This window comes from Miniopterus schreibersii (assembly GCF_964146895.1).
Source record: "Miniopterus schreibersii genome assembly, chromosome: 18".
Classification (NCBI taxonomy): domain Eukaryota; kingdom Metazoa; phylum Chordata; class Mammalia; order Chiroptera; family Miniopteridae; genus Miniopterus; species Miniopterus schreibersii.
The window spans coordinates 29,175,106-29,314,374 of record NC_138121.1 but is presented as its reverse complement, the minus strand read 5'-3'; the positions used below and the strand labels follow the sequence as shown (position 1 = coordinate 29,314,374).

Here is a 139,269-nt window from a genome sequence, read left to right as displayed (position 1 = left end):
TCCTGGTACTAGTGTAGGAGTGGGGGTGGGGGTGGGGAGTGAGGTGGCTGAGCCACCCAGAAAGAGGCAGCCCTTGTTCCCCTGGGTAACCTCAGGTATCCTAAATTGGGCAGAGACAGCCTTCTGACATCCCCCCCCGCCCCCGCTTTTCCATCTGCCTTGCTCTTGGCCATGTGTCTTCCACCCAACAACCTCCCCTAGGGTGTGGGGGTCTCCAAGGTGGAGAGTAAGCTGAGTTCAGTCATGGGTGAGTTCCAAGTGCAGGGAGAGGTGCTGGGGAACTGAGGAAGGGGTGTGGTGCCCAGGCTGGGGCAGATGCTGCTGGTAAGGAACCCACGCCCTCGGCTCATCCCCTGTCCTGGGCCAGGGCAATCGTTCTCTCATTCGCCTCAGTTTCCTCTTTTTCCAAGGGAGGGGGTTGGGTTCCATGAGCCAGGAAGTCCTGTCGGGCGCTGGTTCACCCCAGGTCACAAAAGGCTGGTTCGCTTTCGGCAGCCAACCCTCTAAGCTCCTATCACCCCTGCTACCTCACCAGACTTTCCAACAACTTGAAGAACTAAGTCTTACTTTCTCCCCATTTTGCAGTTGAGGAAACTGAGGCTCACACAGAGAAAGCCTGTGCCCCTCGAACATGATGACAGAGCCAGTAGGCATCAGCGTCAATATTTGCTCCCAAATATCCTGAGAGCCCTCGCCCGTGACCATTGACTGAGCAGGGAATGGGGCAGGGCGTGGGCCAACTTGGGGTGTTTTGAGGGGCGGAGAGAAGCAAGGCTGCCAGCCTGTTAATTGGGCTGCTGGGAAGGGTGAGGGGGTGCCAAGGTCAGCTGTACAGAACCATGGCTGCTGGGGTTAGGGGCCCCCACCCACGGCCACAGTCTCTTCGAGCCTCCGTAAAACTGTGCAGAATGGCCAGGTGGAAAACTGGAAACTCCTGCTACCTGTTCCCCTTTCCTCCCCACGCATGGGAAATCTCTACCCGAGGACAAGTCTGAGGAAGTACCGAGGCGAATTCCCTCCAGCAGGTATAATAGAACAAGTTTCCTCTATCAGGGAAGGCCCCGTGCCCATCCCTGGGCTCACGGGAGGAAATGGGCAGTGCTGAGAGCACAGTCTAGGAGCTGGCGGGCCAGGTTCGAGTTTGGCTTCTGCCACTTACTCTATGGTCTTGGAAAGTGACTTCGCCTCTCTGAGCATGTTTTCCCCTGTGTGCAATGGGGCAGCTGATCACGCACCTCCCCCGGAGGGAGCCAGTGTCCATTTACCATCTCACAGCAACCCTAGGATGCAGGTGGGATTATGCCCTTTTTACAGCTGGGGAAATTGAGGCTCAGAGAAGATAAAAACATGCCACAAGTCACACGGCCAGTAAGTATCGAGTAAGTATCAATCTAGGGATGGAGTGCCATGTCCATGACCTCAGACCTCCCTCCACTTACGAAGAACCTAACTGGACAGCCCCCAACATCTCTCTCCCCCACCAGCCTCACTTTTCACCGTGTGGCATCTGCCTCTCTCTTGTCTCTCTCTGCAGCCCAGCTCACCCTGGATGCCAACCTGCTTAACACCATCCCACGTGAGAAGGATGTTTTTCTATGTTTGGGACCCCTGGACACCCTGACTCATGGCAGACTCAGATGTGGGCACAGAAAACGAGGCTGTAATTCTCAAGCACCCATCAGGCTCCCATGCCGAGTCCCAACAGGACAAATCTGATGGGCCCAGCCAGGGTCTGGCGACAATGGGTTGGGTCAGGTGTACTGGGCAGGGGTAACGAGGTGGACTGTGCTCTCTCGCTTGAGGGTGGGAAAGGCTGGCCATGAAGCGGGGAGCAGGCCTGGCTTCTGCCACTGTTACAGGCTTGTTTCTCTTTGCAGCGGATGTTAATCAGCCCACTGTCATGTCCCAGACCTTCTGCTCTGTTTGTACAATCCCATTTGTAATGAGGCTCAGAGAGGGGAAGTAAGTTGCCCGCGATCACACGTGGAATGAGCAGTAGATCTAGCCTTTGAGCCCAGGCACGGAGCTCACGTGTCTTCTGACAATTCCAATCCACCCCTGGCTCTCTGGGTCCCTCTGTGACTATGTCCTGCTTGGTCTTCCCCTGTCTGTGTCTCTGCCTCTGCCTCCGCCTCCCTCTGCCGAATCGCTGGGCAAGCCCACCATTTCAGTCAGCCAGGGCACTGCCACAGAGCCTAGGGGAACGGTGACCTACTGTGACACCAGGAATGTCAACATCACCATCCACTGGGTCTCCAACCATCTCCCTCTGGTTTCCAGGAGTGCTTGCTGCTGTCCCCAGATGGCAAGACGCTCAGCATCTTGGTGAACTCCAGGACTTACCAATGTGAAGCCTGGGGTGTCCGTGAGGTCCAGAGCAGTGACCCCACCTTCCTGGTGCGAACCTTCAGTCCCTTTCCACTCTCCCCAGCCCCTCAGGGCATCCACTTCCTTGGTCATCTTGTTCAGACCATCCAGGCACAGACTTGTCCGCCCTTGAACTTCAGATGTATAACTGTTTAATGTCTCTACTTGGATTCTGCCAGAAACATCCAACCTAATGTGTCTAAAACGGAGCTCCTTAACCTTCCCTGTTGGATCCAAAATCCTGCCGGGGTCCCAGCAAAGAAGGAGCATTTGCCGGCATGCTTCCAATCCCTTTTCATCCAGGGACAAGGCTGGCATTTAATGTCCCTTGGACTCCTGCACCTCCTTTGTAATTGACCCAGAGCTTGGGGCGGAGGAATATTAATCTTAGCCTTGGACGTTCCCCTAAGAGAGCTGGTGCCGCTGCTCCTGTTACTGCTGTGGCTGCTCTTGTCCCCCCAGATGGGCCTGACCCCTCGAAATCAAGCTGGAGTCTGGGGTGCCCCGCGGAGAGGTGGTTGGGGTGGCAGAGGGCTCCGACGTGACCTCCTCGGTGGAGACACAGCCTCACCCACCCCCAGCCTATTCCTGGTTTCTCCCCAATGACTCCGTCCCGCCCCTCCCCACGGGAACATTCACCATCCATGCTGTGTCCCAGGAGCACGGGGGCGTGTGTAAGGGCTTGGTGTCCAGCAGTGCCACCCACCTGTCCCGCCTGGCTGCTCTTAAAGCCCGAGTCCTTGGCGAGCCTCTTTCGCCTGTCCCTCTCCTTGGTTCCTGCGAGAGCCAGAGCTGCCCGGAGTCCGAGGACCCAGAGCGGTGATTTCCCATGTGGCGGGGGAGACCCCAGGGGAGGACCTGGCTCCTGCCTGGGCACACCCTCCACAAGACCGGTTGGTCCCCATGGGTCACCCGTTATCTGATACTCTGGAAGTTGGGGGGACTGATTCTCCATAGATACAAACACTAACACAACACTCACACATTTATACACACATGGAGTCACACGCAAATATAATCCCATGTGCACAGCATTCACACACATGTTCAACACACATGAGATACATACAACTCACACACAACACAACGTGTAACATAATACCACAGGCACACAACACACGCTCACATAAAACACATATAACATGCACACCATATATCACACAGTACATAGTAAATAACACAGCACAGACACACAACACATACATATACCATACACACAAAGCCACAACACATTGGTACAATGTACTCACACGTATGCACAACACATATAAAACACACAGGACATACACAGAGACACATATCTCACATACAACACATCTACAATTAACGAAATCACAAGCACACAACATACTCTCACCTAAAACACGTACACACACAATACGGGGTGGGACATAGTAGGTTTACAGCTGTTCGTATGGAAAATAATGCCACAATGAATAAATAATAACACTAGAGCCCTGCCGGGTTGCTGAGTTGGTTGGAGTGTTGTCCCATAGTCCAAAAGCTTCAGGTTTCATTCCTGGCCAGGGCACGTACCTAGGTTTTGGGTTCGATGGCCGGTTGGTCCGGGCACGTACTGGAGGCAACCAGTCGATGTTTCTCTCTCACATTGATGTTTCAGTCCCTCTCTCTGCCTAAAAGAAGCAATGAATATATCCTCTGGTGGGGATTAGTAGAAAGAAGGAAAGAAAGAAAGAAAGAAAGAAAGAAAGAAAGAAAGAAAGAAAGAAAGAAAGAAAGAAAGGAAGAAAAACTAGAATAAACTCTGTGCTTCACGGACTCACAACTGTAAATCCACTTTTGCCTCACCCTGTAGATAACATACACTCAACACACACATCACAGACACTCAACATTGTCACATACAACACAGAGAACACCACATGTCATACATTCAACATCCTCCACGCAGGCACACAACTGACACACAATACACACACTCAGTGTATCCACAGACCACACACACACAGCCATATACAAAGCATGTACTTACACCATACAACACATACGCATAACATGTACAATACCGCAGACACACAACATACACTCACATGCAGAAAAAAGTATATAGACGGTTCATACACACACACATGCATATGTACAACACCCATACCTCACAGTCGCAAAACATACAGCACACACAATTGACACAAACACACACAAAACACATCCACACACTCCATACACACAAAACACGTATGTTCACATAATCTTCACTCAGCACACACTCATACACAAAAGACATGCACCACCCACACAAGACAGCCATATGCAAAGCAGACACGCACACACCCCGCTCACAACACACACACATACATCCTTGGAGAGCCTGAGGGGCCTGCCTGGGCAGGAGCCTGGGGAAGGGTCCCCGAACCTTGTCCTCTATCTCCATGTGTTTCTAGAAAGGCTGAGCAAGCCTCGCGTCGTGTCCCCGACCTGAGCCCTGTGGAGAGCGCCAGCCCCATGGCCCTGACCTGCCAGACCACCCACATGGGGGCTGGAGTCCAGGGGTAACTGAGCGGCCAGCTCCTCCTGCCCAGCAAGCACCTGCTGCTGTCAGCCCACAATAGGGTCCTGGTCACCCACGACCTCTGCGGGGCGACATGGGGCCCTATAAGTGTGAGGTCTGGACCTGGGGCAGCTTGGCCCCAAGTGACCCCCCCAGGCTGGCCATAAGCTATGAGTCACCCTGAGCCTGGACCATCTCCTCCTCCCTTCCTCCCTCCCTTGCTTTTGGCTCTTCCTCTAGCCATTTGTCCCCCAGTTATCGAATACCTGCTCTGCCAGGCACGTCTGGGTACAGGCAAGACAAAGCGCCTGTCCCCATGGAGCTCACGCTCTGGTGGGGGACACATGGGTGTCAAATGGGGCCAAGGCTAAGGAGAACCTTGAGGCAGTGGGAGGGACAGGGAGGGCTGGGCGGGGGAAGGTGTTGCATTCTCAGCTGGGGTGGTCAGGGAGGCCTCCCTGAGGAGGTGGCATTTGTGCACAGACGGAAGGAGGCAGGGAGTGCAAGCCATGCAGGCAGCTAAGGGAAGGGAGCTCCAGGGGGAGGGAACAGACTGTGCTGGTTCAAGGTGCCCAGAGAGGTGAAAGGGGGGAGGTAGTGGAACAGAAGAGGTTGGGAGGTGACAGGCTGGGGCAGAGCAGGCAGGGCCCTGTGGGCCGTGGTGAGAGCACTGGGAGCCACAGAGGCTCTGAGCACAGGAGCGACAGGACTAGACAAGTTTCACAGGCCTCCCTGGCTTTCGTCTGCAGAGTGGAAGCAGGGGAGAGGCAGGAGGCTGTAGAGTGTGTTTGTCCGGGTCCTTGGAGAGGCAGACTCCAGGGTGGGATTAAATGGGATTATACATGCAGGCTTTTTATTAGAGGAGATGCTCCTGGGAGAAAAATAGAGGGGGAGCCGGGAAGGCTGGGAGAGCCTTGGGCCTGAGATGCAAGCCTGACGCGGAGGGGGAGAGAAAGGGAGGGAGCGTTGGGTGGAAGCGCGGAGACCACCCTGTAGTCCAAGGAACACTGTCGAGGCTGCCAGGGGTCCCACGTCTCCCAGGAAGGGGTCTGCCTCCGTTTCCCCAACGCACCCAGGGGCTGGCAGGGTCAGCCCAGGGGAGGGCTGGGGGTGGATTTCAGGACCAGCACCTGGGCTTCTGGTTAAGTGAACGCTGGCCATTGGCGGCTGCAAGGCGCCCTCTCGTGGTGACCGAGCGCAATGGCCCATCAAGAGGGGCGGGCGCTGGGCCAGGGTGGCCGCCGTGGGCCATGAGAAGCGTTGGGGCTGTGGATATATTTTGCGGAGCAAACCCACAGAACTTGCTGCTGGGTGACATGAGGCAAAAGAGAAAGAGGCGAGTCGAGAACAAGTCCAAGGTTTTTGCCTGAGCTACTCAAGGGATGTAGAAACCATGAGCGGAGGTGGAGAAGCCCGGGGTGCAGGGGGGGAAAGGTTTGTGCAGGAGCAGGAAGCAGGGGCCCGCTGTCACGGGTGTTATGTTGCAGGGATGTATAGTAAAGGGTTAAACACACTGCTCCTCTTTCCTTCCTATTTCAGTCATTAAACCAAAAATATCTATTTTGTTCTCTCTCTGTGCTGATCAAATTGTTGGGCACTTGACACTACAGAGCCGTGACTTTCAGAGCTCACAGCCTACTCGGGACGGGGGGAGCAATCATCAGGCAAAGAAAACACAGTGTCACAAGTGCTGCCATGGGATGAGAGGATTTGGGGAACCCAAAGGAAGCCCCCTAGCCAGTCAGCAGGATGTGGGAAGGCTCAGAGTGAGAGGTGGTGTCTATCATGAGCCCTGAAGGCCCAGAGAGTTAGCTAGGTAGAGCGGACTCAGGGAACAGCGTTCTAGAGGAGGAAGAGAATTTGGGGTGGCTTTGAGCCAAGAGGGAACATGCTAAGGATGGAATGTTCTTCCTGGATTGAGAGTGGGAGGCGTAGAAGGGGGAGTGGTGGGGCTGGAGGGGTTTCAAGGGCCAGACTGTGAGTGTGCTCGTCAGCCATGGGCTTTGTCCTAAGAACACTGGGGAGCCATGGAGGATTCTCAGCAAGGGAGGGATAGTGTCGAAGTTGTACTTGGAAAGACCCATCTGGCTGCTGTGTGGAGGATTTGAGGCTGGGGTGGGGAGACCAAGAAGGGAGCAGATGAGGCGTCCTGGTAGACATGGGGTTAGGATGGGGGAGAAATGAACAGATTTGAAGGATATTTAGCAGGGGCAGGGGCAGGGGCAGGGGCAGGGGCAGGGGCAGGGGCAGGATTTTCCTCCTTTCCTGGAATGTTCCAACTAGGAAATCTTTGCATCCTTGTTTCCCAGTAGTTGACATTAATTTAAACAAGACAAGACTCAAACTCTTAGTTTGCATGAACAACCCAACAGCCTTTTCGTCTGTTTCCTTCATGGATGTGGGAGGACAGCGAAGTGCTCCTTACAGAAAAAATCCACAAGTATCACTACTGTTGAGAACACACAGATGGAAAACTAAATATTGTAACAGAGCCACATGCTATTAAATAAGAAAGTCCATCACATTTGTTGCTGTGTCCTGTGAACACGGCCCTTATGTTAGCAACAAATTCAGAAGCCTGATGTCTTCCGAGGCCCCTTTTCAGAATTTGCTTTTGCAAGGGTAGGGTGTTTTGGTTTTGATTTTGATTTTTCCTTTCTCCATGTTGCAAACTACTAGCTACTCACCGGGCAGCTCCGCAGGAAAGGGAGCTCTTTCTCTTGACCTTGCGGATTGCTTTCCGCGGCAGTTAGGAGATCCTTTGCTGTCCAGGCTATAATCTGGAATTAATCTTAGAATTGATGAGGAAAAACGGTGAAACGCCCAGTGTGGGAGGGAACGGAGCAGCAGAGGATAACTGGCCAGTGGGCGGTGGACGCATGTTTGGCTTTGCACACAGATGGCTCTGACCCAGGGGCCACCACCAGGGGCCCGGAGTCCGGGTGGTCAGCCATGTCAAGGCGGAGCTCACCTCCAGCCTGACCCTGCAGTGTCGGGCTGAGTCCCAGCCAGGCACTGGGGATCGCTGGACCCCTGAACTCTCCACCAGTGTGTATCTGGGGGAGAACTGAGCATCAGGACCCTGACCTGGGGACACCAGGGGACCTACAACTGCAGGGCCCTCAACCCTCGGACCCTCCTGGCCTGCTCTGCCTGGGTCCTGGTCAGAGTGGTAGGTGAGTCCTTCAGGTGCACTGCCTTCCCCTGGGGTACAAGTGGCTTCTCCTGGCCTTGGGGTGTAGAAAGGAGTGTACTTCATGGGCAGGTTTCCAATCCAGAGCTGTTTAATCCCAACCCCTAACACTCAGGCCCTAGGACCTCCACTTCCTAGCTGTGTGCCCCGGAAAACTCAGAGGCTGCCCGAGCCTCGGTCTTCCTACCTGTAAATGGGGTATGTGACGCCTGCTTTCCACAGCTGTTTAGAAGTACAATGAGTCAGGGAGATAGCCAGTGAGAGAAGGCGTGAGCTGGGAGGGGAATCAGGAATCACATTAATAGCACCTGGGTGTGACTGCAGCGGGTCCCTGCATTTCTGTCTTGAGTTCTTGAGCAAACAACAGTGTCACAATGAGCCAGGGCTCACATCCTGGCTCCAATGCTTATGAGCTGTGTGACCTCGGACATGCTACTTAACCTCTCTGGGCCTCTGATTCCGTATCTGTAAAACAAACATAATAATTATGTTTATATATATCATAGGTCTGTTGAAGATTATCATGTGTAAAGTTCTATGGCAGTGTCCAGCATATTGTGTTTGTTAAACAAATAAAATTATTATTATTATTTTTGGTTAATCCTCACTGGAGGATATTTTTTTCCATTAATTTTTAGAGAGATTGGAAGGGAGAGAGGGGGAGAGAAACATTGATGTGAGAGAGATACATCAATCTCTGCACTTGCCCTAACCAGGGCCAGGGATGGAGCCTGCAACTGAGGTATGTGCCCTTGGCCAGAATTGAACCTGGGACCCTTCAGTCTGCTGGCCGAAGCTCTAACCACTGAGAAAACTGGCTAGGGCTATTTTTAACAAATTTTAGCAAATAGACCATATGTTAAAAAAAACACTGTAGTAATTTTGCCAACATAAAACATATCAGGCTCAAAGAAACTCACAAAAATTCTTCTCAGGTTTGAATGTCTCTTACATCAACAAACCCTCCAAACTAATGTTTCCATTTTCTTCCATCCTCTGACTTGAAATTAGTGAGAACTAAACCGTTTTTTCCTTCCACCGGGTCCTTTGTCATAATTCTTGTCATCTAGCTTTGCCCCAATAACACTAAGATTTGTGACACAGTTTGTCTACACCAGGCGACAAGCCCCACTCGTACTCAGGGGAAACCGCCTCTAGGCACCGTCACCACCTCCTTCTGAACCCAGGCCTCATGTCCCTCTGACGGAGAGCAAGGATCTCTTGGCTCCAGAGGAACACTCTGCCCTCTTCTGCAGGAAGCAGCCACAGAAGAGACCCTGAACCGCTTTTCTCTGAAAGAATTCAGAGCCAGGATCCTTGAGGAGGGGATGCAGTAGACAGTCAGAAAGACGAGCAGAGCAAGGACCGTGGGCCAGGTCAGGTCACCAGGGCAGAAAGGCCTGAGTGCTTAGCAAAGGACAGCTGCGGGTGGGACCTCACCCCCAGGGGAACCTTTCCTCCCCTGGCATCTCACTGTCATGCGATTTGGACCTACTAATCATTTCCCTGTGGAGATAACATCTAGGCAGCCGCAGGATTTCAGCACGAGGCCTACAGAAGCAACAGAACCAGACAAGCAACACCAAGGCTGACCTCACAACCAGCTGCATTGAATAATGACTCCCTGCCTCTGGTGCCAACCAATCAATCCGTGGAGACCCCCACCCTGAAAGGACACACCTGGAAAGCTGCTGAATATTCTATTGAGATCTTGCCCTGGGACCGCCCCTAAAATCTCCATCCTAAAACCCCCTGCACAGAGGACCCAGCGGGCTCTTCCTCCAGGGAGGACGCCCACCACTCCCCACCCCCCAGGCGAGTCACCTGCACCTTCCTCACTCCCAAGCTCCAAGGGCCCCTCCTCTACTCTATACCTTGTTTCTTAAGCCCATTTCTTCTAGGGATTACATCTATCCTCGGTGATATTCCAAATAAAAGTTCTCTTACAGTTTGAGTTTGGCTTTGAATTCTTTGCTTTTCTAGACTCATGCACTGAGTTTGCTGAACCCAGGTTCAGCCTGGCCCCCTGGTATAACACCTGGTGCTGTTCCAAACGCCGCCAACAGTGCCAGGACTCTTCCATCACCCCTGTGCCATCAATTTTAAGATGCAATTTTAAGTGACTCATTTACAGCAGGACTCGGTGTCAGTGGTTAGGGCATCTCTGATTTAGAGGAGTGAAAATGGGAAGAAACTCTAGGTCTCAGAATTGAAGAAATGTGATATTATTATTACATATTTTTTGCCTCCTGGTGGTTTCGGGTGCTCTACTTGTTGAGGGAAACCTCACTGGTAATGAACTATGGAAATGATTTCTGAAAGTCCAGTCTTGGTGGTATTATTATTGCTCTGTGTGGACCTGCCTTGAATGTATGTTTGTAGGGGATCTTGACACAGAATGGGGGTGATTATAGCCCAAGGGTTTTGGATCCGTTCAGATGTCTGCTGTGAGACTTCAGGCAGGTTACACAACGGTGGTGGGGGAGGCTGAGAGGTCTCGGTGTCCCGTCCATGCGGGATAGTCGGGGTCATGGACGGGACACCGAGACCTCTCAGCCCTTACCCGACACACCTGACAGCAACCTCTCTGATTCTTTCTCCTAGTTTGTAAAATGGGACTAATAACTCTTAATACTAACAGGTTGCTCACGTGGATCAGAGGCTTTTCTGGGTGCTTCGAACATCTCTCAGCATTTAGTCCTTCAAGAGCTCCTTGAGGCAAGCACTACTATCAGCCCCACTTCGTAGCTGGGGAAACTGAGGCTCTGAGTCATTTGCTCCAGGCCTACCCAGAGTAAGCTGCAAAGGTGGGATTTGAAACTGGGCCATCTGCAGTTGAAAGTCCTGACCTCGAAAGCACTAGCCTCCATATGAAAATCTTTTTGCTTGGGCCCCCTGCACATAATAGGTCCTCAGCATATGTTAGAACTTATTGATATTAATAAACACAATGCTATGCATTCTTTTTTTTTTTTTGGTAATCCTCACCCAAGGATGTTTTCCCGTTGATTTTTAGAGAGATTGGAAGGAAAGGAGGGAGAGGGGGAGAGAGAAACATCAATATGAAAGAGAAACATTGATTTGTTGCCTCCTGCATGCACCCTGGACAGAGATTAAACCTGCAACATGGGCATGTGCCCTGACCAGGAACTGACCCATTGACATTTCAGTGCAGGGGATGGCGCTCAACCAACTGAGCCACACCGGCCAGGGCATGTGCACTCTTATTATTAACAACAAAGATAATGGAGATGGTGGGAAAGGAAAGAGTTCAGTGCCTTGAACCAAGCGGGTGGGAGCTTCCACTCTGCTCCTGTGTCCTGCTTTTTTCTGTAATCCTCACCCAAGGATACGTTTCCATTGATTAGAGAGAGGGAGAGGGAGGGAAATATCGATTGGCTGCCTCTCGTACTCACCCGGACCGGGGACCAAATATGCAACCTTTCTGTGCACAGGATGACACTCCAACCAACCGAGCCGCCCGGTCAGGGCCCGTGTCCTGTTTTCCCACCTGTCCCAGCTCACGAGTGTGTTCTGGGTGGTGACTTTTCTTATCTCTGCCACCACTAGACTGTGAGAGTCTTGAGGGTGGGGCCGGATCTCAGCCATCCTTGTACCCCAGTGTGCCACCCGGCCAGGTCTCTGCAATCTTATTGCAACCTGAATATACTACCCTAATATTTTATAACAATGTGCCTTGGAGGATGCCAGGACCACAACTGCTTCTAAACAGCTTCCCCTTCAACTAGGTCTAAAAACACTAACCTTTTAGGGTCTCACTATGGGACCAAAAACAGAAGTAAGTACACCATCTGGAAGGTCACCCAACCTGCTACTCTAAATAGCATTATTCATAACAGCGCCACTGGGAGTAACCCCGGTGTTCACGGGCAGGTGAGCGCAGAGACAGCTGTGGAACATCCGCGCAGGGAAACTCCACACGGCAGTAAATGTGATGAGCTATTGGTACACGCACAAGGCGCAGGAACCTCAATGCGTAATGCTGAGCTAAGGAAGAGAAACTTGAAAGACTACATATGTCTGATTTTCCGTTCCCAAGAACTTTCTAGAAAAGAGGCCTCTGAGTGTCCAAGACTGTGGGCCACCAGGCTTCAGGGACAACTGGATTCTGCCATTTAAAAACCAGAGTCGGGCGCCCTCTAGTGGCTGACTTTGAGAGACATAAAGCAGGGGGCCCATGGCAGCTGTTTTCTCCAGCTTGTTGGAGAGCTTGTCGTGGAGAGGCTAATACTAACAATAATAATAATATTAAACATTATATATCATATGTACAATTGTGTATTCTATCCACCCATAATATATATATACCATAGATATAAGAACCAACACAAAGCCTTGTTTGTTTAGTTCATGCCTTATGGCCAAGGAGGTGGGGTGGGGGTGGGGTGGCTCAGCTCACAAGTTCACAGCTTTCTTTGGGACTGCCTTTCCTCAGAAGGCACTAACGTCTGGGGGGCTGTGTCTTTAGCAAGCCCAGTTGGATATGACTGCTCTCCTCCATGCCCTCAGGATCCGTTCACACAGCTCATCTGAATTCTTATCTCGTTTAGCTGGGCATCATGATAAAAGCAGCTTCAGCAGACACTCTCAGAGCTCTGCCTACATCCCCTGGGCATTCCGTGGTGCTCCAGTGGACGCCCAGCGTATTTTTTGGTACCTATGGGTTATTTTCTGGAATCACAAAAGGCTACTCTGCCTGCATGGGCCTGCTGGGAGCGTTGAAGAATTAACACCCTGTGGGAGCAGCCCCCAGGCAATGACTGAGGGAAATTCAAGCAAAAATACCCCAGCGCCCAGTGCCCTTTCCTCTTGGGTGTGTACTGTGCTGTACTTCCCAGTCTCTCCCTGCTGGCTTGAGCTCTGGTTACCTGCAGTGGCAGCTGGCACAGCGGCCACCCTTTATTATCTACCTTCCCTACAGCTGTCCCTTGAACCTCCCAAATTAACTAGGGAGTCTCAGAGTCATTTTCTGGGAGGTTCTAAACTGAGACAATCGCTCTTGTTAGTGCCAGGCCCAGATCGAAGCATTTATAATCTCATTTAACCTTCACAACAACCTCAGAGGTGGGTACTGTGACCCCACTTTGTGGATGGGAAGACGGGGCAGGGAGAGGAAACATTTCTCCAAATGCGGCAGAATGAACAATGGCCCCTAAAGATGCCACCCTCTAACCCCTTGGGCCTGGGAATACTATGTTGTTGTCAAAGTAAGAAGATGCAAACCTGTAGACACACTGTATGTGTTTATCTGAGCCACACTGATGACATATGCTGGGCAGCAAGATCTCAAGTGCTCTGGAGAATTAACAGTTTACAGGGTTTTTAAAATGCATTTGCAATGAAGGAGGGACTGTGGGGAGGGTTATGTGAAGGTGAGGAGGGGGTAAGGTGGGGCCCAGGTGTTAGAAGGAGGGTCTGAAAGGGGGCATTTCAAGGGCGTGTTAACCTAGATGCACAGAAACAGTGGACAGGACTTGCCTAAGACAAAGAGAGGCCTCTTAGTAAAGGAGTTGTATGTTTGGGGCGTGGCACCCATCAAGACCTGCCCACTTGGGAATTTATGATCAGATCACCCTGTGAGGTTACTTTCCTTAGAACCCTTTTTTGGTCCAACACTTGGGACCTGGCCTCTGAGACAGGCCAGGAAGCCAGGACAAGTGAAATAGGGAAACTGAGACAGATAGTTAAACAGCAGTTTGCAGACATCTAGAAAACTTAAATGCCAAGCAGTTTGCAGCGATCTAGTAAATCCTATCTTCCCTAAACCAGGGACACTTAAAAGTAAATGGTTTGCACTTCTCCTCCCCAACCAGAGGGTCAATAGCTTAAGTCACCCTACTCAGAGAGACAGATAACAGAAAGCCAATTCATGACATTTGCCAACCACACCCGAGGACAGATGAAGTTAAGAGAATAAATCTCATTTTGGGGCATCAGCACAAAGCTGATGAATATCTATTGGAACCCTCCCCTTAGACCTCCCCTAAACATCCAGCCTTTTTAAAAACCCTTAAAACAAATGTCCTGGCCCGGTTCTCTCTCCTGGAGCACGCCTACACCCTTCTTTCCCCACAGGCAGCATCTCCTAAACTCTAAGGGACCCCAAGAGGCTTGCAGCCAGGGCAGCAATGGACAGTGGCATTCGTCCCAGGCAAACCCTCTGAATCTGTACCCCAAGACTGACGCTCTGACCCACACTCTGGGCCAGCCCCTCCTTTCTGAACTCTGCAGCTGCCCTCAGAGGTTCAAGGCCGTCAACCCTCCCCCCGACCCCTGCTGGGAGCATGCCTAGGAGGAAGGGACAGGGACACGCCTGAGTGTGGAACCAGTGGGCTTGGTGCCCAGGGGCAGGCCAGTGGGCAGGGTGCACGGCTGGGTAAGCAGGGCTCCAGGTCACCCTCCCCCCCCTTCCAGGTGGGGCGGTGGGCAGCTATATTCCATTCTCAATTCACTATGCATGATTAGTGATGCTGAGCCTTGGAGTTTCAGGGGGCTTGGCCTGAGTGGAGCTGACGTTGTGAAGCCCCTGTGTCCACCAGAGCCTCTCCTATCCCCATTCTGCTGGGTGACCCCTCTTGGGCAGTGCCTCTTTGGTTTTAGGCACAGGGACACGGGGTGAACAGGCCTGACCTCACCTGCCCACCAGGCCGTGAGTCTCGTCTAGGCCGACACAGACAATGCAGCGGGTGCCTGTCTACTCCCCTAAGAGGGTTCACTTGTGAACCGGCAGAAGGCGGGTTGGGGGTGTGCAGAATCTGGAGAGGCCCAGAGGGCAGCCGGCTGTCCACTTGTGGAAGGCAGGGGGCCAGGGTGGCTAAGGACCAACCCTGGGGATTCACTCTCTGTGTTTTGCATTTTCAACTTTCTTATGATAAAAAGGGGGCATTGACTGCCTTCAGCAGACAGATGAAGCTATTATAACTTTAGAATAATAATGTAATTATTTATTTTAGAATAATACTCCAATTATACAGTGAAATATGAATTAAAATAAGAATTATTATCATAATTCTTATTATTCTGTATAAAGTATGCAGGTTTATATGAAATGAAACACAAATATATAATACACATACACACACATCCATGGTCCTATGAAGCAAGGGCCTCTCTCAGCGCAGGCAAGGACACCAAAGCTTAGCAGGTGCCTGACCAACGGCCAAAAATGTGCATGTCCGGAAGCCAGAACCTGTGAAAAAATCACCTTCCAAGGGAAAGGGACCTTGAGGTGGGAGATGATTTTGTATTATCTGGGCAGATCTAATGCAATCACAGGGGTTCTTAAAAGCAGAGAGCAATTGGCCAGTGGCAGAGAAATTTGGCAAAATGGTGAAATCAGAAAGATTCAGGTGGGTCAGGGACCAACACATGGGTGTTGGTTCTGAGGTGCAAGGGCCATGGGCAGAAGGTCTTTGGAAGCTAAGGACAGCCCAGTCAACTGCCAGAGGAAATGGGACCTCAGTCCTACAACCGCAAGGAACTGGATTCTGCCAAGGATCTGAATGACTTTGCAGCAGATTCCACCCCCACCCCTCCCAGCTCTGGGTGAGAGCTCGCCCAGCTGACACTGTGTCTTTAGCCTCTGTGACCAGGAACAGAGGACTCGGTCCAGCCCACTTAGACTCCCACTCAGGTCTGAAGAAACAGTGAGATGATAAATCTATGTTGTTTCAGCCACTAAGTTGCAGTAACTTGTTCTGGTGGCTAGAGACTAGGAGCACTCAGGTTGAGTAACTTGGCAATACCAGCTGGTGTTAACTGAGCGTGGGCTTGGCTCCTGCCATGGGGGTAATGGAGTGTTTACACTGCCCCAGCCCGCCAGGGGCTCCAGTGATACACATCCACATTGTGAGTGGGGTTGCGTAGCAAGGAGACAGCCAGATGTGAACCAAGTTCCTTGGGCTGCACCAAGGGGCACCTGCTCACCCAGGGTTCAGTTGCCATATCGGGTGTGGGGACTTAGAGAGAGAGGGTACACATAGAGGTGGGAGAAAGAATGCCTGGGTGTTCAGGAGATACTGGGCAGAGGACAGGCTCCTTGCGGACATGAATTGGGGTGTCTGAACTGGGGTCATCAAGGTGAAGGTGCCCAGTGGGCAATTGCACATAAACCACAGTAAAAGCTAAAAGGTGCTTCCTGAGGCCCAGGCACCTTTCTTTCTTTTTTTTAAATCCTCACCTGAGGATATTTTTTCCATTGCTTTTCAGAGAGAGTGGAAGGGAGAGAGAAAAACATCGATGTGAGAGAGACACATTGATTGGTTGCCTCCCGCACATGCCCCGACAAAGGCCAGGGATCGAACCTGCAACCAAGGTACATGCCCTTGGCCGTAATCGAACCCGGGACGCTTTAGTCTTCAGGCCAATGCTCTAACCATTGAGCAAACCGGCTAGGGCCCAGGCACCTTGCTTACCCCACACATGGCTGGTCCCTCTGGGGCCCTCATTTTACAGGCAAGGACCTGGAGGCTCCAGGAGGCCAATACAAGTCGGACCTGGCCATGAGCCCAGGCCCATCGGCTGTAGGGCCCATGCCCTTTGCATATTTAAACCTGGTCTGGAGGTCCAAAAAGAGGCTGCATAGAGGCAGATACTCCCTTCCTCCTTTCCTTTGCCTCCCTCCCTCCCTCCCTCCCTCCCTCCCTCCCTCCCTCCCTCCCTCCCTCCCTCCCTCCCTCCCTCCCTCCCTCCCTCAGTTCCTCTGTGCCACGTCTCTTCTAGACTCTGGGGCTTCAGTGCTGAGGAAAGACCCTCACAGAGGAGACAAAGCACCAACAAATCCTAACGTGGGGAAGCAGTGTAAGTGTGTCCTCAGGGGGGCCAGATAAACGTGGGGGCAGAAGGATGAGGAATTGGGGGGATGAAGGGGTGGGACAGATCTGGAAGGGTCCTGAACCCTGCCTGGGCCCCCGTGGCCTAGAGAGGGCAGTGAGGTCCTACAGCAAGTTTCCCAGCCCTTAAATGTGTCCCAGGGTCAGAGAGGATGGTGGGGTGGGCTGGAGTGTTGGGCATCAAGGAAACATGAGGGGCAGGTGAGGCCAGGCTGGCAGCTCTTGGACCCAGCCCCCGGCCTGGGGAGCACGGGGAAGTCACTGTCCTGTTCCAGTCCTTGCCCGCCCTCTGGCGGCCACAGGGCACAGTACACGCAGAGGCCTCCCTGGACTGCACAGGTCCAGGTTTGGGGAGCTTTGTCTTTGTCAGAAGCTCAATGACACCCCTCTCCAAAACAACTGCAGAGCATCCATTCTCAAATTGTTTTTACTCTTGAGCGCTCAAAAAATATGGACGGACAGACAGCAGATAGAAGCTGCAGGGCTCTGTGGACTGAGGAGCCAACAGCCTCTGATGCAATGTGACCCTTGGTCCTGGTTCTACAGGGAGCTGGGCCAGAAGGACCCTGGGCAGCAAGCTGTATCCTTAACTCCCTCCAGGCCCCCATTTGCTGGGACTGGGGTTCTGTACAGCTGAATAGTCGCCTGCCCAGCAACCCTGACACGGAGATAGAGAATCTGACCAGGGGCCAGGTTTTCCTGTGTCTTTCAGGTGTAATCAGCCCCAGCCAGACTTGGCCCCAGTACTGGGGAGGGGCTCAGCCAGGGTGGAAAGGCAGGGCAAGGGGAGGGCCCGGTCTAGTGGCTCCCGCCATGCTTGCTGGCACCAGCAGAGAGCAGTGTGGCTCCAGGGAAGCCAGGCAGAGGTGGCAGGGATGATGGGCTGGAGTGGAAGCAGGCGGCAGCCTGGTCCTCCCTCTCGCTGGGCCTGAGCTGGTCCCTGACTCTGGGCTTAGGGAGCAGCGGGGAGGGGTGATGGGCCCTACTCGCCCCAACCCTGGACACATCTGTACCCTACACACTCTGGAAATGCAGCCTCCTGTGTGACCCTGCACCCCCTGTCCCTCCTAGGGTGTAGCCCCCCACCCATATGGACTCTTGTTTTCCCAAGTGGGGTCAAGGGGCTGTTGGCCACAGGGTCAGCACAGACTCCTGCACACATCCACTCCAGAGAGGGCCTTGGGCTGCTGGCCCCTCCAAAGGCTCTGGCCAGGTGGGGGCAGTTTGCCTGAGGTCTCACCTTGTAGCCAGCCAGTCTCCTTCCCATGACTGGCACGAATGTGCTGGGACATCTGGGGGCAAACCAGGCCAGCAGGGGCTCTGGGGGTCATGGCCTCTGCCAAATGGCATTGTTGTGGGCTGAACCAGGTCAGCCCAGACCTGGCCTTGGCGAAGAGGGCTGGAGGACCAGTGAGGTTCAGGGGAGTAGGCCTGGCCACAGTGATACAGGGTTGAGATAGGGCCAGGTAGAGGGCAGGTCAGAGAATGGTGGCCAGGCTCAGAAGGTTGAATTTTAAAGCAAGTTGTAAATCATAACAGCTGCCCCCCAGAGACCTGGTTTTGTTGGAAAAACCCTCACCAAGGCCAGGGCCAAGGCTGGGGCCACCATGCACCCAAGACCCCGGGGCAGGGGTGCAGGCCCCTGACCTTCATATGCAGAGCCTCAGGGTGCTGAGGGCCCAGGAGAGGGGCTGGTGTGGGTGGCTGCCCTCTGAGGTGGGCAGGAGGGTGTGGAGGGCAGGAAGGAGTGCACAAGCCCCAGATGAGCTGTTGGAAGAAGCGGGGGGCGGGGGGGGGACCACACACGACACAAAGGCGGTGTGAGAGGCCCCTTAGGTGTGCACACCAGGCTGGGCCTCCATCACCAGTGACTTCACTCCCTGGCTGCCTATGCCTGGGGCCCTGGCAGTAACTGCCCCGGCCTGGCCTCACACACACAGCAGGCGTGGAGAGGATGTTCCTCAGGGACTGGGGGTGGGGGGGGCTCCACTCCCAAAGCTACTGGGGCCCTGGCAGCTTTCAGTTCCTTGGAGTGGCTTCAGTGAGTTTGTTTCCTGCATTGTCACAACACACGTCATCCCACAGGGCCTTTGGCACACAGCCCGGGCTGGGAGGGGTCCCTGTTGGAAGGAAGCTGGTGGGATGGGCCCCAGGCAAATAAGGACACTTGGTGACTGGTCCTTCCAGGCCTGGAGGAGGGGAGGAGAGGCCAGGGGCTGCCCCTTGGCACTGTGGGCTGCCTGGGGCTTGCAGGGCGTGGGTCCCCTCTCCTACCTCACTGTTCTTCCCACGCAGCCTGGAGAAGCCGCCAGCACAGCTGCATGTTGGCACCTCCTCAATCAGAGGAGTGGCGGCCAAGGGAGGAGGTGGAGGGGGGTGGCAGGGAGGGGAGGTGTAGACTGCAGGGGGTATGTGGTGCAGAGTGGGGAGAGCACCAGAAGGGGTGTGGGGGTCCCTAAATCAGCACAGGCAGTGCAGCCCCCACCCACCCCCAGCCTGCTCCACTGGGCACCAGCTCCATTGTCTTTCAATCAATATCAAGTGGACCGGTGACAGATTTGGGAGCAAAGAATCCCAAACAGCCATATAAATCACATTAATGACCATTCCGATGAAATCAATTGCTGTAATGGAATCAATTTAGTCTGACGACGTGGTTGCTGCATTTAATCTCACCCTCCATTCTGGGGCCACTCCTGGAAGGTGGGCTATTCACCCAGGGGCAGGGGATCCGTGGGGCTGCTGTGTTTTCCTCTCCAGTGACAGGGCCCAGGAGGAAGGTATGGGGTACATGGAAGTCAGAGGCTACGAGCCCTCCCTGTTGGCCTTTCTCCTCCAGACAGATGAACCTGGCAGAAAGAGCTGGAGAGGCTATGCCCAGGTCGGTGCGAGAGCCGGTGGGTGGCCCAGAAGCCTTCCCTGGTGGCCAGGGCTGCAGGCCTGGCCAATTCGGATGCTGGGCAAAGGCAGCCGAGCCCCACTGAGCAGCCTGGCTAACAGCCTCCTCGCCTCTGGAGAAAGCCAGCACCTTTCAGCCTTCTCCTTGGTCCTGATGCTCCCCCTCTCTCCTGAGTGTTGGGAGCAGACACCTCCTTTCCCCCATGTCCCCTCCCTCGGAAGTGTCTAGTGGCTGTCCAGGCTGTGCCCAACGCCCTCTGGCAGTTCACGTTCAGCCTGTGCAAGCTCGAGCCGCCCCCTTCCCCTCCTCTCTGTCCCGCCCACTCCTCCTCCTGTACCTCCATCCAGGCTGCTGAGCTGGAAGCCTGGCCCGTCCAGACTCCCGTCTCCACCCTCTGCCCCTCAGAGCCAGCACTCGCCTCCTGGCTCCTCCCTGCTGCCAGTCAGCGGTCCTCTGAGTCCCAATGATTTTTTTTTAGACCTGCTCTGCCCCTGTCCCTGCCCCAGGCTCTCTTGTTCACCCCCAGCACCCTCCCCAATCCAGAGAGGACCCAGATTTCATTCAGGGCACCCCTTCTCACCCCCTCAGGTGTTTTGTTTTCCCAGCCCAGGGGCAGGGTGGCCAGCTGGGGCCAGCAGACATCCATGGACTGAATGGTCCCAGGTTCGATTCTGGTCAAGGGCACCTCGGTTGCAGGCTTGATTCCCGGCCCCAGGTCGGGGCGCATGCAGGAGGCAACCAATCGATGTGTCTCTCTCACATCGATGTTTCTCTCTCTCTCTCACTCTCTCTGAAAAGCAATGGAAACATATCTTCAGGTGAGGGTTAAAAAAAAATCTCTACAGAGCGCATCACACTAGCCCATTCCAACAAGATGGAAATGGCACTAACAGGGTTAAATAAATACTGAGGCTTCTTGAGACGTGACATGGTAGAGGGGGTGCTGAAGGTCCAGCCTGGCTGACATCTACACACTCCAAGGCTGTTTAGTGACTCCAAGGGCAGTGTGGACCCAGAGCGGCCTGGCTGCTGGAGGGGGAGTTTCCCCAGCTGCATTCACAGAAGGCGCGGCCCCAGCAGGGCCAAGTGCACTTCAGCTGTGAATTTCTATCTAGAGGGCAACAACCTCTTCAGCCAGACGACACTCAGGTGACAGGGGAGGCCAGGAACCGTGCTGGGGAGAACACGGGAACCAGAGCTGCTCATTTGAGCGAGGCAGAGTTTCCACCTGTGTAGACAACCTGTTGGGTCAAGGACAAGAAAACCTTAAGGGCGCCAGACGGAAAAGACCAATGAACTTGAAAGCTACGAAGGCCAAGATGCCAAGAAGCAGAGGGGCAGAGCAAAGGGCTCACATCTCGTGCCAGACTGCCTGTCATTCAAGAGTGAGGGGAAAATAAAGACCCAGGTATACAAAGGTTAAGCGAGTTCCCACTCAGGCACTTTGAAAAGAACTATTACAGAGCATTCTTTATTACAATGAAATCCGTTGAGCCAAGAAGTTGATAAAATGTCAGTAAACTTAACGATGGACTGTAAAAACAGAGCCTATTAATTTTTGTGTCCAAAACCAAACACAAAATTGAAACTCTAAAGAACTACCAAGATGATAAAGGGGCAGGTATTTAGAGGAAGGTCGCAGCCTGCTACAGCCGGGTCCTGGCCCCAGGCACCACCTAACTATACACCTGGCTGGAAGGAGAACTATGGGCTTTAGAGTACGTATTTAAAATTTTTAAGGGTTCTCAAAGAACAGAAATGTAATTTATAATTTCCTAATCATCAAAGAGAAAAAAGCTGAGGAGGTTACTCACACAACAAAAGGCAAAAACAACAAAGAAAAAATCCCAAAGGTGGCAGGCAGAAGATGCACAATAAGATTGCAGAAATAAGCCTCGCTGCTTCGGCAGTCACAGTGAAGGTTGCATCGGATCTGGCCACGCCGCTCACGGGACACCAACGCACAGCGCACCGAGGTGCTGATGAAGGACTGCGAAGGCGGCCACTGACATGCCAGCCCCCGGGGACAGCAATATTAACCTCAGACAAATATAACTTTTCTTTTTTAATTCTCACCTGAGGACATTTTTCATTGATTTTTAGAGAGGAGGGAGGAGGAGAGAGAGAGAGGGAGAGGGAGAGAGACATTGATGTGAGAAACATCGATCGGCTGGCTGCCTCCCACACACCCTCTGACCCGGGCTGGGGATTGAACCCGATACCCTTTGGTTCACGGGACGATGCTCTCACCAGCTGAGCCACACTGGCCAGGGCTCAGACATGTTAAGGAAAAACCATAAACGGGGGAAAGAGAGATGCTAAATAACATCCACCAAAAATATAATAATTAAGTTTAATATGGGCCAAAGAACATATGTTGAAATATATAAAGGAAAGACTGACAGAATGGCAAGGAAAAACGGACTGCTGGACGTGGGAGAGATTTGAACCTGTCTCATGATGAGGGGCAGGCAGGCCGAGCGCCGCGGCACAGAACGCCGAGATAACCAAATTAACAAATTTAATCCAACAGGTTCTTTTCACCCTCTCGGCTCTGAAACAAAAACCAGCTGCAGGGGAGACCTGGAGTCACACAGCCGGTGATCTTGAGGAATTACACGGAGAGCAGGAGAAAATAGTGGATTGAAAATGTGGTCCCGGATTCTGAGATTAAGTCAAAGTGGAAATGACCGAGTGTTTGGGACTGGTGGTGCCTAAGGACCTGGGATGTATTTATAAGGACAAGCCAGGCAGAGCCAGCGAGGGAGGGTCCCACCGAAGCCACCACGAGAGGAAGAATGGTGACGGGAAGCTGATGAAACAAAAGAAACACGGTGAGGACCGGCTGGGCGTGGCTCAGCGGCTGAGCATCGACCTAGGATCCAGGCGATCGGGGTTCGACTCCCGGTCAGGGCACATGCCCGGGTTGTGGGGTCGATCCCCAGTTGGGGGCTGCAGGAGGCAGCCGATTAATGACTCTCTCATCATTGATGTTTCTCTCTCTCCCTCTCCCTTCCTCTCTCTGAAATCATACCTTAAAAAAAAAAAAGATTCTTTAAAAAAAAAAAAGAAACACAGTGAGGATTAGCAAACAAAAGAGGAAGTTAAATAGACAAATGAAAAGATAGCAGGCCTGGATGCTCTCCGGGGCCATTTGACACCCTTCAGAATCTTAAAATCCTGCATATAAGTCCCTGGGCGAGGAGGGTGCTGGAATTCAGAATTTTTGAGATGTTTGAGAGGTGAGTTTGCCACATACAGTAGAGTGTTATTCCCTCAGGATCTGCGACCAATGCACAGATACTGACATAGCCTTCATGTCCCTTCTGCTCAGGTTTATCTGCCATCTTACTCCTTTCAGGCTGCTAGGACAAAATGACCGGGTGGCTTATCAACAAGAAACACTGATTTCTCACAGCTCTGGAAGCTGGAAGTCCAGGATGCGGACTCCAGCAAACCTGACGTCTGCAGAGGGCTTCCTGCTCTGCTCACAGGGCGGGAGGGGCAGGGAGCTCTCCGAGTCCCTTCACAGGGGCACTAGTTCCATTGTGGTGGCCCCATCCTCTTGACCTAATTGTCCAAAGTACCTGCCCCCTAATACCATCACATTGGGGGTTAGGTCTCAACATATGAATTTTCAGGGGACACAAATATTTAGTCCGTAGTATCTGTCAAATGAGTTTACCACAAACAAAAAAACAAAACTCAAAACAAAAAAGTTTGGTTTTCAGAGTTTTGATTTTGGAATTGTAGATGAGAGACCTTGGTGCTGGATCAATAATCACATTAAACAGAGTCTAATTCAGCACTCCCTCCACATTGTGATCAAGTAGGGTTTACCCCAGGAGCAGCAGTGTAATGTCAGAAAATCGTCCACATTAACAGATTAAAGACGGAGAGGATGGTCAATTTCATAGATTAGAACAAAATTCAATAAAATTTCGCACTCATTCACAAAACATCTTAGCAAGTAGGGGCAGCAATACGTGAGTTGACCTAGTTTTTATTTTACTGGAGATTTCAGCCACGCAGTAAGCAGAGGAAAGAAAGAAATAGGGAGGCTAAGAATTGTAAAGGAGAGAGAACTGTGCTAATGGGCAGGTGTCGATAACCCACAAGACATTCACAAACAAATTCAGCAAGGCTGCAGGCTGGAAATCAACACACACACACCATTTCAATAACTGATTAAAAATAAAATAAAAAGTCCCCTTCAGGTTTCCAACAAAAAGTATAAAGCCCCTGGGACTCGCCCTCTCAGAGGATGTGCACGGTTATTACAAAGAACGTGGCAGAGCTGGGTCACATTCGTGGGCTGGAGGAGGCAGTTTGCAAAGACATCAAGTCTGGCCAGATCAAGCCATAAATTCAGTCACCTCCACTGAAATTTCCAATGAGGTTTTTTGAAAAGGAACTCTAAGTTACTCTTAAAATCCAGATGGAAGAGCTAAGGGCCAACAAGAGCCAAGGCTGTTTTGAGAAAGGAGATGGGAATGGGCATCTTGTTCTAACAAACATGGAGATTTAGGAGGTAAGCCGGGAGCATTGGCAGCTCAGAAAAGAGCAAGAACAGGACAGGAGGTGCAGGCAGAGCGCGGGGATGACTGACAGAGGACAGAGGCCACGTGCGGTTCAGCTGGGAGAGACGGAAGCTTCCACAACTGGAAACGCTTGTTATTCCAGGTTGGAAAACTCCGGGCTCTTCATACCACACATGCAGGAAAATAAATTTCCAGTGAATGAAGGGCTCAAATGAGAAAAGCAAAGCTTTGTAACTTTTAGAAGAACATATGGAAAAATATATTTACGAGCTTGGAGGAAAGGCTTTTATAGGCAAGGAACACTCAAATAGTAAAAAATATTAATGCATTTGAGTTCATGAAAATTTAAAAATTATGCATATTGTAGATATCATTAAACGAAGTAAAAGACAAGCCACATAACCGATTCATAATCAAAAAAATTACCAACAGCCAATAGGAAATGGGCAAAGAACATGAACAGGCAATTCACAGAATAAGAAATGCAAATGGCCAACAAACATGTTCAAATGATTCCTTTTAACTAGTAATTATGGAAATAAAATGAAAAGAGGTTCCATTCCACCCAGCACACTGGCAGAAGCTACAAGTCTGTTCGTCTGTGTTGGCATGGAGGTGAGTTTGGAGTCTCACGTGTGCTGGAGGGCATCTGCACGGCAGGGCCTCTTTGGAAAAAATGGGCCAGCTCCCAGCATGTCCCCAGGCTCTCCTTGAGCCTGTTCTGGCTGTCACTGGCCGCCAGGGGCCCAAGGGCAGCTGTCACCTGGTGGGTGGCTTCAGAGCTCAGATCTATGTTGTCTACGGACATTTATGTGTTTGTGCATGTTTGTGTATGCATGTGTGGTTATATATGTCTGTGAATGTGTACACATGTGTATGCGTGCTCATGGCTGTGCACATGTATACCTGTATGCATATGCATGTAGCATGCACACGTGTATTCATATACATGTATGTATACCTAGAATTCTGAATCCCAGTGTATGTATGTGTGCAAAGGCATGCATGTGTGTACATGTACACACATATGAGACATGTACACATCTGCATGTGTCCACGTCTATATACATGTTTGTGCATGTGTGCAAAGGCAGCCAATCCGGCTGGTGCAGTGTCCCCCCTTCTTTCTAAGGAGTGGCTCTTCCCAGTCCTGGCACTGCTAATGGGAGTGGCGCTGATGCATTAAGGATGCGCCTGCTTGTTGCCGTTGTCTTAATGGTTTTATTGCTCGGTGGTGGGGAAAGGGCTGGCAGGCTGGAATGAAGTAGATTGTTGGCTTAATGGCCCGTAGCCATTACAGAGTAATTGAATGGCTGTGTATATATGATCAGACTGTCAACAGGCAACGTGCACTGCAAGCTGATGATGAGAGGGGCTGCCGGGTGGAGAGACCCTGCGGGGGGCAAGGGCCACCACGTGAAGGAACGTGTCGATGTGCTGCGCCCGACAGCATATTCCCACGTAGGCAGGTCATGCCTGGAAGCCTGCATGCGAACCTGGGGTGGCCTGGTCCAGTCTTCCCAGATAGGCAGCTCACCTGGAGCTGGTCGGGAGCTGTGGAAGCTGCAACACAGCTTCCCACCTCTGCCCGGTCCCCGTGGGTCCCCCCGCTGCCCTTAGATGCTGGGACCACCAGTGAGGGCCCCCCAAGTTGTCCACATCGTCCCTGAGACTGGGCCTGTGAATATGTTACTTCATGAGGCGAAGGGTCAGGCTGGGGCCAAGCCCGTCTGCGGCACGCTGCTGCCCCACGCGGCGGCCAGCTCCGTCCCCGATGTCCTGTCCAGCCTCTTCTCCCAGGTTCCAACCTGCGGAATAACCCCAGGGGCCTGCTGGCTTCACCCGGGTCTGCGCCCTGGGCCATGCTGCCCGCCGCCCCTCCTTCCAGGGCTGCCCAAGCCCACCTGCCAAGCCCAGCTCAAAGGCTGCTTCCTTCGGGGGGCCCTCCAGCGCCCACGCGCTCTGATATGGTCAGCCCGGGGCTGGGTTAGTTATTCCTGTGTCTGACCACACCCCTTGGACAGAGCTGCTGAAGGTAGAAGACCAAGGCTTTGGGCCCAAACAGCACGGGTTGCACCCCAACCTTTCTCTTCCCAGGGCCCTGGGCCAGTTGCTCACCTCACCGGCCTTGTTTCCTCATCTGTAAAATGGGCTGAGAGCACTCCTCTCGAGGTGCCCACCCGCAAGCCCTCATGGCCAGGAGGGCAGCTGGTCCCATCAGGTATGTGAGTGAATTGGGGTTTGGAGTGGGACCTCCCACTCTCCTGTCCCTTGTATTCAGGTGGTTGGGACCCCGCCCCACCTTGCGGTGGAGCTCAGACGGCTCCGGGGCAGGCAGGTGGTGCGGCCCCTCCCGCAGCCATCCATCTCCCAGCTTTATTAATGGCCGTGTCAGGGCCGCGCAGGACGCCCGCGGCTGTCTGCAGTGATGGATCACGAAGTGCCTCCGCTGCTATTTATTCTCCAGTGACCCCGTCCCCCCATTGTTGCGAGCGTAAGAGTTATGAATGTGGGACATGATAATTTGATATTGATCTATTTGGTGAGCTAAGAATTTACTGCATCCTTGATGTTTTAACAAAGGATACACTTGACTCCTGCAGGCAGGATAAAGGGCTGCTCTGACTGCTGCTCACAGCCCAGCGGAAAGGGACAGCCGGCCCCAGAGGGCCCGAGGTAGGGCGCAGGGGTCCTAATGAAGCGTGGGCTGCTCTGGCTGAGGAATATTCTAGAAGAGGCACCGAGAGCCATAACAGTGCACATAGGCCCACAATGACAAAGGTGACCTTGAGCAATTGACCAGAGAGGCAGAGTCCACATGTGGAGACAGGCCCCACTGCAACCACTGAGGACACAGGGACGGGGGACATGGGCTGAATGTGCCAGGTGGGGCAGGGGGACTGTGGGGAGATGAGGGGATTGGGGGCCGAGGGGGGTTGGGAGGTAATGGGGAAGGGGTCCTCTGAGGAACCCTGCCATAGTTCCATCCAGCAGCTGGAAGGTAAGGTGGGCACAGAGCAGGCCCAGGAGGGAAACAGCAGCAGGAGGAGGCGGGTGTGGCAGGGGTGGTGCAGGTGCCCAGGGGTGCCCAGAGGGAGGTCACAGCACAGGACCATTTTAAGAACTGAGCTGGTTTCCAAAACTCCCGTTAAGTGCTGGAATCTGTCTTTAAATTTTTTTCATGTAAAAACTCAACATAAAACAGAAAAAGAGTTAGATTTCAGAGTTTAAGGTGATTCCAGGGACATGGGAAAACTGCTTTATAATCCTGTCCCGTTCAACCTCAAAACGGGGGGTGTCACAGGGCATGTGTGTGAGCACAGGTATGTCTGTGAGCACACGCATGTAGGCAGGGATGTGTGTGTGGTATGAGCGCCTGTAGGCAGTATCTTCCTCATTGTTGCTTAAAGTCAGCGGTACTGTATCTGTTTTTACAGTTCTCTCATCTGAAATGGGCACTGAGCTGCCATTTTCCGCATGACTGTCTCATTTTGTCTTCCAATGGACCGGAGCAGGGACTGTCTCCAGAATCCCCTTCACAAACAGAACTCCAGGCTTAGCGCCGTGACTTGGTTCTCATGGCCCTCGTTGCCAGTGGGTCCCAGCCCCACCTGTGTTGGCTGGAGACCAGGGTGGCAGACGGCTCAGCTTATGGACACACCTGGAGAGTCCACTCCCCTGGCCCTCAGGGTGTCGGGACTCACCCCAGGACACGAGGTGCATCTGAGCCGGTTCTGGGGCCCAGCACTGCGGAGTTCTGCTCTCAGCTGGGTGTCTGCGCCTGTGAGATTTCCTGCTCTTGCCCCTGCTCTGGGGGGGCTCGAGAGAAATGTTCCAGAGGGAAGCCTGGTCCAGGAGGGAACATTTTTAGGTCCCAAGTGTGAAGGTGGCAGGGCGAGGCCCATGTTTCCCCAGAGGGAACACACAGAGGATCTGGAGTGAACACAGTGGCTGTGGGCTTGCTGCAGGCCAGGGTGCACTCCTGTCCTCCGGCAACCTCATGCCATAGGTGTGGCAGCAGGGCCAGTGTGGCAATGAGGAAGATTTGAGCCATGGCTGAGACTGGGTGGACACGGGAGTGCCTGGTGCCTGGGCAGTGGGTGCTGGTGGCCTGGCTACGCTGACCCCAGCTGTTGGAACTCTATGTCCTGCCCTGACACGCTGCTGTGGCCTCCTTTGGGAAGCCAGGAGAGTGGGGGAGCTCCTAGGTGGGAGACTATGCAGGGTCACCAGCTCCCAGACTCAGCTTCTGAGGAAGAAAAGCTCCTAGTCCTTGGTCAGAAGCCTAAGAGCCCAGAGGACGTGTCAGCCTCAAATCACAGAATAGGGGAGCCCAGGCAGAGAGGGCAGGGGCCTGAGTGCTGGGAGGTACTGGCCCCCACATTTCTGTGGCTGCTTTAAGCCTGTCTCCCCTCAGGGGTCTCTTACCTTGGCTGGCCTCCATGTCCGCACACGCAAATGCTGGACGGACATGGGCATCTGAGCTTCCCCCTGGCCGCTAATGAGTATACGTCCACAAGGAGGGACATGGTGGGACTCCGGGACTGGCCGAGCCAGGTGTGTCCCATCCACTCGGGGTCCTGAGGGACCCTGGAGGCCAGGCTGGCCTTCCCTCTGCGGAGGCAGCGGCCTGTGTGCGCATCAGCCCCCGCCAGGAACCCTGGGTATGCCAACTGCCTTCCAACAAGTTCAGACCCAGCCCAGCCCCTCCCAGGGGTTGGAGGCAGATGCTGTCAATTAGGCTGTCACAGCTCAGCTCCCAGGGCGCCTGCTCCTGGCTTCACAGTGGGAGCTGAATGTGGGATGGGCGGGGCTGCCCCAGGTGTGTGTATGGGGGGAGGGGGGCATTTTCAGCTAGGGGAACTTTCTGGAAGCCTCATGACCCTTAATCATGTTGAATTAACAAGTGGGGCACAGTGTTCTGTGTCCTTAGAAGGACCTGTTCCAAGGACAAATCAATATCCTTCTATAGTCTGTTAGTTGAAGATGACTGTTATTTTTTGAAAATATTGGATATAGATTATAGGATAAAGCAAATAATTACATAAACATTTTTAGGAATCAAAAATTTCAGTACCAAGACAGATACAGTGTCAAGTCACTGGGACTGGGCTAAGATCCTGCAGTGTTGAATCTGACTTCTCTCAGCAGCATGTGGTTATGCGGTTCCCTGGTTACCACAGGGGCAGACACAGGACAGTGGGGGGCCTGGTGTCCACCATGGTGGGGAGGGCTGCCCTTGAGAGGAGCCAGCTGTGGGCACAGCGCCTGTGCCACTTGAGGGTGGCCTGCCTGGTAGGTGGATGATGGGCTTTCGTGTCCAGACCTCAGGCAGGAGGGAGCTTGAAGCTGGATGTTCCTCTGAGCAAATGCCACACCCAGGGTCAGGCCTTGGGGACACAGGCCACATGCAGCGCTGGGGTGGGGAGTGGTCCCAGCCTTACCTCCCTCACCAGCTACAGCCTCTCAACAAGGCACTGTGCCCCTGCACGGGCTGGGGTGGCTCCTACAGCTCCCACAATTTACTGCTCTTTCAGACACACATTTTGGGGACAGAGCATTCTGGAAAAGTCAAGGCGAGATGCCTGCTGTGCTGTGTCGTTTCCCACCAGTTTGGAGCAGAGGAGCCACCCTGGTCTCCAGAAGCCTCTGGATTCTCTGCTCTGAGTGGACACAGGGGGCTGATGCTTCTGAACCAACAGAGCCAAGAGCAGGAGGTGGGAACACTGACACGTCACTTGCTCTTCACAGGTCTGTGTGACTGTGCCTGGGAAGGTGGAGTACCTGGGCCTGTCTAGGGCGGGAGTAGAAGGGGTGCTGTGGGGGGTACCTGGGAAGGAGAACATAGCATTTAGATGAAGACTGAAAGGAGGGGTTGGGGGAGTACAGGGGTGTGTAGAGGAAGCAGTATGGAGGGGGTGGGGGAGTTAAGGGTCAAGGGTCAAGGTGAAGCAGTGGCAGGGCCATTGGTGGTCAGCCTCTGGCTACCAAGAGGATTTGGACTCTACAAGAGAACACTGGGATCCACGCTACAACAGTGGAGGTAAGCAGCTGCGACAGGGACCATGTGGCCACAGAGACCGAAATATTGACCGCCTGGCCTATCCCAGAAGTTCGTGGGCCCGTGGTCTATAACATTCCCTTTGTGGGGGCTGTGATTGCACCCAGCTGCTCGGCAGAGGGTCCAGACACTCAGCTTCCCTGACCCTCTGGGGGCCTGAGCTTTGTCCCCACAGCGGTCAGCTTGGCCCTGAAGACCTAAGTGAGCCTCTGCCAGACTCCCTGGGGCACAGTGATGCCATTCTTGTGATGTGGACTGTCCTAGGGCCACACAGGGAGGTCCCAGGGAGGACAGAAGAGATGATGGCACACCCAAAGCCTTCCCCTGGACACCCAGGACTGTCCTCCAGGTGGGCTCCTCAGAACGGTCAGGGTTCAATCAGGAGGCTCTATAGGGGGTCGCAGGCCACCTGGAACAGTGACATGAGCATCCTAGACAGTGGGAGACCCTGTGCTCTGTGGCGTGCACATGTGTGCAGACGAGTGCATTGTTTGTAGCTGGAGCACGGCCGGCCCCCACGCAGGCCCTGGGTAGACAGCACAGTACAGCACAGGCGTTTTTTCTCTGTGAAGCTTTACTGAATTTCCTTTGGAGATGTGCACCTGTGGGTGATACCTGGATCCTCCAGGGAACTGACCAGGCAAGAGTGTGGGTGTGGCCACAAGGACAGGGCAGAAGAGGCCTCTGGCTGTGATCTCATTCCATCAGGCTGGAGTCTGTTCCACCCAATTTGGGGGTTTTGGTTTAAAGCAGATGCTGGCTCACGGGTGCCTGGCCTCTGGCGCTCCCTGGCTGTGCGGGTAGAACTGCCTGACAAGGTCCCTCTTGTTGATCTTCCCCATCTGGTTCCTTGGGATCTCCTCCACCAGCAGGAGCTCCGAGGGCACGGCATATGGGGCCAGGACACCTCTGCAGAGACAAAGCGCGGCCTGAGGGGCAGGAACTCTGGGCCCAGATGGCATCCACCTTGTGGCCTAGAAGCCTGGCCATATCTGTGCCTGTCCCAGGTGGGTGCCCTCCTGCAGGACACACTAACACAGAGACACCTCTCTGCCCACCGGGGTGGGAGGTGAGGATGAGCCCCACTGGGGGCCGGGTCTCTTGGAGCTGGAGAGAGCCAGTCCCACTGTGGCCTGGTCACTGCAGCAGCCTTGGCCAGATGGGTAGAGAAGGTGGCCTCCCTGCACCAGAGCCCAACACCCAAGCAGCTTGAGCATAGGTCCAGGGACTGCTCTGTACACCTCCTCCATGAAGGGCACCCCGTTACATGATGTGTCCGCCCATGTGTGGCCATGTGCTGGGCTCCCACACCTGTAGGCTCTGCTCTGGAACTCCTCCTTATGTGCTGCAGGCCCATGCTATCCCTCCTGAGGCCTCTTCTGGGCAGACAAGAGCTGCCTGCTCCCTGTTCTCAGACAGCCACACGCAGGGCCACATTTGTAAGGAAACTGCAGAAGCACAGAATGATACCTGGGGTGATAGTTCCCAGCCTCCTGAGCCACAGGGGCTCCGCTCTGTGGGGCTGCTGACAACAACCTTCAGGCCAGACCAGAGTGTTGCAGACAGTGGGGTACAGGACACGTGGCCCCCCCAGTGTCTGCCCAGGAACAACAGGCAGGTATGGCCCTCCATTCTGCAGCTGTGGCACAGCCTTGGCCACTGAGGATGAGTAGTAGCAAGGAGCCAGTGGTGGGGGTGAAAGAGAAACCCCAAGTCTTGCCTAAGCAGTACGGTGCTTATGAATTAACATGAGCTTAATAGCCCTTGCAGGCTGGGTCCATCTGCCACAGGCAGAGAGAGCATCAGCAATATAGCCCTGAACACAGTTATCTCAGGGCAGCTCCTGCCATAAACAGATTGCTGCAGGCCAAAGGCTATGGTGTGGCTCCCACTCTGTGGTACTCGGGTGTAGGGTGCTCCTGGTTCATGAGGAGAGACAATGACACCATCTGTGGTCCTGGCAGCTGCAATATATGGCCAGGGCTGCCCACTAAGGTTAGGAGGACATGTGGGGCCAGGCTGGACTTTGCTGGAACAAGCCACCAGGACTGGCCTGGTAACCCTGTCAGGCCAGCAGGGTGAATCTGAGGCCCGAAACCCCAACCTGCTCCTGGAATGTAGCTGCCCACTGCTCCGCAGCCTGGCCACCAAAACTCGGTGTCTCCAGTGGTATTTGGGTGGCACGTTGCGTTTTGTGGCTCTCCTCACCCCACCACCCCTACTTCGCTTTCCTTCAGCATGCTAGCACTGAGCTGAGTGTCAGGGCCCATACATAAGAGGGCCCAGACAGGTCTGGGGCTGTGTTCTGAGATGATGGCAGACTCCCAAGATGAACAGTACAGGTGAGAAGGTAGTGGAATATCATTCCCCAGGAACTAGAAGAAAAACCAGCCAATCTAGAATCCCATGTCCAGCAAAATTATCTTTCAAAAATGAAGGTGAAATTAAAGACGTTTTAGACACACAGAAGTTGGCAAAGTTCCTTACCAGCAGACCAGCACCAGATGGGAGCCTGTCTGCAGGCAGGAGGAAACACTGCTGACAGAATCGAGGAAGAGCCAAGGCAGGAAGAGCACCAGAGACATGAAACAGATACCATTTCCTTATTATTGAATTCTCTTTAGGAGATAATCGCTTAACAAAAATAAAAGAATGTAGTGTGGGTGTGTAACAAATATAAAAGTAGATGCATAGCAACAATAGCACACAAGTTGTCTGTGCATGAAGAGGCTGCTGTCATGGGAGGGAGACTGTGGTAAGTCAAAGATGCACATTATAAACCCTGACTTAGCAACCACTAAAAGAGGAAACAGAAAGTATAAAAGTAAAAAATGACCTAACAGCTTTGTGAAGAACACAGGTTTAAAATCTGCAGACCCTGCCATTTCCAAGAACAGTGGTCCCTTTGTGGAGACCTGCATTGCAGGACAGAGTCTGTCTCAGAGTCTGTGAGCTGGGCCTGTTTTCCTCTAGGGGTCCCAGCTTAGCAATTCATCTAATAGGAAGCTCTTAGAACTGCTTCAAGGCAAAGTGAAATCTCACACAGGACCTCAGCAAAGCTGAGTTGTTTGTTAAGAGCAAGTTTCCCTGTGAAAAAATCCACATGGACAATGGAGATATTACCTAATGCCTCCCAAACACATCTCCTTAGAGGAGGGCTGGTGGGGCACAGCTGGGACAGGACTTTAGCCACCACCCACTCACTAGTCATCATGGTCTGATCAGACACTGACACTGAGGATTCTTCCTGGGTGTGTAAGTCAATGTGGCCCATTTCAACTTGGCAGTTTTGGGGGGATGGAAGGGTGGTAGGCTGTCTGTGTCCGAGACCCTGCACACATGGTGGTGTTACTCAGCTCTGCAGCCACGCTCATTTCCTCGAGGAGACACACTGCCTGAGTTGGGGCTGCCAGCTTCCCTGTGACTTCTGCTAAAAGTGCAGCGTGAGGGAGAAAGACAGTCCTTTACTTGGGGAGCAGAATCTTCAGAAATGAAAAAAATTGCAGCAAAAGAGAAAACGTTATTTAAAAAAGTTTTTTTAAAGACCCCAAATGGTAGTGAACATGACATAGAAAGAAACAGCAGCCTCACTAAAAAGTCAGTGCCCAAAAGAGTCGAAGTGCAAGCACACAGGGGACTCAGAGGGCAGCTCAGAAAGGAAGACCCTCTTCTCCCTCCATAGGGTGGGCAGCCTGTGTTACCACCCAGTGACGGCCCAATTTGAGGACACAAAGGCCCAGATGCCAGCCTCAGTATGAGACAGTCCTCATGGAGACACACGACAGCTAGCCAACTGCTCCACCCAGTCCTCTCCTCCTAGGAGCATCTCCCAGAGCACCCCCAAATCCTCTACACACAGCGCCTGCTTCAGGGTCTTCTCACACTCACGGTCACAAGCTATGACCATCTGTGCAGGACCCTGCTGGGGGCTGGGCCAGAAGCCTGAGCTGAATTTTAGAGATATAGAGACGCCTGCCTAAGAACAGTCCATGGTTAATGTGAGACTGTAGACTTGGACATGAAACTCTCTGGGAGCTCTCAGGACAGCATACATACATGTACACACATATATACACATGGACACATGTGCGCACACACATGTGTACACACACACACACGTACACACACACACACGTAATTGTTAACAGAGTAATTGTTTAACCAAAGCAGCCTCCTCTCCTTTGTTAAACTCAGTGCTCCAACTGCTTCTGCAAATCCCAGGGGATCTAATTGCCCAGCTGTGCTGCCCCTGATGAAACAAGGATTCCTACTGTTTGTGAAATCATGTTGGACAAGCCAAAAATATCTCTAGCACCAAGAAGGAGGCAAGCTGGGGTGGAGGGGGGTGAGGGGAGAGTGGATAGAAAGGAGGAAATTCTTGGATTTAAGATAAAGAGCTCAGGAGTGATTACTAGCTGCCTCCTCTCTGAGCTCGCAAGGACCCTCCTCCCTGTCCTTTTCTGTCCTGTCCTGTCTGGCCTTTGACAAGGATGGGTCGGGGGCTCAGGCTGGGCCTGGGACTGACTGCTGGGCACTGTGGGCACAGGGGAGGGGCCTGTGGGCCTTGGGACAGAGAAACCACCAGGACCAGAGCAGATAGCAGAAAGGCTACTGGGAGGCTTTAGGGTTAGGTGAAGGCAAACCAGCCAAGATGCAGGGTGAGGGAGGGAAAGGGACCACACTGCTGTGGGGAGGCTGGCTCCCCTCACAGGGAGAGGGGGGAGTTCTGGCCTTGGGTGGGCAGTGAGCACCCAAGGGGCACAGGAAAATGCCCCTTGCTCAGCCCTGTGGTTAGAGCACAGTGGAAGGACAGGCACTTTGGCTGAGGAGGGAGAGGTGCAGGAAGGTACTCAGAGCTGGCTCACCCCAGCGCCCTGCTGATGCTCTAGATCTCGGCTACAGGTTAACCAAACGTTTCCCTGATAGGACTCCTCCTAAACCAGGGCGAGAACTTACTCCCCACAGGGGACCCTGTCCAGGAGCACATGTGTCTGCCACCTCAGAACCTTCCTCTGGCCTCAGATCTGAGTCCTATGGCTGGGAGTGGGGGCTCCTATTTCCCTGTAAGGGTTCATGGCACTTGGTGATGGGCATGAACGGGTTTTGCATCTGCTTCTGCCGTCATTACAGAGCCTCCCTGGAGCCCTCTGTCGGGGCAGCCTCACGTAAGTACCACATTGCCTGACCTTCCAGGGCCTCCCCCAAGATGGATGATAGAAAGGCCCAAGACCCCCTCCCGTGTCTCCTCCAGGCCATGGGACAGTCCACCCCCCTGCCCACCCATTCCTCTGAGGTGGGAGAGTTTCTTCTTCCGACCCCACGAGTGCTGCCGGCCCCTGCCTGCCCAGCCCTTACCTGGCCCACTCTTTGAGCTCCTTGTGTGACAGTGAGTGTCCCTCTTCAAGTGTCACCACTGCAGTAACCCGCTGGCCCCACGTCATGTCTGGAACACCTATCACAGCCACATCTGTGGACAGAGTGGGGTATCTTAAACACCAAGTGACCAATGCAGGCTACAGAGTAGCCAAGAATGCACAGGAAATGCCAGGGATTGGGGGGGGGGGGCTGGAGCAAGTCCTGGGAAACAGCTGCCCAGCAGCCTTAGGGAGTACAGGGTCCTGCTGGGGACTGATGAGGACGGCTCCCCAGCGTGCCTCTGTGGGGGCTCAGGGTGGGAGCCGGCCTGCTAACCATTCTTGCCTTCCCCTTGCACTGCCCTTGGGGCCAGTTGCTGATAAGAGGGCTGAGGACAATGAAACAATGAGAACATTCTGCCCCCCAGGCCTATGGGCTCCCATGGACAGGCCACCCGGGACAGCCCTGGTGAAATGGCGGGGGCACCTCTGCCATCTCCAGGGTCTTCACAGCTTGTGACCCCAGGTCAGGACGAGGTCTGGGTGGAGCCCACACTTCCTGGACTAGCACCTCTAGCCACACCCTCTGGTCCAGCCCAGGATGCTTGGCCAATGGCCAACCTGCACATGCTGTCACTTTTGAGGATGGGGACACCACCACTCCCTTGCTCATGGGCTAAATGGAGCAGCCAGCATTCCCCTCAGGCCTGGAAGCAATTGTGGTGTGGGGTGCAGACCCTAACTGTGGTGTGGGGTGGACAAAGCCCCACTGTGCGGTACGTCAAGGTTGGGTAACCTGGTCCAGCTTCATCTATAATCACAGAGGAAACACATCGGGCCTGCTCTGGAGTCTGGACGCATATAGCTGTGCTGAAACAGCAGCACTGCAGCCACTCACCCTTGATGCTGGGGTGAGCCAGCAGCAGTCGCTCCACCTCCAGGGCGCTGACCTTGTAGCCACCGCTCTTGATGATGTCCACCGATGTGCGCCCCCGGATCCAGTAGTTGCCATCCTTGAACAAGGCTGTGTCGCCTGAGGAAAGGGGCTCTGGTCACCAGGGGGTGTGCAGGGGCCGTGGCCACCATGTTCCAGTCCCTGTGCCTGCAGGGACAGGCACAGAGATCATGTGTGCATGGGTGGTGAGCGGTGGGTGCCTGTGAGCGTTAATGCCACTGACACGCTGGCCACATGTGGGGTGATTTTGGGACAAGGGAGCAAGCACAAAGTTTAATGGCTGGTACCTCAATCTGTGATGCTGACACCAGAAGAGCCCCTCTGGCTGTGTCCTTATGCAGGAGTGATGGCTGGGGCCCTGAGCTATCACTGCCCAGTGCCCTGCCTGCTCTCTCAGGACCATGAAAACAGAGAGGAAACAAGAGAATCGGCTGCCTCCCAATGTCCACAGTTGGGTTCTAGCCACAGCAGGGCCCTGGTAGGGCTGGTATCACCGTGGCCCCTTTCCTGGTGGGGTGCTCCTGGGCCACACGTGGTGCCACATGGGTCTCTGACAGGAGGAAAGGGATTTTGCTTCTCTTGGGTGTCACCCCCTCCCCAGCTAAGGATCCAGCAGTCCGTTCTCAGACAGCACCTAGCATGAGAGGGGGTGGGACAGAGGACAAGGAGCTGGAGGTCTGCACTCCAGCCTGGGGCATCGAGGGTGCGGTAAGGAAGGCTTTGTGAGCGCACACATGTGTCAGTGTATACATGTGTGTGCATGTGTGGTGTGTGCACCTGGGGACACCCCCAACCCACCCTTTACAAGGAGTGCTGTCTCACCCTCCTGCTCTCACATCCTGCACTTCACGCCGGGTTATTAGCTGAAATAAATCATAAATATTTCATTATACATCACGCGTCCGACACAGGAAGGAGCCATCCATCACTTCGCCACTCCTTGAGACCTGCCGCGGTGTGGGGCGCTCTCCAGTCTATTAAACAAGACGGATGGGTGTGCGTGGACGGGCTGCTGGCTTATTTATAGTGCAGCAGGAAGGCCAGGCTCCAAGAGCACAGGGCGGCGATTGTGGTGGTTCTCTCCTGCGCTGACAGGCAGCATAAGAAATGAGGGGCTTTCGAAAGCTGCGCTGTGGGGCTGGGACAGCCTGAGGGTGCAGGCCTGAAGTGACAGGAGTGGGCTGCAGGGACTAGAGTGGACGCAGCCTGTTCTGAGTCCATCAGGTCTACGTAACCTCTCTCGCATTCCTGCTGTGCAGCCTGGCTCTGCACACTGGACAGCTGCACGGTCTTCCACCAGTTTCCTGACTGCCAGCTGCCCATCACTAAAATGCAGAACATGGCCACAGGCCAGACCACCATATCCTGACCTGATCCCGCTGCCCTCCACTAGCCCAGGGACCCAGCAGAGCAAGGTGTCACTGTCTGCCCTGGGCTCTGCCTCTGTCCCTAGTCTTGCTGGAGACACCCTCCTCCTCACCCCCTTGCCCATACCATGGCCATTGGCCATCGTGGCTTTGGGGCCTCTGTTGGTGTCACCTGCACCCTCTTTGAGCTGCTCTCAGCCCTGCTCTGTGTTAATGCAGCTTAAGCCAGGGTGAGAGCCCCCTACAGCTGCACCCACACAGGCCACTCTACAGCCCCTGACCATGTCCCCTCATGCCTGGGGCACAAGGATGCCTCCCCACCTACAATATTCTAGTTTTCCATCTGCTGCCTCTCCTCACTTCAGCCCTATTCAGACACCACTTCTCTGGCACCTCCAGGTGTCCCCTTCCTGCACTCCAGCTCACGGTGGATTGCAACTTCCTCTAGCACCTGTCTCCTGTCACCAGCCTGATGAACAGCAGCAAGGACTAGGATCTCCTTCGAGAGAAGGCACTGAAATGGTGGGGATGGTGCTAGAGATATATGGAAGTTGTATCATGGAGAGGTTTGGGGATTTACATGCCAAGTAAGGCTGGGTGCACACTCAGGAGTGCCCTGGTCACTTATTCAGATCATTGTCAGTCAGAACAACACAGGATGGCAGGCAGTCCAAGTCATGCTGGATTGCCCAGTGGGCCTCAAGTGTAATCACACATGTCCTTAAAAGAGGGAGGGAGAGGGAGATGCGGCACACACAGAAAAAGGCAGCTGTGGAAGGATGGAGGCAGAGGTTGGAGTGATATAGCAATAAGCCAAGAACACCCAGAGCCCTCAGGAGCTGAGAGGCAGAAGGGGTCCTCCCCTAGAACCTTCCGAGGGAGCGCAGCCCTGCAACACCTGAATTTCAGACCTCTGGTTTACAGAACTGGGAGGGAATAGTTTTCTGTTGTTTGAAGCCCCTAGTTAGTGGTGAGAGGTTACAGAAGCCCCAGGACACCCCCACCAGGTGAGGAGCTGTGCTCTGTTTTCCCAGGAAGTGAACTCTGGCAGCATTTGCTGGCTGGCCAAATGCAAAGCCAAGGCAGCCTGGCCTCCTGGAGTGTGGCCTGGAGGGCAAGGGTGGGGCTGAGGCCCAGTGTGTGTCAGCATGTGGTGCAAAGCCCTGTGGGAGCAGGAGCGAGGCTGTGAGCCGCCTAGAGGGTGGCGGAGTGGACAACGCTGCATGTGCCCAATAGCTGTCTTTACCTAGAGCCTTGGAGGCCATGGGAAGGTCTGGCACAGGCTAAAGGGACAGCATTTGCATCTGAAAGCTCCTTCCTGCTGCGCTGTGGAAACTGCTGGGCAGTGTGGTGACTGGGGCCTGCTTGTGGTTATAGCCATGCCCAGGTGGGAGACAGGGTGAGTGGGACAGCAGGCAGAGAGAGGTCACCTGAGAGTAGGACAGGACTGAGTAAGACCAACAGAGGAAGGAGGAAGGAGTCTGTGCTCTTTGGCACATCTCATGGGTGGGGTGCACTGAGGGCACAGGGAGAGCTGGGTGGGGGCATTACAGGGATGGGCAGAGACATGAGTGGGGGCATTGCAGGGATGGGCATGAAACCTGAATGGGGCAAAGGTGGTTATCCAGGGAAAACACTGAGCAAGAAGAACAGAAACAGTTCTGAGAAAGCCTGTCTCACAAGGACCCTCCTGGAAGTCGGCTGGGTCTCTTAGCTGCTAGGAAAGCTGCACAGACAGCCTCAGGGTCCTTTGGGAGTGGCTGTGGCCAATGAATGACAGACAGGTGTGAGGGCCACCAAGCCCAAAGCTCCCAGAACTTCCTCCCAACCATCCATGCTGACCACTCACCGTGGGAGAAGCAGAGGCCAGAGGCCAGGGAACCTACCAGAGGTCTGTGGGGCAAAGGTTCACTGAGGGGAACATTTGGGAGGATCCTAGAAGACAAGGACAGAGACTGCCACTGCTTTCAGAAATGCTCTGGGCATGAGACCATCACCAAAAGAGGTGCTATTATGGGATAGAGGGCTGCAGAGAGTGGAGGAGAGGACTCTTGAGCAATTCTGGCTTTGAGGGGGCCCTGGAGGGAGGGAGAGGTGTGGCCAGGCTCCAGGAAGGTGGGAGGGGCCAGTTGGGTACCCTCCTTCTCAGGGGTGAGGGCAACTGGAGAGAGTAGGGGGGACGAGGGTGATAATGGAGGGTCTATGGAGAGAAGGGTCCACTGGATGCCAATTTAGAATCACTCTACTCTCCAGGGGACCCCCGTGATTGGACTAGGGGGGCAGGATGATCAGGCAATGCACCTGGGGGGCATGCTAAGAATTGAGAAGCGAGGCCCTGCTTGAGGTTCTGAAAAATGGGGACCCTGAAAACCCATCAACAGTTTCCTTGGACACTGCCTGAAACAGGTGCTAAATCCCGACAAAGAGCATTTCCTCTGCAGAGCTCCAGTCTCTGACCCACAGGCAGTCTTCCTCCAAAGTGAGGCTTGCCTATAGGTAACACGTGTGCTCAGTGGTGCTGACAGAAATGGTTTCAGATAAAGGGGTCCTTGGTGTTTGAGGGAATGAGGGGGTCTGATGCAGCACAGAAGCAAGCCTGCAAGGGTGGGTGCCATCTATTTACAGGGCAGCCCCACAACACCATTATTTACACAGTAAGACTGCTGAGTGCTGTGCCCACTCGCTGCACCTACAGGGCCACCCCGTCTCCCCAACAGGCGCTACAGAGCAATGTGCACAGTGGGGCAGGACAAGGTGCGTCTCCCTCAGCTCCCATTGTGGACCTGAAAGCACCCACATTGGGCACTTAACTCTTTCCCTACTTCAGTGTCCAGTAGGGAAAGAGTTAAGGAACAAATCAAGCCTCCAAACCCCCAAAGATCCCTGGGGCAGAGGCTTAAGAAGAAAAGGAAGCATGTAGCTTTGATGCAGCAAGATTGTACTCCCAGAAGAACTCTGCAGCAACACCATGAGAAAGGGCAGACCTGCCGGGTGAAAGGGTGTGAGGTCAAATGGTACCCTGGTGTTCATTCTGGAAGAACCACATGGAGCAATGACAGTGCCTGCCAGGCCCTGGCCTGCCAGACGCCTGTAGAGGACTGTGGACACTGGGAGCCCTCACACAGTAGCACAGGAAACTCAGCCTTTCCTCTGAGATTGTCTCCAGCAATAGTGCAAGCCCTGAGAGGCTGAGAAAGCCCAGGCCCTGCAGAGGGTGGGTAACCACCACTGCTGGCTGCACCCACCTCACCCTGGAGACCAGCTGGCCAGCAGGTCTGTGGCCAACATCCAGTCCTGCCTCTGGTGAACTGTGGGTCAAGCCTGGTTGGATGCAAATAAGGGCCCTGTTGTGGGCAGAGGTCCTGAGCACTGGACAGCTTAGGCCTGCTTCACAGCACGGACTACAGGTACCTTGGATAAGACCTCCTGAGCAGCTGTGTCCCCAGGAGGTTGGCCATGGAATGTGGAGGCTGGATCCAGGGATGTGGAACTCCAGGGGACTGTGCTGAGGTCAAAGGCCAATCTTCACAGGTGATATATATAACTCTATTTCTGTGATGTCCCTAAAGGACAAGGAATGGTGGTGGCAAGGGATTAGGGACCATGGGCAAAGGGGAACAGGCTTGACGCCACAAAGCTGCAGCTAGAGGCAGCCTTGTGGTGACAGAAACAGTCTTATTGGCGCAGTGGTACCTACATGGACCCTCACGTGATGAGGGCAGGGAGCTGAATTCACACCTGCCTGGGCACACAATAGTAGGTGTGGAGCAGTGGGACCTGAATGAGCCTGGGAACTGGCTTTGGTGATGAGCCAGTTACTCGGGACACTGTCACCTGGGGAAACTGGGAGAAGATACAAAGACCTCTCTGCACATTACTTGTGACCTCCTGTGAATATATAAGTATTTCAAAATAAAAAGTTTTAAGAAATTGCTCTTGGTTCATGGAGAAATTTCCCTCCCTAAACTCTAGGAGAGTGCCCCCACCCCTCTGCAAGTCACTTGCAGCATCTGCAGCACATTATAATTAGGCAATAATTTTTTAGGGGAAGAATTTGTATTAACCAAGTTTATGACTGAGAACCAAGTGCCACAAATGTGGGAAATTGCCTATCAGGATGCTAATTAGATGCTCCTGATCAGGCTGGGACACTTCCTCAGGTGCAATGCTCTGTCATTTCTGGGAACACCCCCTGCTTGTCTTGAGGGAGAGTCCAGCTCTCCCTGCATCCCTCTGACCTGCTTGGTGCACTGTCAGGCCCTGCAGCCCTGGCATGTTCACAGCATTGTAGGAGCCAGGGCTGTGCAGCAGCTGAGTCAACTCTTCCCTCACTGAAGGGCTGACGCCCCCATGGAGGCATGTGCACGTGCATGTGCATGTGTGAGTGCAAACCAGGTAGGGTCACCATTTGACCAGCAAGTGCACTAGAGTTGCATGTTCCACTGAGTCATGCTGAGGGCAGACCTGAGGCCCAATGCAGCTGACTGGGAAGGATGCCAGTGCCAGCTCTGTGTCCTTCTTGAGACCAGGCTCTGGGTCAGAGAATGTGGCAGCCACCCATCAGTAATAGGCTGTGCCTGAATTCCTACAGCAGAAGGCTCAAGAGACTTGTCTTTCCACAAAAGCCCACTGATGGGTGGTCAGCCCAGCCTCACACCCACCTCAGGAGGTTCCGGGGACACCTGGGACTCACCTGGCCTTGGGGGTGTCGGTACCTCACCAGGAGTGTGTGCACCCATGCAGTGGGCCATGACAGTCAGGAAGACACGCGTTGGCGTTCAAGGTGGCCACCACCACACAGCTGCTGTTCTACACTGGAATTCTTGTCTCCCTGGTGGCTTCAGAATTCCTTTCTACCCATAGAGGGGAAGGCCTCCCAAGGCCCACAGAAGAAATCCCAAATTCATGATGTGCCCAAGGGGCCCTGCAGGCTCCTGGCCTTTCACGAAGCTGCGGGGAGACTCTGGGGCAGAATTCTCCAGTGCACAGCCTTCCTCCAGCTCTGCACCAAACCATACCACATCCCTTCCTGCTTTGTGCATGCAGTTCCCTTTGGAGACCTGTGCCCCACCTCCCCCTGGCTGCTGGTATCTCAGAGAGGCTTCTGGACACCAGTATCTGAAGAGGCCTCCCTGCTAGTTCTGTCTGCTCTCTGTGGGGTTTGCTATTTCTGATTTCTCGGTGCAGAGTTGCTGGATGAGCATCAATGAGGGTGAGGACCCTCCCTGTGTGCTTTGGAGCTACAGCCCCATCCTCAGGGGGGCTTGGCACATGGAAGCCAAACACAGTCTCAACAGAGGAGCCATTGCCATGCATAGACCTTGGCAGAGGCTGTCTTGACCCACTCCTGGGGGACAAAGGCCAAGAAGATACCAGAAGGAAATGAAGACACAACAACTCCCAGAGCATAAACCTCACCTGAAAACTGCCAGGGAAAAATGGCAGGGCGAACACAAGTCCTTTTCCTCTTGAAACAAAATCAACAGTAACTTTTTTAAGGCACAAAGCTTTAAACAGGGAGAACAGGAAAGGAGATCAGGTTTTAAATAATAGGAAGCTAGAAAGCAGATGAACTAGTGGTCAAGAATGACACAGACCTAAAAACGTTGACCCTGTGAGGGCGTGGAGAAAGCAGCAGGGCGCTGATCCACACCACAGGCACGGGCTGAGGCCCCCGGCGGGAGGTGCAGGAGCGAAGGACGGATGGACTGACAGTGAGAAGCAGGTGGAGCCCAGTCTCGCAGCATGGCAGCGGCTCGTTCTCTAGGGACGGAGGGTGCTGTATGGCCAGGCATGAGGAGGTGGTGGGCCTGTGAGCACCCCCGGCTCAGCCGCCCTGCCCACCCTTCTCACTCTCAGCCACCAGAGGTCGCTGGGCATCAGAGGGGAGAAAAGCAGCCAAACAATTCCCAGAACCATAGGATGTGGTTTCCAGAGTGCTGGCAAGCGAGGCAAGTCAGAGCACCCACAGCGCATGACCACTGAACTTCAGGGCTCTGGGACAAAGAAGATTCTCTAGGACTCCACAGAGGGGAAGGTAGTGGAGCACCAGGAATAACATGGCTGCAGCTGGCAGTGAATGTGGAAGCTAGAAACCAATAAAGGGTTGATTTCTAACCCAGAATTCTGGACCCAGCCCAACCGGAATGAAGACAGGGCCAGACACATGTCCATTCTCAGAAGGCCTCTGTGGGACTGGGGTCCCAACCTGAGGAGTGAAGGGCAAGGAGGAAGCCGTGGGTGCAGGAACAGGAGGTGTAGCCCGGAGGGAGGAGGGGACCGAGGACAATGGAGGCCCAGGTGGGAGCTGCGTGCTGATGCGGAGATGACAGCCCAGCGGGGTCAGCAGGGGACTGGAGGGGGGTTCTTCCAAGGACGGAGGGTGGCATTCCATTCCTGCACTGAGGAGCCAGTCGGGTATATGGACATAGGAGATGAACAAATGAGTCCTTCCCGACCTGGGAAATCAAGAGCCATGGTTCCCACACGGATCAGCTCTGAACAGGATGTGCAGGGCCTCACGCCGCAGACCGCTGATGCAGACAGACCACGGACGACAGAGTGCTGCGGGGATGACGGGTTGGCTGTATCAGTAGTCACTTAGGACGCGGAGATCAATATCAAAGAAACAGCTAACAAGTCTTCAGTAGGAGGGTGGTGGTGGGGGGGTTAAGTGACTGGTTATTGTTCCCAAACTGATGAAACCAATGGCATCTTTGAGCCATGATGTAGAGCTTTGATGACACACAAAAACTTAAAACCACTTGCTCTCTGCCATGAGGTCTGGGTCTGGTCAGTGCAAGAGAAAGAAAGAAAAAAAAGGCCAAAGGAATAGCATGGAGGCCCAGGAGCAGCCACATGCAGCAGAGCTCAACACACGACGGAGGATAGGGCGGTTTGTACAGGGTAACATGTGCCATGACGTTGCTGCATCACTCCACACGAAAGCCAGTTCCACATTGATTGAAGACTTAACTTAGTGAAAGCAAAGCCTGACAAGTTTCAGAAGAAAATATAGGAAAATATCTTCATGACTACTGGGAACAAAGGATTTTTAAGAGACATAAAAAAATAAAGCACACACACAAGAGATGGCTGCCAGACAGGACTATACCACAACAAAAGCCTTTGCACACAAAAGGTGCCACTGACAAAGGGGACTGCATGGCACAGCAGGGCTCAGCCTTGCACAGTCAGGGAAACCCAGGGACAGCTGCAGACTGAACAGCCAAAGACACCAAAAGTCTCTGGAACACGGACCCTGCCCTATGGGGAAAAGTGAGGCTCATGTACGAGATGGTCATTCTTGGTCAGCCAGATGTGAAGGCTGTGACAGCCTGCAGTTATGTGTGCTATCACACTCACTAACATGAGACACTGGGGTCCCTGCATTGCAACGCTGCCTAATTCCTATGACTCACTGGTCAAAATAAAAGTACTGCTTGTCTGAGACGTGTATTGGAGCTCAGAGCAGCTATGAGTAAGTTGCCTTGGCAAGATGTGAGCAGAGCAAATATCACTCCTGAGTGCTACTCTGAGGCCTTCTTAACATGAGAAGGCTTCGACGTCAATGTAAAATTTAAAAATTACTTATCTGTGTTTCTAAGAGTAACAAAGCTTACTGAGGAAATACTGGAAGAGAGAAAACAGGAAGACATGAAATACAGTGAGAACAAGTTAGCATTCTGTGCTTGGCATGTACAAACCCAAACACACCCACATGTGACACCCACACATACCCATGTATATGATACACACCAACCAGGCTCCCCCATGTCATTATTCTTGAAAACAAGGTTTCTAAGGTCTCATATTACTCTGCTGTGTGGATGGATCACAATACACATACGGTACCCCATCACTGAGCAAGTGACTCAATTTCTCACATTATAAATAATTCTGCAAAATCATTATGCATCCACTTTTGACCACCTCTGACTATTTTCTTTAAAGAGATTCCTAGAAATACTCTGGAAACACAATCCCACATGTATGCAGGAAGCACCAGCCTCATAGCATTGAGCATCAGCTTTTTAAGAATCTTTGTCAACTTGGTCAAAAGGATTCAATCTTTGTTTCCATGTTTATCTCTTTCATCATTAGGAAGTGAAACATTTTCCATATTTTTGGGCAGGTGCATTTCTTTTTTGTGACCTGCCCATCCTCTTTGCTCAAGGTTGACTGGGCTCTGTGAGCAATTGATTCCCTGGGCTGCATGGTCAGCCCTCATTCACAACTATAGCGACACCTCAGAGGATTTCCACGCTCCACTGAGGCTGCAAACCTCCGGCAGCCCAGCCAATCCACATCAGGCTCTCTCTTCTGTTGTTCTACTGGTAAGTTGTTTTCTTAAATAAATAGCTTTTAATGTTTGTCTCTGATAATAATATCACATGCTTACTGTAGAAGAAAAAGGGAAGAGATACCACCAGACACCCTGGCAACGTTCTGGTGATTTTCCCACGGTTCTTTCTCCCAGTTACCTAAATACCTTCTACACATGTATTTATCTAAAATTAGGTAACTATAGTTTACTGTTTGCCACTTTTTTGTCACTTTCCAACATTAAACAGTGCATGATGCATATTTTTTGAAATAATCAGAGATGTCAATTTTGTTTCCTCATGTTCAGTTATCAGTCTCTTTACAATGACAAAACAGCTCAGGGAAAAACATCAAGAAGGCAGTAGGAGCTACAGTGTTTGCTCAGCTCTGTCCCCATGTCCTTATTGCCATTCCAAGTCCCCATGTCTGTCCTACGTTCTCATCCCTGTGTCCTCAGCTGGGTCCCGTGTCCTCTCTGTAGTCTCAGGTGCATCCTGTTCTCTCCACGTCCGCATCCCCATGTCCTCAGCGCCGACAGCAGGGTCAATGCAAAGCCCTGGGGATGCCCGGGTCCTGGAATCACCTGTCCCCTGGCACTGGGCTGGCACTGGAGCCCATGTCTGTTGAGCAGCTTCTCTGAGGGCGTGACAGTGCTCAGGTGGAACTCAGAGTCAAAGTGAGCTGTTAGGGGAGTGTCTGAGGGGAACCTTTGGTTTCTTCCCTGAGAGGCAGCCAGGAGCCCTGGGGCTCCCCACACATTCTCCCTGGCAGAACTAGGCTGCAGGGAAGGAGGCGGGTACACACAGGGCAGGGAGGGCCACAGGGGCTGGAGTTGAAGCGGCTGGCTTCTGAGAGGAGCTGGCCGGACTCGGCCCTTCTCCAGTTCCTGCTAGAATTCGCATGGCAGGAGGGGCTGGCCAGGGAAAGGGTTAAGTTTAATTTATCCTGATTTCTATTTAATATCATGCTCTCCCCGTAGGAGCCAGCAGCTGTGAGCTGATTGCGCGCTCTCATTATGCAGTCTGTATCGCTAATGGCCTGTGACAAAGGCATGCGGCTTCCAGGCCTCACCCCCGAGAGCCAATTAAACACACATACTCCCTTCCTGTTTGCAGTGCATTACAATGAAATTAAACTGAATTTCAAAATCATTTTCTCCTAAAGACATCTCTTTACAATAATTAATGCATACTATTCCTTTTCAACTGAAATATTCATCAGGAGCAGCGACTAAAATGTTTGAACGCAGACTACCCCACATTTTGCATTGCTGCCGCCCCAGTGCTCAGTCAGCCCTGCTATCGGCAAAATCCACAGGGTTTTGGTTCCTGTGCTTTTAAAGAAAAAAAAATCTGCAGCTTTTTATCTGAATTTTAAAATAAAAGAAGATGGCTACAAAGTAAGTCAGGTTTCCAAATTGGGAGCATTCAGAGGGTTACTGAGGGATGCATAAAAAGCACAATTAGTTCAAAAGTAGTATTTCCTAAATTCTGCACTTGAAGGCCATTAACAAAGAGAGATTTGTTTCCACCAGACTGACATGTATTAATGCAAATGTTTACACAGGGTAAACCAGAAGGGCTGTGCTAATACACTGACCACATCCTGTCACAGGCAGAGCAAGGAGGCCCCAAACAGGTAACCTGGGCTTCTGGGTCCCAACCATGGGGCCCTCTGCTGACTGACACCCCAGAGTCTCCTGCCAGAGTTCCCGGGGCACTGGCCTCTGTTCTGGGGGCCAACATATTCCAATCTGCAAACCCTTTAAGAACCCTGCCCAGTGTGGAGGGACCAGGGGGACGGGATATGCCAACCACAGCTGCTAGGAAATACACTTCTGAGAGTATGTGAGAAAGAAAGTCATAGATGGCTGTGGGATCACAGGGTGGGCATGGGACTGCCACCTGCATGGGGGAAGAAAGGGGGACACCTGATACCTCCCAGAGGACTTTCTATCTGCCCCTTCACCCTCAAGCCCCCACTCGATGGGCCCAAACAGCTCCCCACTCTGTCACTCGGTGACCTCAGGCCCATGACAGTGGCAGATTGGAGAGTGGACATGGAATCCATCCCCTACAGATCCACGCTGACCTAAGCCTGTTGAGATGACACATGTGCAAGTGTCAGCCCAAGGCAGCACATGCCATAGGGGTCACCAGGCTAAGGACCACGGCCAAGGCCATCTTCTAACACATCCTCTCTTGGGTCAATTTGTACAGTGAGCCCTGACAACATCCCATCCCATCTGCGGGCGGCTTCCTTTCTCCTGAGCTCTGCTCCCACAGCAGAGCAGGGATCAAGGCATGTTTCTGATTATGGGGCCACATATGCTGACATGTGAAAATAGGCTTTTCCTTTTAGGAAATATTGCCTTGAGATTATTATGAACTCGTGTGTGGTCAGCACAAAAATTTTAGAAATATATACAGAAAAAAGAAAAGGAGAAACCATCCAGTATCTCACCATCTGGGCGTCAAGACCAATGTTCTGATGCATATTCTAGATGAGCACACACACCAGGGAATCAATGCAGCTGCAAACCTAAACATTCCCAGTATCTGCAGGGCCCAAGGGGGTGAGAAAGATAGGGGTGCAGAAGGGGACAGGGTGGGGAACAGAAGGGTGGAGGGATGTAGGGCAGGGGGCTGGAGGCGCCTCAGAACAGGCTCTGGGTGCCGTCCCGGGTGAGAGAATGCAGCATGGGGGGCCCCCCAGCGCATTCCAGCAGTGCTGCCTCTTCCTGCCCAGCCACTGGGGCCCCAGCTTCTGGTGACAGGTTTATACTTGCTCACTTGGGCAGGTGACACAAAGAGTGCAGACTCTAGTAGGGAATAGGGAAATGAATAACCTACACCAAAAATAAACCACATCCCATCAGAACGACTTTGATCCTGATAGGGTGAAGGAAGATTTACAAAGCATGATGGGCTAAGAGAGAGGATGGGTGGGAGGGGGTGAGGAGGATCTCTGACTTACAGTGCAGTGGTGACTGGGAAAGGGGGGGATGCGTCCTGACCCAAGAGGGGTAATAGGACTACCAGGCAGGGGCTGCTGGCCCTCCTGAGTGTTGAGGCCTCAGGAGTTTCCTTTTAGAGGCCAGCAGGGGGCGGAGGCGCTGAGTGGAGATGCAGCTACGAAGATGTGAGACACAAAGTGCACCCCCTAGCCCTGTCTCTGCCCTTGACAGAAGATTCTGGGTTGTCCAGGCGTGGTGACAACCTGGAGTGGCCAAGTGATATTCCTTCCCTCAGGCCCTCTCCTCTGTTGCCCTCTCCCTCTCTGCCCTGCCCCCTACCTGTTTTAAACCAGCCATCTGAGGTGAAGGCTTTCTTTGTTTCTTCTGGTTTGCCCCAGTATTCCCGGAACACAGAGGGTCCCCTGACCAAGAGCTCCCCTTCCTTTTCCTTGAATCCCGGGACCACCTGTGGTGTGGGAGAAAAACATGCACGTCAGAGCAATACCTCCCAGGATGGGGTCTCCACCTGCCTTCCCTGTGCCCCTGCCCGACCTGAGGACCACCGTGCTTTTCTGAAATTAAACACTGTTGGAAATGGTTGAGAAACAGCTTTCAACACAGAAACTCAATCAGAGCTGCTCCCTGAGCTCACCCTGCCCTGGGTAGGGCTGTCGGTTATCTCTGCATCCTAAAACAGCTGCATCCTGTAGATTCAAAGATGTGAGTAAGTGGCCAGGTCTCAGAGCTTGTGCCTGGCTGGATTAGCTGCCTGTCTGCTTCTGAAAGCCATGCTCCTGGTTTCCCATGCAACCCTGTGTTCAGGGCATTTTTTGGATAAACCAGGGAACTCAGGAGAAGCAAGCAGCTGCCTGCACCCTGCCTGTGGCTACTGGAGCAGCTCCGAGTTGGCGGCACCTGCTGTAGAGCCCTCTGGAGGTGGCTGCTTTGCTTGGTGAAAAGGGAGCTGACAGAGTAGTCAACAGAGGCGGCAGCTCCAGGAGGGAGACTTGGGTGCCAGGAGACAGTGGCACTGGAATTCATGTGGTCGTGGAAAGCAGGGGAGCTCAGTGTTTCTCCAATGTGACCACAGTGAAAGGTGGGAGGGAGGCTCGGTTTTAGAAGAAACTGAGCAGGGGCGTCCATGGTGCCAGAAAAGCATATGCAAAGGAGGCCCCTGTGAGGTCACAGGTACATTCCTCTGGTAAGCCACCGCTGGCTTAGTTGGAGAATTCAACACTCCTCACTAGTAACAGAACCAGGAAACAGCAACCAGCAAGGCTGTGGAAGAGCTCAACACCCTTAACAACCTACATCTAACTGATATTTACACTCCAACCCAACAGAACATTCACCAAGCATCACCACATATTCTGGGCCATAAAACATACTTTAACAAATTCTTAAAAACTGAAATCATATCAAGCATGTCTTCTGACTATAAGCTAGAAATCAATAACAGAAAAATCTCTAAACACTTGGAAGATAAATACCACACTTATAAATAATCCATGAGTCAAAGAGGTTGTCTTAAGAAAAATTAGAAAGTTATAAAGTATTTTGAACTGAATGAAAGTACAACACATCAACATTAGGGGAGGGGGTACAGCTAAAACAGTGCTTAGAAGGAATTTATATCATTAAATGCATATATTAGAAAAGAGAAAAGGTCTCAAATCGATAACCTAAAGTTACGACTTAAGAAACTAGAAGTTCGATCGGTAGCGGGAGCACAGAGCCGACCCCAGAGGCCCTCAGTAGCCCCACCGCCGCCGGCCTAGTCGCCATCACACCTGGGAGGAGCCGTAGCTGCAGCAGCTGGCGCCAGTCATCATCACTGCAACCATGAGCAGTGAGGCTGAGACCTGAGTAGCAGCCTGCCGCCCCCACCCTCAGCCCTGCTGACACCACGCCCGGCACCAGGCAACGGTGAAGGCAGCAGAGGCCCTGGCAGCCTCCCATCAGTGGCACTTGCCAGCAGGGACAAAAAGGTCATCACCACGAAGGTTTTGGAAACAGTAAAATGGTTCAATGTAAGAAACGGATATGGTTTCATCAACAGGAATACACCAAGGCAGATGTGTTTGTATACCAGGCTGCCATAAAGAAGAACCCCAGGGGTACCTTCTGGTGTAGGAGATGATGGAGAGGCTGTGAAGTCTGATGCTGTTGAAGGAGAAAAGGGTGTGGAGGCAGCAACTGTTACAGGCCTGGTGGAGTGCCAGTAGGTATCCAGTGAACGTGTAAGGCAGTAAATATGCAGCCTCCCATGACCATTACAGGCGCTCTCCACGTCGCAGGGTCCTCCACGCAACTGCCAGCAGAACTACCAGGATGGTGAGAGTGGGGAAGGGAATGAGGGATCGGAGAGTGCTCCTGAAGGCCAGGCCCTACTGCAGGCGAAGTTCCCACCTCACTACACGTGGAGGCCCTACGGGCGTTGACAGCAGCATTCCAGGCCCTCTGTGCTGCGAGAAGTGATGGAGGGCGCTGGCAACCAGGGTGCAGAACAAGGTAGACCAGTGAGACAGAACATGTATCGGGGCCATAGACCACGACTCCGCCGGGCCTTCCTCACCAAAGAGAGCCTAGAGAGGACGGCAATGAAGAAGGTAAGGAAAATGAAGGCGGAGACCCAAGGTCAGCAGCCACCTGAGCGTCGGTACCCTTGAAACTTCAATTACTGATGCAGACGCCCAGAAAACCCCACACCACAAGATGCCAAAGAGACAAAAGCAGCTGATCCACCAGCTGATAATTCGCCTGCTCTCAAGGCTGAGCAGGGTGGGGCTGAGTAAATGCCGGCTTACCATCTACCATCATCCAGTTCAGTCATCCAACAAGAAGGAATGAATATGAAATTACAGCAATAAGAAATGAACAAAAGATTAGAGCTGAAGACCTTCAGTGCCTGCTTTTTGTCTGTTGACCAGGCAACTAGAACTATCTGCATTATCTATGCAGCATAGTTTATTATTTTTACCTAAAGATGTCTCTTTTTGGTATTGACAAACATGGTTTTTGTTTTTTAAAAGCTTGGTTTTTCTCAATACACCTTTAAAGTTTTTTAAATTGTTTCATATCTGGTCAAGTTAATATTTTTAAGAACCTCATTTTTAATTTGTAAAAAGTTTACAACTTGATTTTTTTTAAAAAGTCAACAAACCGCAAGCACCTGTTAGCAAAAGGTCTTAAATAATTGTGTTTTTAAAAAAAAGGAACTAGAAAAGAGAAAAATTGTTAAAAAGCAAGCAGAAAAAAAGAAACAATAAAGATAAGACAAAAACTAAGATTACAAAGAGAAAAGCAATAGAGGAAATACAATAAATCCAAAAAAGCTAGTTCTTTGAAGAAAGATCAACAAAACTTCTAGCAAAAATAACAAAGAAAGAAGAAATGGAAGACACACATGATCAGTATGGGCAATGGGAAGGGTATCACTTCAGACTCTACATAGATTGAAAGGTTAATAAGGGAATTCTGTGAAAAACTCTATGCACATAAATTTAGCAACTTAAATGGACCAATTTCTTAAAAATCAGTCTATCAAAACTTACCCAATATGCAATAAATGACCTTAGTAGTCCTATAACTATTAAAGAAGTTGAATTCAGTTAAAATCTTCCAAAAAAGAAACCTCTAGACCCACATGCTTTCATTGGTAAATTCTAAAAAACATTAAAAACCCCTGTAACTCCAATTATATATAAACTCTTCCAGAAGATAGAAGAAGAGGGAACAATTTCCAACTCATTTTATAATACCAGAATTACCGATACCCAAACTAGAAAAAAAAGTATAAGGCAATTAATTACAGACCAAAATCCCCCATGAACACAGATGCAAAAATCCTTAACAAAATGTAAACTAATAAAATCCAGCAGTATACAAATTAAATGACACACCACAACCAACTGGGGTTTGTCCTCGAAATGCAAGGCTGGTTCAATATTAGAAAATCAATCAATACAATCCCATATTAGCAGCCTAATGAAGAAAAATCAATTGATGCAGGAAAAAAAGCATTTAAAAACATACAACATCCATTCATGATAAAACTCTCAGCATATCATAAATAGAATGGAATCTACAAAAAGTCTACAGCTAATGTCATGCTTAACAGTGAATGACCACATACTTTCCCCGTAAGACCTGAAACTAGGCAAGAGTATCCATGCTCCCGTTCCTATTTGCCATCATACTGGAAATGCTCGTCAGGACAATAAGGCAAGAAAAAGAAATAAAAAGCATGCAGATTGGAAAGGAAGAAATAAAACTGTTTCTATTTGCAGAAAACATGACTGGTATATGTAGAAAATTCCAAGAAATCTACAAAATCTCCTAGAACTGATAACTGAATTTAACAAGGTTACTAAAGGATACGAAGCTGAACACTAAAATCAACTGTACTTCTATATACCAGCAATAAGCAATTAGAAATAAACAAACAAAAAACTCTACACTTACAAAAGTTGAAAAAGACAAGGGAAAGGAGGAGGAGGGACAGAAGGAGGGGAAAAGAGGAAACACTGAGGCATAAACCTAACAGAGCTGTACAGGTTCTGTAAGCTGAACTCTCCACCCCCACCCCCTCACCCCACATATGCTCCAAAGCAGACCTAAGTAAATGGAGGTACATACTGTGTTCATGGATTTGAAGACTCATCATACTAGGGATGTGAATTTTCTCCAAGTTGGTCTATATATTTAATGCAATTTTGATCAAGATTCCAAAAAGATTTTTTGTAGATATAGACAAACTCTTTCTAAAATTGGTATGAGCAGGCAAAAGAACTAGAAGAGCCAAAATAACTTTGAACAAGAATGAAGTTGGTGGAATAACACCTCAGTTTAGAAACTTACTATAAAGTTATAGCAGGTAAGACTGTGGAATTGGCAGAGGAACAGACACAGAGATCGATAGGAGACAACATATAACCTATATATAGATGTGTTCAAATATGTACAATCAATTCTCACAAAGTTGCAACAACAACTCAATGAAGAAAGGGTAGTCTTTTTAACAAATAGTCTTTAAACTGGAAAAATCACATGCAAAAAGTAATCTCCACCTAAACCTCACATATTATGCAAAAACTCACTCAAAATGCATCATAGATATAAACTGTAAAACTATAAAACTCAGCTCCTGCCATCTGTGGACCCTCTCTTTGTTCCTCCATCTGAGCTGGACCTCAAAGTCCAGACCCAGCAAAGCCACGCCCTGCCCTCCTCTCCACGGCCAGGGCTGGTCTGTGTAGTGGGCGGGAAATGGGGACCAGTGCTCATCAAGAGAGGGCTTTCTGCCCACGCCCCAGCACTGTATCCTCAATTTCTGATTTCACACAGAAAGAAAAGATATTTATGATCTTATTCCAGGCAAGTTGCATGAAGTGAAGAGATGCTAATTCCATGAATTCTGAGGGGCTTTTTTTTTTTTTTTACATTTAGTGTCTCTGAAACAGGGCTGTGTCTCACCATAGACGGTAACTTGGATTTGGTGAACGAGGAAGACTGCTGTCTGCAGACATAGCACTGATGTCCCATGGCACACTGACCAGCCCTCGAGCACAGCAGCTGCCAGCACACAGGCTCTGGGGCCACAGACACGTAGAGTACAAAGCTAGGGTCTTCTGGTACCAAAACCAACTCTCTCTCAACTAGAGCCCCCCAAGTCCCATTCAATCCCTTTCAACACTTAATCTGAGCCCTTTCTTAGGTTCACCTGACATGTCTGCCACAGGATAAATACCACAGAGACAGGCCAATTCACCAATCCTAACTTCATTGAGATTTGCCTAGGGAACTTCTGGTCTATGGAAAGCAAATATCAAGTAACTAAGATATGTTATCATTTTCTTTACGCCAAAAAAGACAAGCATTTTCATTTCTTGGGGGAGAGAGTAAAAGTGAACCACCAGACACAGCTCTGAACACACACATGTCCATCGCACATTTGCTTATGTCATACTAACTCACTGGACACCTTGACACTAGGTCAATTTAATTTTGGTGGTTGAAGGAAACTTTAGAGACAAGGTTGTGAGAATATCAAGACTGAAGATAAACCAGAACAGTCTGAGGAGAATACCATAGAGAAATAACAAATTAAAATAGTGTATAACAAACCTTGCCTTCAACTAAAATCTGCCACTCGCATCACCAAGCCACATACAGAGCCAGAGCCCTGCGGGGTTCTGCTGGGATTCCTCAGAACCATTTGGAGATGACATCCACATCTGCTAGGAGAAGGAGCAGGGCTGGGTGGATGCTCAGTGGAGCCCACTCCCTATGCTCTGGGGACCCCAGCTGTTCCTGAGGGTGCTTCGGGTACAGGTTGGATGGGGCACGCAGCCAGACCCTGGGTGCCCAGCAGTCTCTTGTGACTTCATATCACACCTGCTTTCCACACGGCAATGAAAATCTGGGCTGTGTTCACAGGGGACTCCCGTCTTTGCGCCTACAGGAACACTGTGTGACTGAGGGCACAGGCACCTGCACATGACTGCCTCTCCATTTACTACGACCAGCGCCATGCCTGAGAGCTGCCAACACGAGAAGGAACGCTTCCTCATCTGAAGCAGCCTGAATCCCACTCTCAAAGGCTGCAGTGTCTGCCCCAACTCTGAACCATGTCCCACTGGCCTAGTGACCTGCTGGGAGCAGCACTGCATTTTTCTCTATCAGCGGCAGGTGTTGCTGGGAAGTCCCCAGGTGGAACCCCTGACACCTGCCCTGTTCATGATGAGAAGAGGCTCTGCCTCTCTGTGGTGGAAGGCATACTAGAAGAAGGTGCCAGAATCCAAGCAGGTAAGCAGGGGCAGGATGCGTGGCAGAGTGCCTGTCCCTAACGACCCCTCCTTGACTGTGGGCTCCCGTTGTACCCTGATGAAGGGCTGCCCAGCCAAGCATTTCCCACTGCTTGGACCAGAAAGAACTGGCCATCTGCATAGGAATGAGCCAATGGGAGGAAGGCGGGACTTCCGGCCTTGCGTTTCAGAGCATGCCTTAAAGGGTATTCAGGGGCAGGCTGTGGTTGACAGCTGCGAAGAGAGAGGCACAGGGCAGCTGAGCGCTTGCAGGCATTCACCTGGCACATCAGGGTGACAAATGGACTCTTTTCCATGCGAGATTCCCCCTTTAGGGTCATGCAGCCTCCTACCTGGCCCTTGATAGAGGTGGTGACTCCAATGCAGCCCAACAGGCAAGGAACTGTCTGTGGTTTGTCTCAAGTGTCTCTGTGGGGACAGCACCATTACCATCGTGGGGCAGAGCGTTCCAGGCCCCACTGTGGGTCATGTATAGCAGTTGGCAGCACACGTAGTGACAGATGGCAGTGACAAGGGAGGGGACTGGAGATGCTGGTGGCACAGGGAGGAGGCAACAGAGCAGTCTGCTGTCCAGAGTGACAGCCTGCATATGGATAAGCTATGAGATAATTAATTTTTTAGAAGAAATAAAAGGAAGCAGCGCTCATAGCCACTGTCCTGCTCCAGCCAATGCACATACCACATGGGTCTCTTTGCATTCTCAGCAAGAGAAGACGATGCTGTGTGAAGGCCTGCTTACCCTCTGTGTTACATACAGCTGTGAAGCCCTTTCTCTGCTGATGGACCCCATTGTTGCTGGCTGGCGCTCGACTCTCATGTAAGCAAGCAATTTCAAAAAATAAAAAATAAATAAATAAAGAGACAGTGCGAGACGTGCAGAGTTTATAGGCGGGAGCCAGCTGGAGGCTGCAGCACATGAAAGATGCATCGCAGCAAACAAAGCCACGAGTTAACCCAGCCCAGCAGGGAGGTAGCAGCCAGAGGAAACCATGAAGGTGGAAGAACTACTTCAAATGGTGCCAGAGAACCTCCCAGTGGGGGAGGGGAAGGGCACCCACTCCTCCAGTGAGATTCCCCCTGAAGTCCCACCAGACAAAGTTGCAAGGTTCAGGAAGTGCTGTAAGCAGAGCCACAGGCAGCTGGGACAACTGAGCCCCCTGGGCTGCTGGCCACAGCCAGGGCAGCTACACACTCAGGGACACCTCTAGAGACACGATGCTGTCAGTGCATGACAACCCACAGTGAGAACCCAGACTGTATTCTGTGGGGCACACAAGTGCGCTTTACCACATACCCAGGACAAGTGAGTCACCCTCTGGCCCTTATACACCCACCCCTCAAGCACCACAGCTACTGGGTGATGTGGGCTGGTGAGAACCCCTTGCTCTGGGTGTGCAGGAGTTAACAGGGATCCTCCTGTTGTCTAGGAAGTACTGCATGGCCCAGCAAAGGCCTGAGGGACACCCACCCCTCACTGTTTGCCATGAGGGGTGCGACTACTGCTGATACAGGTTTGCAGATCCTGGCAGCAACATGGGGCTTGGTGCCTGGCCCAGAGGAGTCTCCTCATGTGCTAGTTGGATGCAAGAAGGAAGCAGTGGATGGGAGAAGCCGAGGCCACAGTGCCCACAGCAGACTGGCTTCAGGGAGGTTCTCAGTGAAGATATCCTCGCTCCATGTTCTACGCTCACCATCACCACACGGTGCACTTCTGCTCAGTCGGCACTTCTCTTTCATAAATGCTACCAGCTGACATCGTGCCTACCATTCAGGTGTGCAGGCCTGCTGACTATCTGGCTAAGAAGGAGGCATTTCCAAGTTCAAGACTTGCCCTCAGGACAAGCCAGGGAGACACCTGACCCCAGACCGACCTTGAAGTGGAGAAAAATGCCACATGTGACATCGCAAGGTCAGTAGATAAGAGGAAGACCACAGTGTGGAAGAGGAATTTGATAAGATGCCAATCCCAGGCCAGGCTTGGCTCAGCGGTTGAGCATCGACCTAGGATCCAGGCGATCAGGGTTCGATTCCAGGTCAGGGCACATGCCCAGGTTGTGGGCTCGATCCCCAGTCGGGGGTGAGCAGGAGGCAGCCGATCAATGACTCTCTCATCATTGATGTTTCTATCTCTCTCTCTCCCTCTCTTTTCCTCTCTCTGAAATCAATAAAGATATATTTAAAAAAAGAAAAAAAAAAAAGAGTATTGGAAATAAACATGCCAAATTAAAAAAAAGAAAAAAAGATGCCGATCCCATGCCATGGTTGCTGCGCTGGGGGGTGTTCTGGGGGAAGGGCCATGGGGCACAGCGCAAAGGAATCCTGTGTGTGGAGAAAGAGAGGGAGGTGTTTATGATAAGTGACTTGGGTGAGGGTTGTACAGCGTTCTTTCTACTGTAATTTTTGCAACTTTTCTATGACTTTAAAATTATTACCAATTAAAAGTTAAAAAACACCTCTTGAAACAAATCATTTCAGCCATCCTGACTTCTGACCATTAAAAAGTCAGTCCTTACCAGTTTGGGCTGCACTAACAGAATTTATAGTGTATCAGACAGGAACTGAAGGGTTTTGCTGGCAAATCTCTTTTTCAGAGACGGTATCAACACTTTTTAGCAGCACATTCACAATCCATGCAGGAACTGAACAGGCTGCTGCCTCGGCAGCACTGCAGAGGCCACCTATACCGACAGTCCATGCGACTGTAGCTTCCTCCTTTATTTATTAGTAATCACGGTCCCCAACAAGGCCAGTGTTAGTTCCTGTCTCTGCTGCAACGTGCCACTGAAGTGGACAGAAATGAGCTTCCTTCAGGATGGCCTGGGCCTCAGTTTTCACACCTTCAGGCCTAACCCTGCCCAGGCTCGTCCCACATGCTGCAGCGCTGACGGGGTGGGGGTGGGGGTGGCACGGGCACGGAAGTATGGCCGTGATTTGCTTGGAGCTGAGGTTGCATCTCATGGGGCGGAACGCCCACGTAGGTGACTGCCTGAGTACTGCTCCGTTTTTACTCTACAAAGTCCTGGGGGCAGGGGCTGAAAAACATCTCTGAATCCCCACTTTTAAAGGATAAAGGTAGTTTGACAAATGCCATCAAACACAAGAGAGAGGTGTCATTACTCTACCCATGAGTGAGACCACAAAGCCCTGTTTATGGTTTGCGGCCCTCAAAGGTGACACCCTCGAGAGCAAGTGTCCTACTACAAAGGGCCTCCTTCAAGAAAGACACAGGGAAAAAGAAGCAGGTCCCTGCAGCCAGGACTTAACCAGGGGTCCCTCCTTTGGTCTCGGTCACCCCATAGGTGGCCTTTGCCAAGCGTGGCCTCATTGGTCACGAGACCAAACATTAGGTCCAGGTCCACCATAATCCCTGTGTGGGACAACAGGGTCTCTGGTATCTTTTCCAGTGGTGTAGTCCTCAGACTCTATGAGGCTATCAGGGCAGCTCCAGTCTGAACTGTCATCCTGATCCCTTCACTGAGTTGAAAATGTTCTAGAACACACCCTCAATCCCCTACTTTCCCATTTAGACAGTGGGGTGTATCTGTATAGAGCTCACCATGCAGGAAGGATGAGACCCTGGCTCCCTTACCCCCCCTCCTGTCCCTATGGACCCTCAGAGCTCTAGCCAGTGGCTCGCACATCCCTGGAGCCCCCCTTGTGGAACAAGTGCTTCCTTCTCCCTGGCTGTTAAGCGCTCTGGGCCAGAGCTGCCGGCTTTTTCTATTTTAAGCGAGTTTCCGTGCACAATTCTCTGTAGACTGAAACAATCAAAGACGGGAGAGGAGCTGTCAGATGGCCGGCTGCTTGCCACCACAGGTGCGAATTACTTAAATTGTATTGTAATTTAAGAGGGAGATGCTCCCCACCCCCACCCCTTCTCTCTGGCATCATCTCTAGAACAGGTGCACATGGAGGCTGAGCCATCAGGTGATTGGCACCTGGCAGAGGTGGAGTCAGGGATGCTGCTGCCTACGCCACTTGCATCTGATGGATCCATAAACCTACACTGTTCCTCTCTCTGGGGATCTCTTGATGGAGCAGTGTCCCTGGAACCCACATTCCTGACCTGACACACAGGCTAAGCGTCCATTGGGGGAGGCAGCCATCAAATGCAGGGAGGGGTGGTGACGTGGGAGTAGGTGGGAGTCCACAAGGAGGTGGGGGTGGGGGAAAGCAGTGCAGGGCACAGGCTGAGAGCCAGAAAAGGACCCCACAGTGTGAACGTGGCTGATGGCCCTGGACTAGCAGTGCAGAGGCAAGTGCCCTGGCAGAGGGCAGTCAGGGAGTGAAAGCAATGGCTCGGGACCCTCAGGGTGGCAGTGTGGGAGCAAGGCTGTGTCTAGAGGTCATCACATCTGGGAATAGAGGCTGAGAGAGTGAGAACCTAGTGAGGGACCAGGTAAGAAGTTTTCTTGGGTAAACAGAATACCTACTTTTTGATCATTCTGAAATTTTCATTAAGTTACACTTTAAAGCATCCAAGTTCTACCTATTTGCTCCCACAAAAAAATTCAAAAACAATCTCCTCAGCCCTCCCATTTCAGATGTGGAAAAGGGCCCACAGAGCATGGCCTGTGCCAGCCCCTCCTGGCACAGGTGAGGTGCAGAGCTGGGAGACTGACCAACTCAACGGTGCTTATGAAGGATAAGCTGGAATGAGGACTCACTACTGTCATCTTCTGAAACCTCTGAGTAACAGAATCAATCTCATGTGATGTCTAGTATGGATATCTGCTGTAGAGAAAATAATTTCCTTTTAAATCAAAATTTCACTTCCCGCGAATCCCTAAACTTTCCTGTGACTCCCCTTCACTTATGACCAGCACATTTGTAGCTATTTAAATCTTCACTGAAATAAGAGACAGTGTTCCCTGCTTCTTCACCCTTGTGAATTTTAGAGCAGTACAGAAACTAAGAGAGAGCTACCAGCGATTTCAGTAGAAATGGGTAGCGTTAATTCAAAGGGTTCTGTAAATCCGCCCAAAGAGCCTTAGCGAGGCTGCTGGAGTGGCCACACCTGCCCTGGAAGTTGTGTCGGTGTTCACTCTGAGTGGGCACCAGGGTCCCACCAGCACAGAATTTTTAACCAGATCCCACTGACAGCGACTTGTTTTAACTTGGGTGGTACTTAGCCAGTGCAGTCACGACCCACCGCAAAGTAACCCCAGTGCATGGAGCCCAGGCAGAAGCCCGGCAGAGCACTAGAGGTCAGGGTTCAGCAGGCCTTGGTTGCCCTCTTACACTGTCCACACAGTGCAGTGCCTAGAACACCAGCCAGCATCTCCATCATCCAGGAGGGCCATCCCTGAGCAGTGGGGATTCCACCACCAAAGCAGAGACCCTCAACCTCTGTGACTGGCCTGCTGGGTGATCATGATGGCACAGCACCCACGTGCCACCAGGGGAAAACACAGAGGCTCACCTTGGTGCCTTCCTCACTTCCTTCCACGTGGATGTGGGGGCAGCCCTCCTTCTGTGGGTTTTCTGACACAATTCTCACCTCAATGCCCGGCAGTGGGGTCCCCACAGAACCTGCAAGGAGGGGAGAAATGCGAGACAAAGACGGTGGGGTCAGAGGGATTTCAAAGGAGAGGGCTGCACACCTGATGCACCCAAATCCTGCCTGGACAGCACTCACAGAGGAGAGAAGACCCGAGAGCATGGGGCCCCACTTGGTGCAGCGGGTGCCCACCTTGTTGCAGCAGCAGCCAGTGCTCACAGTTCCTAACAGCGTGCAGGGTGAGGCTCTGAATGCTCCAGAGAGCCTTCAAGTCATCTTAGGAAGGCCTCCCGACACCCATGGCAGGATGCTGGGATGGCTCCCACTTGTACTCCAGCACCTAGATGAGCAGCAGTAAGGGCACTGGAGTGCACCTGTCCAGAAAAGGTCCCAAGAGGCACTGATGATGAAAGATGGACAGTGAAAAAGAATCCTCATGGCAGTGGGATAATATCGCTGGCATTCTGGTTCATTTATTAGGCACCCACGGTTTGTTCAGTGCCTTCACCCACTTGAAGGCCCCAGAGTAGTGGGCCAGCTTGTAATCAGACTTCAAACCTACAAAGGTGAGGCAGGTGGCTTGGATGTATCCCACAGCTATTGTAATATATGACTAAGGCATGACAGAAGTTCCAAGCCCAAACTCTCAGCGTCTGTGAGAATTCACCTCAAGGTTTTAGGGCCTTTATTATAACTGCTGAAATCAATAAGGATTTGTCAGGGGATAAACATCCTCAGAAACTGGGTAAGCAAACTCTGCAATTTGCTTAGTGTCCTGGACCCAAACTCTTTACAAGGTTTGCTACGTCAGTCTTGTTTTGCTAAAACAACACCATCCTGACTTCTCAGCCCATCTCCTGCCCGAGGTCCTGGGGGCAAGGCCTAGGCCCTATCGCCCTGGTGAGCTCCACGTGTCCTGGAGGCCTCCTTCCTCAACTCTGGTCAGAAAATCTGTGTCATGTCCCAGCTGGAAGCAGACAGACCAGCATCTTCCCTTTTTTTTGCTTCCCAAGATTTTTCAAATTAAAGTGAAATCCATGTAAGATACAACTGATCATTATAAAGTGCCATTCAGTGGCGTTTAGCACATCCACAGTGTTATGCAATCATCACCACCATCTAGTTCCAGAATTCTTCTTCACCTCTGAGGAGGCCTGTGCCATGAGCAGTTACTTCCCACCCCCAGCCCGCCAGTCCCCACTAATCTACTTTCTGTCTCTATGGATTTGCCTGCTCTGGACATTTCATATAAAAGGAATTGCACTATGCTTGCCTTCCTGTCTCTTCTTGGCTATACTTAGACTTGGAGCCAGTGGCCACACAGGCCTTAGGACACTCAAGGCTCAAGAGAGCCTGGAAGTAGGGATTTCATCTCGTGTGGAGAAAGACATGGGACCAGAGACAAGGACTAGCCTGTGAATGTGGAGGTGGGTCCAAGCCCAGCCCCTGACCTCACAGGCTATGCTTCTCCTGCTGATGGCTCAGCCTGACCCTGGGTGCAGTCGACACCAGCTGTCATTCTGTACACTCTAAATTTGGTTTCTAGTTGACCTCAAGGTCATTATCTTTTCTAGATTAAATAATGCCTTTGTTGATCTCTCTTTCCAGTGACATGTTTAACTCCTGTAGTTTACACTGCTCCTCCCTGGACCTCACGGTCTGATGAGGACTGACAGACACGCTGGCAGGGTGACCAGCAAGGGCCATAGCCCTGACTGCTGGGACACTCACCCGGGCCAGGGGTCCAAGGTCTCCAGATGGCCCCAATCACTCATGTTTTATGGTCAAATTTCAGTAGGCTGACCTTGTTTTTAGCCCTTAGTGACTAGAGTGTTGGTTATAATTTATGATAAGTGTGTGTGTAAAAAGCCACAGAACAAAGGGTTCAAAGTAGAAACTGGGCAGATAATATGCAGAAGAGAAAGGCCGTGTGTGAGAGGCTGGGCTGAGGCCGTGCAGGAGGATGCTCAGACAGGCCACACTGCCCTGGCACTGCCGCAGGCCCTGTGGAGCTGCCAGCACTCCCATAATTGTCTCAGTAAGATCTTTCTTGATGCTTGAACGAGGGCAATGCAGCGCTGGGCAGGGTGGTTAGCCTGAGTAACAACAAAACATCAAATACTGGAAATTGACTGATTACCCTCTGAGACTGGTCAGATATGATTTCTTTAAGAACCTGCCAGAGATAAAGAGTTCCATAAACACACCTTAAGTAATCAGGCAGAATGTGGCCATTTCATCAGGAGGCACTTCATCAACTTAAGTACAGAAGCTGAAGCAGGACTGACTGCCTCACTCAGACATGAAAGCCTGCTCCTCGCCCCCTTCCTTCCAAGGAGCCTCTCTTAGCAGAAGTGTGATGCCTCGAAGCAGGGATTTCATCTCTAGGCCTGACTGAACATGCTCATTCAGCGACGCCTCAATTGTGAGTCCTGCACTCACCTCCCCAGCAGGAAGGAAGCAGAGGCTCCATCTAGGCCCTGGGACCACAGAGAGATGTGTGTGGACAAGGGAGTCCTCCTGGGTCTGCCCCTTGCCGTGCCTGACCATCTGCAGAAGCTATTGGGGGGGGGGGCACGTGGAGAAGGTTAAGGGATCAGTCCCACAACCATCAGTGGGTCACTTCAGTGACTCCCAGTCACAAGTGGTGTTACCCATAGCTTCTGCCTGACTTGGCTACAAATCAGAGGTTCCCACAACCTTCTCCTGGGGTTCAATAATTTGCTACAACCCAGGAAACAGTTTACTTACTAAAAGACCAGTTTGTTATAAAACATACAACCTCTGAATGGCCAGATGGAAGAGACGCCTAGGGCAGGTATGGGGGAAGTTCATTAGAGGTTCCACTCTGCACACACGATTGATTAAATCACTGGACACTCGCTGGTAATTAACTCAACCTCCAGCCCCTCCCCCCTCCTACACGTTCAGGGTGGGGCTGATTTCCAACCCTCAAATCACCCTGTTGGTTCCCTTGGCAACCAGCCCCCATCCTCAGGGGTTTTCCAAGTCACCTTATTAATACAAACTCGGGTGTGGCTGAAAGAGGTTTGTTACAAATAAAAAAAAGACACTATGACCTAGGAAATTCCAAGGGTTTTAGTCCTCTCTGCTGGGAATGGGGACAAAGACCAAATATATATACAAAATTGTTGATAGAATTACAGATGTCCCTCATTTCCCTCCCCCACTTTGCCCTGTTCACCCAGCCCCTGCCCCACCCCAGGCCTTCCCCACACTATTGTCTGTGTCCTTGGACTATGCATAGATGCATGTATGTTCTTTGGTGAATCTCCTCCCATCCTCCCTTCCCCTCCCCTCTGAGATCTGTCAGTCTGTTCCATGTTTCCATGCCTTTGGACTTACTTTGTTCATCAGTTTATTTTGTTCATTAGATTCCACATATCAGTGAGATCATGGGAGATTTGTCTTTCTCTGACCAGCTTATTTCACTTAGCATAACACTCTCCAGGTCCCTCCATGTTGCTGCAAAGGGTAAGAGATCCTTCTTCTTTACAGCTGCATAATACTCCATGGTGTGAATGTCCTACAGTTTTTTTATCCACTCACCTACTGATGGGCACTTGGGCTGTTTCCAGATCTTAGCTATTGTAAGTAACGTTGCTATGAACATAGGAGTGAATATATTCTTTCTGATTGATGTTTTAGGATTCTTTGGAAATATTCCCAGAAGCGGGATCGCTAGGTCAAATGGCAGTTCCATTTTTAACTTTTTGAGGAAACTCCATACTGTTTTCCACAGTGGCTGCACCAGTCTGCCTTCCCACCAACAATGCACTAGGGTTCCCTTTTCTCCACACCCTCGCCAGCACTTGTTGTTTGTTGATTTACTGAGAGTAGCCATTCTGGAAGGTGTGAGGTGATACCTCATTGTAGTTTTAATTTGCATCTCTGATGATTAGTGATGTCGAGCATTTTTTCTTGTCTATTGACCATCTGTATGTCCTCTTGGAGAAGTGTCTATTCAGGTCTTTTGCCCATTTTAAAACTGGATTGTTTGTCTTCCTGCTGTTGAGTTGTATAAGTTCTTTATATATTTTGGAAATTAACCCCTTATCAGATACCGTATATCATTAGCTAATATGTTCTCCCACAGTGGGTTCCTTTTTCTTTTTTTTAAAAAAAAGTATCTTTATTGTTCAAAGTATTACAGATATCCCCCTTTTTTCCCCTATTGACCCCTTCCACCCCCCTTGCACCCCCTCCCAAGGCTGTCATCGAATTATTGTCTGTGTCCATCGGTTATGCATATATGAATATAAGTTCTTTGGTTAATCTCTTCCCGCTCACTCCCTTCCCTCTGAGAATCATCAGTCTGTTGCAAAATAAACTGATGAACAAAACAGATCCAGAGACATGGAAGCATGCAACAGACTGATAAATCCCACTTAGTCATGGTGTATGATCTTTTTAATGTATTGCTGGATCCGATTTGCTAATATTTTGTTGAGGATTTTAGCATCTATGTTCATCAGGAATATTGGCCTGTAATTTTCTTTCTTTGTAGTGTCTTTTTCTGTTTTTGGAATTAGGACAATGCTGGCCTCATTAAAAAAGTTTGGGAGTATTCCCTCTTCTTGAATGTTTTTGGAACAGTTTGAGGAGGAAAAGTGTTAGTTCTTTGAATGTCTGGTAAAACTCACCTTTGAAACCATCCAGTCCAGGACTTTTGTTTGCTGGGAGTTTTTTGATTACTGCTTCAGTTTCATTAGTTGTCACTGGCCTATTCAGGTTTTCTGAATCTTCCTAATTGAGTTTTGGAAGATTGTATGTTTCTAGGAATTTGTCCATTTAGCTCAGATTATCCAATTTGTTGGCATATAGTTGTTCATAGTATTTTTTTTACAATCCTGTGCATTTCTGTGGCATCAGTTGCTACTTCTCTCTCATTTCTGATCTTATTTATCTGGGTCCTCTCTCTGTTTCTTGATGAGTCTGGCTGAAGGCTCATCAATCTTATTTATCTTTTCAAAGAACCAGCTCATGGTTTCATTGATCTTTTGTATTTTTTTTTAGTCTCTATGTCGTTTATTTCTGCTCTGATCTTTATTACTTCCTTCTACTTACTCTGGGCTTTTCTTGTTGTTCTCTTTCTAATTCTTTTAGTTGTAGGGTTAAATTGTTTATTTGAGCTCTTTCTTGTTTTTTGAGGTGGGACTGTAATGCTATGAACTTCCTTCTCAGGACTGTTTTCGCTGTGTTCCATAGATTTGGGGTTCTTGTGTGATCATTTTCATTTGTTTCCAGGAAGTTTTTGATTTCTTTCGTGATCTCACTGGTAACCCATTCGTTGTTTAATAACATGCTATTTAGCCTCCATGTGTTTGAATGTTTTTGAGTTTTATTGTAGTTGACTTCTAGTTTCATGCCATTGTGATCTGAGAAGATGCTTGATATGATTTCAATCTTCTTGAATTAGTTAAGACTTATTTTGTGTCCTAAGATGTGGTCTCTCTTTAAGAATGTTGCATGTGCACTTGAGAAGAATGTATATTCTGCAGCTTTGGGATGAAATGTTCTGTAAATATCCATGAAATCATCTGTTCTAGTGTATCGTTTAAGGCCTCTGTTTCCCTATTGATTATTTTGTCTAGAAGATCTATCCAGTGATGTCTGTGGGGTTTTGAAGTCCCCTATTATAACTGTATTGCTGTCAATGTCCCCCTTAAAGTCCAACAAGAGTTTCTTTTTTAAAAATATATATATTTAGGTGCTCCTATATTGGGTGCATATATGTGTACAAGGGTTACATCCTCTTGTTGGATCAATCCCTTTAGTATTATCTAGTGACCTTCTTTGTCTCTTGTTATGGCCTTTGTTTTGAAGTTATGGCCTTTGTTTTTTTGGTTTGTTTCCATTTGTATGAAATATATTTTTCCATCCCTTCACTTTCAGTCTGTATGAATCTTTTGCTCTGAGGGACTCTTGTAAACAGCATATATATGGGTCATGTTTTCTTATCCATTCAACTTCCCTATGTCTTTAGCATTTAATGCATTTACATTTAAGGTTACTATTGATAGGTACTTATTTGTTGCCATTTTTTTTCTTTATACCTATCTTCCTTACTCTCTCCCTTGAGGGAGAGAAAGGTAGAAACATCAATGATGAGAATCATCAATCAGCTGCCTCCTGTACACCCCAACTGGATCTGAGTCCACAACTCGGGCATGTGCCCTGACCAGGATTCAAATTGTGACCTCTGGGTTCATGCGTCAACGCTCAACCACTGAGTCACACAGGCCAAGGAATTTCTTCTTTTTAAAGCAGTCCCTTTAACATTTCTTGCCATGCTGGTATGGTGGTAACATAGTACTTTAGCCTTTTTTTTAAATCTGGGAAGCTCTTTATTTCACCTTCAATTTTAAGTGATAGCCTTGCTGGATAGAGTAGTCTTGGATTCAGGTCCTTGCTTGTCATTACTTTGAATACTTCATGCCACTCCCTTCTGGCCTGACATGTTCTGATGAGAAATCAGCTAACAGTCTAATGGGAACTCCCTTATAGGTAAATTTCTGTCTACTCTCTCTTGCTGCCTTTAAGATTCTTTCTTTGTCTTCAACATTTTCCATTTTAATTATGATGTGTCTTGGTGTGGATCTCTTTGTGTTCATCTTGACTGGGACTCTCTCTGCTTCCTGAACTTGTGTGACTTTCTCCTTTACTAGGTTAGGGAACTTTTCTGTCATTATTTCTTTAAACAGATTCTCTATTCCTTGCTCACTTTCTTCTCCTTCTCTAACCCCTATGATGCAGATGTTATTAGGTTTCATGTCCCAAAGTTCCCTTAAATTATCCTGCTTTTTAATTCTTTTTTCTTTTTGCTACTCTGATTGTTTTTTTCTTCTTCGTCTTCTAAGTCACTGATTTGATCATCCACTTCATTCAATTTACTTTTAATTCCTTCCAGTGTATTCTTAATGTCAGGTATGATATTCTTCATTTCTGACTGGTCCTTGTTCATGGTTTCTATTTCCCCTTTCATGTTGTAGTAGTTCTGACTAAGTTTCTTGTAATTCTAAGTCCCTTGAGTAACCTTATAAACATTACTTTGAACTCTGTATCTGATAAATTGTTTGCTATCATTTCATTTAACTCTTTTTCTGGAGTTGCCTCCTTTTCTTTCATTTGGGGATTGTTTCTTTGTCTCTCCATTTTGCTGTCTCTTTGTATTTGTTTCTATGTATTAGGTAGAACTGCTATGCCTCCCAGTCTTCGTGGGGTGGCCTTATGTAGTAGGTGCCCTGTGGGACCCAGTGGCACAGTCTTCTTGATTTCCTGAGGTAAATGCTCTAGGTATGGCCCTTATGTGGATTATGTGGGCCCTCCTGTTGTAACTGAGTCTTGATTGATGTTGGCCTGTTCGTGTGTGGAATCAACCCTCAGGCTGGCTTACTATGAGGCTCCACTCTGACCATGTCGTGCAAGTTGTTGTATAGCAGCAGTCTCGACGTGGCTTCTGCAGTCCTTGGTTAAAAGTCTCCTCTTCAGATAGTTTCCAGTTAGTATTTCAGGTGATTGTCCCCCAATTTAACTTCCAATTTGGTTCTGGGAGGCACTGCAAGCAAGATTTCCCTAATCTGCCACCATCTTGAACCAGGGTGTCCCAAACAAATGTATACACACACTTTGAATAATTATAAAGGCAGTGTTTATTAAAACACATTTCATTTTCAAAATTGAGCTATCAGCTGTTAAAGTGTATATACATTTTTGGGGGACAACCTGTATATATTTCTTATCAGAAGAAGGAACTATGGCTTTCCTCCTCAAATGTAAAAGAGGCAAGCCTCCCCACCTAGTACCCTTTGACTGCCACCTTTCAATCCACTCATTTCTTTTTAATACTTTTTTAAAAGGAAGAAACTGCCCCCCACCACACACACACTCTTCCTGTTTCTCTCTGCTCTGTTCAGTAAGGCCTCACCTCCCCTTGCAAAATGAAAGTTACCAACCATTAAGAAGATATATAATGAAAGTGCTGACAGAATCTTAATAAATCATGACATCACAAACACAATAGGGTTAAATTTTCAAGGCAGAGACAACGACTTGAGTTTCACAGCCCTGATGATACCTAAAAGTGAGGTCCACAGAGAGAAGTGACTGAAAATAGGGGTGGGGCAGCCCTGGAGCCCGAAAAACACCCCACCCCACCCCTGAGCTGGCCCTGGCACAGCAGGATCAACTGGGCAGTGGCCACCATGTGGACAGCGCCCCTTCCTAGCACCACATGAACAGTGCTGCCCTCCTAGTGTCCATCTGGCAGCAGAACTGGCCACAGTCAGAAGTGGCATGTCATTTTTCCGTCTCTCTTTAAAACAGTTGTCTGCTCGTCCTAGATAACTTTAATTGGCCTGCAGCTTGGTCCAGCATCTGGGGAGCGAGGCTGCTCTGCAGCTAGTCCCTAGAGAATGGAAACAGGCTGATAAGGTCCTGGAGCTCCTGTCAATGCTCCACAGAGTCCCACTGCAGGAGCCATTAGCGCCTCTGATCTCAACCTCCAATTAGAGCGTCATTAGGCCCAGCAGCGCTTGGTCATGAATTATTCATCTCCCTTCACGATAACCGCATGGGACATAGGGAATGAACGATCGGATCCGACCCAGAGCTTAACACATGGCAAACATCCACCCTCACACAGTGTGTCCCCTCCTTGAGGCTGACCTTGCCATTCCGTGCCTCCATCAGGTTTTGAGAACCTTGAAATAAATCCTTGTGGTTTTTCAAGCAACCGTAGGAGCAACATTCAGAGGCTATGTAGGCAGCAGAAAGGAAGGAACCTCCAGAACGACACACTGAGAGGCATGGGAAAGTCAGGAGAGGTGGCACAGCTGTGTCCTAAGTGTGAAGGGGACACAGGCTGGGGCTCCAACATAAGTTCATAGTCTCTGGCTGGATGATCCCCAGCCCAGGAGTTACAGTACACAGAAAAGTCCTAAAAGGGCTCCAGGAAAATAGGCACTCCACGTTCTGGTGTTCCACACACTGTCTTTGAGGCCTCTGTAAGAGTTGCAGCCATAATTTAAGATTCAGAAATTTCTGCCCAATAAACCTTGGGTTTCAGAGTCTTTGAGTTCTGTCTATTCAGAGGGAACTGAAGGCCAAGTCAGTGGGGACCCTCTTGGTGTAACTCTGTCCAGGGCGGCTGCTTTCCTGGTCCCTCTACCATCCGAGGGTGAGCCCCCAACTGGGCCTCTGGGCCTCTGACCTGCACTTTAATACCTGCCGCAGACAGTCCCTGAGTCTCCTTCCTGCAGACAGTTCCCATGGCTCCTTCCTGCAGATGGTCCCCACATTGCCCTTTGCTCACTCTCTCATCTCTTGGCTCCTGGTCTTGGCTTCATGGTCTTGTGTTTGCTTTTATAATTAAGGCCCAGAAGGTCTCCTGGCCATTTTTTGGCCCCGTCTCTCTTCCTTCAAACTGGGCTGTCTGCTGTATCGCTGTGCTTCAGTAAAGTGGGTGTCCTGTCTAATGATGTGAATGTCAGGTACCCACTCTTGGGCAGGTTATATGATTTCTCAAAGCCTAGGTCTCCCTATCTGTCAGCAGGACAAGTGGTCCCTATTTCAGGGGCTATTCTGGAGACAGTTTGGCAGCTTCTTATAAAGTGGAGCACAGACCAACCTTCTGACCCAGCAATCCCACTGCAAGGTGTTTACCCATGAGGAATAAAGACAGATGCTCACACAGAAACCTGCACACCTACATTTACAACAGTTTTGCTGATAACTGTCCAGAACTAGACACAACCCAACGTACTTCAGCTTGTGAACAGGTTAATAAACTGACCTGTCCACACCACAATTCCCACGTGGCAATGGAAACGGACATGTGATGACGCGGATGAGTTGTAGATGTATCCTAAGTGAGAAAAGCCAGACCCAAAAGGAGTCCTTTATAGGACATTCTAGAAAGAGCACAATTACAGGAGGAGAAAACAGGTAAATGCCTACCTGGTCCTGGAGTGAAGGAGGGGCTGACCAAACAAAAAGGGAAATGTTTTGAGGTGATTAAACCCTTCTGTAGACTGAGTGTGGTGGTAGCTTCATGACTACTCACATAATTAACATGAGGGCTGAATTTCACTGTATGTACAGGCTAAATTGATGTACAAATATAATTATACACGCAGGATGATTTTACTTTTATTTCAAATGAGATATTGATGTGTTCTGAACACTGGAGGTGACTTCTTGTGAGGACTACAAAAGGGTCAAGAATAGAACAGAACATGTTCCCATCTCAGGCCTTGGGCTCTGTATGAAGATTCCCTAGGATTTAAAGGTCTATTTAAATGAAAGCCAGAGTGGTCCTGGCCGGGGTGACTCAGTTAGTTGGAGCACCGTCCCAAGCACCAAAAGGTTGCAGGTTTGATTCCTGGTCAGGGGACCTACATAGGTTGCAGGTTTGATTCCCGGTTGGGGTATGTATGGGAGGCAATCAATCAATGTTTCTTTCTCACTCAGATGTTTCTCTCTCTCTCCCTCCCTTTCCCTCTCTCTAAAAATCAATAAAAATATATCACTGGGTGAGGATTTAAAAAAAAAAGAGTGGAAAATCTTAGATAAGGTTGGACAGAAAGATCAAAAGACAAGAATCCCTGTCTAGAGCAGCAGGTCATCCAGACGTGTGCAGGCTACCAAGCACAGGTGGTGGATTCTCTCCCCGCCCCCCCCCCCCCCCCCCCCCCCGTCATGTCTCCTGCTGCCACTGGCCGCGTGTGGCTCAGGGTACCTGGACAGGAGGCTCTCACCAGTGGCCGACTTGGTCTGGACATCAGCAGCACCCCACTCTAGGAGGCACTCTGATGAGCACATGGCTTCTGGTGGCTCATGTTCTTCCCATCTGTCCCTCCAGGTTACCTGGAAAAGACACTGGTATAAAGAACACCTTTCTGCTTATCCTTAACTGGCCACTTGGGTTAAAGTGAGTGCCCAGAGGGAATAGGCCCTGGCCACCCGGCCAGCACCCCGAGAAGGCACTCTGTGTACCTGGCAAGCGAGCTGCTGCGGTCAGGGGGTTGGACAGGGCCATGCCGATCTCCGTCATCCCGTACCTCTCCAGCAGAGTGTGGCCTGTGATGTCCTTCCACTTCTCTAGCACAGGCAGGGGCAGGGCAGCTGATCCTGAAACCATCAATCTACCCAGCAAACCAGAGGCAACCTTAGCTTCTGAGATGACAACAATCTTCAGTACAATAAAAACATCACTATTTTAAAATTCATGATAAAAACTATAGTTGGGCGCTAAAATTTAACTTTGTTCTTTGAAAAGAATTTGTTGGGTATATTTTAGAACGTAAATGGGTCTTCAAAAGGAATGAGTAATCAAGGTAAAATAAAAAAATAATTTTAGGGTCTTTGGTGGCACTCTGCAAATAATTAACATGCTGTGCACAAACAATCCTAGATAATAGTAATAATAAGGTGATTATGAGTTTAGATTACGGGCAAAATGCTACCAGGTCTAAGGGTAAGAGGGGCAGATGAGAAGACACAGTCCATAGCTGAGGGATATATGCAGAGGTACTATACTGTCTTGTGCTAAAGGGCTCCCGATGGTGACAATGACATTATATAACATCTGGGAGCTTCTAACTATTCTGGTATACACCACATCACATAAGCATTATGTGTAGAAAAAAGACACTTTTGGTTCTAGTTCAAGCTGGAGAAAAAAGGCTGTTGTTTCCTCATAAAGATGTACCACTCACAGGACCCACTCACCACAAGACTAATAGGGGAGGTCTCAGGGCCTCTGTTACCCAGAAATCACCCTGGTTTTCCCTCTCTCTCTGATATCAGTCCTGTCCTGTGTTCTGTAGAGTTGGGTAGAATGTGCTCCTAATCCCGTTTCTGTATTGGTGGCTGAGCATTGGATGCCTCCATCGATAGCTGCCCAACCCCACAATAGCTTGTGAGAGGGTGGGCCATTAGGTGACGGGTAGCAGGCAACATCAGACACGGGCTCTAGTTCCACCAAAATGTCTTTACAGAAGAGGAGCAAAGGAATGGTGGGAGCAAAATCATAACAATATCAAGTATTTGTCTTAGATAATCCAGAATTCTCTCAGGGGAACAAAGGTGCCCTTCCTGTGTCCTTAAGGAGTAGGAATCAGAGGCATAGAGCAGCCTGGAGGCCACAGAAACACACACACAAATACACCGGAATTTTAAATTCACATTTGTCTAGCAGCTCACTCACTACAGTGCTGAAAGGTTGTGCACGCCACAACCATAGCTTGTTGTCTCTCTGGTGACATGTGTCTACTGGGCCTGTGAAAACGCACCAAGCTACCCATTCGGTGTGCACTCTAAGTGGGTCACTCTTCAGTATAACGGGGAGAAGAGCCAGCCGTGGTCACTGGCTCCTAGGAGAGTGCAGAGCACTTCATGCCACTGTAGGACCCAAAAGTCTTAGTGCACTGCTGTCAGGAGGGGGGTGATGGGGCCCCTGGCACAGAGGGCTCAAAGGGCCACAGACTGATGGAGAAAAATGATACAGTGGGAGCTGGGGGGGCATGTAAATGTGGGATCAGAAAGGATGGGAGCAAGATGGTCAGTTCACTGTCCTTATCTTCATCCTTCAAACTCTGCCACAGGACAGACAGAGAAAGATGGATGGAATACAGACAAAGAGACACACGTAGACAGATCTACAGAAGGACAGGATAGAGATAGATACACAATACACTACACACAGATATATAATGCAGATATAAATGTGTATATTTTAAAGAAAGTGGAAAACACTGCTTCCTAAAACTTAGCAGAACCTATTTATTAGAAATAAGTTATATTTGCTGATCTTTAAGACTTTCTGGATGGGAAGATGAACTGTTTTAATTTACCTGATCTTTTCTTCACAAACTGCACGCACAAAATCCTGGACGTGAGGCTGGGTAAAATGCTTGTCATAATAATCCATCAACTTGGTGTATATTGTAGGCACTGCCATAAACACATTAATCCGCGGAGTTTCAGAACTTAAGAACTTTTCCCAAACCTAAAAAGAAAAAAGGAAGTACACAGCAAAAAGATTAGAAAACATGCACACATGTCCGGACGCCTCTGGTTCCAGGAATAGTGTCCTTAACGGAGGCGTCTTCTTTTCTGAAGCATTAAAGGGTTTGTAAGCAGCCCCCACCTAAAAGGGCATCTCACTTTTATAGGTTGACAATGCCCTTGGCCATTCCCACAGAAATCTCCCTGTGCCAGGGACACTCGTGTCTGCCCTTCAGAGTGACCTGTAAGGAGAGGGTCGAGAGGGAAGTGCAGAAAGAAACAAGGTTCCAGCCTCCATCTGCCATCAGGAGATATGTGGCACCTGGCACCTCAGGCTCTTCCCAGTGGCCACCAGTGAGCCTGAGAGTTAGCACAGTGCCTGGCACAGATGAGCATGCGACAGATGTTGAATGGATGACATCTTCTGTTCTACTGGAAAAGTCAAGTGAATTTTGTAGTTTACTCCATAATCAGTGTTTCTTGTTTTAATATAAAGATGCTTCAAGTTTCTCCCCAGGTAAAGTGCTTGTGTGCTACCTTAATCTCTAAGAAAAGCTGGCGTGCACTGCCTGGGTGGCTCAGTTGGTTGGAGCATTGTCCTGTATACCAAAAGGTGGTGGGTTCGATCCCCAGTAGGCACAAATATGGAAGGCAACCGATCAATGTTTCTCTTTCTCTCTCCCTCCCCCTTCCTCTTTTTCTAAAATCAATATAAACATATCCTCGGGTGAGGATAAAAGAAAAAGAAAAAAAGAAGAGCTGGCGTGTTATGCTCACTCTGTGTTTCTCTCCACCGAGCATCACTGTGTAAGCCCACGGTCAGGATGGAGAGCAGAGCGCTCATGGCGCTGGGAGCCCGTTATACTGAACACAGACAGAGCTTACCCCTAAGGCATCTGAAACTTTCGATAAATGGAAACTAATGCTACAACCCATCCCAACTCCTAAATGGATGGCAGTAATTAGCTCCTCACCTTAGCTGCTAGACAGAGGAAAGGCACGCTTCTCTGGGGAAAAAAATAACATTCTTTTAAAGATAATGACTGGTATCCTTCCAAATTATAAAGCATGTAAGGAAACAGAAAAATGTGGCCCATGATTAAGGGGGAAAATGCCAATAGAAGCAGACCCTCAGAAGATCCAGATGTTGGAATTATCCAACAAGAAATTTTAAATAATTACAATAAATAGGCCAATGAATTTAGAAGAGAAGATGAGTTTAATGAGGGATAATCAAGGATCTCATCAGAGAAGTAGAATTGCAAAAAATAATACTGGAAAATAAATTATCTGAAGTTAAGGATTCATTGAATACTTAAGATATATTCCTAGAAGTGGGATCACTGGGTCAAATGGCAATTTCATTTTTAATTTTTTGAGGAAACTCCATACTGTTTTCCATAGTGGCTGCACCAGTCTGCATTCAACAAAATAAAGTGACGAATAAAAGAGAACCAGTGGCATGGAAACATGGAACAGACTGACGAACCTCTGAGGGAAGGGGGGAGGGGGTGGGGAAAGAGATTAACCAAAGAACTTAGATGCATATATGCATTACCCAAGGACACAGACAATGGGGTGATGAAGGCCTGGGGTGGGGTGGGAACTGAGTGGAGAGGGGCAATGGGGGGAAAAGGGGGAGACATCTATAATACTCTCAACAATAAAGATTAAAAAACAAGAATTCATTGGATAGACGTAACAGACTAGATGCAGCAGAAGATAAAAAAAGTGGAATGAGTCAATGGAAATGATCTACAATGAAGTATAGACAGCAAAGAAAAGATAAAAAGAATAAAGTGTGAGCCCTGGCTGGTTTGGCTGAGTGGTTAGAGCATAGGCCCATGGACTGAAGGGTCCCAGGTTCAATTCTGACAAAGGGCACATACCTTGGTTGCAGCTCTATCCCCAGCCCTGGTGGGGGCCCGTGCAGGAGGCAGCCAATCAATGTGTCTCTCTCACATCGATCCCCACCCCCCTTCTACTCTCTCTGAAAAGCAATGGAAAAAATATCTTTGGGTGAGATTTAAAAAAAAAAGAATAGAGTGTGAGCAATGTGTGGGACAACATGAAACACTCTAACACACTGTAACTATAGTCCTAGAAGAGGAAGAGACAAGAGCTAAATAAATGGAGAGATGTTCCATGTCTATGGATTGGAGGAGTCAATATTGTTAAGATAGCAATTCTCCCCAAATTGAGCTACAGCTTCAGTGCATTCCTTCCCAAACTCTAGCAAGTTGTTTTGCAGAAATTGACAAGCTGACCCTACAATTTACATGGAAAGGCAAAGGAGCTAGAGTTAAAACAAATGTGCAAAGGAAGAATAAAGGTGGAGATCTCACACTTTCTACTCCGAAACTTACTTTAAAGCAACAGTGATCAATGCAGTGTGATGCTGGAGTAGTGATCAATGGAACAGATGAAGGTCTAGAAATACACCAATACACTGATGGCCAACTGATTTTTGACAAAGGAGCCAAGTCACTTTAACGAGAGAAAGAAAATTGACAGATTTCATCAAATTAAAAAACATGTGTGTTTCAAAAGATACCATTAAGAAAATGATGCCCAGCCGGGCATGGCTCAGCGGTTGAGCATTGACCTAGGATCCAGGAGATCGGGGTTCGATTTCCAGTCAGGGCACATGCCCAGGTTGAGGGCTAGGCAGCCGATCAATGACTCTTTCATCATTGATGTTTCTATCTCTCTCTCTCCCCTTCCTTTCCTCTGTCTGAAATCAATAAAGATATGTTTAAAAAAATGATAAGCCAGACTGGGAGAAAACATTTGCAAACATTATGTCTGACAAAGGACTTGCATCCAGGATCTGTAAAGAACCCTTAAAACTGACAATAAGAAGACAAAAATTAAAATTAAAATTAATGGGCCAAAGCCCTGGCTAGTGTGGCTCAATGGTTAGAGTGTAGGCCCACAGATCGAAGGTTCTCGGGTTCTATTCCCAGTCAAGGGCACATACCTGGGTTGCAGGTTTGACCCCTGGCCCCAGTCAGGGTGTGTGTGGGAGGCAACCAGTTGATGTGTCTCTCATATCGATGTTTCTCTCTCTGCCCCCCCCAAAAATCAATGGAAAAAATATTCTCTGGTGAGGATTAACAAAATAATAAAAAAATAAAATGGGCCAAACATCTGAGTAGAGAATTCACCAAAGAAGATCTATGGATGCAAATAAGACCATGAAAAAATGCTCAACATCATCAGTCATCAGGGAAATGCCTATTAAAGCCACAATGAGATACTTTATATTCACTATAACAACAGTTTAAAAAAACCAATAAACAAGTGTTGGTGAGGATATGGAGAAAAGGTACTGCTCATATACTGCTGGCCAAAATGTAAACAATACAGCACTTTGGAAAACAGTCTGGCAGTTTCTTAAAACACTAAACATAACTTTACCATTGAGGACTGGACAAAGAAGATGTGGGACATGCACGCGAGGGAGCACTACTCAGCCGTGAGAAAGGTGAAACACTGCCATTCGCAACAACACGGATGGGCCCTGAGAATATCATGCTAAGTGAAATAAGTCAGTTAGAAAAAGCTAAGAACCATATGATTTCACTCATGTGGGAGATAAAACTGAAACTCGTGGACACAGACAGCAGTGTGGTGGCTGCAGGAGGGGGGGGGTAAAGGGGGTCTTAATATATGGTGGTGGGAGAAGATATGACTTTGGGTGGTGGACACATGGAGCAATATACAGATCTTGTAACACAGAAACCCACACCTGAAACCTATATGTTCATATTAACCACTGTCACCCCAATAAATATTATAAAAATAGAGAAAATAATAAACATAATTTTACCACACAATGCAGCAATTCTATCCCTATGTATCCATGGGAGGTAAATGAAAACATGTCCACACGAGAGTCTGTATGCAAGTGTTCACTGCAGCAATATTCTTAATGAGCAAAAACTGGAAGTAATCCAACTGCCCATCACATGGTAAAGGGGTGAGCAAAATGTGGGACAGCCATACATGTGATGCTATTCAGGAACAAAAGGAACAAACTACTGGTACACCCAGTACAACATGGATGAAACTCAAAGATGTTCTGCAGAATGAAAGAAGCCAGACACAAAAGACTATATATTATGTGATTCCACTTATATGCCAAGTCCAGAAAAGGGAAATCTACAGAGGCAGAAGGCAGACAGTGGTTGCCAGGGGCTGAGTGTGGGGGCAGGAATTGAGATAATGGTTGTGCTACTCTTTAAATCATTTACAAAGGTGAATTTTATGGTATGTGAATTATATCTGGAAAACTACATCTTCCAAAAAGGGAAAATGCAGTAAGAGCATTTTCAATGAAACAAGCCGAGAGAACTTATCATCAGTAGAGCTGCGCTAAGAGAACTAGCAAAAGAAGTTCTTCAGGTTGAAGGGAAACAACCCAAGAGGGGAGCACAGACCTGAAGGAACAAATGAAGACCAGAAAAGGAAATACATGGGTTATTTTTTTTTAAATTAAGGACTCCTGACTGTTTAAAGCAACAATAGTAGCAATGCATCATGAAGCTCAAGAAAGGAAATAATAAAGAACAGAAGTTAATGGAATAGAAAGCACAGGTACATTAGAGAAAATCAACAAAGCTGGTTCTTTGAAAAGATTAATAAAATTGATAAACCTCTAAAACAAGAATGATGAAGAAAAAGAATGAAAACATAAGCTACAATATCAGACATCTAAAGGAGACATCACACCCTCTCCGGTTTGGCTCAGAGGCTAGAGCGTCGGCCAGCACACTAAAGGGTCCCGGGTTCGATCCGGCCAAGGGCACATACCTGGGTTGCAGGCTTGATCCCCTGCCCAGGGAGGCAACCAATCAATGTGTCTCTCTCACATCAATGTTTCTCTCTCTCTCTCTGAAAAGCAATGGAAAAAAATATCCCTGGGTGAGGATTAAAAAAATAAATAAAGGAGACATCGCTAAAAATCCTAGAAACACAAAAGGGATGAGGGAAATTATAAACTACTTCATACAAATAAATTGGGCAATTTTGACAAAATAAACAATTTCCTTTAAAAACAAAAACTAATCAAAACTGAAACAAGGAAATAACAGAAGTGCTATATCTAATAAAGAAACTGACTCCTTTATTTAAAACCTCCCTAGAAAGGTCTGGTCTAGACGGCTTCAGGGGTGACTTCTTCCAAACACGTGAGGAAGGAGCAGTTTCAGCTTTACACAGATGCTCACAGAGACAGAGACAGAGACAGAGACAGAAACAGAGACAGAGGAGCACGGCCAGGCTCCTTCAGAAGGGAGCAGGGCCCAGTCCAGAAGCTGAGCAAGGTTGCCACAAGGAACTACAGACCTGCATTCCTCATAAACACACATGCAAAACCAGCAAAAAAGACATTATCAAATTAAGCCTAGCAATCTATGAAAATATAACACATCCTAACCAAGAAAGTTTACTGAAGATCACAAGATCAGGAAATAAGACATATTAGAAACTTTAACCAGTGTGACTAACCACACTAACAGAATACAGGGGGAATAAAGAATAAGGGGGCAAACTCTATACAATCGTTTCTGCAGATAAAGGAGAAGGATTTCATACCATTCCACCCACTGCACAATAAGAACACGCTAACACAGCACCTACAAAATGCCACAGCTCACGTCAGGCTTTATAGTAGATGGTAATGCTTTCCCCCAGATGAGAAGTCAACGATGTCCACCATTACTGCTCTCAAGTTAGATTTACCAAAATTAAAAATTTTCTTTATCAAAAACACTGTTAAAAAAGTGAAACAACAAACCAGAGACTGGGGGGTAAGATTCACAAAACCTATTTCTGACAAAGACCTTTTATCCCGAATATATAAAGAACATCTACAGATTAATAAGAAGAAACGCAACCCACTTTATAAATGGACAAAAGACTTGAAGAGGCATTTCATATCAGAAAATCTCTGAATGACCAAGAGTACATGCTCAACATTAGAGAAATGCAGGCTTTAAAGACAATGAGGCAGCCTTACACAGCCACTAGGATGACTGACATTTAAAAAGCCTGCCCCTGCCCAGTGTTGGCAAAGGTGAGGAGCGCTGGCACTCTCACGCTGCTGACAAGAACACAGAATGGACAACCACTTTGGAATGGTTTGGTAGTTTCTTATAAAATTACATCATGACCCAGTAATTCTACCCCTGGGTATTTACCCAAAAGAAATGAAAACATACATCTGCAAAAAGGCTTATATGAGAATGTTCCCAGCAGCTTTATTCATAAAGCACAAAAAAATAAACAACCCAAATGTCCATCAACAGGAGAATGAATGAACCACAGTGGGATACTTGGTGAGAGAAAGGAACTAACTGCTGAGACATGCAATACAGATAAATCTCAAAAATATTATGTTCAACAAAAGAAGTGAGACACAGAATGCAAGTGCTATGGTTCTATTGTACGCGAAGTTCAAGAACAGGTAAACTAACTTACAGCAATAAAAATCAGAAAAGGCGGCTACCTCTAGTAGGAAGAAGACTGGAAGGAGGCGTGAGAGAACTTCTAGGGTGTGGGAATATCATGTCTCGACCTGGGTGTGTATTACACAGGTGTATTCATCAAAACATACTAAGCCATACACTTAGATCTATGCATTTCGCTTCATGTGCACTATACCTCAATAAAAGGAAATGAAAACACACCCATCTGAATGGCTAAAACTGGCAAGACTACCTGTGGGTAGGATGTGGATAACTCCAGCACTCACACACTGCTGGTGGGAGTATAATACATGCACCTACTTTGGAGAACCCTTTGGCTGTTCAACGAAAACTAAATATACACCCAGCCTGGCTGGTATGTAGCACAGCAGGCACAGATCCAAGAGAAATGTCCACAGAAAGATCTGTATGAAAGTGTTCATAGCAACTTTATTCATAATATCCCAAACTGGAAGCAATCCAATGTCCTCAATAGCAGAATGGATCAGCTGTGGCCTTTCATACAGCAGAGCAATACAAAAAGAACAAATTACAACTGATGTAACACAAGAAAAAAAAAAAACACCTTAAAAAAGTATGATGAACTGAAAAGCACAAAAGAACATGTAAAACTTGTAAAACTAAGCCATGGTGACAGAGCCAGACCAGTGTTACCCTGGGTGTGTGGAGGTGTGAGGTACTAATGAGAAAGAGCATGAGAGAAGGTTCTGGGGTGATGTGAATGTTCCCTATCTTTATCTGGGTGGTAACTGTTGCACAGCTGTATACACAGATATAAATGCATCAGCTGCATACTTAATTTACATGCATTTACTGTATGTAAATCATACCTCAATTAAAATAAGAGAAGCCATGACAGCATTTCCCATTTTATAAGACCCAATGAATTAACGGCTCTAGGTAATAAGCATCACAAAACAAGAGACAACCAGGAAAATCTGTCCCTGCTGGAGGAAGACAAATACCACCTCTCAAGTGTCCTCCCCAAGACAAAAAATAAAACACAACAAAAACCCCAAATCTTATCATGTCCTAGATGAAATTACCAATTTTCAGTGAATACAGGGGATAGGGACATATATTAAACGACATCACAGGGATGCAATCCACAAAACCAGACTATAGGAAAGTATACAGGACATAGCCTGATTTCTTAAGCAAACAAAACAATGCAAGAAAAAGACCAAGGGGACACCTGCATGTGAAGCAACAGAAGCAACATATGTCAACCAAGCTCAAGACAGGAATTATTTAGATCTAATTCAAACAAACTTAAGAAATGAGGGGACACTGATAGTGATAGTATTGACAGTAAAATGTCATATTAAGGGATTCTTGCTTATTAACTCCAAGAAAAAAAGTCCCTACTTTTTAGAGATGCTAAAATAATATAGTATCAGGGATTCGTTTAAAAATACTCCTGAGCTAGGAAACGATGTTTCTAGATGAAACAAGAATGGCTCTTGAATGAATCATTGTTGAAGCTGGGCGATGGCATACAGGTTACCATTTCTCTTGTCAATGTCTGAAACGTTACATAATTTAAAAAGTTTTAAGACACAATGAAAAGAGAGGTTAGATTCATATATCTCTCTAAGGGCCCTTAACATTCATATTCTATAATTCTTTACAGGCAAAGAAGTAAGCTAATATTATTTATGATAAAAATATTAACTCACATTAAAGCAACCCACATTTGGAATGACTAAGGGAGTTCATTTATGTTAACACCACTCTCATTTCTCTATTGCTGAGAAGGTAGGAAATCAGTGTGTATAGAAGAAGTGGAGATTTAAAAAAAATGTGGTCATGGAGTGCCCTTTCCTACAATTACACCTCTTCCTATGCTGAGTAGAGAAGAAATAAAACCTAATGGCTCAGAATCACTGCACACCAGGCAGCGGTCCAGCAGAGAGAACAAAGGGCTGGAAATCCAGGCCTTCGCAAATCCATGGGGACAAATCCACAGACAGGCTTCCCTCACTGCCTAAGAGCAGCTATGACCTTGACCTTGCAAGCCCTTTTTCAGCTTCTGTCTTCTCACAACATATTAATTTGGACTAAATCCCTCAACTCCCTAAAATGCAGGTCGTACTTCCCACTGGCTTATAAAGAAATGTAGGTTTGCTGCCACCTGCCACCAGGGAAGGTGTGGGGCCTGGGAGAAGCATGGGCAAGTGGACACCCTAGACACCACTCAGGCTTCCTGGGAGTGCTGATGTCCAGATCTGGCCGAGGGAGCAGCCTTGGAGCCCTCATCTCCCTCTCACCTATCACGCTTTTAGAAGTGAGCCATGGGCTTGTGCTTACTGTGGCTGACCTGTGTGTAAGCCCTACCACCAGCAACTCCTGACAACACCTTCACCTTAGCCTGGCCCGTACTCCACTCACCAAGGGCTCACCTGTTACCATGAGAACTTGGACAAGAGGGCACAAAACGACAGGGATTAAACTGCACACATCCCAGGTGAAGTACAAGCTCTGGCATGAGAGGAGGGAGGACAGGCGTCACGAGCCCTCCATCCACTCTGGGGACCTGTGGTCCTGGCCAGGCCTCCTCCATTGGCCATACACATGGTCCCACCCAGGCTGCCCAGAGGAAGCTAAGGAAGGACAGAGCACAGTCAGCCAAATGAAGGATGTTAACTGGTCCTATGGTCATCAATGCAGACCTCTGACCTGGCACAGAGACACCCACCTGAGAACCGCACGCAGCTGGAAAGGCCTCACCATTTTCAGATTCACCCAAATCAGCAAAGAGGGCAGCTGCTGTACTGAAGCAGATATTCCTTCTCCATGTTCTAACACATCCATAACTTAAAAATCATAGCTCTGGGGATCTCTCTCTAGGCCCTCCGTTTCACTAGTGAAAACCCTTCTACCTGCTCTGATGTGAGCTGTCATAGCAAGACCAAACAGCAGCTCCCAAATCAGGCTGCAGGTAGTCAGGATACTGCCAGATATCAGGTGTGAGGGGTCCAGGCCCCCCTTTTACACACCATCTCCCCAATGTGACCCTGCTATGCAGCCAGGACTGGAAACCTGGGGTCAGATCCCAACCAGCAGCACTGTCAAGCCAAGCAAAAGCAAGCATGGGGCTGACTATAGGTGACAAACTGCAACAAACACTTAACCAGCTTAAAGCAGTGCCCCCCCCCGGTGGATGAGACCATCATCCATTTTTTGGTAATTCTACACAACAACAGGAAGGGGTTCTTGTTTTGTTTTTAAGGTGCTCTGGCCAAAATTTGGCAACAAGGAAGGGCACTCCATAATGAAAGACCAGAGTTGGGAAAACAGCTGCCCGTCGGCTCCTAAGACCTGTGAACACCTCCTGCCCTAGTGACCCCCACAATGTGGAGCAAATCTGAGGTGTGAGTAACCCTGCCCAGTGACCCCACACTGTGGAGCAGATTTAGGGGGCCAGTGCAGCAGAATGATCTTTGCTTCCCATCCCCAAAATCTGCCTGTACCTTGATACACACATTGCCTGAAAACAGCCCCCCACCCACCGACCTCAACAAGATCGTTTCTCAGATCCCAGAATGAACTTTGTCTGGGGCCACAGGTCAGCATGTTTAACCACAGGAGACGGCGACCTGGACAGGGGTGCTGGCCTCAACAGAATGTGCTGGGGGTTTCCCCAGCCTTCTGCACGGCAGAGCCCTGCCCTTGAGCAGGTACCCAGCAGGTCAACAGAGAAGCAAATGCCAGCCCCATGGTCCTGCCCTAATTTAGTGCTCTTGCTGCTAGATCCCAAGGAAGTCAGCCAGAGCAAAGTCATCTGAGACAAGAAATCGATTGAGACTCTGGACAGCTTATCAACAGCCAGACTTTGTTCTTCAGGGGTGACATCGGGCAGTTCGCCCATCTATCTTCCCGCCTGTCCTCCGAGTCACTGTCACCTCATCAGTTTGCCTTGCAGGATGTGACAGCCTGTCACCCCACTGTTAGCATGCGTTTTGTTCAGCAGGATGGCCTGAGGACCCTGGGATCTCTGACTTAAACACCACTGCTGGTTTCTGGTCACCCCACACCACTCTTTTACACAAATTTCCTTAATATAAGCTTAAACAAAACCCCAATATTTAACAGAAGGATTTCACTAATATAAATTTCTAAATTCACAAATATCTGAAACTCAGGGTTGCAATCTTTCATCAACCACCATATCAAATGTTTCGATATTTGGCTCTGCTGCAATTTTGAGAAATTCCAAGTTAGTGCCAAGAACCACAAAGATTTGACCCTCCTTGTGAGCTGCCCTGGTGGCCTCTCATCCGCAGCACCTCAACAGGAGAAAGGAGCATCCTAATGACAGACAATGGCGCTCCCTGCTCAGAGCTGGGCGGGCTCGGTGGTTAAGGAACCCATTTGCTTCCAGGTTCCTAGATGGGGATCCTGTGGAGAGGTGGGAGAGCGCCCAAGAAGCCATAGAATACACAAAACCTGGAGCTCTGGGAGAAGATATGAAAACCCTGTAGGTTTTTTTTCCTGTTGGGTGCTTACTTTTCTAAAATGTATTCTCATTTTCATGACATCTAAGCTACACAGGTACACATTCAACAAAGTCAATTCCATCAGGTTTTAAATCTGCAAGACCTCTTCAGAGGGTGGAGCACCAAGGATGGCAGGTGGGGCCTCCCGCACGCCAAGGAGGAGGTTCTCTGCCATGTTTCCATGTGAAATCTCCCACAGCTAAGGACACTCATGAGCCCATCTATGCATCACACTATCCATGGCCACAGGCCATGAGCACAAGAGGCTGAATCCTGCTGTTCTGGCGTTTATAAACGTGCACAAACCCAGAGCTTTGCGGAGAAGTTCACTGCTTTAAGGGACTCTGGTAAAGGATTTTAAATAGACAATCATGCTATATTGTATCTATTTATGCTCTGATTTAAGAGAATTTGATACTGTAAAACTTTATTAAACAAATAACCTCTCCCCTAAGTGATTTAAGGGACTTTTTCCCCAATATGCCTGTTGCACAAATCTAGCTGGTCATGATATTTAAATATTTAAATAAAGCAAGACAGTCTGTAGAAAGGGGCATGAACCTGCTGTCTAGCAGCGTGTCCTCATGGTCCACACAGCCAGAGGGGAAGTGAGAGGTCCAGGAACCCATGCATCAGGCTGATAACCATCGATCATTCATCCATCCATTCACTAACTCTCTGACTCTCCGATGCTCTAGGCCCTGGGGACACACCTAAACTGAAGGCAAACCTGTGCCCTCAGGGTAAACCTTCCAGGAGGAGAGAGATGATTCTACGGGCTTCAAGGTGGTGCTAGGATAAACAGTGCAGGGTCAGGGCCAGGACTGGGGGGAGGATGGCTGTGGCGTTGAGTAGAGTGGCTGGGGCCTTGATGAGTGATTTGTGGGCAAAGACTTATAACAAGGTGAGCACACCGAGGGTGGGCCAAGGGTAGCAGGGACAGAGTGCTGACTGAAGTGGGCAGGTGGAATGCATGGACAGCAGGGCAGCCAGTGCAGCTGGAGCAAAAGGGTGGGGGTGGGAGAAGCGAGAAGGGGGGAAGGCCTGACATAGCCAGGAGGAAGGCCAGCCATACTTCCTCCCTGCTTTTTCTTTCCCATTCCTGGGTCTCTGTGTTTGAGGAAGAAAAAACCTGCTCAGTTTTTGGGTTTTCCTCGGCTGCGCCAGCCCCACAACACATCCTTGCCACGTCTACTGGGCACTCATGTTGCTCCCGAAGCAGGTCCAGGAAATGAGGACTCTGGCAATGTCCACTTGAGAAGTCTGTCAGTGACTGGGGTTCCTGATCAGGGCTTTCTGGGGCTTCTAGTCAGGGTGGGGTCCTGCGTGGGGCCCTGCCCTCTCTGTTTACAGGGAATCTGGAGACTCGGCTTTCCCTCCTTTGTCCCCGTAATCACTCAGTGCTGGAGTGTGGACAGATGGAACCCACGAGCGCAGCTCTGGCTCCTGAGAAACCTCAGTGGAGCAGAGTGGTCTGTGCTGGGAGAGCAGTGTGCAGTAACTTACACAAGGAGGAGGCCTACCTGTGGGCTGCCTTGGTCCCAGGAGGCCTTCCAATGGAGAATTAGGGGGTCTTGGAGAGCCCAGAGTACTGCTGCATTCTTGTGCACAGTCAGGTGAAGCCTCCCCTGCCTGCGGTGAGCCTTTTCTCACATCACCCTGTGGCTATCCCCACTTGCCCTGAGCAGTCACTCCAGCCAAGCAGAAATAGCTTCAGATGCTGCCCCACCCCATCCCCAATCCTCCCTTCAGTGGCTGGGGGGAGCAGTGCTGAGAATCACAGACTTTGGAAGGGCCCTCAATCACAGCCCCACAAGGAAAGGGGGGTGGGGAAGTGGCCTGACCCCTGGGCTAGGAGGCCACGTGTAGGTCTTTATCCTTGAAGGCAAACAATGCCTCAGCACCCTGCCCTGACAGGTATGTTTAAGTACAGACTCTCTGTTCATCTAAAAACATTAAGAGTCCTGTAGCTGAAAAATAAAACACAAAAAGATGAAGGCAGAGCTCAGCAGTTGAAGGAGCTGAGGGAGTCCCAGAGCCCTCCCTGCTAGCCCCCATCCCAGCGCTGTGCCTGTGCTCTCAGGTCAGGATCTGAAAGGTTCCAGGGGACAGCTGTGCATCAGGTCACAAGTGTCAAGTGGCAAGGTCAGATCCCAGGTCCCTTCTCCTTCAAATCAGTGTCCTTCATGGCTGTGCTCTGCTCAGTAGTGAGGGCTCCGCTCCCACTTCCCTCTCCACACAGCCACAACATGTCCCCTCCCAAGACCTCACAGTAGGAAGGAACAACTGCTGAAAAAGGGACAAGCAAGGAAACTAATAAAGAGCCCCCAGCTGGACCATCCACTTCAGAACTGCTAAAAGCTAGTGTAGTTGGCTCAAGAATGGCCCCCAAATGTCCTCATTACCAGGGATGTGGTACCTCAGGTTGCAGAAGGGACTTTGCAGATGTGATTAAGTTAAGGATCTTGAGATGAGGAGGCCACCCTGGATATCTGGGTGGGCCCTCTGTGATCACCGGGTCCTTAAGGGAGGGAGGCAGAGGGAGAGGTGAGCACAGAAGCAGAGAATGAAGTGATACAGCCACAAGGCAAGGACTGTGGTGCCTCTAGAAACTGGAGGAGGCAAGAACAAATTCTCCCCTGGAACCTCTAGATGGAATCAGCCCTGCCAACCCCTTGATTTTAGCTCCCTAAGACTCATTTTGGACTTCTGACTTTAAGACTGTAAGAGAATAAACTTGGGCTGTTTTAAACCCCCACATTGGGATCATTTGTGATGGTGGCAACAGAAAACTTGCACTGTTGGCAACGTTTACACCAGAGGAAGGTGCCTGGTTGTCAGGTGCCCAATCTGGCCCCGCCGAGAGCTCATCTGCAACTTACCAGCTGGGCGCTGAACTCCGGGAGCATCACACAGGTGGCTCCCACCCAGAGTGGACAGAGCAGCTTGTTGACCACGCCATGGACGTGGTGCAGAGGAAGGACATGAAGGATCACATCGTCTTTAGTCCACGCCCACTTGTGGACCAGCCCCGTCACCTGAAGGACAACAGCACAGTCTCAGACAGGAGGGAAGCCACCATGCAAATGGAGGAACTCAGAGGGGGTCGCCCCAGCTGAGAGGAGGAGGCGGAGGAGAGAAAGCTCATTCTTTTCCCCCATCCTTAATGGCATCTACAGGAGATGGTAATGAAATGATGAGGTTCTGACTGAGGGTCTGTGGTTAACCCACTTACCCCTACGATGGAGAACAGTCACACAGTCAGGGGCTTCAGTCAATTTGAAAGGGTCTTTGATTTGGTGTCCTGTGGCCTCTGCAAACACTTTTGGTGGCTTCCTCCCAGGTGGTAAGAGGTGCAAACACTCTTGGTGCAAACAACTCTTCCCCCCGGCGGTCAGAGGTGCAATTTCAGCTCTGACAGGCCCTGTGACTTGGAACCTCACCAGAGGCCAGTGCTGTATGCAGCTGCCCAACCTCTGATGCCTGTCTGAGCTCCCTGCTGCTTCCAGCACCACCTTCAGTTCAGCCATGAAGGAACCCAGAGCTGGGTGTTCCAGGCATATCCTCAGCTTTCCCTGGGAAGCAGTGTGAGACTTGCCCATTTGAATCACCTGAAGTCACCAGTGAGCACACCTTCCTGCATGCCTCAGTGACCGCTGTGTATAAACACATGCGAGACAATCACTCCCCTTAGAAATACAAGTGAAGAGAGAGTCTCTCCAGAAGAAAAGTACACCTCCTCCAGGAGGTAAAGGTAATATACCAATCTTGCTTCCTTGCAGCCAGCCTGGATTCAGCTTACCACTAACTCACGGGACTGAGTTAGTCTAAATGCAATGGCACTGACCTCCTTCCTCTAGTGGTTTGAGTTTCTGTTTTATTTTATTGCTCCTACTGTATAACAGTCTTTACTGTGCATTGAATAGTTTTTTGGAAGGCAGAAAGGTATAAATGACAGATAAATAACGTGGCTGGGGAGTTTTGCAAAGATGGTAACTAAAGCTACAGAACACAAAAATAACACCCAAGACACATGCACGTGTCAGTTCCTGCATTCAGGTTTCACAAGTAAGCCCCCATTTTCGGTGCTGATCACATACCCTGATTATTTGCTTTATGGCTGATCTCTGAAAACCACCTTACCATCATGTCCTTCATATGCCCAAACCTGTCCTTCACATGCCACACAGCTCTGGGGGAGTCCCTCAATGGATCTGTAAAGCTCTCTACACTTGAGTGCTGCATCCCCTCAGCCCTTTCCCAGGAGCTGTCCTACATGGTTTAGTGGGACTGTTGATCACATGGCATTGAGGCCTTTTACTGCTGCATGTTTCAGGTGGGGCTGGTAGGATGGTGACAGCTATGAATGGCCCTACAGAAAAGTACATGACCACCACACTATCCCCAGCAGCCATGCTCTAACTGTGTCTATAATTGCCTGACCCCTCCCAACAGTGGTGGCCCACGCAAGCACTCACCACAGCCCTGATATTGTGATGGGTGCTCAGGACACCCTTGGGCCTCCCTGTGGTCCCACTGGTGTAGATGATCATGGCACCCCGGTCTCTCCAGTCTCGTTCCAGCACCTCCCCTTCCCTGTGCTCCTCAGCCGGCCCATTGTAGACTGCAGGTAGGAGAGGCAGGAGTGGGACCCCTAGCTTCCTGACCACTGGACTCAGGAGCTCCACATATTCCTGGCCAGCAAGAACCACAGAGCTGCGGGAATCCTGGATAAAGTACTCCAGGTCGGCCTGGGGGTGCTTCCTGTAGAGAGGGACAGCGATGCCACCACTCATCCATGAGGCCCACTGCGCAACCACATAGGAGACGTCATTGGAACACATAAAGGAGATCCTCTCCTCCCGCAGGTCCTGGCTGGCACACTCACGGATCCTGCAGATCTCCTGGGACAGGCGGAGGCTGCGGTAGTAAAGGTCCTTGTATGTGTGGTGCCCATGTTGGTCAATGAGGGCAACTCTGTCTCCAAAGGCCAGGGCGCGGGTGAACACTGGGGCGCTCTTGTCAGAGCGGGCTGCCAGGGCTACGTGCAGAGGGCGGCTTCCTCCATGTCTTAAGGGAGCCAGCTGGTGGGAGGCCACTGCACAGACCAAGCGCTGGAAGGACATCACCATGTGAGGCAGCATGGCATCAACAAATATCAACTTCGTTTCCCTGGGGCAGGGCTGGAAGAGGAAGAGAGGACGCCACATGTTACTGTGCCTGACTCCGTCCTAACTCACCCAAAGAAGATTTAAAATACTCGACCAGACCAAGTTGGCCTAACTTTCCATCATAAGGTAACATCCTAAGTAGGAAATGCTGCCTCTCACCACATATCACCTTTGGAATTTAAATGTCCAACATTTAATCTCATTAGTTTAAGGATTTCAAAAATATACAAGGCTCTAAAACAATGAACTAAACAATGAACTGAACTGAGGAGAAGCACACAGAATTCAATGCACTTGTGGGGAAAGGGAAAAATTCCCCTTTCCCTCCTCTGGTTCTTTTGGCTACGCAGATAATCAAATCAACAAGAGGCAGATTGAGAAGGGAAAATCAAATTTAATTCCATGTGCACGGAAGCCCCACATATATGAGAGTCAGAGACCCTGCATATGTAAGAGGCTCACACACAGACAGGGAAAAATGAGGCACATATGACGTCCTGAGCTAAGGATGAGGTAAGGTGCTGGGGCTTCACAGGGGAGGAAGGTCATTGCTGGACCATAAGAGCCAGAGAGTCAGTAATTAGAAGTTTGCCCTGCCCTATAGACAGGTCAACAAAGGTTATCTCTGAAAATCTCTCTTTACAGGTAATTAGGAGATTCAAATTCCTCTAGATTGTTACGAGAGGAGGGGTGGGAGGGAGCAGAAGTTTTTCTTGAACTCACAAGGTCTAAGTTGCCTTTAGCTCAAAATAATGCATGTACCACTGAGGCACATCTTGGGGTAGCTCATTCCAAACCCCCACACACTTAAGGTAAATTCTGAATAATGGTTTTAAAAAACCTGAGCCTGGAAAAAGACTAGCTAAGAGGGGTAAGTACTAAGGGCCACTAAGCAAATGTTCTCTCCATCAGCAGGCGAGGCCGGACTCCAGGGATCCCCACATAGGCTCAGGGCTTGATTCTGCTCTCAAACGCTTCCCCAACGACGAGCACTTGGGAGCCTAGTGACGTGCAAGGTCTTAAGTAAAGCAAGTTCACGTGTTTGAAGAGTGTCCATCTGTTTTTCTAAGCTGAAACATAATTCTGCCCTCTCTCTCCCAAAACATAATTACTAAATAATGACCAAGATGGTCAGCAAGAAGTGCGAACTTGCTGGGAGGGGCTGTCACCAGCTGACTTTCAACTAGAATTCTTTGGAGTCGGAGAGAAAAGAGACGTGGGAAGGGGCCCTGGTCAGTCCAAACCTCCTGCCTTCAAGAGCAAGTCTGACTCTGGGCTCACGTTCTGCTCTATGACACTTCCCCACAGACAGTCCTGAGAGTGAGCTCACACTTTCCAAATCGCTTCTGCATTGATGGCAGTTTATGACTGAAGTTTAGCTCAGTTCAAGAGATCAGGAACCCACCTGCTACCCTAGACTTCTTACTACCAGCATAATTGAAAATGGGTCCCTCCCAGTGCCAGTGCAGCCTATTAAGGTTAATAACCATTTGCCCTGGTTTGAAACTCTCAATTTCACAGCTCCTTCAGGAATCACTCCTCTCCATTACAGCCTCTGGAAGCCAAGAAGGGTCTCTGTTCCTCCCTCCCTGAGTAACTTCTGGCCTCTGCTCCCCTCTCAGCTTCAACTGTGGCTCTGAGTCAGAGCAGCAACTGTGACAGGGAGCTGAGGAGTGGACCAGCTGAGTTGTTTATGAAGGGTGGGGGCAGGCACAGAGACCCCAGAGAATGCTTCTGAATGCCAGGGGCTGACAGGATGCCTTCCAATGGGCTACCCAGTAACATTATAGAATAAAAGCTGTAAATCTCATCTCCCTCCCAGGCCCTGAAAATCAAGGAAGGTCAGGAATCACCAAGCAAGTGGCCCTGCCCAGCAGGAGGCGGCCCAGGCTGTCCCAAGGCTGGCTCTGCCCTCCTCAGAGTTCTCTTCATGTCTTCCACACCCTGCCCACACAGTACTGCTCTGAGGGATCTGTTTCTCCTGGGCTCAGCATATTTTCCCTGACAAATCCTCACTTTTCTCTCTTTCATTAACTTGCGGGGGGGGGGGGGGGGGGGGACACGACAACGAATGTGCTATTGTTTGTTATATGTATGTACTAAACAGTTTTGTTTTCTGTTCTTAATTTAAAACAATAGATTATACACAACACTTTGTAATTACCTAACAAAACAATCAAACTCCACAACAAGAAAAATGGCTGGAGCTATGATTTGTACTGACACCCTCAGTGTGGGAAATGGGTTGCGCTGATTAGCCTTCTTGGCTGGCTTCTCCTGCAGCCAGGGACTCCTGGTAAGATAATCTCCCAGCCTGGCCAGGTGGGAGGAAATCCCACACTTCAGAGACACCCCTCACTGCCCACAGGGGCTTCATGCAGAAGCCTCTCAGCTCTGGCTGGCTGTTCCTGGGTCCTGTGCAAGTATTCCTTAGGCTCTAGGGCCTTTAACAAAGTTCAATTCCAAATAGAGGCCATCTATCAAAAGCCAGAGTGTGTCCTAAGACTTCTCTGTGCTCTGCTCTCCACACATGGTTCAGAGGCAGGTTCACATCTGGTTTTACACCCTGGATTTCTGTTACTATAAAGAAACCTGACATACTGTAAGAAAACAGCTAGGCTTGACCAGAGTAAACAAGAAATGAGATAAACATATGCGATACGCCAGTTTCAGAAAGCCAGCCAATGAAACGCAAACCAGGGCAGCTTTAACATGTTTTCTTTTCTCACTTCTAGCAAATTCATCTCTATTTGCTTGGGCGGGGGGCAAGGGGGGGATGGAAACGGGGACTAAAACAAAGAAAATCTGCAAACGGAAAACAGAAAATCTACTATGCGGTATTTCTGGGTTATGGCTGAGGCCAGTTTCTTGCTGGTGAGAGCACAGATGTTCTAGGGGTGCTAGTTTAAAGTGATGGCACTTTCTGGGTGCTAAAAAGCAGAGTATTCAGGCAGCCAAGTGCTGCTCACACAGACACATGGTGACAGTCTCGGACCACGAGCTAGGAAGCAACTGCTTCTCCCACCCCTCTCCCCAGAAGACATGAGGGGTGTTAGATACAATGCCACAACTACAGCCACCAATATCAACAGGACTCTCCTTTCTTCAAGACCTACTCTCTGGGGTCTTAGAGAAAAAGCATCTCCCACTTCATTTCTGCCTCATTCCCCTGGGGCACCAGGAGCTGCACCATGCTGGGGGAGGGGGATAGTCAGCTTGAGATAGAAAACTGGAAAACGGCTGACCACCCTCCCTCCCTAGCTAGGGCCTTGATTAAGGTCTGGAAGTGGCTATAAATGCCCTGTGGGCTGTGAACGGATGCGGTGAAAGTCATAGCAACAACTCCAAGGGAAACATAGAGGCCATAAAATAACAGGCCTGAAGCAGTGATCCAAACCCAGGCGTGGCTGGTCCCACGAGTGTGTTATGAGCTAAGTGGTGAGGAGCCTCAGTGATGGGGAGCGCACTGAGAGAGGACATCACATATTAACTCAACAGTGTCTCACAGGCCGCCTACAGGGCTGTCCCAGTCTAGGTGAGGCCCATGGCATTGACTCATCCATCCCAAAAGGTACTTCACAATCACTTCAAAATGAGACATGAAAATAGAAAATGTGGGTCCTCTGTTTCATGGTTGTATTTTAAAATGTAGCCTAAGGCCCTGGCTGGTGTTGCTAGGTGGTTAGAGCATCACCAAAGAGTTGCAGGTTCGATTCCCAGTCAAGGGCACATACCTCCACTGCAGGTTTGTTCCCCGGCCCCAGTTGGGGCGCGTGCAGGAGGCAACCAATCAACGTTTCTCTCTTCCCACCTCTCCCTCCCTCCCTTCCACTCTCTCTAAAAATCAATGGAAAAAATATCCTCGGGTCAAGATTAACAACAACAAAAAAATGTATACTAAGAAAATAATCAGAGGTAAATATGAAGATGCACATATGGGATGTTCATTGCAGTGTTATGCATAATATTGAAAAACTGGAACCAAATTAAGTGGCCCAGAAGAGGTCTGAGGAAATCGGCATATACAAATGGGGTGTGGGGGCCACGGCCTGACTGTGGGTGGCACAAGCTGACTGGGAGAGGCTCCCAAGATACCGCCCAGGGAAAAAGGATGGTCAGAGTTAAAAAGATTCTAAGTAAACACTCAGATGTTCACAAGGTTTCAGGGCTACAGGTGATTTTTGTCTTTTTCTTAGTGCTTCTCAATTTTCTCCAACCTTTTTACAATTATCACGTATGACTTTTGCAATCAGACTTAAAAAGCTTACTAAATGTCATTTATTTTTTTAAAAAATGAAGATGTTTCAACTTCAGCATTTTTCTTCTTTTATACAAAAAAGAAACAAAAACAAAAAATGTGCTCTGGATGGTGGGTCTACAGGGTGTTTCTAACTGTCTATAGCTCTTTAATTTCTCAAAATGATAGAGGTAAATAAAAATGAGGTAACAGCATTCTTCTTTTTAAAATCCTTACCCAAGGATATGTTTTTATTTAGAGAGAGAAAAGGAAAAAGAGAAACATCTATCAGTTGCCTCCGAACAAGCCCTGACCAGGGATCGAACCCACAACCTAGGTATGTGCCCTGACCAGGATGGGGAGCGCACATCAAACCTGCAATCTTTTTGGTGTAGGGATGATGCTCCAACCAACTGAGTCATCTGACCCAGGCATCAGCATTTTTCTTTCAATTAAAGCTACTGGTTCATAAAAGGTCTATGCAAACAATGAAAATAAGGTTTGACAAAAGTGGTTCAAATACATGCTGCGCTAACGATGAGCACCAATTAGGTCATGCATCTGTAGCAGCAAGAGACCTGGATGCCCCCCACCCCGCATCCCCTGCCATCAAGTCTCTGAGTGTCTGGGAGGTGGCAATACCTAGTTGGGTTCTGCACAGGGACAGGCATGAACCCGACAGACACAGTCCTGGCCTCTAAGCAGACTGCTCCTGAAGGCAGGGCCTCCTAGGGGGAGCAATATAGCTAGAGCTCAGGGTAAGAAGGAGCCAGCAAGCAAACATGCAGAGAAGGAGACGCAGGTGGCAACTGTAACTGTGGTCATACCTGGGTGTTTGTGGAACAGATGCTGACAAGTGGCCCTGCATGGTGCTCCCCATGGAGACTCACAACAAAACATCTTTTAATTTGGGTAAATACTGCCAGAGTAGCCTCCAGAGAAGTTACACTAATTTATTCTCTCACCAAACACATAGGAGCATGGGGCCACCAACCCTTCAAAACAGCTTGTCATTCAGGTATGTGACCCTGAAACACTCCATCAAAATTCTTTCAATACAGAGCTCAAATGTTCAAAGCCATGGGGATTGGGCCCTGCTTTGAACAAGTTTAAAAAAAAACAAAACAGTTCAGGAAAGATGTCTGTGTCCAGAACACTTCAGGTCCAGAAAGACTCTAAGGAGGAGAGCCCCCAACTTCCAAACACAAGGCCTCCTTTAGTCATGAGGCTCTCCATCACCCCCAGAGGCATAGCTACCACCAAGTAAATGTAATTTGACCATGGTTTTCTCTGTTTCAATTAGCAAACTTCATAAAACTTCTCTTAGCACCCTAATGAGTCTTAGATAACCAATGTCACTGCACATCGATGTGAAAGCACAGAAACCTGCATTCTGGTGAGACAGGATGGCCTCCTCCTGGAGGACATGCTGTTTTCAGATTCCTCTGGAAGGCAGGAGCCCATCCAGAGATCCAGCAGAGACTGCTGGGTGTTCTAACCATCCAGGTTCTTGGGTCAGACCACCAGGGCACATGGACTTCTCAGAACCCTCACTCAAACACCAGGAAATTCACATCTTTTGGTTAAGAGGTCAGATTTTAGAGTCAACACAGACACAGACTGGAACATCCTCCCTTCTTCCTAGTTTTCTTCACCTGTCTAAGCCTTCAATTCTCCACTGACAGACAGAGTAATAACAAGACATTGCATGAGAGTTCTGTGAGAATGACCTGGCACACACCAAGGGGGAAGCAAGTGGCTGCACGCACCATCCCCATCATGGAGCTGCATGACAAAAATTACCTGATAAGAATGATACTTCCATTCAAATGAAGGTGGCTGGTTTCAAAATGAATAAAATGGCACCTGACTGATTAACATCACCCAACCCCCCACCCCTCTGACCCTGAGTTTAAAGTGGACCCCAGCATTTCCTGTTGTCTGCTGCCTGATGAAGGGGTAAGGTGGGAGAAATGGACTGCACTCTCCCTGCAGTGGAGAGCATTTGTTTCAACACTATGCCTGCAGCTGGAGGGAGGTTGTTTTCAAAGTTATATTTTTAAGTAACAGACATTCACACTGCATTCATGAGTACTACATTCAAATAAAAAAACCAAAAAGGAAAAACACACTTAAACCCCCATCCATATCAGCAAGCAAAATACTATTTTTAAAATGCCACCTGGAGGGAGGAAGCTTACCACCATCCCAGGCCTACAGTTTAATCTACCAATTCAGTCTACCTGAAGAGGGATTCTGGGATATGGGGTGAGAGCAAGGAAGTCTCATTTTACAGCAATCACAGCAGAGACTGTGGAAAGATCACTAGACTCTCAGGTTTCACCCCGGGAACCTCCTAGGGCCCCCTGAAACCCATTTGTTAATGCCTGTGCTTCTGGGCCCAGTTTTGCCGCCCCTTGAGCACGGTCCATGCCTAACCCCCAACCACGAACATCTCCCCTCCCCCGCGGGGAATCAACAACTCCCCAAACACGTGATTCCTTGTTCCTATATCTTAAGTTCTCACCCTTTCCCTTTTTGGCAAACTCCTAATCATCCTTCAAAGCCCGGCTAAATATGATCTCCTCTTTAAAGTCTCCCCTCTCTCCGGAAAGCTGCCTGCTCACAAAGCCTTCAAAACACCTGGCACTTACATATTGCTATGTTTGTTTAAAGATGAACCTGCCCACAGGTAGTTCAAGGATGATTTCTGCAGGCCAATGAGAACAGAAATGGATTTTATACATAACAAATCAAGTTTCCCTACAACAACTGCTAAACGTGGACTCCACTACCTCCAACATCCTTCCGGGACCACTGCCCGGGGAGGGACCCTGCCCCCCAGCACCCGGCATGGGGCGGGGCCCCTCCACGTGACACGGGGTCGCAGGAGGAGGGGCTGGGACGCGGCGGCTGTAGCCTGAGCAGCCGAGGGCCCGGCCGGACATCTCTGGCACTGGGGGAGCAGGAGGAGGCGCCGGCCTGGACCGGGAAGGGGGGCAGGGAAGCGGGCTCTACCTCTGACGGCGCAGTTTCCCGCTCCCGCTCCTCCTCCTCCTCCTCCTCCTCCTCCTCCTCCCGCCGGGTCGGAACCGGAACCGCGGCTGCGCGCGCACCCCACGTCCGGTGCCCAAGCTCGTCCCCCGGCGCGCGCAGCGCCACGCGGCGGGTTCCGGCCGCGAACGTTCCCGCGGTCCTCCTGTGCGGCCCCTTTGCACCCCAAGTGAGGCCCACGGAGCGGGAGTTATTTGCTTTGAATCTCCCTTAATTTAGTACCCCAGGTGGACAGCACAGCTTTAGACCAAAGCGTCTCAAAGTCAGAATTCACAGCGGGCCGATGAAAACGCACCTTGGCCCCAGCCCTGCCTGGGGCCGGGAGAGGCTGCGGGTCAGCGGCTCCCTGGGCGTTTACGGGGCTTGGAGCCTGGATGCTGACGCTCAACTAGGCTGACTGATGTTTACCTTACGGTGCAGCGAAGGAGAATGTGCACAGCCAGACGCAAAAGTCCATTCAGTTTGAAAAGTGTGTTTTTTCCCCCTAAAATAAAAATAACATTTTGACATCTTTGCCGGCAAACAATAAGCACAAATTGCCTGTAGAACCGCATACACAGTTTGTAGCAAGTAAATTTTCTCCGTGACTTTCTTTCTCTCAGGTGATGACTGTGAAGGAGGCAACTGCCCTGACCTTGGAGAGCCCCAGAGACCACTGAGGAGCCTGAGGATGGCTCTGTTGGTTTTGTGCCTGGATCTCAGGGAAGGTTGTGGTATTGAACATGGGTCCAAACCTGAACTTGTGGGGCCTTGGCTGCCATCCCCCTGGGTGTCATGCAGAAGATATGAGTGTGATTCTCTGATGTAAATCAACAAGATACTCTAAGGACGTTCCAACATAAAGGAGGTCTTGGAGATTAAAAAATGCAATAGCCCAAGAAAAGAAGGGATGAAAAAATCTCCTAGAAATAGAACAAAAAGACTAAGAAATGGAAAACAAGAGAGGAAAGAAAAGCAAGTGGGTCTGTCCAGGAGATCCAATATGAAAAATAGAGTAGTTTTAGGAAGGGAGAGCAGAGAAAACAGGAGGAAATATCGAACACATTCAAGAAAATTAGCAGAACTAAGGGGCATGAGCTTCTGGGTTGAAGGCCACAATGTGCCTGGTACAGTGAGGAAAAGTGGGACCACAGCAACTGAGCAAATAGCATTGGGGTATTCCAGAACACAGGGGTATGGAAGATCCTAAACTGCACACTCAACATCCCACTGGGATGCCCAAAAGAGTCCATCACCTGACGTGGCCCCACCTGAATTCGGGATCTTCCCTGTTATGGTCTGAATGTTTGTGTCTCCCTAAATTCATATGATGACACCTAACCCTCAATGCAATGGTATTAGATGGAGCTTAAGCCATGAGGGCCGAGATGCCATGAATGGGATTAGTGCCCTTATAAAAGAGACCCCAGAGAGTGCCCTGTCCCTTCTGCCATGTGAGGAGGACACAGAGAAAAGATGGTCATCTAGGAAGAAGTGGCTCTCACCAGACACTGAATCTGACAGCACCTTGACCTTGGACTTCCAGCCTCCAGCACTGTGAGAAAAAATGTCTATAAGCCACTCTGTAGTGTCTGTTACAGCAGGCCGAGTGGACTGAGACAGTTTCCTACACAGTTGCCCACAGCCTTCCCATCTCATCCATCATTCCTGGCGCTCAGTCACACAGATTCCTCTCCCTCCTTCCCGCCTCCCATCCGGTACTGTTGGCCTTACCTTCAGAATCTTTCAGAAGCAGCCACTTCCCACCATCTCCACTGCAACCACCCCAGAGGGCCCTAGGAAACCCTTGTTTCACATCCAGATTGCTAAAATAGCCTCCTCTTGGTCTCCCTAATTACCACCCTCCTCAGTCTGTTCCTAGCACAGCAGCTGGAGTGGCCCAGTTAAAACCTGAGTCAGATCCTAGCTTCCTCACTGGCCCTGTCGCCTACACTCCTGGGGGACCTGCACCTGACAGATGGGAACAGTCATCCTCAGGAAGGCAACACTGATGGGATATCTGGCGTGTTTGCCCTATGGAAAGGAGATTTGAACAGTTGAGGGAGAGTTTGGGCATAGGAGAGAAATACATAGAAAACTCAAGAAAAAATGAGGTGATGGTGAAATACTGGGAAAACAGAAGATGCGCAGCAAAGGCAAAGTAATCGCATTGTTTTAGGAGGCTCCATTCCCAATAATGTTTACAGAATGACAGTAATGTAAACATTAACATGCAAACATGGATGTTGATCTAACCGAGTTTATGGTAGACTCTGGGAGGGAGGGATGGGGGCACAGGAAGGGTGTGGAGTGGAGGGCAGGGTGCAGTCGGAGAAAGTGAACCCGGATGGATTGTCCATCGCAGGAGCAAACGGAAATCAAAACGGAGGGCAGAGGAGGCTACATAGGCACGTGGAGATAAATATTAAAAGAATCGGTTGAAAGTTGGTGCCTCTGGTGATTCGAAAGGGGAGGGTGGTTCCTTACACTGTGTGGATGTATAGCTGGGTGTGAAAACTAAAACTAGACTATGAAATACACTTTAAGAGGGAGGGAACGAGGAACTGCTTTAGGGGTGTCCATGCAGATGTGGCTCCTCTCAGCTGTCAGACAGCTCCTGCCCAGCACCATCACCTTGGCTGCACTCTTGCCTCTGGTCCCCTAAACACTTTAAGAGAATTCTAAGGATTTGCGTTCCACCGGACGCACAATGGGAAGAGGAACTGGATTACCATCGGCATGCAAATCCTATCAGCGTGCCTCCAGCCCCTGCTGAATAACACTGGGCTCCTGTGCTTCCACTGCCTCCCCTTGGCCTCCCAGAAGTTCCAGAGACCGACAGGCCCCTGAGTAGGTAAAGTGTGTCCCCAGGCATGTTCCAGGCATGGGCATTTAGGTGGAGCCGTTGCCCTCCTGTAGCTCACATGCTCGTGGGGGGAGAAGGGTGAATTAAAGACAAACAAGTAATATGCCGTGCGATGTATATGTCATGGACTGAATGTCCCCCCACCTCCCCCCCAATTCACATGGTGAAACTCAGCCCCTTAACGTGATGGCGTTAAGCGAGGTTTTTGGGAGGCAATTAGGAACAGACGTGGCCATGAGCGTGGAGGCCCCAGGATGGGATTAGTGGCCTTATTAGAGTCCCGAGAGCGTGCTCCTCTCTGCTCTCCAGCATGTGAGGACACAGCGTGGAGGGACACCTACAGGCCAGGAAGGCGGCTCTCATCAGACACCAGGTCTGCTGGCACCGCCATCCTAGACTTCCAGCCCCCAGAACTGTGAGAAATAAGTATCTGTTGTTTAAGCCCTCCCGTCTGTGGCATTTTGTGTTAGCTACCTAGCTGACTAAGAGGGTAAGTGCTATGAAGGAAAATCAAGCCAGGCAAGGTGATGGAGAAGGCTGTCAGGCACAGAGGTCCCGGGACCCCTTGGAGGAGGGGCATCCACTGGAGCAGGGACCTGAGGGCAGTGAGGCCGTGAGCCATGGGACTCCCTGGAAAGGGGTGCGTTGTATCCGTTGCACAAATGAGGAAACCAAGGCTCAGAGAAATTATGTCATGTGTCTATGCTCACACTCTACAGAGTGACAGAGCTGGGATTGGAACCCAGAACTCCATGTCCTGCCTCCCTGCTACATGGCTCTCACCTTTTCATGGCTGCAAGACCAAATAAACAAAGACACCTGTGCCCCGTGCTTAAAATCAACCTCTTCCCCATACAACACTAGACCAGCCCCTTCCATAAAGAATAAATCATTTCCACAAGCTGTATCCTCAAAGGTGTTCAAGGCAGTGTTATTTATTATAGCCCCAACCAGGAAACAACCTAAGTATCCTACTACAGGCTTAGGAAATCTGGAAATGCGAAATAATGAAAGGTAACGTAGTCATTAAAAGGATAATCATGAAGCTATGTAGAAACACTAGAATTGCATATAGCTATCTGTGGTTGAATAAAAACAGCATAGAGTAATTTCCTAAATTCTGCAATATAAAAATAAGAATACAGAATTATGTGTGCACTAGGATCTCCCACTGTATACTTGAACGAGTTCTAAAGGATAGCATGAAAAATGGGAGCAGTTCTCTTCACAAGACACAAATTCCCAGATCAGATCGCTGCTAGCTCTGCCTCATGAATCCATTTTCCCCATCACCTGCATGTGCGGTTGGGGGCTCGCATGGCCTCAGGGGCCCTTCGGTTTGGTGGGGAGCTGGCCCTGCCTGTAAAAGTGCTGAAAGCCATCTTGCACCTCCTCGGCTTAGAGCCGGGAGGCCCTTGTCATATAGAGATGAGCCCACTGGGCTGAGCTTCTCACTGCCCCTTGACCCTTCCAGAGAGAGTCCCATCTGTTCAGGACCTGAGCTGCAGTTGGATCTGACCCTTGGAGGAGAGGTGCCCTTGGGAGGGAGCCTTGCGTGGGTGTAGCCTCTACGCTGCTGTGTGGCCCTGGCCTCTCAGTCTGCAGCTGCTTCCAGCTGGGAGGCCCCCCACAAATGTAAGGGAGCATTGTTGGTGGCCAACTGCTCTCATCTATAAAAGGGGGTAATGACAGCACCCACCTGAGGTCCTAGCTGAATCCTGCTGTAGGAGCCAGGACACTAAAGCTGTTCATAAATATGAACTGCTGCTCCTCTTCTGCTCCTCTCCACTGCTGTTATTATCAGCATCCGTCTGGCCAGCCCCTCAAACAGAGAACCCAGAGCAGGCGCTGGTAAATGGGTGCTGAGGAATGGAGGTGGCTTCTCCGGAGGCAGACAAGAGCGGCTGCGGTCTCTGCGTGGGGTGGATGGCTTCCGCCTGCCCCAACAACTTAAGCAGAGCTCTGCTGCAGTTCAGCCTCGCCCTGAAGACTCCCATCCACTCCCAACCCACAGTGTTTTCCAGAGGGAATCCTTGCACTTGGCACAGAGGCAAGTAGGAATCATCCCCCCCCCCCCCATTCCCTTTACACCTCCAGCTTAATGAGCCCAAACTGCTCGGGGCGTCTGGGTCACACCTTTTCACTTGATTAAAGCAAAACACAAATCTGGCTGGCAGCAGTCTCCTCACAAAGGGAGCTTCTGCAAACTGTGAACACATTACCTTCCCTCTGCAGGCTCTCACACTGCTAGCTGAGAAGGGGGTTTGATGGCGCTGAGTCAGCTCAGAAAGCACTTGGGATTTTCTAGTCAGCTGCAGCCTGGGGAAGGGGTTACAGACCCCAGGGTTAGAGTCAGGCAACACCTGGGTTCTGACCCTGCCTGCAGCTGCCAGTCTCCGAGATAGCCGCGGTGGACCCCGCCTCCTGGTATCTGTGCCCGCATGTAGTCCCATAGAAACTAAATAAGACTGTGTCAACAACAGGGTTTTGAGGAACGGTAACTTCTGGGTGAGGTGAGAAACAGCATTAAGCTTTCTCCTGGCTCTCTCTAGGACCACATGCTCTGATGGGGGCCCAGCTGTCATGTTGTGAGGACACTCAAGCAGCACTCTGGAGAGCCCAGATTGGGAGGAACTGAGGATTCCTGCCCACTTTGGAAGAGTCTCCATCAACCCCGGTTGAGCCTTCAGATGAGACAGTGGCCTCTGCTGACATTCCAGCTGCAACCTCTCAGGAGGCCCTGAGCTAGGACCACCCAGCTGAGGTTGTACCCAAATTCCTGACCCACAGAAACAGTGAGATAATAAATATTTATTATTTTAAGCCACCAAGTTTTGGGGGTAATTTGAACATAGCAATAGAGAGCTGATACACTACTTCTTTAAGTTGTAGCTGTGTGATTTGGAGCAAATTAATCTCACTGAGTCTCAGTTTCTCAACTGAAGAATGCCTACCTCTGATGGATGTTATAAAAATTAAATAAATATTTCATGTAAAGCTCTTAGCATGGTGTCTAGAATCTAGCAAATGCTGAAAAATCACTATGATAAACATCTAAATAAATATCTATATCATAAGAGGAAAGGATCAGGAAGACCTAGGTTCAGACAGATGGGTTCAAGGACGGCTTTGTAGACAAAGCAACATTTGAATTGGTTCTTGAAGGATAAATAGGATTTGCACACAAGGAGAGGGGAAGAGAGGGCAGGCAGTGCCTGCTGTAGACAATCCATGCTCAGTGGAAACTTGGGGCTTGAAGAGGTGCAATGGGAGATAAGACTGAGAAGGCTGGCTGGGGTCATATTGGAGTTCTGGAATTAAGGAGCCTAGAATTTACTTTGTGAGGAGTGGGAAGCCACTGGAGGATTCTGAGTCAGCAATGGGAAACTGGAGGGAACCCCAAGGTGTGGCACTTCATGGTAAGGCCATGTCTGGTTCTTGAGGCCTGCACAGCATGTGGGAGGCTCTCAGAGAGCTTGAACTTGGTCCTGTGTACTAGCGCTTTTCACAGTCTACCACCCCGAGGACTCAGGGCTCTTTCTGTGGTTCGGTGAGGTCAAAACCAGCTGCACAATAACACTAAGACGCCACTGGTTTTTTTTCACAAGTAGACCTTTGCGTTGATGGTGCAGACGCAAAGTGGGCACAACAGTAGCTGTCCAAACTCAGTCAAGGCCGCAGCCCTGAGCTGTGCTCATGGTCACTGTGTCTTTCACGCTCACACATACAAAGAAACACCGTTTCCCCTGAGACTGTCCTTGATGAGGCAGCAACATGATGGTTCACATTAAATCTCAACCCTGAGTAATCATCTTTTTAAACCTCTTCTGTGACAAAATGGGAAATGCACATAAACCAGCTCTCTTGCCCTGGTGATTAATTTTATGTGTCTCCCTGACTGGGCTCAGGGATGCCCAGCTGGCTGGTCAACTTGATTTCGGGGGTCTCTGAGAGGGTGTTCCTGGAAGAGATTAGCATTTGAATCAATAGACTGAGTACAGATATGCCCTCCCCAAGGTGGGTGGACCTCATCCCATCTGCTGAGGGCCTGAAAAGAACAAAAAGACAAAAGGGCAAATTTGCTCTCTGTGTGAGCTGGGCGGCCCATCATCTCCTGCCCTCCTGCCTCAGAGCTCCTGATTGATGGGCTTTCAGGCTTGGACTGAATTACACCACTGGCTTTCCTGGTTCTCCAGGTTGCAGAGGACGGGTTGTGGGACTTTTCAGCTTCCATGCATGTATTTATGGGATGCACACATATGTATGGTCATGCACACCCCTGCATGGACACATACACGTGTGCTGGCACGCGTATGTATGACGCAAACGCATGCATGTCATACATGCATGTATGGGTGCACTTATATGTACCAGCACACACTTAACAGGGACATCTATGAGCCTCTCCCCATTGCCTTCCACCTACTTCTTCCTTTTATGCCCAAGGCCCACATGAAGGATACGAGATTTCAGAACCTGATCAGAACAGCTGCTGGCCTGGACTTGGGGAAATTTCTGCAGCAGCCTCACACCTTCCAGGCTCAGCCCGTTGGCACCTTGCAAAAGGACTGAGCACCACCAGATGTTCAAGCCTTGACCAAGAGCCATGCAAACTGCGGGGACGAGGCCCTGTGGCTAACTTCCTTCCCCGAGGTGTGATAAACAAGGCTGACCATTCAGGACTGACATCACAGATGTGGACACCACGGGGAAGACCCAGCAGGACAAAGCAGCCCCCAGCGCGGGCATGCCACGGCCCCAGCTCCCTGCTGGCAGCGCCTCCCTCCACAGAGCCTGGAGAGGTAAAACTGAGCCAGTGTCTTCAGGCCACCCAGTGCAGGCTCCTTGCACACGGTGCTGCAGCCAGCTTTGGAAGTACTTCTAGAGTGGCCCTGACCCACGCCAGCATGCCATTTGGGATGTGGCCATTACTTCAGTAACTACTTGTGGCACACTGGAAATTCAACCTGTTTCCAAACCCTCCTTCTTCCCACCATGTTCCTCCTCCTCCTCAGGCCCTCTAGTCTTCCTCTGCTGTCACCCTTGAGCCCCAACCCATCCCCACCACATTCCACATGCCTCTCACTGCACAGGGCCATGAGTAAGTGCCAAGGCAGACACGGTGTCTCCTGTGAGGGTCCCTGGCCGAGGCACTGTCTGCTTCGTGGCACTGGGGTCCCTGGGCACGTTTTACCCCCTGCAGAGAGGACAGCTAGTGCTGCAAGGCCGATGGAACCTGAGGGCCCTGAGGAACCCAGAAGAGTTTCTCGAGAAAGGAAACTTTACAAAATTGTGAGGCTGTTTCTGGGCCAAGGAAAATCTGGAGCCAGTGACAAGAGGGAAGTTCCTGTGAATCTAGATGTGTGCAAACCAGATGGCCCCTTAGCCTCAGAGATGAGAGGAACGTGTCCTCACTTGGCACTTTCCAATTTGCAAAACTCTTTCCCAGATGCTGAGCCACCTGAATGGACCTTCGCAGCATTCAGAATTACTGCTACCTCCACAAAAGGCCTGAGAAGGGGGTGCCAGGAGGGGGCATGGGGTCTGTCTGGGCACAGTGTAAGATCCTGTGAGTCACAGTCTGGCTGAGTTTGGAGTGTCTGAGAAGTATGAAGCTCATTCATTCATTCTTCCCCTCAACCTGTTGGCGGGGGATGGGGTGGGGTGAAGATATGTTGGCCCTAGAAAACCATCTCATCTGCAGAATGTTTTGGGGATGCCCGTGCCCAAGGGCTGAGGGGTGCCCACTCACCAGAGGTGGGTCGGAGCGACCAGGGCCCCTGGGCCATAGGCTGGGACAAAGGGAGTGAGCTACTAAGGGGAGGGGGGAGGTGCATTAAATGCAGTGAGGTGAAACCCTGAAAATGAAATGGGACAATTGTTTTTTAAAAATAAAAATGATCCTAAGAAGGAGTAGGGAGGCCCCAGGAAACTGGAACCAGGGCTGCAGGAAGAGGCCAGTGCTTCTGCTGTCTCAGAGTGGGATGGGGAACAGAATGGGGGTGGGGGCGCTTCTCCTCTTTTTGGCATGTTTCTCCCTTTCATCCAGGGCTCCCAGAGTCTCTGAAAATGGGCGTGTGTACAGAGCAAGCTGCCATCTGGATTCGTGCAGTTCAATGCGGACTCTCACCCTGAGCCAAGGTCCGAGGAGAGGTTGTGCAGAGCCTCACGCGCCCCCTTCCCTTCTTCCTCCGCTCTCGCCATCCTCCCTCAGACATGGCCCTGCAGGCCTCCACACAGCAGGAGTCCGGGGAAGCCGAGGTGCAGTGTGTGGGCCTGTGTGCAGGCAAGGCCAGTCTACTCGATCCTTAGTGGTCCTGGCAGGTGAGCCAGACCATGACACCTGGACATCTGGACACCTGAACAACCCCTTCTTCTGCCATCAAACATGAGCTGGGAGCTCCAGGAGGAGGGTAGCGGCTGAGGGATACGTTAGAGGCCATAGTGCTCTGGGCCCAGGAATTTCTGAGGTCACCCAGGACAGAGCTGTGGGGCTGAGTGGCTGGAGAGGTTGCCTGGGCATTGGATTCAACCCCAGCTCCCCAGAGCACACTTACTGTCAGGAAAATGAGAGGCTTGGGAAGCTTCCAGAGGGTTCCATGGCCCAGCTCTGCCACAATCTGGACCCAGCAGGAGGCCCTGGAGGGGGTCCTACCTGGCTTAGGTCCACATTCCGGGCTCAGCATGGGCCTGGGGCAGGAGGTGAGCAGTCCAGCTGCCCACATGCCCTGAGGAGGCATGTTGGCAGAGCTCCTGGCCCAGCCTCCATTCAGCACTCTTGCTGGGGTCTGCCCTCACGTTCCCATCCTGGGGCCTGGACTCAGCCTCCACTTCTGGCCTCCTCTGCTGTTCTATCAGAATGATTTTTGAATTCAGGTCACTTTGGGCTCAGACCCAGTATGGAATCCTTGGAAGAAGCTGGCCATGCTCCATCCAGGCTTCTCCCTGGGCAGCCTTGGGGTTGTGGGGCAAGGTGGCTCTAGGCCCAGTCCCAGCAACTGCCTGCTCCTGGCCCCCAGCAGGTGTGGGCTGTTCTAGCCACCTGCAGAGGCCAGTGGGTGGAGGGGCTGCTGCGCACTGGGCCTGGGACTTCCACAGCCTGTTTCTTGCAGCTTCCCCTCCCCAGGCTCCCCATGAAGCCATTCCAGGAACACTTCTCAATTCTTGTGCTTTTCATTTACGTGCTCCCAGAGCATATTTGCATCCCTAGTAGGGCATCTGGGTTTAATCAGAACGACAGCTGAGCAGTCTCTGCCCCTGACTCCGGGCCATTCTGGAGTGGGCTCTGTGCCAGCCAGTCTGCTGCACAGCCGTCCTATCCTTGTACCCCTCCAGCCACTCCTCTGAGCCTCAGTCTGTCTTCCTGGAGTGCAGGAAGCAGGACCAGAAGGTCCCATGCCCTCCCAGGGCCCTTCCTGTGCAGGATCCTGTCCTACCCCCCAGACAGAAGCTGCTCCCCTTGGGTTACCTGCACTTGGGAGAGAGCACAGGAACCAGCCCAGGAGAATGTTATCCAGGGAGACAGGGTGGAGAAATACTTGGAGGCTGTGTGCAGGGACTGCTGGGCCACTGATTGTCCAGGGAAGTATGGGCAGAGCCCTCAGGGAACTAGAGAAGACATAGGCAGGATAAGGTGACAGTGATGTGGAAAGAGTGACAGTGATGACAAGAGTGATGCCGGTGCCAAAGGTAGTTCACCAAGCTCTAATTCCGGGACTGCATGGGCCAGGTGATTCCACAAAACCACCTGTGCAAACTTCTCAAGCCCACAGAAGGGGCGTCTACAGTTCAGGAAAGTACAGCAGGAAGGCCACGTGTAGTGAGCGGCCAGCAGGGCCCAGTGCCTGGCAGACACTCCTTGTAAAGGTGACACGCGGGTACCATTGCATTAAAGTCCAGTTCAGCCCCATGAACAAAGGCCAGAGAACAGACACATCCCTGGCGGGGGTTAGGGGGAAGAGTGGAAAAGTTGGGAACCCCACTGGCTTGACCTGGAGTATCTGCACTATGGCCTCAGGGATCGAAAGATAGGGAAGCAGACCCTGGACCAGGGAGGAGCAGCAGAGGAGAGATGTGGGTGTTGGGTCCTGGCTCCATCACTCACTGCTTATACCTCACTGAGCCTCAGTCTGTTGGTCTGTAAAATGGGTCCAACGTGGCACCAATTGCACAGTGGTGGGAAGACTGGATGAGAACCTCTGTGGGAGGGAGGCTTGACAGACATTGTTTCTGTCTTCTATCTCTCGATCAAGCAGGGGCCAACTAGAAAGGAGAAGCTCAGGAAGGAGCCAGCAGGAGCACAGTGCCCACCTGATACCCAGCCTCCCAGAGCAGATGACACAGGTGTCCCGCTCCTGTCCCAGTTGATCCTCCAGATAAGAAAGTAACAGGGTTTGTGGCTTTGAGCCTCCCCAGAGGCTGTCCCCTCCCTGCTTTAGCCACAAGGTTCATGGGGAGACCCTCCCCCACAAAAAACTAGGCAAAATTCTTATTGAATGAGCCTCCCCTGGGCCAACTCTTTACCCTTGCCGAACATGCTGCTCCATTTTACAGATGGGGATACAGGCTCAGAGAGGTCTAGCAGCTTTTCCAGGACCACACAGCAAGCCCATAGCAGAGCAGGATCCAAGCTCAGACACTCCAGGAAAGGTCTGGCCTCTGCCTTTGGTGTGTCCAGAACATGGGGCAGGTGCCTGAGGTGCCCTACAAATATTTGCAGATGGCGGCGATGAGGCAGGGAGGGTGTGCCGTGTCCACGTGCAGAGGAAAGAGGACCTCCAAAGGCACTGGGACAGGCCTGAGCTGCAAATCCGGTGAAACCCAGATGTGGAGGCAGTTTATTTGACCAACACGATGATTATGTTTTAAAAGTTTGATTTTCTTTGGGTGGGGTGTGACCTCCTATTCCCCCCTCCCCCCTTACCTCCTGGTCTGCACCTGGCTGTGCCTCTTCTTGGCTGTCACTGCTCCTGGTTGGCGGCTGGTGTGTGTGGGGACGGCAGCCAAGTGTGAGGGAGCCTCCTGTCACCTGCACCTCCCTGACTCAGCCCATACCATACACACATCCTGCCCTCCTAAAAGTGACCAGCACCGTGAGACACAGCGACACAGTCCCCTCACCCCACCCTTCTGTAGGAAGGGACCTTAACCAGCCTTCACACATGCAGAGATACAAGTGTCACAAGGGCAAGCAGTGTGAGGGCTCCCCGAGTCTAGCTGGGAGCTGCAGCTATGAGCAGGAGGGAAATTCCAAAGAACTTCAGACTAGCAGAGAGTCCCCAAAACGTCCACTCAGGAGACCAGCTTCGATCCTGTCTAGCCAGGCTCCAAGAGACCAGGGAGTGATCACCTCCAACTGACCAGGAGGGGACCTGCTTTGGCTCCATAGCCTGCTCTCAGGCCTCAGTTTCCCTTATGTTGAAATATGGGGTTGAATGAAATCCGTGGTTTACCTTTTTAACACATCTCTCTCTCTCTGAACCATCCTCCCTCCAAAAAATATTTTTTACATGGAAGCTCAATATTTACTTATTCCAAATAATATTGACCGGAAATATGTAAACTAGACAGTTGGAATTCCTAGGACCTGGGTTGGAGGACTGGGAAGTTTGCTTGGCCACCCCCAAGGCAGCCTATGAGGGGCCCACGGAACCCTTATTCTCTAGGGAACCCAGTTTGAGAATGCTTACACTGGGTCACACACATCAGACCCTCCCAGCTTGGCCTGGGTGTGTGTGATGGTCCAAGCTCTCCCCAAGGGCTGGGAGCCAATCAGGAGCAAGCCCTGAGTGCTTGGAGAGGCTCATGAGGTCCAAGCATGGTTAATGTTCTGCTGTCAAAATCTTGAAGTGCTTCACACCTTTAAAACAAGTGGCCCAAACTTTCATTTTCAACGGGCCCTGCAGACGACATAGCTGATCCTGCCTCTAGGCCTCGGTTTCCTCATCTGCAGAAGAGGGCAGGGTGAATAGCTGCAACAGCTGCTGTGGGGCTGTGCTGAGTGACATGTGCTGGGCACTGAGAACAGGGCATGGTGCAGGAGTCTTGCCATGTAGACCCTCTCCAGCACTGGGGTCCCCAGACATGGCAGCCGTGTATGTGCACAGGTGCCCTGCTGACCTGGCTGCAGAATCGCCTCTTCCTCTGGCTGGTGGGCAGGTTGTGGGCGATGTGTCTGCAAGCTGGGCAGGGTGGGGCCTCTTTCCCATGCTCCTCAAGTGCAGTCCTTTCAGACCCTGTGCTGAGGACACCCACAGTCCAACCAGGCGTCTGGACAGAACACCAGCCCCCACGCCTCCCTCAAAAACCCACCTGGTGGACCCAACTGACCTTCACCCAGACACCCAGAAATTTCACTTCTCGGTCCTGGGTCAGTGGGGGGACACTACAGGCGGAACACCCCCACGCCCACGCACTGCACGCATCAGCTCAGGTGCAGCTGGGCTGGGCCAGCCTCCAGTAACTTACCACGCAAGATGGGGCTGGCTACCAGTACATGGGGCCAGCTGGGACTGTCACTCCACTCTCATAGGTTTGAGCTGCAGCAGGAGCTGATGGTCTCTCCCCATGTCCCTCCTGATGGCAACAGGAGAGACAGGCTGGAGAAGGGCAGGCCAGGAGCTCCAGACCAGGCTCCTGGGTCTGGGACACCCTCCTCAACCCACTAGACAGAGTGAGTGTGTGATTAGCAAAGCAAGTGGCTCACCTCTACATGCCTTCAAGTTTATGGAACCTTCTCAAAGCAACTACCTGGCCTGAGGCTGAGCCCTCTCACAGGCCATCCTCAGGGCTCTTCAGGATAATTCCCCAAACTCCTGCAACCTTCAGATCTTCCTGGGCACTGGAAGAAGGGCTGTGTAGACCAGAGGGAAAACTCTTCTGTGGGATGTGAGGCTTGGTCCTAGTCAGGGGGACTGTGGACAAGCACTCACTCTCTCTGGGTTGCTACGGGCCCTTCTGGCTCAGGATGACCATGGAGCAATGGCAGGGGACTAGCTCCTTGTAGACTGGCTGTCTAGGGGACATTGGTGGGGCCTCTGGGGTCCAGGCTATCCCTTTGACATTCCTACAGCTAATCGTCCACCCAGAGGTCAACTTGCCCAGGCCTCAGGACCTCGACCCTGCTGAGGGGTGGGGCTGAGCCCTAGGCCCCAGAGGCCAATGGGGTCTTGGGTCTGGTCTGTAGGCAAAGGGAGCTACTAAAAGGACTTTGAATGGGTGTCTTAAGAATAATGGTGGTGACAATGTATGGTGCTCGTGCTTGAAGATTTGTGAAGTTTAGAGGGTGAGAGGTAACAGACACAGAGAAGATACCTGCTTTATAAACATTTTTCCTTGCCCGAGCCAGTTTGGCTCAGTGGTTAGAGTATCAGCCCATGGACTGAAGGGTCCTGGGTTCAATTCCAGCAAAGGGCACATATCTCGGTTGCAGGCTCGATCTCCAGCCCTGGGTCGGAGCCTGTGTGGGAGGCAATCAATCCACGTGTCTCTCTCACATCAATGTTTCTTTCTTTCTCTCTCTTTCTCTCTTTTACTCCCTTTAGCTGAAAAGCAATGGAAAAAGTATCTTCCAGTGGGGATTAAAAAAACAACCATTTTCTCCCTGAATCACCACATGGCCTTCCCTTCCCAAAAGGAATTCATTCATGGGGAAAAGAAAGGAGAAGATTCCCAGACCCCTGAATTGATGCCTGTGCAGGGCGGGGGAGGAACAGGAGCTAGCGTGGGGGGCATCTCAGATGGACCAGCTGTATTAGGACCTCCATTCCCAGCCAGCAGATGAAGAGACTGAGGTTCAGAGACAAACACAGGCAGCCAGTGGGTGGCAGGTCTTGGACTCCAATTGTCACCTTCCCAGGGCCCAATTAGGGGACTGGTGGGACCAGCTGGACTCCTTTGTGGCCGAGAGGTCATGCTTTCCTGCAGAGCACCTGAGACCCCAGCCGTTGGCTGTTCCCCACCCCACCCCTACAGGAAGCAGAGATAACAGGGCCGAGCTGTGGTGGCTTCTAGGGCTGGGTGCTGGGTGCTGGGTGCTGGGGTGGAGTCAGGGATTTGGCTCCTACAGTGAAGCAGTAAGATTCAGAGCTTCTGGGGCTTAGAGGGAGCTGGGGTCGGCAGAATGGCCTGAGTCGCCTGGGAAGCCTCTATGCCCCTCCCCTGCCCCAGGCCCGTCGCTGAGCTGATCACCAGGGCACCACAGGTCAGAGTCAGGGCCTTTGGGTGGCTTCCCTTCCCAGCAGGCTGCGGGTACCCCTGGGTAACACATGGCCCCAGCCCGCGGCCAGCTGGCCTGCTGTCCCGTGACCTAGAGCGGGCAGACTGGGGTGGGTCATGAGCTCGGCTTGATTGCAGGCCAGCCCACATTTCCGGGGCGCCACTGGGTATCTAACGGGGCTGGCCATGCTGCTGGGAAACTCCCGTGAGCCGGGCCCTCCCCGTGCCCAGTCTCCCTTCCTCTTTCCTCTGGCCTGGCCTAGCCAGACCACACCTGGGGCCATGGCCTGCTGCCTGTGCCTGCCATTTTCTTAGCCTCTGCACACTCGGGTCTCTCTCTGGGGGCTCTATGGACACCCCACACCCCAAGGACTCAAGAGTCAGCAGTCTCTTCCCACAAGAAGGGGATGCGGGTTGAAGGTCTCTCGAGACCTCTGCACCCCCCCAGGTGGAGAAGGGAGACTGAGGCCCAGAGCACGGCGAGCACCTGTCTCCAGCTACGCAGGCGGCGAGTGGCCCCGCAGCGATCCCTCTTCAGACGGCGTGGTTGGGCCCCAGGTGCCTGTAGTGCTCGCTGGGTGATGCCACGTGCACCTGCTGCCCGGAGCGGGGACTGCCGCCAGGTCCAGGAGCCGGGACAGGGGCTGGGCCACCACACACCCGCTAGCCTCCGAACCCCGCTTTCTGCCTTCCTTCCTTCCTGAAACCAGAGAGCCACCATCATCTCCAGCCCTTGGGCCGGTGGTCCCAGCCCAATGAGGCTGGTCCAGAAGACCCGGGCCCCCACCTGGGGACCCATCAGGCATGGGGAGCTAACCCTTTAGGGCCAGGGGTCCTGGCTCTGTCCTTGGGTCAATGCACAGCTGCCAGGGACACACTTATACGGGAGATGATGACAGGCTCAGGGTCCCCACATCCTCCCTGGACTACTCAGTGCCCACCACTTTGAAGCTAAAGCTCAGAACTGCCTGCCACCCTCCAGATAGCTTCAGAGGAGCTCAGACTAGAGAGCGACACCCTCCCTTCCTTCCTCTCAGGCCTCTTTCTGTGAGGAAACTTGCAACCCAGCATTTTCAGCTGCTCTCCAGGACCTCGGTGAAATGTTCTCAAAGACCCTTCCTCTCTTTAGCTCCCACCAAGCTCACTCCTTCTCTGGACTCTGCAGACTGGGCCTGGCAGAAACTCGCCAGGTTGCTCTGTGACCATGGCTCCAAAGGCCTCATGCAGGGGACACTTCTCATCCCACCTGTCTGTGCCCACCCCTGGGGCTGCCCACACGCTGGACCCCAGAACCTCCTCCTCAGTCTCTTTCACAGCCTCCTCTCCCCACACCCCGCCCGCCCATTAATTACAGTCACCCCAGCTCCGCACCCCGCTCCTGGGTGGGAGATGCAGGAGGGAGGGGTGCAAAGGGACACAAAAGGAACCAAGAAAATGGATGTGTTCAGTACCTTGGTTGTGGTGACAGTTTTGTGGCTGGATGCATATGGGAAAACTTAAACCATACATTGTAAATATGTGCAGTTTATCACATGTCAATTATGTCTCAATAACGCTGTTGAAAGAATGGTGTCAGTGGCCTGGAGAGCAAACCTGAAGAATGTGCTAGAATGCCATGAGAACAGAAGGGAGAAGACAGAGGACCCACAGGGCGGCACGCAGGTCGTGCACAGGTGGCTGACCTGCCGCCAAGAGCTGAGAACAGGTGAAGCAGAAGCAGCAGGCTGTGAGGGGGCAGAAGGGGACCTTCCCATCTGGAGGGGGGATGCCTTAACTTGCATCTGGTGAAATTAATGAAAGAAAAAGTGACACCTTAGATGATTCTCAGAGTAAAAAAGTGTTTTAAATGTTGAGACTGAAGCAATCATTCTATTAACTTCCAAGCTGAAAACTTTTTAAATGTTACATTAAATTCATCACTTCCTTAAAATAATAAATTCTGAAAACATCAAGGCAATACAGTCAGAGTTTTGAGAGAAAATGATCCTGATTCAGAATTTCACGTAACACCAAGATGTTATCCTATGTGCCAGTGCGAAGACATTCTCAGTTATGCTAAAGCTCAGAAATTCTGCCACAGTGAGCCACAATTTAACAACGAAATGAATGTGGGGCATACGGATAAGGGAGTGGTAGTACTGAAGACCATCTGCAGCAAAAAAATTAAAAATCAAAGGAAAGCCACATAGTCATTATAATGTGAATAAAAAGCAGGATGCAGCCCTGGCCGGTTTGGCTCAGTGGTTAGAGTGTCAACCCAAGAACCGCAGGGTCACGAGTTCGATTTCCGGTCAGGGCCATGTACCTGGGTTGCGGGTGCGATCCCCTGGCCCCTATCGGGGCATGTCCGGGAGGCAACCGGTCCATGTGTCCCTCTCACAGCAGTGGTTTTTCTCTCTCTCTCCCCCTCTGTCCCTCCCTCCCACTCTTTCTAAAAATCAATGGAAAAAATATCCTCGGGTGAGGGTTAACCAAAAAAGCCACCCAATAACAACAAAACAAAAACAACAAAATAAAAAAAACACACAACAGGATACAAGTGGCATAAATCATTTTAAAAGAAAATTGAAAATATTAAAACAAATAACATCAACCCACCGAGTGTTCCTTTCACTGCTGTGCCAATAAAGGGGGGGTGGAAATGGGAGGGGTGGGAGCAGGGGTCAATGCGGGTGAATTTCCTCAAAGCGCAGCGAGAGGATTCGGCTGTGCAGCAACTTAGAGCAATAGGAAGTCAAACATGTTTTTAAAATAAGGTAACTACAGGATAACCAAAAACAGGAAGAATATCTCCCAAGCAGCTAGTGAAAATAAATTAAAGAAAGTATAGTCTAACTGCCGATAGTTAGAAAATGCAGGAAAAAGCAAACATATGGGCATGTGCATGTGCGTGTACACACACATACACCCCCCCCAAACCAAACACAGAACAACAGCCCTAAGATGACAGGAGTGATAAACATATCACTGGCTTGTGCGACAATAAATATAAATACATTTGACTCATTTTTTAAAGGACAAAGCCTCTCAGATTTGGTAAAAAAAAAAAAAAAATCTAACTAAAATCTATAAGAAAAACACCTAAGAGAAAACAAATCAGAAGGGTTAAAATTCATAAGTTAGACAAGGCAGGCCAGAAAATGCAAACCAAAAGAAATGAAAGTTTCACTGTTAAGTGGAATTCCACACACAAAGTTTAAAATAAAAGAGATAAATTCTTATGGATGAAGGGTATAAAATATAGCAAAATCATAACCACTTAAAACCAGTGCTCATTAATATTTAAAGGGTGTTCATTGATATTTATTAAATGGACAATGATTTGCATAGACCACAAATCCGGTGCTTGACAATCCTAAAGACAGGGTCCCCAAACCATCACAAATCGACTGTTTTCAAGTTCTTAAGGCAATTTTTAAAATTAAACTTTTAATTTTGAGATAATTATACATTCACATGCAGCTGTAAGAAATACTACAGAGAGACTCTGTGTGGTCTTTATCCAGTTTCTCCCAATGGTACCGTGTTGCAAAACTATAGCATAATGTCACAGGGGGATGCTGACATTGATGCAGTCAACACATAGAACATTCATTCCCACCCCACGAGGACTCCTCACGCTGCCCTTTGGCCTCCCTCCCACTCCCACCTTCTCCTTAACCCCTGGCAACCACTTAGTCTGTTCTCCATTGCCATAATTTTGTCATTTCAAGAATGATATACAGGTGGAATCACGCAGTATGTGATCTTTGGGGACTGGCTCTTTTCACTCAGCTGAATTCTCTTGTGATCCATCCCAATTGTTGTGAGCATCTATCGTTGGTTCCTTTTATTGCACTGGTGCAGACGAATCACAGTTGGTTTAACCTTTCACCTATTGAAGGACATCTGGGTTGTCCCCAGGTTTTGACTATTACAGTAAAGCTGCTATGAAAGCTACTATGAGCACAGGTTTTAGTGTGAACATAAGTTTTCATTTCTCTGGGATAAATCCTGAGGGTGCAGTGCTGGGTCATATGGAAGTTCCATGTTTTGTTTTATAAGAAACTGCCAAGCTGTTTTCCTGAGAGGCTGTAACATTTGACATTCCCAGCAGCACTGTCTGAGAGATCTAAGTTTTCACTATTCTCACCAACTTTTGGTGTGGTTCCCATTTTCATTTGAACCATCCTGAGATATGTATAGTAAAATGCTATTGTGGTTTTAATTTTCATTTCCCTAAGATGATGATGTTGAACACATTTTTATGTTTATTTGGGATGTTCTCTTTGTCTGTTCATGTCTTTTCCACATTTTCTAATTGGAGTGTCTTCATAGCGTCAAATTTTGAGTTTTCTATATATTCTACATATTTGTCTTTTGTCAGATATGTGGTTTGCAAATATTTTGTCCAGTGCATAGTTTGTCTTTCTATCCTCTTAACAAGGTATTTCACAGAGAAAAAGCTTTTGATTTTGATGAAGTTTAATTTATCATTTTTTTCCATTTATGGATCACACTTCTGGTGTCAGCTCTAAGAACAAAAACTTAGGTAGCCCTACGAGGTTTTTTTCCCTGCATTCTAAAAGTTTTATAGTTTTGCATTTCACATTTAAGTCTGTGATCCATTTTGAGTTATTTTTTATTTTGGTAACACAAAATTTATCATTTTAGAGGACACAATTTAGTGGCATTAAGTACACACACAATGCTCTACAATCATCACCACCAACTAGTTCTAGTAATTTTTTATTATTCCAAATGTAAATTCTGTACCTATTAAGCAGTCACTCCCCATTCCCTCCTACCCAGCCCCTGGAAGCTACAAGTATGCTTCTATCTCTATGGATTTGCCTATTCTGGATACATTTTGAGTTAATTTTTGTGTAAAGTATGAGAGTTAGGTCAAGGGGTGTGTGTGTGTGTGTGTATAATGGATGTCTAATTGCTCCAGCACCATTTGTTGAAAAGGCTGTTCTTCCTCCATTGAATTGTTTGCTCTTATACCTTTGTCAAAATTAGTTGTGCATATTTGTGTGAGTCTATTTCTGGGTTCTCTATTCTGTTCTATTGATTTGTGATCTATTCCTCCACCAACATCATGCTATCTTGATGCTGTAGCTACATATTAGGCTTTAATATCAGGTAGAATGATTTCTAAACTTTCTTTTTATTTTCAATGTTGTTTTGCAATATTCTAGGTCCTTTCTGTATACATTTTAGAATAAGCTTGTCTGTGTCTACAGAACATCTTCCTGGGGTTTTGACAGGAATTGTGCTACATCAATGTGAGGGAGATTGACGTTGTTACTATGTTGAATCTTCCAGTCCATGAATATGGTATGTGTCTCCATTTATTTAGGCTTTTGATTTTTAAAAAATTGATTTTAGAGAGAGGAAGGGGGAGAAAAAGAGAGACAGGGAGAGAAACATTGATGTGAGAGAGAATATCAATGGGTTGACTCCTGCATTTACCTTCACCTGGGATCAAACCCGCAACGTTGGTATGTACCCTGACCAGGAATTGAACCCACCACCAACTGAACCACACCAGCCAGGGCAATTTTTCTGTTTCTTGCCTTATTGCACTGGCCAGAACATTCAGGACTATGTTGAATAATACAGGTAAGAATGGACATTTTTGCCTTGTTCTTGATCTCAGGAGAAAGATTCAGCTTTCACCATTAGGTATGATGTTAGCTGTAGGTTTTTATAGATGCTCTTTGTCACCTGAGGTAGTTCCCTTTTAGTCTTAATTTGTTAAGAGTTTCATCATGAATGGGTGTTGGATATTGTGAAGTGCTTTTTCTGTACCTATTGATATAATCACATGATTTTTTTCTTTAGCCTGATGATTGATTTTTGAATGTTGAACCAGCCTTGCATAGGTGGAACAAGCCCTACTTGGTTCCGATGCTTGATTATTTTTATGTATTGTTGGATTTGATTTGCTAATATTTTGTTGCAGATTTTTGCATCCAAGTTCATGAGAGATACTGGTCTGTAGTTTTTGATTTAAAAAAACAATTTTTTTTTTTTTTACTCTCTTTGTATTTGGTAACCAGGTAATTCTGACCTCATAGAATATGTTGGAAAGTATTTTCTGGAAGAGTTTGAGAAGGATTTAAATCCTTGATAGAACTTTCTAGTGAAAGCATCTGGGACTTGGAAATTTATTTTTGGGGGGCTTTAAGGGTATGAATTAGATTTTTTGAATGGTTGTAGGACTATGCAGATTGTCTATTTCATCTTGGTTGAGTTTTGGTAGTGTGTGCTTTTTAAGAAACTGGTCCATTTCTTCCAAGCTGTCAAATGTTTGAGTGTAAAGTTTTTTGTATTATTTCTTGATTATCTTTTTAATGGCTACAGGGTCTGTGGTGTTTTCCTTGGTACATTGCTGACATTGGGGATTTCAGTCTTCTTTCATTTTCAGTTTTGTCACTCTTGTTAGAGGTTTATCAATTTTACAATAATAAATTTTTATGTGAAAATAACAGTGCTAAACTATATTAGGCAAAATCTGTTAGAAAAAATGTGAAAAAAATAAAATAGCAGTGGTGGTGTACACTTCTCTCACTTTTTGACTAATCAAATTAGCCAAAAAATAGATATAGAGGAACTGAGAAATATTATTAATTAAGTTAATTAAGTAGATCTAAATTTAAACTCTGTACCCTACAATCAGGAAACACATTCTTTTCAAGTTCCCTTGTAGCAAGTACTAAAACAAATCACATTTTAGGTGATAAAGAAAACCTCCGTTATTAGGGTGGCAGGCTCATTCTGGTTTTTCTGGCACTAAAGGACTGGCGTCCTGGGAGACCCCTTGTCCCAGGAAAACCAGGATCGATGGATGCCCCAGATGTTATCCAGGCAGAATTCAGAGACCGCAATACATTAAAATTTTAAATTAATAATTAAAAGTTTGTTACAATTCCCAATTGGAATTTAAAACATAACCTAATTGACTATCTTAACAAAAAGAAAACCAAAACTGTAATTACAAAATATCTAGAAAATAATGAAATTTCTAGATGTTTATACTGATAGGATATAGTTCAAGTCAGACTGCAAGGCATAGTCATGGCCTGAAATATTTTCATTATTAAATGTGGGGTAAAGGCATCCAAATTAAAAGTTAGAAAAGAGAAAATAAACCCAAACAAATGAGAAGAAATAAATAAATAAAGCACAAAACAATAAATACAGAGACAGAAAAAGTCATATTGATAGATGTAGCTGTTTAATCAAGAATTCGACTAAACATGCAAATAATAAAATAGTTTAACTTATACTTAATCTAATCCAAAAAATAAGGAACTGGGCACAAAGTGCAGAGTAAGAAAGGGATATAACTACCAATAAGAGGTTAAAAGTCATAAGAGAGTATGCATAATTCTATCCTAATATATTCTACAATATTATTGAAATACATAATTTTGTAGAAATAGAACTTGACCTAAAAAAGTAGGAAGTCCAAACACACCATAACCAAAGAAGAAACTGAAAAAGATAATTTAAAAGTTACTCCAAGGAGGGCACTAGGCTCAGAAGGCTTTATAGGCCACTTCTTATAAATAGTCAAGGAAAATCAATTTCTCATTTATTTTACAAAGATAGCTTAATCCTTATATCAAAACCAAACAAACACACAAAAAAATGAAAACCACAGACTGCTCTTACTGTGGATATAAAGCTAACAAACTGGAAATGAACACTAGAAACTGAATCTAGCAGTGTATTAAAAAACACTGTAGTGTCACCAAATATGGTTCACTCAGAAATCCAAGGATAGTTCAATACTAGGAAATCTATTTAAATAATTCAGATAAATCATGTCAACACACCAAAGGAGGAAATTCCATTAGAAAACGTTGTCATTCATTACTTCTTTTGGGGAGGAGATGTGTTTGTTAATTATTCTGTAACTTTTTATTTTGAAATAATTTCGAACTTATAGGTGATTTAGAGGAATTGCATAAAGAATATCTACACACCATTCGCCCAGTTTCCCCAATTGTTAATATTTTACTGCATTTCTTTATGCTTTTTCCCAACATAAGCAATTTATTATATTTTTTCTGAACGTTGAGAGGAAGTTGCAGACATGATGCCTCTTCACCCCTAAACACTTTCTTAATGAAAAACAACAATCTCCTGAGTAAACGTCAGCATAGATGTGATTGCAGAACCAATATACAACAGATAAGTACAAAACTTTCCTGACGGGCATAAAATCAGGCTTGAGTGAAGACTCACTCGCAGCAGCCTGCGCTGGGAGGCACACACATGCCTGGGCCAGCGCACCAGCCTGTGGCCTGGAGCTGCTCAAACCGATTGAGAAAGCCACTGGCGTCCACCTCGGGTGCCTTCCCCGAGGGCAGAGACACCAGCAGCAGCAGCAGGCAGCTCTGTCCCCCATAGCTCCTTCCTTGGGGCTCTACGAGGGGTGGGAGCTCAGTGACTGGGGACTGACCGCCCTGTCTGGGGGCTCTCCCTCCTCTGAGCCGTTTGATCTCCACCTGCCACCCACTGTCTGACTGGGGGCCCAGCTAGAGCAGAACAAAGGCCCTTCCACTCACAGAGTTGCCATTTCAATGAAAGACCATGAGCAAAGAAGATGGGTAAGTAAGACAGGGCAGGCTTCCTGCAGCCCTGCAGCCGAACATCAAGCGGGGTGCAGGTGCAGGGCTGAGTGTGCGTGAAGTACATAGAAGGCTCCTCCGGAAAGGTGTCGCAAAGCGGGCATTTTAGCAGAGACCTGGAGGAAGGGAGAGGAGCCACTCAGGTTTCTGGAAGAGGAGTCTTCCGGGCTGATGGACCTTGCAAAGGCCCTGGATGGGGCAAGAGCTGGGAGTGTGTGTTCCAGGAAGAGCACGGAGGCCTGAGTGGCTGGAGGGGAGAAGGCAAGACAGGAAAGGGAGTGTCTGCAATTGGTCCCCATCACTCCTGCACTTGACACTGCCTCAGGTCCTTCAGGGCAAACCACGACAGAAATAAACGCAAGATTCCGTAGCCAGAAAGGCTGACTTGGACCGGCCCGAGCCCTCCTGTCCTGTCTGGGGTGGGAGAGATGGGGACACGTGTCAAGATCCTGGGGAGTAGCATCTCACCCCGATGTGTTCTTGCTCACACCCAGCAGAGCTGGAAGGGCCTGGGGCGGGGTGGGAGGAACCTCAGGACTCATGACTACCTGCAGGGCTGGCTGGGTCAACCCCCAAGATCTCTTTCAACATCTGGGACCCCAATGGTGGAAAGAGGCTGAGGATGTGAAAGGAAGACATGGGCACACACTCCACTTGCTCACCCTTGGAGATGCACACACCTCCAAGGCATGCCCATGCACACTCACATAAGCACACGCTCACAAGCATGGCCGCCAGGCAGGCACACACCTCACAGCCCAGCCCGCTCAGATGCGAAAACAAGGATTTTCACCTGTATAGCATCTGCTCTCATCTTTACGTCTGGAGTTCCACTGAGGCCTCACCTAGCCTGTGAGGAGTACTGTCACTATACAGTGGGGGAAACTGAGGCACAGAAGGTTACAGAAGGTGCAATGTTACAAGACTGCACCTCAGAGAAGCTGGATCTGGATGGAGGCTGTTGGTCAGCATGTCTCTGCGTGTGCAGTCACCAGGCAGAGCTGCAGACAACCCCTTCCCCCTCCCCTCCTGGTTCTGTCCACTGCACAGCCCCAGGGTCAGGGCGGGCTGCAGAGCTGTGAGCCCATGACGAGAGCAGTGGGCAAGCCAGGGCTCCCTGTGGAATGTCCCCCCTGCTGCCCGACCACCAGAAGAAGCGCCTCTGCCAAGGTGGCACCTGGCCAGGTTTCTGGGGATCAAGAGAGGCAGGTGTGGCCCAGCCACCCACCCACCAACCCTGGCTGGGGAGGGGCTGGGGGTGAGAGGCACTTAGTATCCACTTGAAGGCTTCTGAAGGCATGCACCCGGATGTCTCAGGCAGCTGCTGCAGCCCGCCCTGCCAGCAGCCCCCAGTAATGGATGAGGCGTGAGTCCCGCAGGCAGCAGGGCGCTGACCCTAGCTGGGGGTCCTCTGTCTCAGCCCATTCATCAGGATGACAGGTGGAGCCCAGAGGGAATGGGGGGTGGGCAGTGTGGAAGAGCCTGAGCCACGAGCAGGCTCACACACAGGCGTCCCAAGGGGGACAGGGCTTGGGGTCATTCTGTGCCTGGTGTAGCTCTGTGGTCAGATCCTGACTACCCTCCCCCAACCTTGCCCTAAGCATGGCCAATCCCACCCCCACACTGGGTGCCTGGTCTTTTATCGCCTATGTGCACATCGGCTCTCCCCAGCTCAGTGGTCAGTGAGCTCCTTTTATTTCATCTTAGCAGGATGCTCTGCTGCTGTTCATAATTCTACATGGACTGAGAACGGGAAGGGGTGCAGGGACACAGGAGACCTGCCTCAGTCTGGCTCCCACAACCACAGCCAGACAGCAGGTGTCCTTTCCCTGCAAAGTGGCAGCTGCTACAGTGGCCCTAGACCTGGGCTCCTGCAGCCCTGGGAATGCTTCCAGCCCCATCATGTGCCTGCAAAATGCAGGAAGCAGAGCTGGCTGGGTGGTGGGGTGTGGACTGGCACAGGGCTTTGCATTCACACGTGGGGAATGTGAAGTCCTCCTGTCCCTTAAGCCACACCCAGAGCCCTTCTGTCAGGGAACTGAGCATTCTCTGTTACTAAAAGTGCTTCTGTTCTCATTCCTAGTGAGTCTGGCCACGCCCCAGCCCAGTTCTGCGGGTGGCTAACCCGAGCAGAGCATGGGCCAGGCCCAGCTCCCAGAGGCTTGAAGCCCTCCCCCCGTGTGGAATGAAGATGAGCAGCCTGGGCCACTTAAAAAGAACGCAAATCAGTGACCAAACGAAAGAAGGAAGCTCTGACACAGGCCACAGCATGGACAAGCTGTGAAAACGCCACACCAGAGAGAGAAGCTGTGTGTGGATGATTCCATAGACCTGAACTGCCCAGAACACGCATATCCATGGACAGGAAGCTGGTCCGTGGTGGCCTGGGCTGGGGAGGGTGTGACTGTGGATAGGGTAGAACCTCCTTTTGGGGAGACAGAAGTGCTCTGGAACTAGGAGGTGGTGGTGCCCAATACTGAATATGCTAGATGCCACTTCACTGTGCACTTTCAAATGGTGACTTTTATTTTATGTGCATTTTACCACAATTTTATAAAAAAGGAATGGTCAGGGAAGACCCCCTGAGAGGAGATTGTGAGATAGCCTTGAATGAAGAAGAGGCATTGGGCCATGTGAAGGAGGAGCCTCTGGATATAGCTGGTCCTTCAGCAGGAGCTGCCAGAATGTTCTGGGAGCAGCCAGGAGGCGGTGTGGAGGAAGGGGGCCCAGTGAGCGCAGGGAGGCAGTAGGTGGAAGGAGCTTCAGGAAGGCAAGGCTGAAAGGCCAGGAGGCCTCCTGGTAAGGCCATTCCTTCTAGAACTTTCTCCAGCCTGAGCTTGGGCAAACCCTACAGAGAGAAAGGCCCAGTGGCCTAGAGGTCAGAGGTTGCCCCTGGGATTCACCTCAGAGCCTAAAGGCCAACTGTGATCAGGTGCAGCTGGAGCTCGGGTGGGCATTGACTCTGCCAAAGATCAGCATTTATTCAATTCAGAACCTTCCTTGTGGTCATTGCGCCTCTGCCCCATGGGAGCGTGACCATCCTGTGGTGACTTTTCCTTCTTGTCCATTTAGGGCACTTCAAGGGGTTTTCAAGCTAATTAAAGTTGTCAAATCCTTAGAGTAATTGGTAAGAAAAAAAAATTAATACCCAGAAAGGCAAAGCAATGCCTGAAGACAAGAGGCTTCCACCACCCAGAGCCTAGCAGTCCATCAGCCACCCTTTCCAGTCACAGCTGAGGGGAGGTGTTCAGGTGACGCCATCTGGATCAGATAAGTTGGCATGGGGCGACCTCTGACCCAGAGCCAACTTGGCCTTGGGGTTTCCAAATGGACCCCCCTCCAGATGGCCCAGGCCAGACCCTGAGAGGACCCCTCATACACGCCCTCCGTCTGAGTCGACATCCTGCCATCGGTGCTTGCCTCCCACCTGCATCTATGAGGAGATCAGTCACCTGCCAGGCTCATGGGAGACTTGGCAAGGCGACCTGCAAGCAGGGTTGTTTTTCCTGGATGACGAGAAGGCAGGAGGTGGGGAGTCCATGGAATGGTTGCTCCTGGGGTCACCCAGGCCACTCCTTCTGGCTCCACCTTGGGGCACCAGCCTATGCTCAGACCAGGGAAGGATATGGGTGGGGCCATGTGACAGCCGCATCTGCCCCCAACATTTCCCCAAGCCCTGAATTGGCCACTCCCTGCTCCAGGGACCTGGCAGGTGGTGGGCTCACCCGCTGGAGTTGTATAAGCAAAGGAGAGGGCTCCAATGGCTTTGAGCAGACAGCTGGTAGCATCCGCTTGCTGCCTTATCAGCTGGAGCTCTGACCAAGGCCTCTTCCCGCATTTCTGTCCTGGCCTGAGATTGGCCTTGACCTTATGTCCACTTGGGGCCCTCCTCTGACCCCTCAAGTGGACTCTGTGGCTACCCTACCGCCAGTCTTGTGCACCAGAGCCCCAGCACGTCTCTGCACAGCCACGTGTTTAATCAAGGCCCGGGCTAGACTGTCAGCTCCAGGAGGCCAGGCCCCCATCCCTCTAGCGGGCTGCTCAGCACGTGGCCTAGAGTGGGCACCCCATAAATAAATATACCTTAGGGAAGGGACGGGAGCAGTAAGGCTGAGGCGGGGGGCTGGGCAGGGGGCCTGGGTGGCTGGGGCCAGGGCGGCAGAAGGACCAGGCCGGTGACAAGGTGGACCCAATCAGGAGGCTCCGAAGTGCGACATGAATGTGATGTTCTTACGTAAGAGGAGGGTGATGGGAGAGGAAGGGATGGGCTCGGGGCTGGGGTTTCCATTGATCGGCAGCCCGGCTCTCTGCCGCCGCCCGCTTCTGGGCTTTCTTGGCTGGGGCTGCTCCTGACAGAAGGGATGCATGTTGTCGGGGGCGGGGGGCTTGGCATGTGTGTGTGTGCATGTGCGAGTATGTGTGTGTGTGTTTAAAATTAAAAAAAAAAAAAAAAAAAGAAGCGTGGCTACACCCAGCTGCGAGAGGCTGGCCGGGCTTCGTCCGTGCCAGTTGCCTCCGAGCTGGCACTGTGGGGACAGGAGGAGGGAGAGGTGAGGAGCCGCTGCGAGAGGAGATGGACGCTTGCCATGGACGAGCAGCGGGTTGGGCGCCTCCTGGGTGCCGCGGACTCACGGGGCCAAAACTCACAAACAAAAACCACAGCAAATCGCTGGCAGCCCGTCCTGGGGAGGCAGCAGCCGCTTGGCAGCGGAGCCACGAAGCACCCGGCTGGGAGCAGTTGGACAGTGGCGACTGGCGAGGCACAGGTAACAACTGAGTGGGGCTCGCCGGGCAGGGGGCTGGGTCTCGGCCTGGGTGCGGGTGACGTGGCACAGCAGCCTGCGGGGATGGCTGTGTCCAGCGGGGTTCTGGGCCAGCAGGTTCGACCCTCTCACCCCTGGCTCCCTGAGCACTGCCATAGGCGTAGGAGATGGTCCACCACCCTGGGGCCTATTTGTCCCGGTGTGGTGCCCAGGAGTCCTCCAGGTGGTGCGGGTACTGTCCCCGCACAGAGAATTAAAGCAGGCTGGCCAGCTGGGTGTGGGTAGCACCAGGGCTTAAGGGGACAGCAACCATACCCTGGGTCCCTGGCATGGCAGCGCCTCTGCCTCTGGGGCTCGGGCCCCTCCCTCTGGGGTCTCGTGGCAGAGTCACCTGCACCTTATGCCCGGCTGGGTCTTAGGGTCAGGTTCTCTCTGCCCCATTTTTGGAACGGTGTCCCCAAACCGTCCTTGAATGTCTGTCTGTTTCTTCTCACAGGCCATCCGAGGGACTCAGGTGGGGATGGGAGGAGGGCTGGAGGGTGACACCTGGAGGGGCTGGGAGATCCCAGGAGAAGCATCTTACTTCCCTCCCTCCCATCTGCCCAGAGCCCTACAGCCTGGCTTGGCACCGCAGTGCCTGTGTGCAGACTGGTGGGATCACAGCCAAACGTGGCCATCAGAGGGAGCTCAGGCGGCTGTGCCAAGGAGCCCAGCTGCTGAGGGCATGGGAGCGAGCTGCCCGGGTGGGGAGGAGCAGTGCATGGGGGGTTTCAAGGACAAAGCCCTGCTGGGCAGAAAGGACCAAGGCAGTGGGAGAGGCTACTGCCCACCAGGAGGTGGTGGCAGGAGGATTTGGGTGGAGTGCTGCTAGTCACGGTGCCCTGTTACCCCTCCCTGGGCAAGATCCACGGTGAAGGTGAGAGGGAACATCCAAGCACGCCGGGCAAAGGGCACAGGGATGCACACCTTGGGCTTGGGGGCACAGGACCAGGAGGGACACTGTTGTGACTCTAGGGACTCTGGACTGGATGCTGTCCTGTGTGATGCTCGGAGCAGCCAGAGTAGAACCAGAAAGAAAGTGCAGCACAAGGGAACCTGGGGCACATGGCAGGAAAGGGCATGGACAGTGGCTAGTCCCAGCTCTGCCAAATAGGGAGGGGCTTGGGTCGTGAGAGTGTGAAGGCCAAGGAGCCTAGCCCTGGGAGGGCAGTGAGGAGCTTCCAAGGTCTGGGTTGGCTGAGGGGCAGCAATGTGGGGCGACATAGCACTGGGCCCAGGGAACACAGGATTTGGAGTTAGGCAGGTGGAGATGGAACGAGAGGTATTTTGGGGCTTCAGGCAGGGCTCAAACTTTGGCAGAAACCAGCCATGAGATCGCTCAGGCAGAGAGCAGGGGCTCTCAGTGATGGGCCGTCCTCCGGGATCGGCAGGTGATGGAGGCTTCTGAAGAGGGTGCCCAGGCCCAGCCTGGCCAGCCCTAGAAGCTAGTGTGATGGCCCTGGGTGCTGGCCAAGAGCAAAGTCCAGATCTGCGCAAAGCAGGGCATCCTAAGGTCTCAGAGCCTCAGCTTGGTTGCCTGTGAGGAGGGCAGGCACCCCTCAGCGTGTAGGCTGGTGTGGACCAGGTAGGTCCTGTGGATCATGCCCTGGCACTGGTGCAGGTTTCCCAGGTCTTTCCATTTCCAGCCCCTAAGACTCTCCATCACCAGCTCTGACTCCTCCACTAGCAGGGTAGGTGCTGCCCTGTTCCAGGTGAGCCCTGGTCTGAGGACCTAGCGGAGTATTTCAGAACCCAAGGGACTACGGGCAGTGGTGACTGTCCTCTGTACCTCCAGCAATGGGACGCAGGAAACCCCTCCAGCCACAGCCTCATTCCATAGCCTCGTTCCACAGCCCAATGCCCATCAAGTCCAGGTGGGTTCCTCTGCCTCTCTGGGCTGCCCCTGGTCCCAGTTTTGCCCCAGCCTATGGCCTCATCTGGAGATACATACCCCAGGGCCCTCTCCCCTGAGCAGCTCTGACCTGTCCAAGGGCCTGGGTGGGGAGAGTAGGCAGAGGAGCTGTGCTGTGGGGGAACCAGGGAGCTGGCCCATGATGTCCACTCCCACAGCCTTGCCCACAATCACCCATGCTGGCAGGTGTTTGTCCCCAAAACTGGGGGGATGGGGGTGGCCCAAGCCATTGTAGTGACAGGGAGAGAGCTTTCCTCAGCAACGGAGGCCAGAACCCCCTCATACCGCCTCCGAATTTCACAGTCCTGCTTCCTGCATGGGCTCCCAGCTCCCTGGAGAGTCCCACCAGATGTTCTTCGACCGCCACATTGCTTCCCTAATGAAATATTCATGAAGTCTTTCTGCTTCTTGACAGAAAAGCCTCTGCATCTCCTACACCTCCCAGAGGATCCTGGGAATGAGCAGGCACCAACCATCCTCACCTACCCTGCCCTCTCCCAACCTTGGCCACTCCTTGTGGTGATAAAGAGCCTACCCTGTGGCCCAGAAGGAAAGGAATCCATAGCTTCTGATGGCCTTCATTCCACACCAAGACCTGACCCATAGCCCACCGAAGTCCTTCCTGCTGTGTGGTGGCCAGAAGTTTTTGCTGGCACTTGGGTCACCTGCCATTCATCCATCCACCTATCTATCCATCCATCTGTTGGTCCATCCATCCGTCCATTGTCCATCCATTCATTGACTGTTCATTTACTCATCTGTCCATCCACCCTTCCCTCTGTTTGTATGGTATCAGTTGAAAGCCTACTATGTGCCATTTCTGTACATGAAGATTGGGCTCCATAACATCAAGTGAAATGGACCAGCCCTGAGCTCTGGGCCAGACACATGCGATACCCCCCATGCATTAGTCACGTTGGGCATCCCCCAGGGTCTTGCAGAGTCCATGGAGAATCACAACCACTGCCTGAAGCTTCCCAGTGACCAGCTCTGATGTCACCTCAGGTCCCTGAAATGCAATGGATAGGATCCCATTCACTGTGTCCACTCCCCAGCCATGCCTAGGGGAAGCAAGTACAGGAAAGCAGGAGGCTATGGTTGGGAACTGGCACGGGGGCCAGCTGGGTGAGAGGGTCACCTCTCTAGGCCCCCCCCATCCGCTGTGCAAACTGCTCCCACAGGTGGGCCAGGTGCTCTACATGTGCAAATTTCAGCCTGTGGTGAGGTGGGCTACTGCACCCAGCCCCCCAGCTTCCCCAGTCCTGCTGCAGTGCTCTACAAACAGGAGCATTAACAGGCGGCTGGAAGTCCAGGCCCAAACCCTGCTGTCAATGCCTGTGGCTGGCCATCTAAGAGCCACCTGCCTGGGTGAGCCCTGGGCAGACACACTGACGGTGCCAGGTGCATCCTTGATGGCTCTGAGGTTGGCTGCCTGTACCCTCCTGTTTGGCCTCACCCCAGCCCTTCAGGCAGCACTTTGTACCTCTGCTCAGGCAGTGACAGAACCTGGGTGCCCCACCCTTATCTCCCTGAATCAGACTCATGCTCCAAGTGTCTCCAGGCTCCTCCCTTCTGATGGATCCATGGGGTGTGTTTGTTCAGGAAGGTGAGACTCCATTGGTCTTCAGGGCTGAATCGATTGATGAGAGGGTGGGTGCTGGATAGAGAGGAGAGGAGGGTGAGGGTGCCATGTCCAGGGCTCAGATGGTTCCCACACACTCTGTGCAACTTGGTACCTATGTCCACTTGGCGCTCTGCTCACAGTCAGGGGCAGGGGTGGTAAGGAAGGGACGAGGGATTAAGGGGTGCAGAGGAGCATATAACCTTCCATGGCTGTAGGGGGCAGTGCTGACCTCAGTGCACAGCCTGGGACTGGCCAGGCCCAGTTCAGTCCCCAGCTCTGTGCTTGCTGTGTGAGCTTTGCTCACTCTGACCCTCCACTTTCTTATCTGTAAAATGGTTCCAGCCACACTAGAGTTCATGAAAGGATGACTCTTGGCTTGGTGCCTGGCCTGAATTGCCCTCAGGAAATGCCAACAGGCAGTGACCAGGCTCCATTCGGCCAAGGCCGGCCCCTGACATCAGCCACCCCGGGTCTAGACAACCAGTCTGCCACCTTGTTCCTGGGTCTACCCTCAAGGAGGACAAGGGAGCCTGGGCCCAGAGGAAACTTCTGGTTTAGCTGCCCTTAGGAAGGAAGGGCCAAGGAGCCATTGGCGCTGTTGGCAGGGAGAGGGGCTCAGAACCCTTGAACTCTGGACTGGACCATCCTTCCCTGAGGGGCCACCGAGGTTGTCAGCCCTCCTGCAGGGGCCCGTTGACTCTTGTTGAGGGAAGGGGTGCTGGGAGACCAGAGGCTTCTCTATGCTGTGTGAGCTCCCAAGGTGAGCTTACCTTGTTCTGGACCCCACACCTGAAGTGGCAGAGTACAGCCCGCCAGAGTGGGTGGCTTGGGAAGCTCAGGAGGAGAGAAAGGGGCCGGATGATATGTCTTACCCAAAGGTGGCCCTTCCTTTACTTGGTCTCTCTGCTCAGCCAGGGTGTCCCTGGTTTGGAGGGGGGCCAGTGGGGGCAAATGGCTGCCCCTGAGCTCCCCACAGCGGGCAGGGAAGCACAGTGAGGCTCCCCTGTGTGAGGGGTCCATGGTAACCTGGGCTCTGGTCCTTAGGTGGTAGCCATAGGGAGGCCTGAATCCTGCCCCATAGGCTTCCCCAGGCAACATGTGTTCCTTGGGTGCTCTTAGGGGCTCCACCTGCTCTTGGAGACTCTGCCCAGGATCAGAAACAGCGGCCGAACCTGTGCTCCACCTTGTCCACTTGCAGGGGCAGGTCCTGGCCTAGAAGGGGCTCCTGGTGGGCTCCAGGGTTCCAGCCCTCACCAAGTCCACCCTTGCTCACCCGCCCTGGCCTCTGGGCTGAATCTTTGTCGTTAACTGTCTGCTCTGACCTTGGTAACTGTCACTTAGAGTGACAAGATAAAAACTCCATAACTGTGCCACTAAATGAGAGTTAAGCCTGAGCTTTGCCCCAGTGGTTTTGTCTAATTGTCTGGAGGCAGATGCTAGAGGTCCACATTCAAGGCTCAGGGAGGTCAAATCACCTCACTAAGGCCACAAAGCCGGACAGTGCAGAAATGAAGCAGCCTGGGAGCAACAGGCCTGGAGCCCTGGGTGTTGTCACCAGGATGGGCAGACAGGAGCTAAGACACTCTCCTGGGAATGATCCTAGAGCCGGACAACAGCCCTCCAAAGATCACATTCCAAGGATCCAGCATCACTGCCTTCCCTTCGCCGGCAGTGGGCTTGGGGGAGACCCCAGCCCCAGCCGCCTCTCCCCCGCACTGCTGGTGAGGTAATAAGCTATGCGTGTAGTGTGGAAATAGAACATGTTCTGCAGAACAAATGGTGTTAATTTGCAGCGTGCTCCGCAGCCTGGCGTTACTGAGCGCCTAGAGGGCGGGGGCAGCAGCTGCACCAGAATCGACAGCCATGTGCGGCGAATTAGCAGGGCCATGCATCACCATCAGAGGCGCAAAGCACCCCAAACCCTGACTCGGGCAGCCCTGGAACCTCTGGGGAGGAGGCTAGTTCCGGGGAGGTGAGAAGAGCGGCTTTCTGACCCCTCTCCCCTCCTGAGGTCCCTTCTCAGAGTGGTCAGTGCACAACCAGGGTCCAGTGTGGGGCCAGGTGTGTGGTCTGGTGTGGCTGGCTATTGGATCCCTTCCTCCAGAACCCATGTCACACCTGGTGGCATTGGACTGGGAGGGCAGCCTTGTCCTTTCTCAGCGGCCAACCACCCACTGGGCTCCAGAAATGAATTCTGGGCCAGTCTTGCCTTGGACACTGCACTCTTAAGCCCCCACTCCCTGGTGGCTTCGATTGACAGCCCACCTCCTGCCTCCTTTGTCACCCAAGGTTCGAGCCCCTGGCCCCTCCCGAAAACCTTCCCCACAAGGCCCAGTTAACCCTTCTGCCTATTTGTCATATTTATTTATTACTGTTGCTTCCCAGAGCTTCAGGTCCTTATTGATCCACAGTGATGCTGGCTGCTCCTGGGCAATCCTTCCTTGGCTCCCACCCCCATTCGTCTGACGGATGAGTGTCTGCCTTAGGTTGAGGGGGAAGCTGGATCACACATCACAGCTTCGTGGGAGAGTCCAGCCACTTTATTGCATCCAACGAATACTTAATGTCATCCATTCACCCCTGTTGGGCTGGCCACTGGTGGGGGCCCCTGTGCTTCTGCTCACCTTGTGACCCTCCTAACTCTGGAAATCTAGGCTATTCCTGGGATAAGCAGGAAAAATGCAGGTGAACAGGGAGGGGCAGTTTGCCTGCCCTGTTGATTCTCGCTGGACCTGAGGGCCTAGGAGACCATGACATGTACAGTTGGGGTTTTCTCTGCCTTCTGGTCTTGCTTTCGCTGTGTCCTTCACTTCTCTTCTCTGTGGAAAGGAGGGTCACTCTGGAACTGAACATCTCTCGGGAACCCAGCCCCACTCTTTTTCCTGAGATCAGTGCTGGGCCTTTCCAGAGGCCTTCAGTCAATGCTTATGGAGTGATGGATGGACATGCTCATGAACAGGGTCATGGATTCAGAACTTTACATAAGAAAGGCTCTTTGGAGAGCATCTAGTCCAACAGTCCTATAGCACAGATGGGGGAAACTGAGGCCAGCAGAGAAGAATCCTCCTATTCTGCGGCTACCAGTGTGTCCCGCAGAACAGGGCATCGAATCAGTTGGCTTCTCCGTGGGCAGATCCCTGGTGCGCTGAGTTGAGGGCCAGGAGCCGTGGTTGCTACAGAGTTCAGCACAAGGTGCTGTCTTGCAGGGGCTTGGAGACAAGTTGGAGAGACCCTCTCAGACTCCAGGACATTAAACCCCATATTGGACAAGAATAAACGCAGCATCTAGAGGCTTCTCAGAAGTGGGCTAGGGAACGGGAGGAAGGTCCAGAAGCCAGGATTGTGGTGCTTGGTCTGGAGCTTGGCCCAGGGTGGGTGACTGAGGGGGAGGTCGGGGGAGACTTGCGGGGTGGTTCCCTGTGGGCAAGGCTGCTCAGAGCCATGTGGGAAGGGGAGGATGCAGGGACAGATCAGGGGGGCTGGGACTTACGGGCAAGGAGCTTGGGGTTCACTGGCAGAGGAAGGATGGGGCCCTTTAAGAAAAGAGAGTGTGGGGGGAGGGGGAGGTCTGGGCCATCTTTAGCTCCCAAGCCCACCTGCTTCCTGATGACACCATCCACCCCTGGTGCCCAGGTGGCCTTTGTTCCCTCCTTTCTCCTGCAGCTCAGACTCCCACTTTGCAGGGGAACACCTTTCCAAATGAAATTTAGCCTAGAACCACAATATATCAAACAACTTGTGAGAGGCATGCCACTTAGAGGGAGTTGAGGGTGAGGGTCCCACACGTTCAGCCAACCCCTGCCTGCCCCACATGAAGGCCTCTGGGGGCAGCTCCAGGGCTCATCCAACACAGCATGAAACCACTGTCCTAGACCCAGTCCAGCAGAGCTGACCACCCTGCCTGGCCCTAGCCGCTGTTTGGTCCTGACCGCAGGTCCCATTGGGATCTTGGATAGGGCTCTTTTATCAGGGAAGACAGGAGGGTTTGGTTGGTGGGGATGGGGGATGATGCACAGGGTCTCCCCTTGCTAGGGCCAGAGCATGGGGAGGCGACCCTGCACCCCTTCCCTGAGCCTCAGTGACTGGCGGTCACTGCTGGGTCACATCTGCCGGGCACAGGGGAGCAGCTCTGGATGTACCAGAAGGGCTGTGCTTGGATGTCAGTTCCATCTTCTCACAATCATTTCAGCATCCCCTTAGCTCGGAGAACGCAGCCTGCTCGTTTGAATGCGTAATTAGCTGAGCAGTCTACCTCGCTAATTTCAAGGCAGGGGAAGGGAGTAGGAGGGGGTTTAGGAATTTGCATATTAATTTAGCCCAGGGAGAGAAAAATTGTTTACCACTTCCTTCTCCAGTGGCTCACAGAGGCCTTAACTCTTTCCTGCCTCCTGTTTGGAGCCTCAGAAGGAGGGTGTAATGAGGGCAAAGCCAGCCCACCCAAAGCCTCCTGGCTCACTCAGGCCTTCTGCTGTGTCCCAGCTCCAGGGTGGCTGGCAGCCCCCCCTTTTTTGCAGGGTCCACATCGGGGTACCTCTGGGACCAGGTGATACAGGTACTGGGGATAGATAGACTAATTATGCCCAGGGGCTCTCCTCAGCTGACCCTCCTCTATGGTTTTTAGGAACTGGAGGTACCTGGGTGCCGTTAGCCTCCCATTACTTTCACTTATTCCACAACCTCCACAGGACACCAAATTCAGTACCAGCACAGTGCCAGGGCCACGGGGGGCACTCATGGCTGTCTTCCCCACCAGGTGGGCTGGCAACAGGTTTGACATTGCTGAGAGCCCTCCCATTTCAGAGAGGAAGATGAGCTTCTGCTGGAGTGGTCAAGGCAGGCTTCCTGGAGGAGGTGTCATTTGCCCTAGGCCTTGCAGGAGAAGTGTTCTCACTGGCAGGGAAGGCTGTCTCTTTAAGTGACAGAGCTGGTGAGAGGAACTACCTGGGAGGCAGAGGGCACACGGAACGAGAGCTGGAGCTGGGTTCTTTGTTCTGATTGGATTCAGGGCTTGTGAGGTCTCAGGAGCTGGAAAGGTTTGTGAAAGGCCCCTGATGATAGATTGAGTGAGGTGTGGGCCTTGGCAAACAGTTAAACCACTCTGAGCTTCTGTCTAGTTTGCCAGGTGGATAATAATAATTTTGAGGGTTGTTGCAAGATGAATAATATGCTATGAAATGTTCAGCACAGTTGGCATGGATCATATCTTCAGGCAATGCTACCACGTGCTACGGTTGAGGTTCCCACTCACTAGGACAGCAGTGTCCACTTAGAAAAGGTACAAGGCATCACAGTGATGCAGGCAGCTCTGTTTTCCCAGAGACAGTGTTTAATGGGGGCGATGTTTCTAGCTGAAGGCCTGATCTTCACCAAGGCAGCCATGCCGACAGGCACCATATTTCATCCCCCCCGGGTCTGGTGAGGACCAGATGAGGCGAGCTGCAGAGAGCCACCCCGTGCCTGCTCCACACGTGGTGCTCTGGATAAGAGGCACCCATTGCACATGCCATACACTGGACAACAAAAAGAATTTTCTAAAGTACATAGACACCTAAACCACAGCTGGTCACGCAGGATTTCACCTTCTTTAGAATCAAAGCAATGTGCCCCATGTCAGGAAGGGGCCAGGTGGGGGCCTTGAGGGCAGCTGCTGTGGGTGCCCTGATGACCCATGGGAGGCGGCATGAATCATAGATGTAGGGGCGCGCTGGATGACCAAATAGATGGATACCACAGCCCGCAGGCCAGGTCAGCCACCTGCCCTCTTGAAGACTCAGTTTCTCTGCATCACCAGAGACCTGGCCCAACCTGAACCAGGACAGACCTCACTGATCAATCACAGTGCCTCTCCCACAGTCCCCCTTTTTCACACCGGGATTCCAGGAGTTGCTCTTTGCTACCTGAATTAGATGAGCTCCAGATGCCCCCTCTCAGGGCTAGTCACTGAGAAGCCCACGTGTCTGCCAGCATTGAAGGTCTGGGCCACAGACCCATGGACGTCCTGCTCCGCCCAAGCTTTCTCGCAGCTGCCACACCCGCTAGCAGCCAGTGAGTAGTGCGCTCTGGGGTCTGCACCCCGGAGGGCTAGCCTCCCTTACCAGAAGGGAAATCTGCTTACCATGCTGCCCCCTCCTGCCTCAGGAGCACACTGTGACCAAGAACACGGGCTTGGGATCAGAGACCTGGGTTCTGGAAGGCCTGGAGTCTGCCACTGACCATCCCATGGCCTGGATGGGATGCCTATCATGGGGTTTTGTACATGCCTGGCACACAGCACATGCTCAGTGAAGTCGGTGCCAGTGGGCATTAAAACACATGCTTAGCCAACGAAGCTGACAATGACAGGAGCTGCAGAGCAACCAGCGGACCAGGACATGGGACACGGGGATGTGCATCTCCCAGCACATGAGGCCTGAGGACACCGGTATGGGCTGGGGGCAGGGAAGGAAGGTGAAGGGAACACGGGGGTGGAGCTGCTCCAAAAAAGCACACGAGGCACCAGCATACCATCCGCCGGCCAACACTTGGAAGCTGCGGGCAGGAAGGAGCAGCAGCAAAACCAGAGCTGTCGGCTATAGTGAGAGGAGCGATGGCACACAAGAGGTGGCCCTGGGTTGCCGGCCACACGGCAGCAGGTAACAAGGAACCTAGAGCCAGTGGTAGTGAGTCAGAGCCAGACAAGTCCTCGATCCCCCCAACCTGGTCAGGCCCTTGGTTGGCCCCTCAACATAGACCCCTCTGGGGATGGGAAGTGTAGCCACTATGGAGCCCCTACACACTCAGTCAAGGTGCCAAGACATGTGGCTATGGTGTAGGAGAAACTGAGGCACAGGAGGGTAACCTACCCAAAGCACATAGCCAGTGCAGAGTAGCTTGTCCCACCTCCTTGGTCTCTCAGGATATCACCCTTCAGGGTTGCTAGTGGAGGGCTGGTGCTCTGGAGAACTCTCAGGGGCACCGCCCAGGAGCCTGGCAGACACAGAGGCAGACTAGCTGCCCTCCCACTGCTGGCTGGGAAAAAGTCCCCGCAGGGAATGTGGAAGGGCCAAAATCACTGCTGCATCTGGTAGAGGGGGCGGGGAAAAAGCCCAGTCCTGCTCCCAGTCTGCCCTGGCAGCATCACCCCCTCACCCGCTGCCTCCCGCGAAGGAGAGTGAGGAGGCCCAGGGTCAGCAGGTGCCACTGAGGGAGGGCACCCACAGCTCTTCTCAGGGGATCCCAGCCACCCTCATGGAGCTCCCAAAGCACCTGCTGAAGATGCAGATTCCTGGACCCACACAGGCTGAGTGAGTCCAGACCTGCTCTCAGGGTCCCACTGCCTGATTGTTGGGTCCAGAGCCCGGTTCCAAATCTCATGTGGGGTGACAGTCTCCAGCTCTGGTACCTCTTCCTTCAGGGAGCCTCTGAGATGAAACAGCAATGGGCTCAAAAGCTGAACCGTAGGCAGAGGTGAAGGCTGTCGCTAGGGGAGGGGAGCCAGTGGAGCACAGACCCCCGAGCATGTGAACATAGGCCCCCAAGGAACTGTGACTGGTTGGGTGGGAGCTTCCCAGCAGTGGGGTGAGAGCAGCTTGCTCGGCCCCCTGCCGTCCCTGCTCATCCAAGTGAGCCAGGATGGTTCCTTTGTTTAGCTCCATGGGCGATGTGGGCTGGGTCTGGAGGTAATCTGTCTGCCTCCTGCAGCTGGCTGTCAGCTCACATCTGCGAACCAGCTTCATTTTCACTGTCATTAAAAATTCCAGGTCTGACAGGTAGAGAAAATCCAAGGTAAAAACAACCACCCAGGGACCAACTGAAGCTCCAAGGGGATCCTGGCTTCCAGCCCAGAGCCAAGCCCCTGTGAGAGACAAGGTGGGGAGCCTGCCCTGCCCCCCATTGTTCTGGGGTGGGCTGGGTAAGCTAAACAGGTGTTGGCCTGCCATCAGCACAGTAAGACCAAAGACACAGAAAGAAGACAGGGAGGGGATGCAGGAGGAGGAGAGAAAATGCAGGCAACAACCTGCCCTGGGCCGCACCTGCACATCACACAGGACACTGGACGTGGCCCTGGTGGCTGGACACTGCCCCATGGACAGATTAGGAAAGGAAACATGAGAGGTCAGAGGCTGTGCCCTGCACTACAGTCACCTGGTTAGAACCCTGTCTATGAGGCTCTCCGACATCCTGATCCTCTGGGTGGAAGCAGTGCGCCAGTTGGGGGGTCCATCAGGACCCTGGGGGAAGAACCTGCAGTATCTCCTGGGTACTAGAGGAGGCCTGGTGCCCCCACTGGGTCTCATGGCCCCGGGGCACTGATGCAGGTCACAAGGACAGATGCCAGCCTTGTTTCTTGAGATTTCTCCATCACTCAGGCAAGCCACTTGTCCCTTCTGAACTTCCAGGATGGCAACTATAGACAGTGGTAGGTGGGCAGATGTGCCCAGCGTGGGCACATGAAGGGTATTGGGCCCTGGCCTGTGTGGTGGGACTGGCCCTGCAGATCACCCTAGGGTCCTGCACTTGCTTCATTTCACCAGCCCTGGGCTGCAGTGACGTGCTTACCTTTTGGGGGAGACTGCCACAATCCCTTTCTCTTATAGGGTCAGAGTGCACACTGGACGCTGGCCCTCAAGTCACAGATCTGGAAAGTACGCCCTCGGCACCCACCACCCTGAGGCCCTCCCTCTGTGATGGGGCAGGAGCATCAGGCCTCAGACATTCTCTGCTGCTATGTCCGGTCTGGCTGGGGCTGCTGGTGGCCTGAGTGAGGTCAGCCCCATGGAGTACCCAGGGACAGGCTAAGTCCCTGCTATCTGGGGCCTTGGCTGGAACCTGAGGTGGGCTCAAAGCCTGGTTCTCTCTCTGTCCAGGGCACCAGCATTTATGCAGTTGTCAATATCTGGAAAAAATTTGCAGAGCTTTTGGGAGGATGTGACCCGCCCAGCCTGGCCAGCCCCCTCCCACTTGGGGACAGGGAGACTTCTGTAAGGCCAGGACCACCCACCCCCAGAGCCAAGGCAGCTTGGGAACTGAGGAGCCAGCATGTGTAGGGTTAACCGCTGATTATAGCTTTGTCTCTGCAT

General features: G+C 50.6%; 1 protein-coding gene across 3 annotated transcripts; it reads right to left on the bottom strand.

The window, feature by feature from the left end:
* Positions 1-30,929: 30,929 nt before the first annotated feature.
* ACSF3 (acyl-CoA synthetase family member 3) lies at positions 30,930-98,239 on the bottom strand. Of its 3 annotated transcripts, XM_081119977.1 has the most exons (11): positions 98,152-98,221; positions 97,788-97,843; positions 90,204-90,908; positions 88,608-88,763; positions 74,582-74,736; positions 72,723-72,871; positions 61,629-61,738; positions 49,719-49,845; positions 36,675-36,809; positions 35,778-35,889; positions 30,930-31,331 (listed from the first exon to the last, which is right to left on the bottom strand). In XM_081119977.1, the coding sequence occupies exons 3-11, from the start codon at positions 90,867-90,869 to the stop codon at positions 31,184-31,186; spliced, it is 1,758 nt and encodes a 585-aa protein (XP_080976103.1). In that variant the 5' UTR covers positions 90,870-90,908; positions 97,788-97,843; positions 98,152-98,221; the 3' UTR covers positions 30,930-31,183. The 3 variants fall into 3 exon arrangements, with proteins under 3 accessions (XP_080976103.1, XP_080976104.1, XP_080976102.1); XM_081119976.1 differs by lacking the exon at positions 97,788-97,843 and having other exon boundaries at positions 30,931-31,331; positions 98,152-98,239; XM_081119978.1 differs by lacking the exons at positions 88,608-88,763; positions 97,788-97,843 and having other exon boundaries at positions 98,152-98,213.
* Between the last annotated feature and the right edge of the window lie 41,030 nt (positions 98,240-139,269).

What these genes read in the sequence shown, in the direction of transcription:
- ACSF3 (XM_081119976.1), bottom strand. Translation starts at nt 90,869, where the DNA reads ATGCTGCCTCACATGGTGATGTCCTTCCAGCGCTTGGTCTGTGCAGTG. An exon ending in ATCACAATATCAGGGCTGTG is followed by an intron (nt 88,764 to 90,203) that starts GTGAGTGCTTGC and finishes GTTGTCCTTCAG; the next exon opens with GTGACGGGGCTGGTCCACAA. An exon ending in GAGCTCAAAGAGTGGGCCAG is followed by an intron (nt 31,332 to 35,777) that starts GTAAGGGCTGGG and finishes TTGTCTCTGCAG; the next exon opens with AGGTGTCCTGGCCCCATATG.